The sequence below is a fragment of the Rhinolophus sinicus genome, chromosome 18, assembly GCF_057876585.1.
Source record: "Rhinolophus sinicus isolate RSI-liver-muscle chromosome 18, RSI-T2T, whole genome shotgun sequence".
In the NCBI taxonomy this organism is placed as follows: Eukaryota; Metazoa; Chordata; class Mammalia; order Chiroptera; family Rhinolophidae; genus Rhinolophus; species Rhinolophus sinicus.
The window spans coordinates 59904880-60049058 of NC_142518.1; the positions used below are offsets into that span (position 1 = coordinate 59904880).

Consider the following 144179-nt stretch of genomic DNA (forward strand, 5'->3'; position numbering starts at 1 on the left):
CACAATCAAATCAAGACCCACCAGAAAGAGCTGCAGATGGAACCCTTATTCTCAACGCCTCATGGATCAAAAAAGACAGGAACTTTCCATTCTGTGTTCCCCTGGGGAGAAACATTTGGAAAGCATAATCTTCACTCCCTCACTCTGTCCTCTCAGAAGAAATGGAGTGACTTACCTGATTGGTGAGCTGAAAACAAGGAACTGAGCATATTTGACTCAATGCTTTCTGGGATCTGGTTTTCTGCAGAGGTGAGGTCTGGTATACTATGTAGATACTTTCAATTGTTCCGTTGTGCCAGTAGCTGAGTAAATTTATCTTCCTCAATAGTAACATATTAAGAAGTCCATTATGGCTGCATACATAAGCCATATCATGTCTTCTAGCATTTGTAAATGAATAAAGTAAACATTTTGCTCTCCAGCTCTCTCACTTTTTTCTTGAATTTAGGTGTGGAAGACAGGAAGACTTATATCTTCCCTTCTAAATTCCCCAAAGGATCCATTTCCTCATTCCCAGTCAAGCCACACAAAGTCAGTCATTGGAGAAATATAGCAGTACTTCTTTCACTTTTTTTTTACCTGTCAGAGAACCCACTCAAACCAGCTGCCCTCATGCCCAAAGTCTGGGAAATAATGGCGATCCGGCTTACTTACATCAGAAAGCTAGTCTTTTTTTTTTTTAAACTTCACTTCCAGCTCATCTCCTGTGTTCATTAAGTTCTTGTCACCAAATGCCTACCTCATTTTGATATTAACTTCACATTTCCTCATTACCATCTGTCATGTGCGGCGGCCTGCAGAGTCTCAGCTCTCTCTCCCAACATAAGAACGCAGGATGTGGTGAGGCCAAAAAGGAACACCCACGGAGCCATAGGTAGGGGAGTCATACCACTATAGTCTCAATGGAGGCTGGATTCACACGACGTGCGATCTGCTGTCCGCTTTTCTGCCTGCCACCGGACCGACTCCACTCCACTCGACTCACCAACCAGCGCAGCCGCGGCAGTTATATCAGTGGCCAATTGGCTAACCCGCCACAGCTGACGGCCATCCACCACCGGAGCCAGCACCTTTCCACGTGAGGCTGAGAGCCTGGAAACTGCTCTCTGGGGCTCTGTCCCCACACCATCTCATGGATAACTAGCAAAATCTCTGAGATATGGTGGGTCAAATCTGTATAGGCAGCACTTCTTTTGTAACATTTGGGTAATAAAGCCTTTTAAAACTTTCATTTGAACCCTCTTATTGGACGTTACCATCTGCATCAGTTATTGGTAAGTTTACTTATTCCAGGCTCACTCACAGTTCCCTGTGCCCTCCTTTCACTACTTATACTGATAGAGATAAATACATACATAATTTTACTTTATACTCAGATATACACACTTAACAGAATAACAGAACACCAAGCCACTAAGTGATTTATTTACATTAACTAGGTCATTGATCTCATTATCATTTTATAAATAAGTGGAGGTCCAAGAAAATCAACTCATTTTCCCGTGGTCATACAACTTGAAAGCAACGGAGCCAAGAACTGAATTCAGGTCTGGCTGACTCTGATATTTGACCACCAGTATTAGAACACTGCTTATGGTTTTAGGTTGTGAAATGGCTTTGGAGAGTTTTATTTTGTTCTCAATGTATGTATCAGAAGCATTTTTCCTAGATTTTTTAACATAAATTTTCAAACATACAGAGAAGTTGAATTTATAGTGAATACCAATGTAGCCACCACCTAGGTTCTACAACTAACATTTTACAATATTGCTTTAACCCATATGTGTCCATCAACCCATCCTTCTATCCATCCATAATTCCATCTTATTTTTATGTTTTTCAGTGTTGCAGATATCAACACACTGTCCCTAAATACTCCAGCATGTAAATCATTAACTAGAGTTCAATACTTGGGTATAACTTTTTTCTTTTGAGTTAGAATATGCATACAATGAAGTACACAAATCTTAAACGTACTATTCCATAATTCCTGTCAAAAGTTAAAAGCAAACACCTATGCAACCCAATCCCCTCTCAAGATACAGAACAGCACCATCACTCTAGAAGTTTCCCTCATGTCTTTTCTCTATAAATATCCATCTCCAAACTCCAAAGGCAACTATTGTTCTGGTTTATTTCTATCACAGATTAGTTCTGCCTTTTTTATAACTTCAAATCAACAGATTCATGAAGTATGTACTGTTTTATGTAAGGCATTTTTTTTTCACTCAGCATAATGTTCCTGCAATTCATCCATATTGTGTCTATCAGTAGTTCATGCCTTTTCACTGCTGAGCAGCATTTCATTGTATGGTTGTACCAAAGTTTATTTCTCCATTGTCCAATTAATGGATATCTGGGCTCTTTCCAAATTCACACTATTATGAATAAAGCTGCTATAAAATTCTTGTACTTGTCTTTTTGTGGTATTAAAAGCATTTTAATGATCAAGTTTAATGGTATGGAAAGAGAAAATACAAACAGGAAATACATGAGAGGGAAAAAATAGACTTGGTTAAAAAAGTTGGAACATTGGCCTTCAAACTTTGGATGAGCTGTCACATAAAGAAAGTGAATCAGGCTGATGTGATTTAGTGCTCAGTGTCTCCTGTTCTGCAGTCTGACTGTGGGAACTTACCTTCTTTAAGTCTCAATTTTCTTTTCTGTCAAATTGAGATAATAGTACTATTCTTCCTGAGTTGTTGTGAGCACCAAATGAGATAATGCATGTAAAGTGCTTCACTATTGTTGTCACTTTTATTAAATTAGTCATTTTTACCAAAAAAATACAGGAGAACATTTATGATGCTAGTGAACTAGTTTGATCTGGGATTGGTTTTAAACTCCAAATTCAGGAGAATTCATATACAGTATTGAGGAATCGCTTTGTGATTAATCCATAAGCTTTGTCAATTAGTTTATCCAAAGTTCACTTTCATTTCTAAACACCTAGTGTATCCCAGGTACTATTGTAGGTTGGGGAATGTTACAATGAATAAGATGTAGCCTCAGCCTCATGAATGTTAACAGGAAAGACAGATAAATACTTATGAGGGGGGCGGTAACAAAACTTGTACAGAGGTGCTTTGGAAAGCATATATCTAGGTGACCGAATGCTCAAGTCTCATATAAGCATATTTTTGTTTAGAACAGCACTCCAAATGGAACAAAAGGCTTCAATTATCCATAAAATGTGTTTATTCATTTCTTCCCATCTTCACTCCATTCCTCTTCTCTTAGCCATCCCCTTCCCCAAAATAATCTGCTAAAGAATTAAGATTCTGAAGGGTTAGTGAAAACATCTGAAAAGATGTGAATGACAAAAAGTCAGATTCCTCCTTATATGATGATGGAAAGAGAACTGACTCTGGGTAGTGAACACACAATGTGATATACAGATGATGTATTACAGAATTGTACACCTGAAATCTGTGTAACTTTACTAATAATTCTCACCCCAATAAATTTAATTAATAAAAAACAGACTCCTCATCCTCTAAAGATCCCTTTATTACTGTGTTTCCCCGAAAATAGGACCTAACCTGAAAATAAGCCCTAGCATGATTTTTCAGGATGACATCCCCTGAACATAAGACCTAATGCACCTTCTGGAGCAAAAATTAATATAAGTTTTCGGGGAAACACGGCAATAGCAATGTACCCTCCTTTTCTCTCTCCCTTCCTTCATTTTCAACAGCCAAAATCTCAAGATTATCTGTTGGAATGGGACATAATAGACAAACATGGTTATATCTTAAGCCATCTCAATGTTTAACAGTTCTTTGTCCAAGTAAACTGACTTTAACAACTAACAGTAGCTTTTATAACATTTAAGCTATTGGTACATTAACATATTTAACATTAGTTTTGCAAATAACAAAGTTACTATCTTTAAAATAAACTACCAACATGTTACTTAGTAGTAACTGACCTCACTATGCTGGTATTCTATTTATATGAAAATATTGCTTTAGTGGGATTTGGTTTTGATTTAGAATTTATAGGTGGGCTAACAATCTTATTGACATGTCTCTAGGCATATAGCTCCTTTGAATATGCATTAAAAAACATGTATATTCAAAAACGGATAAAACATAATCTTATGCGTAACTCACAAGAGAGAATAACCCCTGGTCTGTTTTTTGTTCAGTACTGAAAGAGGCAGCCACTACCCCATCTATGCCCCTTAGCCTTTGTACACAATTGCACATCATTCCTTAATATTTATAGCCTCTTTCTAGCCTTAGTAAAAGTGTACCAGAAAGATGTGTATGCTATCTATTTCCCTTTGGTTGATTTTAAAATTACAGATATTCATAATCCATTCATAATAACCCTGTTAAGAAGCACATGTTTCAAGAATGTTAATAGAGGACAATTTCTAGCAGCCTGGTTAATCTATTAGAACCCTTCTTAAAGACCAGAGAAGTTTAATCCTTGTTGAAGATTTTATCATCAGCCAGGTGGGATGGCAACAATCAGAAGGCAGAATCAGGGGCGGACAGATGGCTCAGTTGGTTAGAGCGCAAGCTCTCGACAACATGGTTGCTGGTTCAGTTCCTGCATGGGATGGTGGGCTGTGCCCCCTAAAGATTGAAAACAGCGACTGGACTTGGAGCTGAGCTGTGCCCTCCACAACTAGGTTGAAGGACAATGATCAATGGGTCCTGGAAAAACACACTGATCCCCAATATTCCCCAATAAAAATTTTAAAAAAAGTAATCAATTAATTAAGACAAAACTTCTTTACATATATATATATATATATATATATATATATATATATATATGCATATATGTAAAGAAGGCAGAATCAATCACCAAAGTAAAAGCATCAAGTCATGTGTACCATCTTAATAGCACAAATTTAAAAGTAATATAAAAAAGGATCAGGGCCCTTCATTTATTTTCAACAGTACCTCCAGCTTGTTACAGTCCTTGAAAGTCCTTAGTAAAAGCAGACATAGTCCATTTTGAGGCCTCCAATCTTTTGAGGTGAGGTTACTTTAAATTTCCTAGAATTGCTTCCATTTGCTGAATACCAACTCTAACAGGCCACTTATATATGTGCATTATCTCATATTATCCTTACAATGTCCCTATGAGATAGGCATTTTTTTAAGTCTATGATTTAAAGATGAGGAACCACAGAGGTAAGATAACTTACCCAAAGTCACACAGCCAATATAAGTGGAGTTGGGAATTTGATCTTACCACATCCAGGGCCTGAGAACCTGGCTCCTATATCGATCGTACTACGTAAACAACTGAGAGTTCTGGGTTCCTCTGAAGTCTGGCGATACACATACAAACCTAGGAGGGAAAAAACTCAATGTCTAAAGGAGAAGAGATAAAAATCCCTGAGGTTCTCTTAGCTCTGCTTCCTACCTACCAGCATTGTCAGAGGTAACATGTCCTGGGGAGGAATGGCTGCAGGTTGTATGTGAGACCCTTGGTACAAGAAGACAAGCCTCGACAAAGATGCTTGTGTCCTGGTTTGGCACAAAATCAGTTGTTTGTCCCCATACTTGACAGTCATTCATGCTAGAATAATGGGCACCTCAGTGCTATCTGTATAGTCAGATATCTTAAGACCAGAGATTCTCACCTAAAATACTAGTACAGTATGAAACCCTAAAAGTATGACACAAATTCTAGTGTAGGGAGCTCTAAACATGAGAGATTAAATTTCTACTATATCTATGAAACAGAGACTGAGAAGCAGAGATTATGTTATTATAGCAAATGAAGCAATAATTCTGGTACACTTAGTCCATCCATGCCTCCTACACTTATTTCTATCCACAATGTCACAATTAATCCCATTTAACTAACACAGCATGTGAAGTGCTAAGTGCTAAAGGGCTAAGCACTTAGCACAGAGCTTAGCACATCCCCAAACCTCCTCCCCTCTGGCAACCATGACTTTGTTCTCTGTATCTGAGTCTATTTCTGTTTTGTTTGCTCATTTACTTTGTTCTTTAGATCCCACATATAAGTGAGATTGTATGATATTTGTCTTTCTCAATCTGACTTATTGCACTTACTATAACACCCTCTAGGTCCTTCTATGTCACAAAAGGCAAGATTTCATTCTTTTTTATGGCAAAGTAATATTCCATTGTATATATGTACCACATCTTCTTTATGCAATCATCTATCGATGGGCACATTGGTTGCTACTGTATCTTGGCAATGAATATGAGTCCATATATCTTTTCAAGTTAGTGTTTTGGATTTCTTTCAATAAACACCTAGACGTGGAATTGCTGGGTCATTTTAAATTTTTTTAGAAATCTCCAAACCGTTTTTCATAGTGGCTGCACCAATTTGCAATCCCACCAACAGTGTATGAGGATTCCTTTCTCTCTGCATCCCTGTTGTTTGTTGACTTATCCATGATAGGTGTGAGGTGATATCTCGCTGTGGTTTTAATTTGCATTTCTCTGATAAGTGACATTGAGCATCTTTTCATGTCTGTTGGACCATGTATATGTCCTCTTTGGAGAAATGTCTACTCAGGTCTTTGCCCATTTTTTAATTGGATTGTTGGTTTTTTGGTGTTAAGTTGTATGAGTGCTTTATAAATTTTGTATATTAACCCCTTATGAAATATATCATTGGCAACTTTCTCCCATTCAGTAGGCTGTGTATTTATTTTGTTGACAGTTTCCTTTGCAAAGCAATGAATTTTTAAATGATTTCAAAACAGGTTTTTGTTTTCTAAATTCACAAATTTGATATGATAACTAGTCTGAATCTATAACTTCCGATTATAAAGATTCATATTATAACTTACTCTCTTAGCAATGGAAATTGAGTCCAAATTCCATATATAATTTAAATATGCTAAATTCAACTTAACCTAAAATACATATATGACATAGGAAAATGTAAAGAAATCTGACAGTTTAATGTCATATAGTATTCAACAGACTTGTTTTCTAGCAATGAAAAGAATTATGGACAACTATGTATGTATGTGCTGTTAAGCTGAGTCCAAATTATTACAAACTAGTGTGTGACAGAATGCAGAGTTTCTGAATTCTTAAAAACCAAAATGACAGATGTTACTGTGTGCATATTCTTCTTGTTTAGATATTTGTATTTCAGAATTTTAAGAGAAACTGAATGTTACATTGGATTACAGAATTGTGCATTTCTTACCAGAGAAAATTCTAAAATTTCTGGTCCATTATAAGGTCCTATTTAAGTAAATAAGGAGCTTGGGTGAAGATGCTCAAAATGTACAAACTTCCAGTTATAAGATAAATAGATTCTGGGTATGCAATGTATAGCATGGTGACTATAGTTAACAATGCTGTATTATATATTTGAAAGATACTAAGAGAGTAGATCTTAAATGTTCTCATCACAAGAAAAAAAATTTGTAACTATATGAAGCGATGGATGTTACTAATTAAACTTGTGGTAAGCATTCTGCAATATATCAAATCATATTTATATGTAAAACTAGTACAATGTTATATGCCAATTATATCTCAAATAAGAGCATGTTGAGCTTTAAAACAATTAAGATTAGCATATGAAACAATAGGGAAATAATGCCAAATATACCATGACACCTACAAGACAATGCATATATTTTTAGCATCAAGAAATTAAGAGCAGGGCCGGCCCCGTGGCTCAGGCGGTTAGAGCTCCATGCTCCTAACTCCAAAGGATGCCGGTTCGATTCCCACATGGGCCAGTGGGCTCTCAACCACACGGTTGCTGGTTCGATTCCTCGAGTCCCGCAAGGAATAGTGGGCAGCGCCCCCTGCAACTAGGATTGAACATGGCACCTTGAGCTGAGCTGCCGCTGAGCTCCCAGATGACTCAGTTGGTTGGAGCGCGTCCTCTCAACCACAAGGCTGCCGGTTCAACTCCTGCAAAGGATGGTGGGCTGTGCCCCCTGCAACTAGAAATGGCAACTGGACCTGGAGCTGAGCTGCGCCCTCCACAACTAAGACTGAAAGGACAACTTGACTTGGAAAAAAGTCCTGGAAGTACACACTGTTCCCCAATAAATTCCTGTCCCTTTCCCCAATAAAATCTTAAATAAAAAAAAGAAAGAAATTAAGAGCATTAATATGATTAAATGGAAAAGTGACATACTGGACTTTGAACAAAACTTGCTTTGCTCTACATTTTCAAAATATTTTATTTTATTGTGGTAAGAATACTTAAAATGAGATCTTCCCTCTTAACAGGTTTTAAAGTGTACATACAATTGCTAACTACAGGCACCATGTTGTACAGCTCTCTAGAACCTGTTCATCTTGCACAACTGAAACTTTATACATGTTGATTAGCAATTCCCCATTTCTCACTTTCTCCAGGCCCTGGCGACCATCATTTATTCTCTGCTTCTAGGAATTTGACTATATTAGGTGCTTCACATAAGTCAAATCATGCAGTATTTTTCCTATATGACTGGCTTATTTTGTTTAGCATGTCTGCAAGGTTCATCCATGCTGTTACATGTAGCAAGATTTCCTTCTTTTGTAAGGCTGAATAATATTCCATTGTATGTATATACCACATCTTCTTTATCCATTCAACTGCTGATGGACATTTAGGTTGTTTCCACATCTTAGCTATTGTGAATAGTGTTGTAATAAACATGAGAGTGCAAATATCTCTTGGAGGTCCTGATTTTAATTCTTTTGGATAAATACTCAGAAGTGGGATTGCTGGGTCATATGGTAGTTCTATTTTTTATTTTTTTTATGGAACCTCCATACTGTTTTCCATAGCAGCTGTACCATTTTCTATTCTCACCAACTGCACAAAGATTTCAATTACTCCACATCCCTGCCAAGACTTGTGACATTTTTCCCATGCTTAGGAGTTGGTACCACAGCTGTATTACATTTTTTTGGTTTGTTTCCAAGGTTGAAAATTATCTCTAGGACTATCAGTCCACCTATTTTACAGGTAACAGCACTGACGAAGATTTAATTAACTGTAAATACATACACAAAATTCACAGAATAAAGACTCTTGTTCCTGTAATTCATGTAAAAGGGAAGATTGCCAGATTTATGTTAAAGTCTGTAATTCATTGTACACTTAATACCAGTTTGGATAAATGCCAATCTATTTTATGCACCAAACTAAACCTCTGCACGTTGGTTTTACTCCAGCAGAAAAGAGTACAGAAGATCACCACCGGCAATAATCACAAATTTAGTCTAGCTGATGATTAAACTGAATCAATTGCGCTCAGGCTTTAACTTTCATCCTTTGTGGACAGTTTCTCACTAAATAATTACTAGAACCTTTATTTTCAGTGTTGAACCATTATGTAATTGAACTACCTTGTATCTCTTCTTCTGTTTCAAAATATAATATCCTGGCAATTATGCGAAATGCACACATTCAGAAGGGAATTGTGATTATGTTATCAAAATCTCAGAAATCATTTCTTCAAAAGCACTTATTCCAGAAAATTCATAATTATTCCTTATATTCAGCATAAAGAACTCAAACCAAACTATTTATGAGTAGAATAAATCTAACATAAAACAAATAATGTTTTCAATATCTATATCTACATATTTAAAGAGAACATATAGAGAAATGATTGCAATTCATTTACATCAAATCTTGTGGCAACATGCTGCAAGATAATTTTGTTGTACTGGGTATTGACTAAAATAAGTCCTCGGCTAGGATGTAATTTTTTTTTTTTTTTTTTTTTTTTTTATCATACCAACATTTTTTTTGTTGCAACACCTATCAACAGAATTATCCAGGACCTGAGGCCAACCCAATTTCTCTCTCAGAAATTTGTAATATCTATGTATTTCATCTTCCCCAGAAGTAAATCAGCTAGCTAATAGGAGGGACTTTGGAGAGAATCAGTTGTAGGACCTAGATGAAAGTGCTCTGGTGATTAGGTGAGCTGGTCAATGAGAGGGAGGAGGAACTAGCTCAACACAAACTATTCGTGCATACTAGAACTGGGGTATAGTTTTTAAGACAAATAATGATGTAGGCTGAAATAGGTCTTGTTTCCTTATGCAGTTTTCCCAAGCTACATCAAAGCATCTTTCACCACTCTTCTCTAATGTACTACTAGAGGAAGAGTCTCTTTATTCAATACAGAACCCAGCACAGAATTGTAAGTGATTTAATGAGTAAGACTCTCAAGTTCTGTCTCTCTGCTCACGTGTGTTCTCATGCATACCGTGTGCATACCCAAATGACAGCCCCTATCTGATTTTACTGTAGTTGTTTGCTTGCCTTCCTATCCTACAGGATTTTCTTAGGGCAAAGGCACGATTTTTTTCCACTATTCATCCCCAAAGTCCAGCCCCATTCATGGTATTGGAAAAGTGCTCCATGAATGTTTTCCGTGTAAATACCGAGTAATGAAGCTCACTCCTTTTTGAAATTGCACTTATATTCTGTGTTAAAAATGGAATTTAGCTATAAATTATATTTTATGTATATTTTAATATTGAATTTGATACTTTATATCAATTTCATTAAATAACAAATAGTACAGGAAAAGTAATAAAAACAATATGCAACGAAGAGTATTCACAAACAGAAACCCTTCCTTTCTCATTCAAGTAATTACTGCTAACACTTTCTTCTGTATCCGTCAGATAATTTTGTATTGCTTTTCATGCATATACAGTTGGGTTTCTGACTCCCTAATTAAAGGCTGAGCTCATTAAGTGCAGGGACTGCAGCATATACTTCTTCCATGTTCTACACAGTGTCTAATGCTGTGCTGGACACCTAGTAAGTGTGCAATGAAAACAACTGTGGCTGTGACAGTTCTGTTGACTCTGTTAAAAAAAGAAGAGAGATAAATTGCAAGCCATGCAGAATATGATACTAAGCCAAGGCAACATCAAAGGCCAAGGAATAAAAATCTTTAATGACATTGGGTAGACCCAGGGTCACAGTACAAAAATTAAGATGAGTCATTTTTTCAAAATGTGGGTCGAGAAGCACTCATTCATTTAACAAATTTGTGCAGAGTAAATACTTGGCTATATTCTGTGGGACATACAGAAGCACAACAACCTTATGAAGCAGGCATTATTATCTCCATTTTATAGACAAAGAAACAGATTTAGAAAGGTTAAGTATTTTCCCAAGGTTATGCAGCTAATAGATGGCCAAATTGAAATTCAGTCAGACTCTAAAGTTTATGTGCCTTGAAGGAAAGAAATGTAGTTGAGAGTCAGTATAAAGCAAATATTAGAACGGGTTTAGCAATTAATTCAGTAGGGGTTATGTGAAAGAGAAATAGGAATAATGTTCATGAGGCTTCAAACCCAGGTTTCTCAGAAAATAATCTGAGAAAATGTCCAGATCAACATTCAAAACCACAATTCAGTGCTGTATGCCCTCCCCAGGCAAATATGAATACAATTGTTAGGCGTGATAACAAAGTTATGAAACATAATAATCACTCACTAAATAATATTCTTTTATTTTCCTTGTATAATTCTACCATTCATACAAGTATACTATGATTTTTATATACATATATAAATATATATAAATAGATGGTTAGCATATTCTTGGCTAAAGTTTATCTTAGTAGATTCACATGAAGCAGATTAATAAATGACGATTCCCCACACTCAAAGGTTAAAATCTTGCCAAGTTTACATGATCATGGCAGGATCAAGTGTCTGCCAGCCAACTATTCTTTCCTGTAGCTTCCAGGCATTCAAGTCCATTTTACCTGCTAGAATAAAAAAGCAGAAAACCACAGCAGGAATATGGAGAAGAATTTTCTTATTCCAATATACTTTCTGGATCACATTAAGTGCTCTCTATTTCCTCCTGATATTTAGGGATGCTTTATGTCTTTTTATTAAATGATATCCAGTACAGCAGTTCCCCCATATCCATGGGGGTTACATTCCAAGTCCCCCCACTGTATGCCTGAAACTGCAGATAGTACCAAGCCCTATATATACTGTTTTTTTTCCCTCTACATACTTATGAAAAAGTTTCATTTATAAGTTAGGTACATTAAAAGATTACCAATGGGAGACCCGATCAAAATGGGGGCATGAGGTGAGCCTCTGTAAATCTCCCCTGGAATTTACAACTAATCGAACAACTATAACTCCACAAAGGACTCCCTGCACAGCAGACAGGCAAGACGAAGAGGCCCACTACCAAATTCACCTAAAGGTGGGCGAATCGCGCGAACGGGGGAGGAGGGAAGGAAGAAGTGCGGAGATGGAGCCACACAGGAGCAGGACGCAGACCTAGTTCAGTGCTCCGAGCTCGCTGCATCCCGGAACTACCACAGCTGTGGGAGAGGGAAGAACTCGGACTGCTAGGGCTCCGTTTATGGCCCACATGGCTAAGGGGACAGCATATAACACAGCTAAACCCAACGCTCACGGCAGAGACCTCGGAGAAAATACTGAGGGAAGAAGGCTAAAAATGGTGGTTGTGGGGACAGAGCCCCAGAGAGCAGTTTCCAGGCTCTCGGCCTCATATGGAGGGGTGCTGGCTTGGGTGGTAGATGGCAGTCAGCTGTGCGTATTTGGCCGTCAGCTGTAACCATTGAGTCATTGGCCACTAATATAACTGCTGCAGTTATGGAGGGAAGAAGAGCAGAGTCGAGGAGAGTGGAGGAAAGTCATCGGTCGATTGGCAGAAAAGCGGACAGCAGGTGAACCAGCCTCCAGTGAGACCACGGTGGTATGAATTCCCTAACTATGGCTCTGTGGGTGTTCCTTTTGGGCCCAGCCACATCCTGCGTTCTTATATGGGGAGCGGGAGTAGAGACCCCGCAGGCTGCCCTGCATGACACCTGAGTACTTGTGCAGGGAGTGGGAGCAGAGACCCCACATGACACCCTACATGACAGTGGTTTAAGCCCTCACTGCCGAGCAGAGAACGGAAACCTTAGGCACTGAGACTAGATACCCCCTCTCTAACCTCCCAGAGCTCGCCCCACCCATACCAGCCTACTGCTACAAGCATAAGATTAGCAGTGTCAGATCAAAAGAACAGAATATTTGCTGTTCTGAGAACTGTGGACCGGAGACACAGATTCGCAGCCCAACTTGTTCCGAAAACAGGAGGGACCTGTGGAAGCAGGACCGTCTGTGGTGGTGGTTGCCACCATTGCTCAGGGCCACCTCTCACACCTCACCCTGCCCCTGGCCCCACCTATCTGGGTGAATCCCTGCAGGAGTAAAGAGAACTGCTGAAACATATGGGCTCTGAATCTGGTGCAGGAAGAGCATTGTAACTTCAAAAGCTCTCTGCATACCCACATGGACACTGCGCCCTGTGACCCAGGCAAACTATTAACAGAAGAGAAGTCCCTCTCCCAGGGAATCCCACCATTGTGTGAGAAGCTGGAATAGTGCAGAGAAAACGTAGCACTACCATGTGAGAGAGAAAAAAAAGCTTCACTTGGAGAGAAAATAAAACATTCTACAAACAAGGACTGGAAAACAAAAGAAAGACCTCTTCCTATCAACCTGTTGCAGAACCCACTACTGTAGATGTCTAGGAAGAGAAATAATAAATCAGTAATTGCCATGAATAACCAAGGCAACAAGACAGCTCAGAAAGAAAGTGAAAAGTATCCAGAAAAGGAACTTAAAGATATGGAAATATGTGACTTAAATGACAGAGAATTCAAGATGGCAGTTCTGAAAAAACTCAACGAGATGCAAGAAAACACAGAAAGGCAGTTTAATGAACTCAGACACACAAAGAACAAAATGAGCATTTTACGAAAGAGATTGAAATTTTAAAAAAGAACCAAATAGAATTTCTGGAGATTGAGAACTCAATAGAAGAAATTAAGAATGAAATAGCCAGCTTAGGAAGTAGAATTGACCAAATGGAGGAAAGAATCAGTGACATCGAAGATAGACACCTGGAAATGACACAGGTGGAAGAAGAAAGAGACTTGAGACTTAAAATAAATGAAAGAACTCTACAAGAACTTTCTGACTTCATCAGAAAGAGCAATATAAGAATAATGGGCATACCAGAAGGAGAAGAAAGAGAGAAGGGAACAGAGAATATATTCAAACAAATTGTCGATGAGAACTTCTCAAAATTGGGGACAGAACTGGATTCTTGAATCCAAGAAGCAAATAGAACACCTAATTACCTCAATCCCAACAGGTCATCTCCAAGGCACATTGTATTAAAGCTGTCTAAAATCAACGACAAAGAAAGAATCCTCAAAGAGGCCAGGGAAAAGAAGACGGTAACCTACAAAGGAAAGCCCATTAGATTATAATCAGATTTTTCAGCAGAAACTCTACAAGCCAGGAAGGAGTAGAACCAAATATTCAAACTACTGAAAGAGAGAAATTATGAGCCAAGAACAATATACCCAACAAAGATATCCTTTAGATATGAAGGAGGCATAAAGACCTTTCCAGACATACAGAAGCTGAGGGAATTTTGTAATACACAACTGGCATTACAAGAAATAATCAAGGAAGCTATTCGACCACCATCAATGGGGAAAATTTGTGGCAACCAAAACATAAAAAGGGGTAGAGTAAGGCCTAAACCAGAATATGGGAATGGAGAAAGTAAGTATGCTGAAGAAAATAGAATACTCTAAATATCAAAATTTCTTTCACATAAAATTAAGGGTAACCACTCAAAAAAAAATCCAGAAATATATACTGTAATAAAAAAAAAAAGAAACAGAGGGAAACATCATAGAATACCACCACACAGAAATAATAGACAACAACAAAAAGGCAAAGAAACAATGGAGACCCAGCCTTACCAGAAAACTAAAGATAAAATGACAGGAAATACTCACATATCAATAATCACCCTAAATGTAAATGGACTGAACTCACCAATAAAAAGGCACAGAGTAGCATATTGGATCAAACAACTAAACGCAACCATATGCTGTCTCCAAGAGACACATCTCAGCTACAAGGACAACCATAGACTCCAAGTGAAAAGGTGGAAATTGACACTCCAAGTAAATGGTATCCAGAGAAAATCAGGAGTAGCCATACTCATATCAGATGAAACAGACTTCAAGGTGAAAAAGGTAACAAGAGACAAAGATGGACATTTCATAATGGTAATGGGGACTATACAACAAGAAGACATAACAGTCATCAATATTTATGCCCCCAATCAAGGAGCACCGAAATATACCAAGCAACTACTAACAGAAGTAGAGAGAGAGATTCACCAAAGCACAATTATACTAGGGGACTTAAATACATCATTGACAGTGATGGATAGATCATCCAAACAGAAAATAAATAACGAAATAACAGCCAAAAATGACACATTAGATGAAATAGACATAATTGACATATATAGAGCACTTCATCCTAAAACATCAGACTATATGTTTTTTTCTAGTGTACATGGAACCTTCTCATGGATAGACCATATATTGGGACATAACTAACCTCAGCAAATTTAAGAAGACTGAAATCATACCAAGCATATTCTCTGATGACAAGGCTTTGAAATTGGATATCAACTGCAAAAAGAAAGCAGAAAAACCACAAATACATAGAGATTAAACAACATAGTTCTAAAGAACGACTGGGTCAAAGAAGAAATTAGAGAGAGATCTAAAGATACATAGAAACAAATGGCAATGAAAATACCTCGTACCAAAATTTTTGGGATGAAGCAAAAGCAGTTTTAAGAGGGAAATTTATATCATTACAGGCCTATCTCAAAAAACAAGAAAAATTCCAAGTAAATAATCTCACGTTACAACTTAAAGAACTAGAAAAAGACGAAAAAATGAAACCCAAGGTCAGCAGAAGAAAGGAAATGACAAAAATCAGAGCAGAACTAAATGAAATAGAGAACAAAAAGACGACAGAAAAAATTAATGTGACAAAGAGCTGGTTCTTTGAAAAGATTAACAAAATTGACAAACCCTTGTCTAGACTCACTAAGACAAAAAGAAAGAAGACACTAATTAATAAAATCAGAAATGAAAAAGGGGAAGTTATCACAGACACCACAGAAATACAAAGCATCATCCAAGAATAATATGAAGGACTATATATCACCAAATTCAATAACCTAGAAGAAATGTACAAGTTCTTAGAAACATATACCCTTCCTAGGCTGAACCATGAAGAACTGCAAAATCTAAGCAGACCGATCACCAGTAAGGAAATTGAATCAGTCATGCAAAACCTTCCCAAAGCAAAAGTCCTGGACCAGATGGCTTCACTAATGAATTCTACCAAACCTTCAAAGAGGATCTAATACCCATCATGCTCAAACTCTTCCAAAATTTGAAGATGAGACAGTACTCCCCAACTCATTTTATGAGGCCAACATTACCCTCATACCAAAATCTGGAAAAGACAACACAAAAAAGAAACTACAGACCAATATCTCTGATGAATACAGATGCAAAAATCCTAAGCAAAATTCTAGCAAATCGAATACAACAATGCATTAAAAAGATTATTCATCACGACCAAGTGGGGTTCATCCCCAGTGCACAAGGATGGTTCAACATCCGCAAATCCATCAATGTGATCCGTCACATAAACAAAATAAAGGACAAATTCATATGATTATATCAATTGATTTAGAAAAAGCATTTGACAAGATACAACATCCATTTATGATTAAAACACTTAATAAAATAGGTATAGAAGGAAAATACCTTAACATAATAAAGGCAATAAATGACAAACCCTCAGCTAATCTCATAATTAATGGTGAAAAACTGAAGCCCTTTGCTCTATGTTCAGGAATACGACAGGGCTGTCCCCCATCACCTCTGCTTTACAACGTAGTGTTGGAAGTCCTTGCCAGAGCAATCAGGCAAGAGAAAGAAATAAAAGGCATCCAAATTGGTAATAAAGAATCAAATTGTCATTCTTTGCAGATGACATAATGCTATATATAGAAAACCCTAAACACTCCACCAAAAAGCTATTAGAAACAATCAACGAATACATTAAAGTTGCCGGCTACAAAATCAATGTACAAAAGTCCATTGCATGCCTATATACTAACAAAGAAATCTCACAAAAAGAAATACAGAAAATAATTACTTTTGCAATTGCAACAAAAAGAATCAAATACCTAGGAATATACTTAACCAAGGATGTGAAAGACCTATATGCTGAAAAGTACAAGACATTTTTAAAAGAAATTGAAGATACAAAGAAATGGAAAGACATTCCATGTTCATGGATTGGAAGAATCAACATAGTTAAAATGGCCATATTACCCAAAGCTATATACAGATTTAATGTAATCCCCATCAAAATCCCAATGGAATTTTTTAAAGAAATAGAACAAAAAATCATCAGATTTGTTTGGCACCACAAAAGACCCCAAATAGCCAAAGCAATCTTAAGAAAAAAGAACAATACTGGAGGTATCACACTCCCTGACTTTAGCTTGTACTACAGGACTACAATAATCAAAACAGCATGGTATTGGCAGAAAAACAGACACATAGACCAATGGAACAGAATTGAGAACCCAGAAATAAAACCACATAAATATGGAAAGATAATTTTTGACAAAGAATCTAAAAACACACAATGGAGAAAAGACAGCCTCTTCAATAAATGGTGCTGGGAGAATTGGAAAGCCACGTGCAAAAGAATGAAACTGGACTGCTATCTGTCACCATGTACCAAAATTAATTCAAAATGGATCAAAGACTTAAGCATAAGACCTGACACAATAAACTGCATAGAAGAAAACATAGGTACTAAACTTATGGACGTTGCATTCAAAGAGCATTTTATGAATTTGACTCCAAAGGCACGGGAAGTAAAAGCTAAAATAAACAAACGGGACTATATGAAACTTAAAATCTTCTGCACAGCAAAAGAAACCATCGACAAAATAAAGAGGCAACCAACTGAATGGCAGAAGATTTTTGCAAACAGTGCCTCCAATAAGGGACTAATATCCAAAATATACAAGGAACTCATGCAACTCAACAAAAAAACAAACAACCCAATTGAAAAATGGACAGAGGATCTGAGGAGACATTTCTCCAAAGGGGTCATACAAATGGCAACTAGATATATGAAAAAAATGCTCAACATCACTAATCGTCAGAGAAATGCAAATCAAAACCACAATGAGATATCTCCTCATCCCAGTCAGAATGGCTATCATCAATAAGATAAATAGTAACAAGTGTTGGAGAGGCTATGGAGAAAAAGGAACCCTCATACACTGTTGGTGGGAATGCAGACTGGTGCAGTCGTTATGGAAGGCAGTGTGGAGGTTCCTCAAAATTTACGAATAGAATTACCATACGACCCAGCAATCCCTCTTCTGGGTATCTACCCAACAAATTTGAAAACATTTATACATAAAGACACGTGTGCTCCAATGTTCATTGCAGCTTTGTTTACGGTGGCCAAGACATGGAAACAACCAAAATGTCCTTCGATAGATGAAAGGATAAAGAAGTTGTGGTATATATACACAATGGAATACTATTCGTCGGTAAGCAAAGATTAAATAGGACCATTTGTGACAACATGGATGGATCTTGAGAGTATAATGCTAAGTGAAATAAGTGAGACAGAAAAAGCAGAGAACCATATGATTTCACTGATATGTGGTATATAAACCAAAAACAACAAAAGAACAAGACAAACAAATGAGAAACAAAAACTCATAGACACAGACAATAGTTTAGTGGTTACCAGAAGGTAAGGTGGGGGTGGGAGATGAGGGTAAGGGGCATCAAATTTATGGTGATGGAAGGAGAACTGACTCTGGATGGTGAACACACAATGGGCTATATAGATGATGTAATACAGAATTGTACACCTGAAATCTATGTAACTTTACTCACAATTGTCACCCCAATAAATTTAAAAAAAGATTAGCAATGATAATAGATCGATTTATTATAACAACATGTTGTAATAAAAGTTATATGCATGTGTTCTCTCAGTAAACTAGCACAAATTTCTATTTCCTTCTTCACAATTTTATGAATTCATTGTTACCATAGATCATAGCAACTTCAGCATACAATTTTTTTCTTTCTTTTTTAAATCGAGAACTTTTCCCTTTTCACATCAGGGAAGCACTTTACAGCTTCTCTTTGGCACATCAGAATTGCCAGCTTCACTGCTCTTATACTTTGGGCCCATTGTTAAGTACAGTAAGTATTATTTGAACACAAGAACTGCAATACCACCAACCATCTATGTGACTAATGACCAGGGAGTATATACAGTATGGATACTGGGGACAAATGGATGATTCATGTTCCCAGAGGGATGGAGCTGTACAGCATGAGATTCCCCCACGTGACTCAGAACGGCACGTAATTTAAAATTTATGAAGTTTATTTTTGGAGTTTTCCATTTCATAATCTTCAACCATGGTTGACCACTGGTAACAAACCATGGAAAGCGAAATCGCAGATAATGCGGTACTATTACAGTTCTGACAAAAATTGCATATGCTGATCTGAGGGGAAACAAGATTGAAAGAAACGTTACCACAGACAAATTACAAGAATATGGTAACTTCCAGACTGACTGACAAATATGGAACACCATGCCAGAAGGCCCCTATGTAGTCTCATAAATGTACTTGGTTGCCTCTTTTCTGTGAAGAAGCCATCTGATTTCAATTGGATAATAACCACTGCTTGGAACTTTCTTGCCCCCGTTCCCAGTACTAGGTATCTCCATGAATGTTTTTCTCTAAATATCAAAGTTTCCCCTTTACTAAAAGCCTGTCACTTATAGAGAGAGCTGATTAAAGGTGTGGGGGGCAAAAGCCAAAGTGATTATTGAAGGGAACTGTTTCTCTGATGTGCTTCTAATCTGGAAATCTTCAACTTGCATGTAAATCTCTATGCAGATTTCTACTGTGGAGACTTTGAAAAAGATCCTAAGCCCCAGCATCTAAGAAAAAATTCATTGCCATCCACCACAGTCCATAAAATGGATTGTTTTTGTGAAGTAGAATATATTCATCATGGAAGTATTAGAGGATTTAGAGAAGATATACTGTTATTATTATTAAGCTCTATCTGCACAGTCACACACACTGGATAATAGGATAGGAACAATATATTCAGCTGTCTTGATTTGCCATGGTGTAGCCCAACCCTGAGTATGGCAAGGATCCACAGAAAAAAACCACAGTGCTACCTACCCTCCCCAGTCATCTTAGTGGGCCACAGTAAGTAAGACCTGTTGGCCACATTCTTTAGTCAGAGTTGATAGTAGGCAGTAGAAATACATTATCATGGAGAACACACCTCTCATGAAATATTCATGAGAATGTTTGGTTCAACAGGTACCTGTTTGTTCAACAGGCTCCCCTTGCTGGAGATCTCCTATCACAACATTTTTGTATTTTCTTGTAAGTGGCCAAAATCATGGTGTAAAGCTGTTATGGTCATACTGAGTTTTTTTCAAATAACAATTGCAAATATATTTGAACCCAAAAGTCGAGAAATATACGAGCTACTAATTCCTAATTAATACTCTGGCCTTTTTGCTAAAATGTAAATTCTCCACTTTCTAACAAGTGCCCCGCAATATACTCAATTTAATGATACGAATTCTTTTCCTCCATGTATTCGTAGACACATGTATTCCCGCTTTTCAAAAGTTTGCATTATACCACTTAGCTTTTATGAAAGACCAACATTAATATCTGTTTTCCCTAACAGAGAGAAACCTGAAGAGGAGTTTTGATTTCACATAAAATGCCAAAAGTGAAAATAGCATTGAGCATTTATTTGGCAGAGAGCCATTACAGAGGCACAGCCAAGCTCCTTCTCCAGGCAACACACTCAGCATCACAGCATCAAGTCACCATAGTTTTCAACTGTGTCTGTAAGCATTTGTGCTTTATCTTGAGTTATTCTGTGCATCCATTAGCAAGATGTGCCCTAAAGTATCAGAAAAACCTAAGAGAGCTCATAAGGATGTTAAGCTTAGTGGAAAACTAAACATAATTAAGCATATTTGGTAGGTTATTTTTTGAGTCTGGAAAGGCTCAAATTTTTTCCATATGAATTAATGGTGGTTGCTTCTTTGCTTTATCCCATTTTGACATATGAAAGATTTCATAGGAATGCTCTACTTTTGCATAATGGGGGGAACCTGTATGCACAATTTAACTGCTAAAGTAAATCAATACTATAAAGAATAGGGACAGAGAGACATGATCCATAATGCTATATATCCCTTGATTTTAAAAGTGATTCTTGTGAACACATAATGTGATATATAGGCAATGTATTACAGAATTTACACCTGAATCCTATGTAAGTTTACTAACAATTGTTACCCCAATAAACTTGAATTTAAAAAAAGTGATTCTCTTGCCTAAGATATCATAACTAATAATTGGATAAGCGGTATCTGAATGCCAGGTCTGGGTCATTCCAGAGTGAAGAATGTAAAAAAGGTATGCAGTATGGTCAACATCAAAATTTGTTCTATTTCAATTTCTATTCAATACTAGTATGAACATTTTGCTAAGAATATACATGTGTATATGTATAGAAAACATTTTAAAGCTTATCCACACATGAATTTTGACTTTTGTAAAAATACAATGACCTACTTGAGCAACTGAAATGTAACAACATTCATAACTCTCTCTTTGCTGAGAAACTCCTCAAGGACAGGGGCTGTTTTATGATAGGTAGTGATAAAGTTGTCCACGTTGGAAAATTACATTTGCAATTCCCTCATATTTGATCAGAATTTTTATGTAGAAAGTCTTCGGCATGAACTTTGGAATAATTAATCATTGCTTCTTCTAGCACCATAAATAACTCTTGCTGTTTTTTTTTTACTCAGATTCATCACAGGTTCTAAGAGATTAACTTTGTTTACTGAAAACCTACCTGAGAGCTTGCCAATCTCTGTGTGTTTTCTCTGTAGATAGAGGGAAACAAAATGAACCAGATTTTCCAGAGAATCACTTCACACAGGATGAAAAAAAATTTAGAGACGAGGCAACAAGCTGGAAAGACTAGGGATAGAATTTTATTGATCTCAGTCTACTGAATACTATTAATGCTAACTACTATTATTACTAATTATAGTTACAACTTATTAATCATCTACTGTGTGGCAGAGTCCCTGTGCTAAGAGTTACGTACATCTTCTTTATTCCATACAAATTTATGAGGTAAAGTGCTATTATTGTCCTCATTTATTGATGAATAAACCAACTTTGGAGAAATTACACTAAATTGTTCCACATGTTTTGGCCCTGAATTTGGGTCTGCTGAACTCCAAAACAAATTTTCTCACATAAATGTATAGCAGAGACACTACCAGAGAAGAAAACATGGCAGTGATGAAACTTGAGGTTTATCCTTTTTCAGTGAGAAAAATGCCAGCTAAATCAGAGTTGACATCCAACTCTGATACCAGGAGATATAAGAGGGGATCAATATTGTTAAAGAAATTGGAACTGGCTGGAAAATACAAAATAAACAATAAGTGGAAGGCTACTCCTTATGTAATGGTAGAGTGACTGGAGTCTTAACATATATATACAAAAAGTAAAGCTTTCCTTAAAAGGATGGGAGAACTCTAAGATTCACTGAGATTAACCTCTGTGTGATTACATGTTGCATAATTTATTTTGTATAAGTTATGAGGGAAAAAACAACAACACAAAAAAACGTTTCCCAAGGTTGGGGGAGAGGAGTTACTATGAAGAAAGTGAGCATACTGGTTATAGTAGTCAGGGTTCTCCAGAGAAAAAGAACCAATAAGATATTTTATTGTATATACTGGTTACAGTAGTCGGGGTTCTCCAGAGAAAAAGAACCAATAATATATTGTATTGTATATATTGATGTGTGTGTGTACGTGTGTGTGTGTGTGTGTGTGTGTGTGTGAAGAGGCTAGTTACAAGGAACTGGCTTGCACAATTTAGAAGCTGACAAGTCCCAAGATCTATCATCAGCAAGCTGGAGACCCAGGAGAGCCAATGGAATAGTTTCAATTGAAGTTCAAAGGCCTGAGAACTAGGAGAGCTGATGGTGTAGTTCCAGTATAAACGCCAGGAGGCTTGGGACCCATTAGAGACCATGTTTCAGTTTGAGTCCAAAGGCAGCAAAAAAAAGGGTGTCCAAGCTACAAGGTAGTGAAGCAGAAGGAGTTTCCTCTTCCTTGCAGAACAGTCAGCCTTTTTGTTCAATTCAGGCATTCAACTGATTGGGTAAGGCCCACCCACATTAGAGAGGGCAATCGTCTTTACCGATTCAAATGTGAATCCCATCCCAAGACCCCCTCACCAACACACCCATAATAATGTTGGACCAAATGTTTGGGCATCTCGTGACCCAATCAAGTTAACATACAATTAACCATCACACTGGTTGTAAGTCGTTAAAGTGGTGGTTGCTAGAACTAATCCTGCTAACACCATAGTCCTAGGGCAGGCAGGAAATGGTTGTGTGGAATAACTGAAACAGCTGATTGATACAACCATAACATAATGGGCTCAGGTCAGCCAGGACATTAAGGCCCTGGTATAAGTATTTCCCCCTCAAAGAACTGACGAACAGAACTTCTCATAATAACCACTGGAGCAGTAGGCCCAGTAGAGTTGCATGGGTAAATACTCCTTAAATATTTCTTCCAAGAATGAGTCTTGGCCTCACACAATATATCAGAAAGATACTGACCAACAAAATAGCATATCTCCAACCTCTCTCTCTTTTAGCCCAGAACTACTTAAGCAACTTACAGGGGAAAATATCACCTAAAATATCACAGATGTCAGGAATTTCTGTGATGACCCCAAAGGCAAGACCTATATGAAAATGAGAATTCTCATTGACAGAATTCTATCACCAATTACAGTGTAAATGCTTGCCCAATTTCCTCCCTACTGCTCTCCAAGAGGAAGTAAGTGTGCAATTAATAACTTTTCTGGGAAGAAATAGAGATCCTTAAACAAGTCGGATAAAATAAACAAAGCCTACAGAATACTAGAAGATAGAGAAACAAAAGATAGACTAAAACAGGGATCTATACAAAAAAAGGAAAGAAAACAATTTCAAAAAAATGAAAAGTATTGGTAACAGTGTATTATATAATTGAAAGAGAGCAGAACTTAAAATGTTCTCACGAATCAATCAATCAATCAATCAATCAATCAATCAATCAAAAAGTTAGGTAACAGATGTGTCAATTTACTAGAAAGTAGGAATTCTTTCACAATGGGTACATATATCAAATTACTATAATGTACACTTTCTAACAAACTTTGTCAACTATATCTCATCAATGCCAAAAAATAAAACTGAAAGTGGAAAAGGAAGAATTGCTGGCTTTGAAGATGGGCGAAGGGGTTCATGAACCAAGATATGTGAGTGGCCTCTAGAAGCTGGGAACAGCCCTCAGCTGTTCAGCCAGCAAGGAAATGGAGACATCAGTCCGACAACGATGAGGAACTGGATTCTGCCAACAACTTAAATGAAAAGGGAAACAATTCTCCCCTAGAGCCTCCAGAAAAAAAATCAGCCCTGCGACACCTTGATTTTAGCCTAATGAGACCCATTTTGGACTCCTGACCTACAGAACTGTAAGATAATAAATCTGTTATTTTGTGCTGCTAAATTTGCAGTTGTTGGTTAAGGCAGCAAGAAAAAGTACAAATGGTCCCCAACTTACAATGGTTCAACTTCCAATTTTCCAACTTTATGATGGTACAAAAATGATATGCATTCAGTCGAAACTGTACTTTGAATTTTGACTTTCAATCTTTTCCTGGGCTAGTGATATGCAGTACAATGCTCTTCATGATGCTGGGCAGTGGCAGTGAGCCACAGCTCCCAGTCAGCCACACAGTCATGATGGCAAAAAACTGATACCCTACAGTGTACTGTGTTTTTTGGATATTGTTTTGTGATTTTGCATCCCATCTTGACTACAAAATGCCAACCTATGTCTCCTGCTTCTGGTGAGGAGAGAAAGACAATAACTCTTGAGATGAAACTGAAGAAAACTGCCCAACTGTGGGCTAATACAAGTGTTCTGAGCATGTGTAAAGTAGGGTAGGATAAGCTATAATGTTCAGTAGGTTAGGCGTATTAAATGCATTTTTGATGTACAATATTTTCAACTTACGATAGGTTTTTATCGGGACATAAGCCAACTAAGTCCAGGAGCATCTGTAATGCACACTACTGGGGTGTAGAAAGTAGAGAAAGAAAGAGGAGGGACGTGTCACTCAACTCCCTTTTGTCTAAGGAGATTTCCAAGCAGCAGATCCTTCAATTTAAGGGAAACTTGCAAATGGAGTTCAGGAAATGAAAATGAATGTCATTTGCCTTATTCTGAGTGAAGATTCTCAGGACATTAGTGTGTGTCCAACTTTTAATTAGCTATGTAGATAGTACTGAGGCAGTGTTTTTAAAATGGGGATGAATATACAAACCATCTATATTTGGCTTTGGAAGTAATGTTTTTTTATTATCATTAAAAAAGAAACAGATCTACTCTTTCCTGTTTTTCACTTTGAAAAGCTAATCAACAATCAAAAATTAAATGTCTTCTTCTAGATCTGGCTCAACATCATTAGTCATCAAGTAAATTCAAATCAAAACCATATTTCTTTGTAGAAATACCCAGAAGTGGAATTGCTGGGTCATAAGGTAGTTCTATTTTTAATTTTGTGAGGAACATCCATAATGTTTTCCATAGTGGCTGCACCAATTTGCAACCCCACCAACAGTGCATAAGGGTTCCCTTTTCTCCACATCCTCAAAAACACTTGTTATTTGTTGATTTATGGATAATAGCCATGCTGACACGTGTGCAGTGATATCTCATTCTGGTTTTGATTTGCATTTCTTTGATGATTACTGATGTTGAGCATCTTCTCATATATCTATTGGCTGTCTGTACATCCTCTTTTGACTAATGTCTATTCAGGACTCTGCCCAATTTTAAATCAAATTATTTGTGTGTTTTTTTTTGGTGTTAAATTGTATGAGTTCTTTATATATTTTTGGATATTAACCTCTTATCAGATGTATCAGAACAAATATTTTCTCCCATTCGTTCAGTAGGTTGTCTTTTCATTTTGTTGATGATTTCCTTTGCTGTGCAATAACTTTTTAGTTTGATATTGTCCCACTTGTTTATTTTTTCTTTTGTTTCCCTTGCCCGAGAAGATATATCCAAAAAATATTACTAAGAACAATGTCAAAGGATTGAAGACCCAGCAATTCCACTTTCAGGTTTTTATTCTAAGAAATCCAAAACACTAATTTGAAAAGATTTATGCAACCCTATGTTCAGTGCAAAATTATTTACAATAGTCAAGATATGGAAGCAACCTAGGTGTCCATCAATAGGTGACTGGATAAAGAAGATGTGGTACATTTATACAATGGAATATTCCTTGGCCATAGAAAACAATGAAATCTTACAACTTGCGACAAGATGGATAGACCTAGAAGGTATTATGCTAAGTGAAATAAGACAGAGAAAGACAAATACCTTATGATTTCATTTATATGTGGAATCTAACAAACAAAACAGAAACAGACTGATAGATACAGAGGACAAACTGATGTTTGCCAGATAGGAGGCGTGTTGGGGAGCTGGGTGAAAAAGGTGGAGGGATTAAGAAGTACAAATTGGCAGTTATAAAATAGTCATGGGAATGTAAAGTAGAGTGTAGGGAATAGAGTCAATACTATAGTAATAACTATGTATGGTGCCAGTTGGGACTTAAACTTATTTGGGGATAACTTTATAAATTATGTAAATGTCTAACCACTCTGTACATCTAAAACTAACACAATATTTATTGTCAACAGAAATAAAAAAACATATTCATACAAAAACCTACAAAAAACATATTGAGATACCACTTCACACCCTCTAGAATGCCTGGAATCAAGAAGAGAGATAATGGCAAGTTTTGGCACAGATATAGAGAAATGGATCCCTAATATATTGCTGGTAGAAACTTAAAATGTTGCAGCCACTTTGGAAAATAGTCTGGCAGTTCCTCAAAATATTAAACATAGAGTTATCACATGATCTAACAATTCTACTCCTAGGTATATATCCAAGAGAATGAAAACATATGTCTACATGAAGGTCCATAGCATTATTCATGATAGCCATAAAGTGGAAACCACCCAAATGTCATCAGTTGTTGAACAAACATATGTGGTATCTTCCTACAATGAAATCTTATTTGGCCATTAAAAGAAGTACTGATATATGCTACAATACGGATGGACCTTGAAAACATGCTAAGTGAAAGAAGTCAGTTGCAAAAGACCATATTTTATGATTCCATTTAGATGAAATATCCAGAATAGGCAAATCTATAGACAGATAGTAGATTAGTGGTTACCGAGGACTGCAGGAAGTGGGAGGTGGGGAAAATAAGAAATAACTGCTAATAGGTACAGGATTTCCTTATGTGGTAATGCAAATGTTGATTGTGGTGATCACTGCACAACTCTAATTTTCTACTAAAAAACATTGAATTTTATACATTAATAGTCCTGGTGTATTTTTTGCATTTGTTTTTCAATCCAAGGACTGAAGAACTCTATAAAAAACTGAATTGCACCTAAATAATTATAAGTAATGTATCTTATTCCTATAATCCTTATTATTTATTAGATTTAAAGTGACTTTTCCCTTAAAGAAACAGGCTGGGGTGAGGTAATGCCAATTTCAACAGATCTGACATTGTGACATTTTACCTAAAGTTGTAAATAGTGATAGTTTAAGGAAAATATTAATCAAAAAATTTTTACTTTCCTCAAATTTCATTTCTTATTGGATGTAGTGCAAATGTTTTAAACAGATGACATCCAGATGCCGTTTCTTGCCTATCATATCTTGTGTTGTCTTAAACTTCTGCAAGCGATTCTTAAGAATGAATTTCCTGACCAAAAGAACATTTCTGGAAACCAAGGCAAAAAAATCACTCATCTATCTTTTGTGTCTCTTGTTAATACCCTAGCCAAAACTAAAAGGTGTTGTGAGGAAACCATTCCACACCGGAAATAGTTTATAAATCCCTATCTGACTCAGAAATAGGTGTCTGGGGTCTGAAAATGATCTAGCTGTATTCGATGTTACTAAAGAAAAGAGTTTATGTCAGGCAACAGATTGGGTTACAATACTGGCTCTTTGGAGGAACAGATAAAAATTCAAAATGACCTTGAAAGACTGAAAATACAGGGATGATGCAGGAAGGTAGGTGTTTACCAGGAATCAATTCAAAGCTATCAATTTAGGGAGGAAAAAAAATCAAAGAAAGAACACAAAGTGACATGAAATCCATGAAAGAAAGAGGATTTCTTTCCTTGAAGACAGACAGAATTGGATGAGGTAATACCAATTTTAACATCTTTAATATCATGATATTAAAGACCTGGAATTCCAAGTAAAACTAACTTATCCTAATTATAACAATAATAATTATTATTTGAATGGTGACTATATGCCAAACACTATACTAAGTGTTTGATAAACAATAACTAATTTAAGCCGCACAATAATTCTATGAAGTAGTCAGGTAACAGCCCCATTTTATAGCTAAGAAAAATGAGGATTAGAGGGGTTAAGCAACTTGCTTAAGGTCACACAGCCAATAAGTGACAAAAGTGGGAGTCAATACCAACTCTATTACACTTCAAATCCCACCTTTCATCCTCTACAATGCCCAATATCTGGAGATGTCCCTTTGGGTTCTGCTTAAGATGCTGAGGACAAAATTGCTTTTTCAGCTGCTTTTTCCTCTTTATTATTTATTGATGTAAAGGCTCTTTATTGCTGCTAACTACAGGAGAACACAGAATGACAAAAGATAATAAGAATTTGTCAAGGTAAAAAAAATCTTTGACAGTAATGGATCACTCTCCATTTAGCTGAAATACAAATTTCATAAGCAAGTTCTCATCATACCCCTGTGTATGATGTGTTGCGTCCTGCACAACACAAGCAGTGGGGAAAGTGAGGGAGGCGGCAAGGGCTAAATTCTATTATAGAAATAAAGAGACAAGAGACACTGAATGCAAAGAAACCACAGAGGACCAAGGGACTCACAGCCTCAAGGGACTGGAGCCCCGAATCGGGTCGTCGTGGGTATTTATTGTTTTTTTTTTACAATAGGCATCACATGATTCTGGGCAGGGTCTGCAAGACTCTCACACCACTGATACAATTAGCGTATTTCCAATACCCAATCATATTGTCCCAAAGCAACCTGTGCATGCTGTCCCCACATGATCAAGGTGCGGTGTGTACAACCCCTGGGGGAGTAGGTTTCTCAGAGCAATTACCTCATGAGTTAAGCGGGAAGCGAGATAAGTTCGCTCAGTTAACGTTCCTTAGCACAATAGGGTGCCGGACATCAGAAGCATGCGTCAGCATCTTCCAGAAAGCATTGGAGGAGGGGCATCCCTCCTAGTTTCACATTAACTCATGGGGGTCCCTGGGGTCCCGTCTGGCTTAAGTTGTTCCTCCCTTGAGGAATCTTACTCGTCTTTGACCGCAGACCCAGCATACTGGGACCAAGAGAGGAAACCTATAAAACTCAACCCCTAAGAGGGACAACCCCGCAACCCTCTTTCCTTAAGGAAAGGATGGTAGGGACAAACGGTTAGGGTGCTGTGTGACAACAATGATGGATATGACCTGTGGGCTGACCCCTACCCAGTGGTCTCACTAAGCTATGAACCTTCACAAAGTTATGCAGACATGAGCTACAATTGTATGCAGGGGGCACCACTGCTAGATAAGATGGGATTCTGAGTTTTCCTCTATAGATGGGCATCCCCTTGGCCTCCAGCTTGTGCTTATTTCTTCTCTGCTGTTTCCTTTGGACCCTGTCTAGTTCTGAGTATAGACAAGGAAGATGAGTCTCTAGGTAATATAGCACGGTAGAGATGTGGAATAACAGAACAATTAAGAACATGGACTTGAGTCAGACTGCCTAGCTTTGTGACTTACCAGTTGTATGAGGTTGGACAAGTTGCTTAACCTCTCTGTACCTCAGTTTCCCCATTTGTTAAATAGAGCTAATAACTGTGCCTACTTAATGACTGTAGTAAGGATTACATGAATGATTTGTATATTCCTAGAGCATAGTAAGCATTGCATAAGCATTTTCTATTGATACTAGTAAACTTTCAGATTTTAGGCAGAAGGACGTTGTGATTCCTTCTTTTGTCCCTGTGGGAGGTTCCGGTCACTGGCAGTCTTGTTTCTTTTCTATCTGGTTTTATTCTCCTACAGAAGAGTCACGGATCAGTTTTGAATACACTGAACTACTCAGCAATAAAAAGAACAACTTATTGATACAGGGACAAGTTGGATGGATCTTAAGGTTATTTTGCTGAGTGAAAACAGGGTAATCTAAAAAGGTTATATACTATATAATTTCATATAGATAACCATCCATATAATTTTTCATTTCAAGATTGAGAACAAATTGATGGTTGCCTAAAGTTAGGGACAGGAGGGAGGAGGTTAGTATGAAATAATTTCTTTGTAGTAACGGAACAGTCAAAACTCTTGATCCTAGGGGCAGTTATATAAATTTATACATGTGGTAAAACTGCATTGAACCCCCTCAACCCTCCCCCCTGCCCACACACACACACACACACACACACACACACACTGCAAAGGAATGCATGTAACATCTTAATGAGGTCTGTAGAGAGTACCAATGCTAATTTCCTGGTTTGGGTATTGTACTACTGTGTTTCACTGAAAATAAGACCGACTATTATATTAAGGTTTGCTCCAAAAGACACATTAGAGCTTATGTTCAGGGGATGTCTTCCTGAAAAATCATGCTAGGACTTATTTTATGGTTAGGACTTATTTTCGGGGGAAAACGGTACAGAGTCACATAAGGTGCTACCATCAGGGGCAGCTGGGTGAAGGGTACACAGGATCTTTCTGCACTATTTTTGCAATTTTCTGTTGAGACTTTGTCTCAAAATGTTTTTAAAAGTGTTTTTAAAAAATGTTGATTAAGAATGCTTTTACCAATCAAAATGGCAGCATGAGGTAAGCCTCTGGAAATCTCCCATGAAATTTACGACAAATTAAACAGCTATAACTCCACAAAGGAATCCCTGCACAGCAGACAGTCAAGACAAAGAGGCTCACTACTGAATTCACCTAAAGGTGGGCAAATTCGTGACTAGGGGAGGAGGTAAGGGAGAAGTGTGGAGAAGGAGCCGCGCTGGCGCAGGACGCAGACCTAGCTCAGTGCTCCAAACTCGCTGCATCCCGGAACTACCGCAGCTGCGGGAGAGGGAAGAACTCGGACTGCTAGGGCTCCGCTTATGGCCCACAGGGCTGAGGGAACAGCATATAACACAGCTGAACCCAACACTCACGGTAGAGACCTCAGAGAAAAGACGGAGGGAAGAAGGCTGAAAATGGTGGTTTAAGCACTCACTGCCGCAGAGAACGGAAGCCTTAGGCATTGAGTTTAGTGCCCCCTCCCAACCCTCCCAGAGCTCGCCCTGCCCTCACCTGCCCAGTGCTAGAAGCAGAACAGTAGCAGTGTCAGATCAAAAGAACAGAATATTTGCTTCTGAGAACTGTGGTTCACAGACACAGATTCACAGCCCAACTAGTTCCGGCAAAGGGGAGGGAGCTGTGGAAGCAGGACCAGATGTGGTGTTGGTCACTGCCATTGCTCTGGGCCACCTCTCACAACTCAGCCCGCCCCTGCCCCCACCTATCTGGGCAGATCCCTGCAGGAGTAAACAGAACTGCTGAAAAACACAGGCTCTCAATCTGGTGCAGGAAGAGCTCTGGAACTTCAAAAGCTCTCCACATCCCCACAGGGAGGCAGCGCACTATGATCCAGGAGAACTGTTAACAGAGGAGAAGCCTGCCTTTCAATGGATACCCCCATTGTGTGAGAAGCTGGAATAGTGCAGAGAAAACATAACACTACAGTGTGAGAGAGAAAAAAAGGGCTGCAATTGGAGAGAAAATAAAACATTCTACCAACACGTACTGGAAAACAAAAGAAAGACTTCTTCCTATCAAACTGTTGAAGAAGCCACTCCTGTATATGTCTAGGAAGAGAAATAATAAATCAGTAATTGCCATGAATAACCAAGGAAACAAGATAGCTCAGTAAGAAAGTGAAAAGTCTCCACAAAAGGAACTTAAAGATATGGAAATATGTGACTTAAATGACAGAGAATTCAAGATGGCAGTTCAGAAAAAACTCAACGAGATGCAAGAAAACACAGAAAGGCAGTTTAATGAACTCAGAAACACAATCAAAGAACAACATGAGCATTTTACCTGTTTAATTTGTTTGTTGAAATTTTAAAAAAGAACCAAATAGAATTTCTGGAGACTAAGAACTCAATAGAAGAAATTAAGAATGAAATAGCCAGCTTAGGAAGTAGAGTTGACCAGATGGAGGAAAGAATCAGTGACATCGAAGATAGAAACCTGGAAATTACACGGATGGAAGAAAAAAGAGACTTGAGACTTAAAAGAAATGAAAGAAATCTATAAGCACCATCTGACTCCATCAAAAAGACCAATACAAGAATAATCGGCATACCAGAAGAGGAAGAAAGGAAGAAGGAACAGAAAGTATATTCAAACAAATAGTCGAGAACTTCCCAAACTTGTGGAAAGAACTGCATCCTTGAATCCAAGAAGCAGATAGAACACCTAATTACCTCAACTTCAATAGGCCTTCTTCAAGGCACATTGTATTGAATCAACATAGTTAAAATGGCCATATTACCCAAAGCAATATACAGATTTAATACAATCCCCATCGAAATCCCAATGGCATTATTTAAAGAAAGAGAACAAAAAAATCATCAGATTTGTTTGGAACCACAAAAGACCCTGAATAGCCAAAGCAATCTTAAGGAAAAACAACAATGCTGGAGGTATCACACTCCCTGACTTAAGCTTGTACTACAGGACTACAATAATCAAAACAGCATGGTATTAGATGAAAAACAGACACATTAGACCAATGGAATAGAATTGAGAACCCAGAAATAACCCCCCATAACTTATGGAAAGATAATTTTTGAAAAAGAAGCAAAAAACATACAATGGAGAAAAGACAGCCTCTTCAATAAATGGTGCTGGCAGAATTGGAAAGCCATGTGCAAAAGAATAAAACTGCACTGCTATCTGTCACCATGTACCAAAATTAATTCAAAATGGATCAAAGACTTAAGCATAAGTCCTGAAACAATAAATTGCCTAGAAGAAAACATAGGTACTAAACTTATGGACCTTGGGATCAAAGAGCATTTTATGAATTTGCCTCCAAAGGCAATGGAAGTAGAAGCTAAAATAAATGAATGGGACTATATGAAACTTAAAAGTTTCTGCACAGCAAAACAAACCATCAACAAAATAAAGAGGCAACCAACTGAATGGCAGAAGATTTTTGCAAACAGTGCCTCTGATAAGGAGCTAATATCCAAAATACACAAGGAACTCATGCAACTCAACAACAGAAAAACAACTCAATTGAAAAATGGGCAGACGACCTGAAGAGACATTTCTCCAAAGAGGACATACAAATGGCAAATAGACATATGAAAAAATGCTCAACATCACTAATCATCAGTGTAATGCAAATAAAAACTACAATGACATATCACCTCACCCCAGTTAGAATGGCTATCATCAACAAGACAAATAGTAACAAGTGTTGGAGAGGCTGTAGAGAAAAAGGAACCCTCATACACTTGGTGGGAATGCAGACCTGTGCAGCCATTATGGAAGGCAGTGTGGAGGTTCCTCAAAAAATTACGAATAGAATTACCATATGACCCAGCAATCCCTCTCCTGGGTATCTACCCAAAAAATCTGAAAACATTTATACATAAAGACATGTATGCTCCAATGTTCACTGCAGCTTTGTTTACGGTGACCAAGACATGGAAACAACCAAAATGTCCTTCAATAGATGAATGGATAAAGAAGTTGTGGTATTTATACAGAATGGAATACTATTAGGCGATAAGAGAAGATGAAATAGGACCATTTGTGACAACATGGATGGATCTTGAGAAAATAATGGTAAGTGAAATAAGTCAGATAGAAAAAGCAGTGAACCATATGATTTCACTGATATGTGGTATATAAACCAAAATCAACAAAAGTACAAGACAAATAGATGAGAAACAAAATCTCATAGACGCAGACAATAGTTTAGTGGTTACCAGAGGGTAAGGGGGGAGAGAGGGGTGGTAGATGAAGGTAAAGGGGATCAAATATGTGGTGATGGAAGGAGAACTGACTCTGGTGGTGAACACAAAATGGGATTTATAGATGATGTAATACAGAATTGTACACCTGAAATCTATGTAACTTTACTAACAATTGTCACCTGAATAGACTTTAATTTAAAAAAAAAAAGAAAAAGAAAGAATGCTTTTACCAATAGATGAAGCTGGGTTGATTAACCTAACTGGCCCAAAACCAAATTTGCCAAACTTATATTTCAGGAACACTGTTCAGTTAGGAGAGTTGTTAAATGCTGTGCTGCAGAAAAAGTTTTCTGAAGTTAATACACCAACACTACATACTTCCCTCTTGGAGAATGCCCTTTACATTGCTTTGTGTTTCTCAACCCTGACTATGCATCAGAATCATCTGGATAAAAAACTAAAGGCGGAAATGATGTTCAAATCAAAGAAAGAGTCACAATCCCAAGCCCCACGCAGGAAAGAGTATCTTCTATTTACAATAAAATTTGAATTAAAAACTGCAGGACCTGAATCAATGTTTGTTTTTCACAGGTCTCAGGCAGCACATATGTCCTTAAATGGTCAACTCCTGAACATTTGATTTAGGCCTGTTGCCAGACACTGAAAGCAGCAAGAAATAACCCCTTAGGGAAACAGCTCCATAACACAGAACAAAAAGAGAGCTGAAGAAAAGGAGAAATTATACCAGCATATCATCTTTATTTTCTGAGAGCCTCTAGACACTCTTTTAAGGGGAGGAAGCCGACAAGCAACAAGTAACTCTAACAGAAGCTGGCCAGTTAGTTGAGCAGCAATTAGCTATTAATACAAGATTGCCACAGAATACTTTTCACTCAAGGCATTTCACTGATTCATATGGACCTAGGGCTCATTCTAAAGTTGGCAAAGGCATTGAAGTGAGGGCTGATGGAAGACAGAACACCATAAACTGAGGAGATAAAGAGCCTCCAGCAGAAGCTACAGCAATTTGGAACGGGAATGATTTGAGACAAACCTGAACTGAAGCTTCTGCGATGCTCAAGTCAGTTCCTTCCACCTGTTCACACATCACACTTCAGCAAACAGTTGCCCCCATTCAAAGCTGGAAAAAATTGGGACAACGCCTGAGCACAGACTATTTAAAAATAAGAAGCAAAACAGCATAAGCAAAAGGCAGACAAAGAAAGAAGAAACAGAGGAACAGGCTCTGAAAATTTATTAAAAGCCTATTTAAGAAGAAAAATTCAAAATTCTACTGAAGGATATAAAAAAGACGTAATTAAATGGAGAGACACATCTTGCCTTGGATAAGAAGATTGAATAACATGAAATTCCTCATTCTCTGTAAATAAACCTATAAATTCAAACAAAACTCAGTCAAAATATCCACAGGCTTTGGGAAGGGTAGGGTTTCTAAGTGGAAATTCCTGCCCATTCTCAGGAAATTTTTTCACTTTCCCGTTCCTGAATCCCGAGAAAAGTCAGTCAGAAAATCGGGAAAATCGGCTCCTTGGATGCAGGTGGTTGGTAGTATCAGCCGTTACTTTGTGGAAATGATTCATCATGGAGAACAGTTAACAGTTTGTATCTTGGGATTTGGGAAGAAGAAAGCGAAAAAAATTCCTGAAAACGGAAACCTTAGGGGAGGGAGTCTGAACGAGTGATACTGCAATTCATCTGGAATAATAAATTGATGAAAATAACCAAAAACCTATTAAAAACAAGTTTTAGAATGAACTATTTTTACCAGATAATAAAATGTATATGAGAAATGCATGTTTTAAAAGATTTATACTGACACAAGAGTAACATTTCTGAAACCAACAGTCCAGAAATAGGCCCAACCACATAAGGGAATGTATTATATAATTAAGTCAGCAACTAATTACATTGCATAGTAAATATTTCATGAATGGTGTTGGAACAACCAATTACTTGTGTTGAGAGAAAAAAGTGGTATCTTTATACCAAAAGTGGTATAATTTTTATGCCAAAATTATCCCAGAAAGATTAAAACTTTAAATGAACCCATGAGTACTGTAAGAAAACATAAGCAACTAAACTGATCTTGCTGTGGAAAGGTCTTCCTAAGCTAAACACGCAAACTTCTTGATGAGGGAAAAAAGATAAATGTGACTATTGTACATTAACATTAAAACTTTTCTGGGAGGAAAAAGAAAAAAACTGAAAAAAATCAAAAGGGAAAATATTTCAACATATGCAATATTTTTTCTTAATTCAAAGACTGTGCTTACAATTACTAATCAGTTAGTAAAAGATGCTCCTAATCTAATTGCCCATTATAATATAAAACAAAAAAACGGATGATATAAATTCTGGTATATCTATTTATGTTAAAAAGAATGGCATTTACATGTACTAATGTAGAAAGGCTTAACAATGTATTAAATAAGAAGTACTAGGGGTAGAATAGTAGCTATCACGTTAACAAAGATAACATTTCTTTTTCACATAAAGTGTGGCTACCTTTAACTGTAGAATTATTTTTTATATTTTTTAGTATATTTTCCAAATTTTATATAATGAACATATTTTATAATCAGATGTAATAAAATAATAATAAAGTGACAACTTTCAGGGAAGCATAGTGCAAAGAAATATACTTAATCACCTTAGTTTATATAAGTCATGAGGAAAAGATGAGAAAAACACTAACTTGTATTAGCACCACAGTGGAAAATAATAGCTTTATTTATGATTTTCTTTTTAAATCTGTGTCACGCTGTCATGCAGGGTGCCATGGGGGGTCTTTGGTCTCACGCCCCACATAAGAATGCAGGACTTGGTGAGGCCAAAAAGGAACACCCACGGAGCCATAGATAGCGGAGTTGTGGGGACAGAGTCCCAGAGAGTGGTTTCCAGGCTCTCGGCATCACGTGGAAAGGTGCTGGCTTGGGTAGCAGATGGCCGTCAGCTGTGATTACATGATCATCAGCTGTAACCACTTAGCCAATTAGCCAGTGATATAACTGCTGCAGCTGCGCTGGTTGGGGAATTGGTCAGTTGGCAGGCAGAGAAGTGGACAGCAGACTGCAGGTCGTGTGGATCCAGCCTCCAGTGAGACTGTAGTGGTATGACTCCCCTACCTATGGCTCAGTGGGTGTTCTTTTTTGGCCTAGCCACATCCTGCGTTCTTATGTGGGGAGCGAGAGCTGAGACCGCGCAGGCCACCCCGCATGACAAATGGTGCAGCGAGCAGGGTGTGGTGTCCGATGAAACTCTCTGGAAGGTACTCGAGCAATTTATAGGTATGAAAGCTCAGTTTTGTAAGCAGGGTATCGTGCCGGCCAAAACTTACCAAAGGATGGTGGAGCAGTTTGTGCATGTAAAAGCTCAGCTTCGGGAGGCCCACGAAGAGCGACACCGGGAACGGGAGGCACCGTCTGCCTGGGAGAATCAAGCCTCCAGATGGCACACCACCCTCTTGGCCATATAAGGTGCTGCCTTTATTTTGGTGATCTGCTGCTGCCTTAGGCTCCGAGGGTTGTGGACATCTTACACAGAGGCCTCCACCCACTCAGACACCTGGCACGGCAAGCAGGATTCTGACCAGGTAGGAATGGAGTCTGATTCTGGGCAGGAGGACAGGTGGCCCCCACACAGTGTGTGGTGCCTGGTGGCCACTGTTCTCAGGAGTTGGACCCCCGAGGAGGGATGGGAGGACATGGTTGGCTCTCCGACCAGCATGGAGAGGGCCCTGCAGGTTCTAGCTGAACAGTTGCTGGAGGAGGCGAACGCTACAGCCGGCCACGTGGGCTGGATGTTCCTCATGGCCTTGAGTCATAATATGGAAAATGCGCCTATTGAAATAGCTCAGGAGCCGGACCAGATGTCTCGGTTGGAGGCGCTGGAAGCTCGGGTCCGCCTGTTAGAAGAGGGGCCCCACAGTGGAGACTCTGAGGCAGAGGCAGAGGAAGCGAGTGGAGACAATGTAGCTCCCAACCCCCAAGCCTGGCTAATCTTGAAGCAAAGGGTGAAATGAGAGCAACCTTTGGGTCCCAGGGGGCATTGCTGCCGGCAACCCAGCTGTGACTGAGTTCACAACCTACACCTCTTAGACTCCCACTGAGTTGCAGGAGCTAGGGAGGTGGTACTGACAGCGCCCTGGAGAGCCAGTCTTGACTTGGCTACTACGTTTATGGGATGAGGGAGCAGATAACAGTCTCTGCTCCCCAGGCAAGATGGAAAAGCTAGACTTTGTGACAGTGCATCCGTCCCTGAGACAAAGGTTACAGAACTGCCATAGGTTGGCCCAAAACCAGGGCAACCATTCTCTAATGGAGTGGCTCACTGCTGCAGTATGCACAGTATGGGGACAGGCTGGCGAGCTGCCAGACACTGTGAGTCAATGGCAGTCATATACGGAACTTACTCAAATTATCTGTGAAATGGGTAAGAGACATGCTATTTTCAACCCTAACATGCAGGGGCCAGATGACAAGCTTTTTACAGCCAGCATGAGAGATCTGGTTTTTGGATACTGCACCTGCCAGTGCTTTTGGATCCTTAGTTGCCATTCTTACAACCTATGTGGGGTGGCGGATCCATGAAGTTACAACCTCCATGGCCCCCCTAGGGGATGTTGAAAGCCAGAGGTGAAGGAAGTTGAGACAGGAGGCCTGAACAGTTGAGACCTGGAAGCCCAAATCAAAAGCAAAGGGGCGAGGTCATGGGCCTCAGAGAGTAACACATGCACAGATGTGTTGTGATCTCGTGGCAGCAGGGGTCGATGGGAAGAAAATAGACCGACAACCCAATGCACTGTTGTTGGAACTTTGGAAACAGTTGCGTCCAGAACAGCAATTCCGAAGAAGCCTAAAGGAGAAGTCTGGGAAAGCGCGACCCGTGTCCCTCCAGGACTTCATGTGGCCTCTTGAGGCCAACTCCTTTCAGCTGATTAGGGGTGGGGCCAAGGTACCCGGTCAGATGGGACAAGCAGGGACCGGAGGCCCCACGTGGAACTGTCCATACATTGGTCCCCTTCTAATGTGCAGAGGGTTTTGGCCTTAGTTGACACTGGCGTAGACTGCAGTCTTGTTTATGGGAACCCAGAACTGTTCCCTGACCAGTAATCTGCATTGATGGCTATGGGGGAAAGACTGTGACTGTAAAAGCTGTTTCCTTACCTCTGGGTATAGGAAGGCTTCCCCCTCGTAACTACAAGGTTTATGTCTCCCCCGTTCTGGGGTATATTCTAGGGGTGGACGTGCTACATGGCCTCAGCTTACAGACGTCGGTAGGAGAGTTCCATCTCCGGATCTGGGTGGTGAAAGCGGTGACACGCGGGCATGCTCACCGCCCTCCTCAAGTGTTGCCACAGCCCTGGCGAGTGGTTACAGTGCGACAGTACCGCCTACCAGGAGGGCAGGAGGAGATTGGTGGTACAATATTGGAATTGGAGAAGGCACATACTGTGAGGCCAATGCACAGTCCCTTTAACTCCCCGGTATGGCCTGTCAAGAAGCCAGATGGGACCTGGCGAATGACTGTGGACTACAGGGAGTTAAATAAGGTGATGCCACCTTTACATGCGGCAGTACCTTCAATACACGATTTGATGGATCTGTCCATCAAATCTGTCCACCTGGGAACATATCACTATGTAGTGGACTTGGCCAATGCTTTTTTCTATGCTTGTCACGTAGATTGTGAGGCGAGACCATGGAGGGGTGGAGTGTGGGGACTCAGTCCCAGAGAGTGGTTTCCAGGCTCTCGTCCTTGCATGGGGAGGTGCTGGCTCAGGTGGTGAATGGCCATTGACTGTGATTGGTTGGCCATCAGCTATAACCAGTTAGCCAATTGGCTACTGATGTAACTGCGGGGCTGCATTGATTGGTTGGTTGGTTGGCAGGCAGAGAAGTGAATGGTGGACTGTGGATCATGTGGCTACTACTGCATGTGTCTCAACCTGTCGCCAGAGATAATATAGTGGTATGACTCCCTTATCTATGGCTCCGTGAGTGTTCCTTCTTGGCCTAGCCATATCCTGTGTTCTTATCAGGGGAGCGGGACCAGAGGCCCCGCAGGCCACCACACATGACACCGCCACGGGCTCGTAGCCCAGGATTTGGCACAGTGGAATCACCCGTCCTCTGTGGCCTTGTTTGATTATGTTGATGATATCTTGCTAACATCCGATTCTCTTTCAGATTTAGAGCAAGCAGCTCCCTCTTTTCTCCGCCACCGGCAGTCATGTGGCTGGGTGGAGAATGAGGAAAAAGTCCAAGGCCCTAGCTTATCCATCAAGTTTTTGGGTGTTGTGTGGTCAGGGAAGACAAAGGTCACACCTGAGGCGATTATTGACAAAATACAGCTGTAACCATGAGCCATTGGCCACTAATATAAGTGCCGTGGCTACGCTAGCAGAAAATGGGGGCTAGCAAGAAGATGGTGGCTGAACTAGCAAGCACAGATTGCAGCTAGTAAGTGGGGTTGGTTGGTTGGCAGAAAAGCAGACGGCAGGATGCAGATCGTGTAGCTTCTGCTTCCTGTATCTCCAACCCAGCTGCCAGTGAGACTATAGTGGTATGACTCCTGTCACGTGGGGCGGCCTGTGGGGTCTCAGCATTTCCCGGCCGACCAAGGTCTCCCAACTGCAGACGTATTTGGGTCTGCTAGGATATTGGCGGGCATTTGTACCCCATTTACCACAAATGGCAAGGCCCTTGTATAACATGATAAAGATAAACGGGCCTCATGGGATTGGACAGAGGGTATAGAGCAAGGCTTTGTTGCCACAAAACAGGCAGTGCAGCTGGCATAGGCTCTGCAAGTAGTAGACCCTGGCTGCCCATTTGAACTTGATGTTCACGTAACCCAAGAGGGGTACGGATGGGGCCTCTGGCAACGGCAGGAGCGTCTCCGGTTGCCAGTAGGATTTTGGTCCCAATTGTGGAAAGGAGCGAAAGTCCGCTACTCTCTAATAGAGTAACAGCTGGCTGCTGTGTATGCAGCCCTAGTGGCCACAGACGCCATCACAGGAACATCACGGGTATTGGTTCGAACAACCTATCCTGTCCAGGGGTGGGTCCGTATGTGGACCCAGGGACCCAAAATGGGGGTGGCACAGACCACCACCCTCGCCAAGTGGGGTGCCTACTTGGAGCAACGTAGCACCCTTAGTTCAAGCCCTTTGAGCACGGAGCTACAAAAGGTCCTGGGGCCTGTGGAGCTTGTAGCCCAGGCTGAGCCAAGCACTCTGCCTAGAGGGGACGACTTGAAGCCCTCGCCCTACAAAGAAGCACAGCCCCCAGTACCTCAGGATGCCTGGTTTACCGATGGTTCTGGCTGAGGAGCTGCAGTTGTTTGGACAGCTATTGGTGTGCAGCCCAAAACAGACAGCATTTGGTTTGATACTGGGATGGGCCACAGTAGCCAGTGAGCTGAGCTACAGGCTGTGTGGATGATAATCAGCCGCGATCCTGGGCCCCTAGTTATTTGTACTGGCAGCTGGGCAGTGTTGGGGGCCTAATGTTGTGGCTCCCTACGTGGAAACACCAAAACTGGTTGGTAGGACACCGTCCACTGTGGGATCTAGCCATGTGGCAGGACCTCTGGGACCTAGGGCGGAGAAAGGAGGTGATCCTAATGCATGTCATAGGTCACTCCCCCTTAGTGTCCCCAGGTAACGATGAAGCAGATGCCCTAGCACAGGTCCAATGGTTAGAATGGGCTCCTGCCACTGATGTGGCCCATTGCCTGCATAGGAAATTGCAGCATGCTGGAAGCCGAACCATGTGGCAGGTGAGCAGACGCTGGGATCTGCCTTTGAAATGGCAGAAGATAGCAGATGCCTGCTATGATTGTGCCGTCTGTGCGCAGGACAGCCCCCAAAGGCGGAGGCTTCCTTGGGAGACAGAGCAGATTACACGAGGGAGGGTGCCCCTCACTTGCTGGCAAGTGGATTACATTGGACCCCTGCCTAAGGCCCGCAATGCTATGTATGCATTCACAGCAGTGGACACTGCTACAGGGTTGATGTTTGCTTGGCCGTGTCTGGCTGCGGATCAGCGGCATACAGTGGTCGCTCTTACACGGCTGTGTGCCCTCTATGGGCGCCCCCAAGTCATTGAAAGTGACAAGGGTACTCATTTTACGGGGCAAGAAGTGCAGTGCTGGGCTGCCAGGATGGACGTGCAATGGTTGTTTCATACCCCGTATAACCCACAAGCAGCTGGCATGATTGGACGCTACAACGGCCTCTTGAAGCAAGGCCTCCGGGTGTCAAAACACCCTCCCACAATGTGTGACTAGGCTTCGTGTCCATGAGACATCCTGAGAATCCTGAATGAGAGACCACGGAAGGGAGGGCCCGCACCAGTAGAAGCTCTGCTACATCGAACGGCCACTCCCATTCAATTACAAGTTACCACCAGTGAGACTCTGTTAAAGCCAGGCTATGGCAGAAATGGAAACATTTTGCTGCCAGCACCCACATGCTTGAAAGCAGGGGAACGGCAGCAATGGACTTGGCCCTGGCAGGTCAAAAGCCCCCACTGCCGGTGGTTGGGCCTGATAGCCACATGGGGGGCCGGTTTGACTCATAATTTGCAAGTGAAACCAGGAGTGGGGCTGAGTGGCCACCGCAAGTGACTGTAGTATATGGAGATCCCGATACTGGGATGATTTTGTGGGAACCTATGTGCTCTCACTATGGCTTATTATGAGGTCCCCTGTTCTGTTACATATTGAAACTATGCAAGGGACCCCAAGCACTGCCATAAAGGTCTGGTACCACAAACCAGGAAAGGTGCCAGTGGCAGCGACCCTCCTTTCCCAGGACAAAAAGCTGGCATGTATCCTCCCAGATGGAAGGGATTTGCCACTGTTGGTTCCTAAGCCTACTCTTTCTTTCTGTCCGTAGGTGCCTGTAGGCTAATATGACACAGGGACCCTCATGGAAGATGCTTGTCATGTAAATTGTGAGGCGAGATCCTGTAGGGGTGGAGTATGGGGACAGAGTCCCAGAGAATAGTTTCTAGGTTCTCAGCCTCATGTGGAAAGGTGCTGGCTCAAGTAGTAGATGGCCATCAGCTGTGGCTAGTTGCCCGTCAGCTGTAACCAGTTAGCCAATTAGTCACTGATATAACTGCCGCAGCTGCGTTGGTTGAGGAGTTGGTTGGTTGGCAGGCAGAAAAGCGGACAGCAGGTTGAAGGTCGTGTGGCTCCAGTCTCCAGTGAGACTATAGTGGTATGACTCCCCTACCTATGGCTCAGTGGGTGTTCCTTTTTGGCCTAGCCACATCCTGCGTTCTTATGTGGGGAGCGAGAGCTGAGACTCTGCAGGCTGCCCCGTGTGACAGGATTCATACCACTATAGTCTCGCTGGCGGCTGGGTTGGAGACACAGGAAGCAGGAGCCACACGATCTGCATCCTGCCATCCACTTTTCTGCCAACCAACCAACCCCACTTGCTAGCTGCAATCCGTGCTTGCTAGCTCAGCCACCATCTTCTTGCTAGCCCCCATTTTCTGCTAGCATAGTCAAGGCAGTTATATTAGTGGCCAATGGCTCATGGTTACAGCTGACGGCCAACTAGCCACAGCTGATGGCCATCCAATCACAGTTGATGGCCATTTACTACCTGAGTCAGCACCTTTCCACGTGAGGCTGAGAGCCTGGAAACTGCACTCCTGGCTCTGTCCCCACACAGAAAAATTCAAAGGCACAAACAGTGTACTTGAAAATTCTTAATCCTATGCTACTTCATTCAAGTGATAAAATTTTGTAATGTACTATAGCATAATAAATAAGGCACACCTGCTGCAGGTTGATTTAAACCCTTCCTACTTCTGAGCCAGAAGCAAAAAAACACACTTGGATTGGCTCTTCAAGTATGCTTCCCCCTCCAAGTAAATATTAGCTTCAGTGAAGAGTTCTGATAATTTTCCCAGTTACTCTCTAAAAGCTATATGACAAAAAGACATCATAAGGACTAAACTATATAGCAACGGACAAAGATGCTTTAGAGAATTTGCTGTCCTGCATCTCTTAAAGTGTATTTCTAAATGCCATATGTTTTAATACTTAAATATTTCATTAAGTTTAAAAATATTTGTATTAGTTTCAGGTACACAAAACAACACAGTGATTAGACATATACCTTACAAAGTGATAACTCCAATAAGTCTATTACCCATCTGGCACTGTACACAGAAATTAGAATATTATTGACTATATTTCCTACGGTGTACTATATATCTCCGTGACTATTTTGTTTTTAAATTATAGTTGACAGTTAATATTATTTTATATTAGTTTCAGGTGCACAGCATAGTGGTTAGACATTTATATAATTTATGAAGTGATCCCCCCATCAGTCTAGCGCCCATCTTGCACTGTACATAGTTGTTACCATATTATTGACTGTATTCCCCATGTTGTACTTTACAAAATGATGCTTTTGTAACTACCAATTTGTACTTCTTAATCTCTTCACCTTTCTCACCCAGCCCCCCAAGTCCCTCCAATCTAGTAACCATCAGTTTGTTCTATACAAAACACACAAAATATAAAATTTGAAGTAATGCATAAGTGTGAAGTTATTATACTGTAGGTTGTCCTATTTCATGGGCTGATGGGTACAAAACACCTTATCAAATGAGGGTTTATACTTTTCCCCAAGAGCCTGAAATTCCTTTTCAAATTAGGCTCCTATCTTATTACATGTCCCCTGAAGCTTTTTGAGGTCAAGGAAACACCCATATGGCTAAGACCCCCCACAGAACTGGACGTTTGCATCATTTGACTGTGTTGTCACTTTCTTCATTTAACTCCACACTGTGTACCACTGTCTGTTCAGCAGCCTTTGCTTCTGCTTAGGAAAGTGTCTGGCTATCTAAGCTGGCCACGTTAAAGGAAAAGAACAAACTTTTAGTGACTACCTTGACACTCAGAGCCCAATCCAGAATGGGAAAAGAACTCACAGAAGGGATGGCGATGACAGCAGCCGAGGAGGAGGCAACCTCCTCAGTCGGGTTGGGGGCAGAGAAGGGGGTGACTGGCCTCAGCCTTGAATCACAGCCAAAGAAAACTGCACACAAAAAGAGAATGAGGGAGACCCCAACGAATGTTCTCACTCCAGGGCCCACTGCTCTTAAGCTACGCTCCCAGTAGGCTCCTCCTTCTGAAATCATTCATTGGCTGAGCAAGTGTGATAGACAAACCACATCCCAATGCTTGTGGAAAACCAAAGGGTTTCCCGGCTCTATCTACTTCCACTATCTGAGGTGGTTAAAGCCCCTAACACAGACAGCTTGCGTTTCAGGCATGTAGCTTTACTGACGGAAAAATTCTTGACACCTGTTTCCCTTCCCCCAGGCTAAAACTGAAAAGGTAAAAATACCAATATGCTGTCTTTCCAATTAGCTTCTTACACCCACCCAACTTGAATACATCTTTTGATTTGAGACATGAACTTGTGGTAAAACTTAACCAAGAGAGAGACTGGGAGGAAATACACCAGTCTACCTACAGGGCATATTTTACTGTAGTGTGCTTCTAAATGATTTTTATTTTCGGCATTTCTGTTTCTATTTTGCAAATATTCTATAATGGCATGAATTCTTTTAATACTGGAAAATAGAGAGCGGGAAGGGGCTGAAATAAATACTCTGGTAAGTGTTCAAAGATGAAATGAGGATGTTGCATTCCATACAGAAGTTTTAATAGCTCTGCTTTCTGTGATGTCTGGCAAGCACAGTATACATCTGATTTGGGAACTTCTATAGCAGTGAGCCAGGTAAACCATATTTATTATAATATTCATTTTGATCCTGGCATGTAAGTAAATCTGTTGCCATACCCATTCTTGATTAACAATTTAGTGGTTTCCAGAGGGTAAGGGGTGGCTGGTAAAAGAGGGCAAAGGAGATAAAATATAGTGATGGAAGGAGAACTGACTTTCTAGGTGGTGAACACATAATGCAATTGTGGGGACAGAGCCAGGAAAGCAGTTTCCAGGCTCTCGTCCTCAAGTGGAAAGGTGCTCACTCAGGTAGTAAGTGGCCATCAACTGTGATTGGATGGCCATCAGCTGTGACTAGTTGGCTGTCAGCTGTAACCAGTGAGCCACTGGCCACTAATATAACTGCCGTGGCTAAGCCAGCAGCAAATGGGGGCTAGCAAGATGATGGTGATTGGTAAGCGCGGATTGCAGTTAGGACGGGGGGTTGCGGACAGTGTGGCTCCTGCTTCCTATGTCTCCAACCCAGCCGCCAGCAAGAATATAGTGGTATGACTCCCCTATCTATGGCTCTGTGAGTGTTGCTTTTTGGCCTCACCTCATCCTGCGTTCTTATGTGGGGAGCGGGACAGGAGATCCCGCATGACACCCTGTGGGGACAGAGCCCCAGAAAGTTTCCAGGCCCTCGGCCTCACATAGACAGGTGCTGGCTCAGGTAGTAAATGGCCATCAACTATGATTGGATGGCCATCAGCTGTGGCTAGTTGGCCGTCAGCTGTAACCAGTGAGCCATTGGCCACTAATATAACTGCTGTGGCTATGCTAGCAGAAAAAATGGGGGCCAGCAAGAAGATGGTGGCTGAGCTAGCAAGAGCGGATTGCAGAGAGGCGGATGCCGCCAGAGAGAATATAGTGATATGACTCCCCTACTTATGGCTCCGTGGGTGTTCCTTTTTGGCCTCACCATATCCTGCGTTCTCTTCTGGGGAGCGGGATCAGAGACCTGCCTGATGCCCCGCACAACACACCCTGCATGACAGCAATATATAGATGATGTATTATAGAATTGTATACCTGAAGCCTATATTTTACTAATCAATGTCACCCCAATAAATTTAATAAAAAAATAATAAAGTAAAAAAACCCTCAGAAATAAAACAAAAGCACTCTCAAAAATTGCAATGGTATCATTAAAGGCAATCATTTGCTTCCTGATTTTGTATAAATCATAACCTAAATATCCAAACATGTGATTGGTTAAATATAGTATATCATGGCTTATAATATTTTACATGTATAGATATGGGGGGCTGTTAAGCAGGAATAAAAGCAAGATAACTAAACTACATATGGTGGGATTTGGGAAAACTATTATGTAATTTTACTGCCTAGAAACCCAGAACTTCCCAAATCTTGTCTTCCTCCTACCACATCTCTTTTCTGTAAGGTCTTGAAGGAAAATAATGTGTGGACAGGGAAATGGCAACTGTGAAATAAAATGCCACATTATTATTTATTTTGTGCCTTTGTGTCCACTGCAAAAGCTCTCTGGTAAACTGAGTTTAAGGGTCCTCCTCCTCACACTAATTTCAAATCAAAATCTTAGGATCCAATTACCTGGTAACCAGCTGCACAATGCTGAAGTGGTGACAGGATGTTACCTATAAGAGAAAGATTAGCCACACTTGGGAGTATGACCGCCTCCCTAGTCCAGGTGAAGCTTGGGCCTGGGTCATTGACCCATCTTGCTCGTAGAAGTGAAAGCGACAGTTTATACAGAAGTCCTTTCTGGGGGAATCACTCCTGCCTTCCACCTCCCCTTTTTCCTCTCCCCCTCCCATCTTTTCCACTCTTCACCCTGCTCCATTTCCCTTCCTGCCCTCTCCCTTCCTTCCCTGCTCTTTTTCCCTCCTCCTCCCTCCCTTGCTTTTTCTTAAGCCCTCCTCCCATTTCCTTTTCCTTCCCCCCTTCTCACCTCCCTCTTCCCTCTCCCTTTTTCCACTTTCCTCCATGTTCCCTCCCCCTCCTATCTGCCTCTCTCTCCCTTTTCTGGTCTCCCACCCTGTCCCTTCTCTCTAATCACTTGAATGTGTATCCTCCAAAGAAGAGCTAAGATTTGGGAAATATAGCAGAATGTTATGAGTTATACTTTAAAAAAAATTCCCTTTCCCTATTTTCTACTTTTTCTACAATAAGCACTACTTTTTATAATTAGGAAAAAATGCTAGATTTTTATAGCATGATACACTTTATTTGACATTTATTTATTTTAGGTTGCAACTGAAGTACATGAAAAAATATCAAATGATGTAGTGATCATTTTCAGTGAAAGGCAAAGTAGAACACAGTACAAAAAATGTAGTTAGTAATTTAGTTTACAATTACACTCTATATGAGGAAACTTTTTAAAATACTATGTCATATTAACACTTCAGTGGTAGACAATAACTTCAGTATGATTACATTTATAGACCCCACACCATCACATAAACAAGCTCAGTCATATCATATATAGTACTGATAGACAGTCTTAAAAGTACGTTCATCTTTTTTCAAGCAAATTTCACAATGCACTGTTCTAGTTGATATAAGTACTGTATTTCTATAGCAAAGTAATGAAGGCACAGCTAGTGCAAGCAGATTTAAAGCCCTAGTCTTCTGGGCTAGAAAAAAACAAACACTTGTATTGTTACTTTAGTAACATGTTTTGTTCAAGCAAATATTTGTTTGGGATAACAATTCTAACAGTTTTCACAGTTACATTCTGATAGGAACATGACAAAAGGACTTCACAAAAATCAAAACTCTGTAGCACCAAACTATCATGCTTTAGATAATGGACAGCAGTTTATAGGTTTTAAAGAATATAACTCTACAACAGGCTATATAGAATGAACCGATACTTTGACACTTTAAGAAATATTTTAGACCACCAAGAAAATATAAAAAAACAAGGCTGTAAGGAATACTAGTGTTGAGGTTATAGGACAGGTTTTTTTTTTTCAAGGCTATATAAACCTGCTTCGTTTCTGTTTGAAGTTTTGAGATCTTGAAAATTATTTTCAGGTAGATGGTTTTTTTATTTTCGATATTTCCTGTTTCCATAATCTTTACCATCATCATAGGTACCTTTGACTTCTCCTGTATAGTAATAGACTGATTTCAGGATGACATTATCATGTAAAATTTGACCAATTTCAAAGTCCTCATCAAGGATAGCATCTTCTCGTGGTTCCAGCTTTCCAATCTTAGGAATCTCAGGAGGGTTAAAGAAATTGAAGAATGATGCATTAGGAACCACTCTGGGCCGGATTTCAATTTCTCCAGTAGCAGTTGTGCAACTCTGAGTGGTTGTCAGCGTAACGTCCTTTCCTCGTCTCCAATTTATCTTACAGCCTTTGCAATCTTGAATTTCCCATCCCCAAGCAAAGAAGGGATCATCATGATCTGGTTTTGACTTTATTATATATGTCTTGGTCAGTACCTCATTTTTGAAGTATGGGTTGGGCAGAAAATAAAATTCAAATGTGTAACTTATAGGCTGGCCAGGTTTTGAGAACTTCAGGCTAATATCTGACAGGAACTTCAGAATGGGCTCATCATATTTTTGAATCATGGGCCCCAGCTTGTCAACATTCTTTAAAACAGTTAGCCAATAGTCAGGGATGCCTTTAGGATCTTCTCTTTTAGGCCTTCCCTTACGAGCTCTTTTCAGATTCACTCTTTCTTTAGGCCTGACCTCAGGAACTCTTTTAGGAGCCTCTTTTACTGCAGCACTTGCCTTAGCCTCTGTTGCTTTAGGCTGTTCTTTATCTTCTGCCTTTGCCTGGGGAACTTCTTTAGGCTCTTCTTTTACTTCAGGCTTTGCCTCCAGAAAATCTTTAGACTCTGTTCTTTCTTCAGCCTTTGCCTCCAGAATTTCTGTAGGAACCTCATTTCCTTCAGCCTTTACCTCAGGTTTTTCTTTAGGGTCGTCGTCTTCTTCCTCACCCTCTAAAGCAGGCATTTCACTAGAGCTGTCTTCCTGTACCTCCTCATCACTGCTGAACACCTCATCCTCTGAATTCCATTCACACTCTTCTTCTGTAGGTTCATATTCTGCATTGATGATTTGAAACCGCCGATCATACAGAGGCTTATTGAGTTCGGCATATTTTCTTTCGAGATCGTGAATTGCCTTTAAGAATAGGGCGTCTACCTTGTCACATTCATCTTGAATATTTCTGAGCGCCTGCACACGATTTCGAACTGCCTGAGGCAGTCGATCTACGAAATTTTTACCCGACGGAGCACGCCGCACCCTTCTGGAAGGCCCAGGTACCCTCTTCTTTCTATATACGTGGCTACGGCTGCGGCTACTGCTGCTGCCACTGCTGCTGCTGTGGCTGCCGCTGCTGCTGTTGCTGCTGCTACTAGTGCTGCTGCTAGACCTACTGCTATCAGATTCTTCCCCAGAATCACTAGACGAGCTAGCCATCATCTCTTCAGCAACCCCATGGGCGGCAGGTTCCGAGACCATGTTAAGATCCGCTTCTGCCATAGAGCAAGCCTGCAAACCTCTTAAGGTGGCGACTACCGCTGAGACCGCGCGCCCAGAGATGGGCAGAAAATGACTCACGGATGCTTGGATGGCTCAGGCTCGGGATGAGGAGGTGGCAGCGGCGAAGGCAGCAGTAGCGCAGGGAGGGGCGGGGCTGCGGCGATCGCGCGGAGGTGGCGGTGGAGGCCTGACCCGAGCGGCGGCGGCAAAGCTTCTCCTGGCTACAGCTATGGCGGACAGAGGCGTGCCGCCGCGGAGTGGTGCAGTGTGAGACCCCGAGATCTCTCCGCCGTTTACATCGCAAGCCCCCTCCCCTTCCAGCCCTACCTCCCCTTAATTTAGTTCCCAGTGTGCCTTTAGCTCGCACCTCATTTGTTGGGCAAGCTTGATTGACGATCGCTAAGCCCAACGAATGCCCAAACGCTATGCGCCCCCTAGGCTCCGCCCGCCTTCCCAGATGCTTCTTGGTAGCTGGGGTACACACCCCTGGAAGACGTTTTATCCCTACAAAATTCTATCTTTATAGTTTTATAATTAAAAAAAAAAGCTTAGATATGAGGTAAAAATACTAGCCATAGTTTCTGACAAGGGAAGAGGAGTATCCTTCTCCCGTCCGCTCATCCTGAATTCCCGTTTGATTTGTCAGGGGCCTCTTCACAAAAATCTGTTTTTAAAAACTTGGATGACAATACTTCAAATGGCATCCTTGGGTAGTGTGATTAGGCTTTCTTTTAAATCTCTGTCTAAATATTCTATGAGCATGTATTTTTACACTGTAAGGGGGAGTCGTTTATTGGCAAAGGGGGGAGGGGCTAGAAAGCAGGCATATTGCATTCCACGTAGCAGTTTTAATAAGTGCTGTCTGTGATGTTTGGCAAGCCTGCTTTAATCCATCTACAAGGTTTGCGAACCCCTGTTGCCGTGAGTCAAATTACACCATTTTTACTATATTTCTGTTTTTAAGCTGGCATATAATATACCCCAGCCTTGCTGCTGACTTGCCACGTAGCCCTTCTCAATGCTTACAACAACCTTGTAGATAAAAGGGCATTCAAATTTTAGGTAGTATTATTTAAAAGCAGAGGGTTTGCTCTATACTTTTGTGCAGCAGTTTTCAATTCTAGGAACAGCAGGATGGGAGGGGGGATTTGTGCTAGGGAAAGTGCATCATCTGTCAGAGTATACTTTACAATGTCATCTGCCACCCATTTGCTGCAAACAGTGTGAAATTCTAACCGTACTAAGTATGATTTAGAAGTCCATTAATATGCAAAATGAAGTTTAAAAACAGGTATCTGTTATTTTTATTTACAGGATTCTTTCCTGCTACAGAGCAACTCCCTTGGTACAACCAAAAAGACCAGTGTTTACTTTTCATTGAAAGGTAAGGAACATATTTAGCCCATTTTTATGAATGACAAGAATTACCTATCTGTATATGAATAAATTCACAGGATGTAGTCTTTTAAAGACTTAATTGGAAGATACCTTGTTATTTCTATGAAACCAGAAAAATCCACAGAAGTGATTTGACATACTAAGTACATTCACTATCTAAACGTGCTCATAGAATACTAGTAATAAATCAAAATATAAAATATGATGAATTATTCATTTCAAATAAGTGAAAATATGAAAGTTAGATGAACCTTTATGTTACTTTTTCATTATAGGATTTGTGCTTTGTCATATTTTTGAAAGTTAGGAAGCACCTTTATTTTCTATTTTGTAAATGAATTTACTTTTATTTCTGATTGTCAAAGGATATAAGCATTGTAAAGAAAAAATACAACTTAGAAAGTTCCAATGATAGTAAAAATACACAATCTTAACAACCGGATAATAACTGTTGTTAGCGTTTTCATGCATTTCCTTCCAGAAATTTATTTATACATACACACGCCTGCCTATCTATATATACTGTTTTATCTATGTGACATGATATTATGTTTTGTAACCTGCTCTTTTATCAATTTATTGTGGCTATATTTTCAAGGTAAATGATCAACGTCTTATTTTAAAATACATGCATATTCAATAGAAATATTTGCCTTAATTCATCTAACCAGATTCCTGTTGCAAGGCAGCTATTTCCCAACTATCTCTCCACTAACATTTTTTTCCAGTTATAAAAAATTAGTTCTGTATACCTACTATATATACTCGTGAAAATTAGTCATAGGATGAATGCCTAGAAGTGGGAGTGCTGAAATAGTACGGTCATTTTGTTCTTTGATACTTATTGACAACTTCTGTCCTGAAAAGTTATCTCAATTTACAGCCCCACCAACAATGCATAAGAGCTAATTATTTAGTCATTCAGCTAATATATTTTTATGCCTGTCTCCTGCCAGGCACGTGTAGTAAAGGATGGCAATATAATGGTGAATAAAATTTACTGGGTGTGTATCCTTTCATTTCATACTTTTAATGAAAACATATAATTTGGAAACAATAATTTAAATCAGTGGGGTTATGCCATAAATATTGTTCTGTAACCTGTTATTTTTATTTAAAATTATGGATATCTTTTTAATGAATGGTCTTATAATTTTATAGTACTTTAATGGCTTAAAATACACATTAAATTTTGTACCATCAGGAATTAGTATTTTGGAGTAAGCAGTGAATTAGGGATCCAGATTTTTAAAATACATATGTATTTTTTTAATTGGCTAATTTTCTTGGTACTGTTTATTTGATAATCTTTCTGTCTTATACTTATTTGAAATGCCACCTTTATCGTAATAACTAAATCACTTAATTTTGTTTCTGAATTCTCTTTTCTGATTCATTGGCAATAATTTTTCAGCAAGCAACTAATGAGGCAGTTTTTTTAATAGCTTTATATTTTGTGGAAATGATATACATTGAAAAGAAGACAGATACTACATGGAAATCCAAATAAATTCAAAGTAATTCAAAATACACTCAGAGGTGATCACTATTCACATTTTTAATGAATATCTCCAAATTAATTTGTCTTTTCATGTTTATTGTACACTTGAGAATTGCCTATTCATATATTTTGCTTGTTTTTCCACTGAATTAAGAAAGAAATTAATTGGTGGTAAAATCTTAAAGGTAAAATATAATTTTGGCCTTGATTGGAGGCTACTGTGACTTATGATATTGGACAAATATGACTCAATTACAGCTGTTGTTCTAAAATGATCTACTTAAAGGGTTGTTAAGATGCTTTTCAAAGATTAGTAATTAATCATTTAAACTGATACAGAAAAGTCTGGAGTGGAACAGGGAGAATAAAAAGAGAACACAGCTTGTAAAAAACTCATACAAAGATAATACGTTAGTAAACTATTCATATTTTCAATTTGGAAGTATTTTTTCCCAATCCATAAACTATAGGTGACTTCTTGTAACCACAATGGTCTACGTTTAATGTGTATGCGTTACCTAAGAACCTAGTAACACACTTATTTTTATAGCTTTTTTCCAGTCTGTTAGTTAACTTAATTTTACAATGACAGGTCCCTAAAAGAAAATAGTCTTTTCTTCATATAATTAATTTAATTTATGCATAATACCATATATTTTCTACCATGAATATTTTTATAAGTATTAATTCCAGCATAGAATATGTTTGTTTTTCTTCATAAGGCTATCTATAAATTACTTGCATAACTCTATGTTCTTTGTTCCATTATTTCATGGTATTTTGGGGGGGATTACATGTTCATACTTCTACATGAGATGACGCTTAACACAGAATCTGTTGGTATATTCAGGCTGAACATGGTTTGTTAATATATATTTGTACTTTCCCTATTATGAGCATATACATAATACCACCCACCACCCCTGCCACACAAACACACATACATAATACACAGTGACAAGTGCTGCAGCATTATCTTTTGTTGTAGATATTTAAGAAGCCAAGCATTGCAAGTTCATTTATATTTGGACTTATTTTTATGCTATTCTTTTTTGTTTGTTTATCTAGACAGGTTTTTATCTGAATATACAAGTTAATTCTTTTTTAAAACAGTTTTATTGAAGTATAGTAGATACAACTGTACATAAAGTGTACAGTCTGATGAGTTTTGATAAATTCGTACACCTGTGAAGTCATCACCACAGTCAAGATAATAGAAATTTTCATCACCCCTGAAAGTTTCTTTGTAATCTCTCCCCTGCCCTAGGCAGCAACTGATCTGACCTCTGTTTCTATTTGATTAGTTTGCATTTTCTAGAATGTTATATAAATGGAATCATGCAATATATTCCTCTTTTGCTTGTCTTTCAATTAGCATAGTTATTTTGAGCTGCATCCGTGTTGTGTGTATGAAGAGTCATTTTCCTATTTTGTTACTAAGGAGTTATCCATTACTTAGACATACCACAATTCGTTGATGAGCATGGTGTTTTGAGTTTCGGGCTACTACAAATAAAGGTGCTATGTTCATTTGTGTGTAAGTCTTTGTATGGACATATATTTTCATTTCTTTTTAGAAAAATACCTAGAGTGGAATGACTGGATGACATAGTATGTGTATATTTAACTTTTCAAGAATTACCTGTTTTCCAAAGTGTTTGTACAATTTTGCGTTCCCACCAGGAGTCCCAACACTTGGTATGGTCAGTTGTTTTTTTTTTTCAATGTAGCCATTCTAATAGGTATGTAGTAGTATCTCATTTACTTTACATTTCCCTAATGAGTAATGATAGTGAACATCTTTTTGTGTGCTGATTTGCCATCCACATATCTTGTTTGGTGAAAAATCTCTTCATATTTTGTTCATTTTTATATTGGGTTGTTGTCTTACTATTGAATTTTGAGAATTTTTTATGTACTCTGAACACAAGTCCTTTATCAGTTATGCACTCTGCAAATATTTTCTCCCAGTCCATGGATTTTCTTTTTATCTTCTTACCAGTGTCCTTCACAGTTTTTCAAAAAGCAAAGTTTGCAACTGTATTAACTCCAGTTTATCTTTTTTATTTTCTTTTATGGATCATTCTGTTGGTATCAGCTCTAAGAAATCTTTGCCTAGCCCAACGGCACAAAGATATTCTTCTGTTTTTTTAGAGGTTTTATACTTTTAGGTATTACATTTAAATCTGATCTGTTTTTGTATATGGTACCAGGTATGTATTGAAATGATTTTTTTACATGTGGATATCTAATTGTTCCAGCATCAGTATTAAAAAACAAACAAACAACAACAACAAAAAACTATCATTTCTCTACTGAATTACCTTTGTACCTTCATCAAAAATTAATTGTCCATATATGTGTGGATGTATGTTGAACTCTCTGTTTTGTTCCCCTGTGTACTGATTTTAATCACCTAATTGGTAAATATTTGTTAGATATGTTTGGGAGGGGATAAGAACCAAATTGTGGGATAACAGAATTTTATTACAATGGAGACAGTTATTGCAGCTGGATCCTCGGCCTTTCATTTCTGCTTTCAAATATCTGAAATGGGCAAATGACAGCAGAAATAAACTAGAAAACAAATCAAAACAAGAAACACAAATGCTCTTCTATTTTCTGGAGTTACCAGTGTGTGGCTGTCTATAGCTCAGCCACAGGAATGGTAGCTAGCATTATTCAGGAAAACAAAGAATGCCTTTGTTTTTCTGCCCTCTAATACGATAGACCTGTTTGCTAAAATGTAAATAGAAAGTATTTTAAGCTGTTAATAAATTATATTTATAAAAGGAATAGTAATAAAAAATGGTTATTTCACACTGTGGTTTTCAAAGCAAAATCATCTCATTCCACACTCATTCCTAAAATAAGAATATACACAAACTAATAGAATATGGTATATAACTATAGTATTTTATTTTTAAATGAAACATTTGTGAATTACATTTCTGGCACTATAGTCTTCGCTGCATGGTGTTTAAAAGGGCAGTTGCAATTAATGCAATGGCAGTGATGGAAAATCAGTTACTGATTAGAATACTTGTTTTAACGCTAATTTTCAAATTAAAAATAGCATGCATTTTTAAAAAAAATATAAATCCACATCACAGAGCAACACGTTTATAGAGGTCCTCAAGAACCTTTTGCCCATAGTACTCATTTGAAGAATTCCCACACTAAAATTCAAAGAACTGAGACCTTTTTTATTGCTAATTTGGAAGCATTTTGTTTAATTGTACTAAGAAGGGAGGAAAAAATCAAAGGATTTGAATGGTGAACAATGCCCATGCATGTATGTATGACTACAGTAACTACTTCTAAATTTTGCATTATATTTGGATAACATAGAACAAGCCCAAATTGACACTTTATGTAATTTTCATCCAGAATACCCAAATAAATTAATTTGATTAAATGTGTCCTGAGGAAAAATGATTCTTACAGTACTGCAAATATTCCTGCTGGTGGGAATAAATACATATTCCACAGCTCTTCAGAGGTCATGCTCATTTTTGTATCAAATGACATACACACAATTCACAAAACCCTTACTTAGAGTTTAAAAGAGGAGAATTCCAATAATAATCAAATCTCAGCATTTGATTTCCTTCACGAGACCAATGACCGAAATGATTTTAAGACAAGTTCTGGAGTCAATTCCTGGGTTTGAATCCTGGTTTTCCTCTTACTAGTTTTATTAGATATTGGACAAGTTACCTCACTATTATTACCTCTGTTCTTTCTCTCTGAAATGTGGCTAGTAATAGCACAAAGAACTCAAAATCAATATTGTTTGCTACTTTTCATAGTATTATTTTGTATCAAGTTGATGTATAAAGAAACCTTTCTTGTTATATAGTCTCAAGCCATTCATAGCATTTCTTTGTAACTATGCTGTGATTTGTATTTTGGAAGCAGCATAGGAATCTGCAAATCGTAATTTTCCAATTCTAGTAGCATAAGAGTAGAAATGTTATGGATGTTGGCAACTCCTTGATATTAATAATAATATTAGGTCCTGGTAGTTCTAAGGTCAAATAACCACTCATCCTGCTTGGCATTATCTGCCTACAGAATGTCTTCTGTTATTTTAAAGTTGGGGGCGGGGGAATCAACACAGTTTTAAATAAAATTCCAAACCAAGTGTTATTTTAATATTTTATACAACACAGAGCTCCCTTTCTTTCTTGGGATCTTTCAAACTTCCTGATAGTTCTAAATTATACAATCTTTAGTATCTAAACCTTACATTCATTGTATCTCATGATTACTTTTGATACCATCTATTTTTTATTTGATTATGAAGGTTGAGTACAAAATTTGCATACAATGAACTACTTATATCTTATATAATAAAATAACTCCCAATGTGCTAAGTAATGACTTCTGATATTAATTAACATTTTTTAACATTTTATGTGTTAGTTAAGTTTACACTGCTATGCATTGTGACTTAATTTAACTTTATTTTTTATGTTTTTAAAATTTTCAATTACAGTTGACATCCAACATTAACTTATTTAGTTTCAGGTGTACAGAACAGCCGTCACACATCCAAATAATTTATGAAGTGAACCCCCCCCAGGTCAGTCCAGTACCCACCTGGCACTATACATAGGTACTGAAATATTATTGATTATATTCTCTATGCTGTACTTTACATCCCTGTGACTATTTTGTAACTACCAACTTCTTAATCCCTTCACCTTTTTCACCCAGCCTCCCAACCTCACTCCTATCTGGCAACCATCAGTTTGTTCTCTGTATCTATTTCTCTGTTTCTGTTTTGTTTGTTCATTGATTTTGTTCTTTATATTTCACATATAAGCGAAATGTATATGTCTTTGTCTATCTGACTTTTTCACTTAGCATAATACTCTCTAGTCCATCCATGTTGTAGCAGATGGTGACATTTCATTCTTTTTATGCAAGTAATAGTCCATTGTATATATGAAAAAAAATGTATACAAGTGCACACTTTGGTCACCGTTGCCCAAGCAGTAGTTCATCATAATCAGAAGTGTCTGGACGCTGATGGTAACCACCTTGAACACCTCTTGTAATTGCAGAAGTCAAAGGTGACTTGTATTCATCTTTTGTTTTCAGTATAATTGGGTATTACAATTTTAATAGTTTTCCTTTCTTAAAATGTGTATATATATATTTTTTGTCACCCTCTGTATGTACTTCATCTTCTTTATGCAGTTGTCTATTGATGGACATGGGTTGCTTCCTTATCTTGGCTATTGTAAATAACACTGCAGTGAACATAGGAATGCATATATCTTTTCAAATTAGTGTTGTGGATTTCTTCTGATAAATACCCAGAAGTTGAACTGCTGGGTCATAAGGTAGTTCTATTTTTAGTTTTTTGAAGTCCCTCCATAATATGTTCAATAGTGGCTGTACCAATTTGCAATCCCCCCAATAGTGCACGAGAGTTCTCTTTTATCTTTATCCCCACCAACACTTGTTGTTTGTTGATTTATGGATGATAGCCATTCTGACTGGAGTGAGGTGATATCTCATTGTGGTTTTAACTTGCATTTCTCTGATGGTTAGTGATGTTGAGCATCTTTTAATATGTCTATTGGCCATCTGTATGTTCTCTTTGGAGAAATGTCTATGCAGGTCCTCTGTCCCTTTTTAACTTGGATTGTTTATTTTTTTAGTGTTGAGTTATATGAGTTCTTTATACATTGTGAATATTAACCCCTTATCAAATGTATCATTGGTGAATATCTTCTCCCATTGAGTAGGTTGTCTTTTTCTTTTGTTGATGGTTTTCTTTGCTGAGCAAAAACTTTTTAGTTTAATGTAATCCCATTTGTTTGTTTTTTCTTTTGTTTCCCTTGCCCAAGGAGATATATCAGAAAAAATTATTACTAAAAACAATGTCAGAGAGTAGTTTACTGCCCATATTTTCTTCTACGAGTTTTATGGTTTTGGGTCTTATGTTTAAATCTTTAATACATTTTTAAATTGTTCTTGTATATAGTACAAAATGATGGTCTAGTTTCATTTTTTTGCATGTATCTGTCCAGTTTTCCCAACGCTGTTTATTGAATAGACTTTCTTTACTTCATTGTATGTTCTTGCCTCCTTTGTCATAGATAACATGACCTTATAGGCGTGTTTTGTTTTGTTTTCCCGGACAGTCTGATCTCTTCCATTGATCTATGTGTCTGTTTTTGTGCTAGTGCCATGCTGTTTTGATTACTGTGTCTTTTAGTATAATTTCATATCAGGTAGCCTAATACCGCCAGTTTTGTTCTTTTGTTTCTGAAGATTGTTGTGGCTATTGAGGATCTTTTGTGATTCCATATGCATTTTAAGATTATTTATTCTAGTTCTGTGAAAAATGCCATTGGTATTTTGCTAGGTATTGCATCAAATCAGTTGTTTTCGGTAATATGGACACTGTAACAATTTAATTCTTTCTATTCATGAGCACAGTATATGCTTCCATGTATTTGTGTCTTCAATTTCTTTCTTCAATGTCTCATAATTTCCAAGTATAGGTCTTTTACCTCCTTGGTTAAATTTACTCCTAGGTTTTTTTGGGGGGGGTTGTTGTTGTTTTGTTGTTGTTGCAATTGTAAATGAGGTTGTTTCCTTAATTTTTCTTTCTGATAGTTCATTATTAGAATATAAAAATGCAACAGATTTCTAAATATTAATTTTGTATCCTGATACTTTACTGAATTCATTTAACAATTCTAATAGTTTTTTTGGTGAAATCTTCCGGGTGCTCTCTGTATAGTATCACGTAATCTGCAAATAATGACAGTTTTACTTCTTCCTTTCCAATTTGTATCCCTTTTATTTATTTTTCTTGTCTGATTGCTGTGCCTAGGACTTTCAATACTATGTCGAATAAAAGCAGTGTGACTTAAATTTAATACCCACCTAATGTCTTAGATTTTTCTTTTCTATGGTTAGAGTAATAGCCTCAAGCCTCACTACTTAACAACTCTGTGAAAATATCAGCCTTGTTGCAGGTGAAAGGGATTTTAGAGATCATCTAGTCCAATCTCCTTATACAGACTCAGAAAACTGAGACTTTTCCTATTGATGGACATTCTAGGTAATTCCAAGTATTTGTTACTACAAATAATTCTACAGTTAACATACTTTCACAAATATTATTGCGTATTCAAAAAAGTCATTTTTGTAAATGTTAATGATTTTAGTTTAGGGCAGATTAAGGAGTAAATAAAGATTATTCAGGTCCTCTAATAATGGATAATTATCCTAAGCATTGTGTAATGTGTCCATTGTTGCCACTGAATAATAATAACTAACTTTATCACTTTAAATTTATCAGACACTGGACCAAGTGCTCTAGCTTTACTATTTCTTTTTTTTTTTTTAGTTTTTTTTTTTTTATTATTAGTTTCAGGTGCACAAGACTATGTCTTTTTAATGAACCCATTAAGGAGTTAATTATCATCCTCATGCTATCTTTATAAGACACTATCTTTATATCATCCTTAGTATCCTGTCCTAAGGCTAAGTGAATAACTTGCCCAAGGTCACATAATTTATAATTAGAAGAGCCCAGATGTGGAACCAGATGGTTTGTTTCCAGATGTTGAGTTCTTAACCACTCTAATATACGTACCACATTTAATGAACAAAAGTGAATGAACACCTGTACAGAGGTGCTGGAACTAGAGATAAGTGACAGCCGTGGCCACTTTTCTATTCCTCTGGTAATAGTTATGTTCTCAGGGTGTCAGCACCTTTAGTCGCACAGTCCTCAGTTTCCTTGGGCTTACACAAGAGTCATAGCTTGAACTGACAAGGTACACTACAACAAGCTAATTTAATGAAAAAGATGGTTTTCATTAATTCTAACAAGCCTAATGACTTTTTTGGTTAACAGCCAAACACTGGGAGGTCAGAGCTTAAAGTAAATGCCAGTGTATCCCATCCACAATTAAAGGAAAAATATTCTAGGAATTTTTCCATTTAAGTATCCCTAGCAGCAAAGAAATCTGTACTTTGAGGAGCCTGAATGTCTGACCTAAAGCTACACACTGAAAGCAGGAAACTGCTTTGTACATTTTAACTACAGATTTATTTTCAATATTTGACTCACTTGCTTTCCAAAATGTATTGACATTAGTTTTTATATAAGATTCCCTGTCCCTGAGTAAAATTGATACCCAGGAGAATTCACTATGATGATCGGATCCGTTCTCCTGTCAGTTTCAAGCAACAGCACAGGCTCTGGGGTCAGACTGCCAGGATTTAAATCCTTCCACTTACTGTCTGTATGACCTTGGGCAAGTCATACATCTGCAACTCTGAGTTTCCTTATCTATTAAAACAGGATAATGACAGGAACTGCTGCCATAGGGCTGTTATATAAGAATTAAGGAGATAATCTATGTAAATTACTTATCAGATACATAAAAGCTCAATAAGTATTTATTATTATTATTCCATTCATAGAACCACGTGGGGTATATGAGATATAAAACTGAAAGCAACCAAGGAACAAAACAAACAAAGAAACAAAAACTCACAGACAGACAATAGTTTAGTAGTTGCTAGAAGGTAAGGGGGGAAGAGGGTGGTAGATGAGGGTAAAGGGAGTCAAATATATGGTGATGGAAGGAGAACTGACTCTGGGTGGTGAACATACAATGTGATATATAGATGATGTATTACAGAATTGTACACTTGAAACCTATGTAATTGTACTAACCATTATCACCCCCAATAAATTTTAGTAAAATAAATAAATAAATAAATAAAAAAAACAGGATAATGATAGGAACTGTTTCCATAAGGCAGTTATATAAGAATTAAGGAGATAATCTATGTAAATTATTTATCAGATGCATGAAAGCTCAATAAGTGTTGTCTGTTACTATTATTATACCATTCACAGGGCCACATAGGGATTCCTATCCCATTTAAATATGATCTAGGGCCAAGGCTAATGAGCTTAATTAGCTTCAGTTGTTGCGCTTTATATGCACACCATCCCTTTCAACTTCGAAAAGAAGTTGGATTTGCCTTGTGATCTAAAGTCACATTTTGTTGTTAAGGTGAGTACTAATATCCTTGGTTTATTCTCCAGTGTGGCAGGCTTTTCAATTAAATTATATGGTTACCATGTAGTAAAGACGAATGCTTCAGCAAATCTAGTATTAATGCTTTTAAGATGAAGATAGCTAACACTTCACTGTTTTCTTAACTCCTCAATGAAAGAGAAGTTGAGAAAGTTGTATCATTACTGACTACAAGTGAGTAAATGGACAGGATGTCAAATGAATTCATTGCTGGTTTTAGTTATCATCAGAAAATCTGCTTAATACAGAGGAGGAACAAGAAGTGGAGCCACAAGTTCTCCAGGTTCATTACTTTGTTTTAGTGACTCTCTTAAAACAGTTGTAACCAAAATTTCAAAATTATAATATTGAGCAGGTTTGTCTGTCTTCTTTTATAACCAGTGCTTGTCTATCTGAAAGATTAATTAAGCATTCTCTGTTTAGAAGTAACCAAGTGTTCTAATTCTCACAATTTCATTCCCTGGTATCATGAGAATGTGTCTTGCCTTGTCTAGAAGAAAGATTAAAAATGACAAAGGCAAAATTACATAAATTATTAGACTAAATGTTTAATCTGCTTGCAATAGCCTCCAAATTGTTCCCCAACTTCTAATGTATGTTATACAGAGTTCTTTGAAAAATCTTCCTGGGAGACAAAAAAAGGAAAAGGAAAATCTTCCTGAAAACACTTATAGCCCTGCTCTAATCCCAAGATATTAGTGATACTTCACTGTCTGGAATCAGGCCTGTATATATAAGTATAAGCTGTGTCTTTTACCCTCTAGTGACCTTGGGCAAATTTCTCAACTCTCTGTGTCTCAGTTTTCTCATCTGTAAAATGAGGATAATAATAGTACCTACTTCACAGAGACATGGTGAGCTTTAAATAACATAATACATGCAAAACGCTTAGAACATGGTGAGTGTTCAATCAGTGTGTTGTAACTTCCTTACTAGATTTATTTTATCCAATGGAATACAGTTCTTTAGCTCTTCATTTCCTTTGGGGCTTATTTAGTCAGGCTACATTGCATTTTGTATGCTTTTTCATAGACATTATAACAGAGCCACACTGGTCATTTCTTACACACACACATTCTTTTCCTAAGTATATTTTAAATTTCCCTAGGACAGGGACCGAGATATTTTCTCATATATAACCCTCTGTCCTTGCACAGATTATTGCTCTGCACAAAACACACTTATTAGTGGTATTAAACTAACTTCTTGAACTAATGAACTGGCTTCCTGTTAGCAGGACTGCTTTTGTTTGCTGCTGAAGTTTGTTTTTTTTTTTTTTTTTTTTTTTTTTTAGCCTTTAATTACATCCCACTTTTATTTAACAATTGTTCCCTTAAATGTGCCAAATTTACTGATGCATAATTGCCATACAGCAAATCACATTAGTTTATACAATTTTCAATATTTAAAGAATTCGTGTTTTAGCAACCAACTTCTAAATAGGAGTACCTCACACACGTTATTAATAGCTAGGAGGCCATGCAGCGTCTTCAGAAGAAAAAATTCTAGAATCTAATGAGGATCCATATTTAATATTAAGTTAAAATGTGTGTTTACTTTCCCCCTCTGTTTAATTAATGCAGTCAGCCCTCGGTATCTGCAGGTTCTGCATCGGCAGATTCAACCCATCTGCAGATTCAACCAACCATGGATCAAAAATATTTCAAAAAACAATCCTGAAAATTCCAAACAGCAAAACGTGAATTTACCATTCGCCAAAGCACTATGCTGAATCCGCGTGAATGAAGTGATGTGTAGGAATAGCCTGCTGTAGCCTATATGCAGACATAAGTTTTATGCAAATACCATGACATTTTATATAAAGGACCTTAGCACCTGGATTTTGGTATCCTGGGGGAAGATGGGGCTGGAACCGATCTCCCGCAGATACTGAAGAACTGTATTTTCTTTCAGAAGACAAAATTTTCAGAAAATTGCCCCGACCAGCGGGGCATTCAACAGGGACCGAAGGGAGACACCCTGACAAGAGAAAATAGGAGGCGCGAAGAAATGGAGGCAAGACAAAATTCTGATCAAGCCTCAAAATTTTTATTGTAGCTACAAGCTTATATGGGTTAGGGTAAACTGGGCGGGGAGTGAATGAGGAAGGAGAGAGCGGAATGAGGAAGGGGCTTTACTTATCAGAGACGTGACCTTTTAAGGGCAAACTGACGGTTCCAGGAATTAGGTCATGTGCTGCTGGATAGCATAGTTTCTCAGAGTCAGGCTCCTACAGAAAATAATGATGTGAAGATTGCTTTACAAACAATAGGCTTTTAAAGGAAAACATCTCCATTCAATAAATTGTACTCTGGTATATCATAAAAATGGATACTCATAAAGTTTCAGTTAAATAAGATGAGATAATTTTGAAAAGGCTACTAGGAGAACCAGATTATTATTTTGTTGTTATGAGAGTCTTGATGTTTGAATTAAGCACCATCTATATGTCACATTGAATTTTCCTTTCTTTCAAAGTATTAAAAACCAAATTCCCCAATTTCTTTATTATTTTGTCGGCTAGTCAAGGGTTTTTTTGTTTTGTTTTTGTTTTTTTTAACACAAAAAACAGTTATTTAATCATTTAAGTGTTTGGGAAAATGCTGGAAACCAGAGCTTGAGAACATATCTGCCTTGATAACTGAAAACAAGAGTGGTTCTACACAGTAGAGTGTCAAATCAGAAAGGCAAGTTGCAAAACAGTATCTTTAGTATAATCTCAGCTCTATTAAAAGTACAGTTGTATATATGGGGTGTGCATGTGTGTGTGTTCACATTATCAAAAAGTCTGAAAATATACACACCAAACTAATGTAATTAGATGGAAAGCAAAGCTTGAACATTGTATATTCTATTCGGAAGCATTTTTTGAATTTTTAAACAATGAGTGTGTATTATTTTTATAACTATAAAAGGGACAAATAAGGCAACAATGAAATTGTTTGAACAAAGTTTGGGTTGTTATTTAGTCAAGTAAGATTTATGCAGAGGGTTTGAGTACTGTCCCATTTACTGTCTTTTCAAAGCAGGAACTATCTTTTGCTTGAGCAGCACTCATACAGCCTGGTCTGAGGTATTCTCATACATTGGTACCTTGCAAAATGCACCATTTGTCAGCCAGTTCATGCTTTATTCTGATAGATATTTGAAGCCTTTATGCAAAGTTACTCCCAAACCATGGGACACTAAAACATTATCAGAGGCAGCACTGCCCTCCTCTCCATTATGTTCACAATCTAAGTAAACTTTTCTTTCATTTGAATAGTTTCCTTTCCTCTTATTTTGAAACTTGTATCATTTTTCCTATTAACTTGTACAGCTATCTTTTGTTTTCAGTTTTTTTTAGTTTTCAATTACAGTTGACATACAATATTATATTAGTTTCAGGTGTACAAAATAGTGATTAGGCATTCATATAACTTATGAAGTGATCCCCCCATTAAGTCTGGTACCCATCTGACACCATACATAGTTATTACAATATTACTGACTGTATTCCGTATGCTGTACAGCTACTTCCTAATGAGGAAAATAACTCTTGCTTCTAAAAGCTCATGTTGCCTAGAAAATGGAGATCGTGAGTAGATCAACCATTCTTCTGCAAAGTTTATTTTTACCTTTGTGGGAAAAACTTAAGCCAATTCCTATAAATATCTATTTAGATTTTGTGATATCCTTTCTTCCTGTGGTTTTGTGATAATTTGAAGAAATTTCAGGCCATAAAATGTTGCTTGATTATAAAATCACGAGGCAAATTGCATTTTTCTGCAAATGATGTGTACATAATTTAGCTGCAAATGGACGTTTGCTTCTAAGATTACAGTATGCTTACTAAGAGTTTCTGTTTAATCCAGTAAAAGTCATATTCTTACTAGACTGTAATTTGAAATCACTGGACCAAAGTCATTCTAAAATAATTTTTAAAATTAGTGGGATGTCCATTTCAGAGAGACAGTTATGACAACTGACAAAGTAGTCTAGTAACTATTCCCTTCTATACTCTGTTGCATTTCTACTGTCATTTCACTACTTCAGGCAACTGTCATTTCCCATCTGGATCATTTACCTCATTCTCTTCATTTATCTCCTACCTCAAGCTCTCTTGCTCCCCTTCTAGCCTAATATTCTGCTGTGAAATCAACCTTTCTAAAATGCCATTTTCAACATGTCACACCCTTCTTGAAAATCTGCACTGAATCCTCATTGAAAGGCAGAATGGACACCATCTGGAAAAAGAACAGCATCTTTGAAGTCTGACAGACTATAATTGAATCTTGGTCATACCATGCAGTCTTTGGTAAGCACTTTTATAGAACTTAGATTTCAGAGTCAAACATGCCCACATTTGCCACTTGCTAGCTGTATGGCTTTGAAAACTTACTTAATCTCACTAATGTACAGTCTCCTTATTTAGTGACATGTGGAAAATAATATACAACTTTTCCAATTAGGACTTTTTAATTATAAGCAACATACATCAACTCTGGCTATCTTACTCAAAATTTAATTGATTGGAGAAATAACAGGGTCTTACAGAATCTGAGAGGCTAGTGAGTCAGGTCTGGAAACAGGCAGGAACTGAAGTGTCTCTGGATACCTAGGAAGCAGAAAACACAGCTAGGGCCTCATAACCAGAATAGTCTAATCATGATGTTAAGGGTGAGATGAACTGGAACATCAGTCATCTTCAATTTAATTTCTTGCCCCTCACTATGGAAGGGTGAGGGCTCTAGTTGTAGTCCCATTGGTCTCTTCTCAAAAGAAAATCAGAGTGCCATGAGAATGTGGAAATGGATGCCCAATATCCAGCAAATGCCCAATATGCATGTAAACAAGTGCCCACTATGCATGTAAACCACAGGTCACATAGTAGGTGCTCAGGAAATGGCTATTTTAACAAGATAAAGCCTGGGCAACTTAACCAGGCATTCATGACCACTCGCTTTCTGGCCTCAACCTACCTTTTCAAATTTAATTTTCTTCCAAATTATCTGCACAAACCCTGAATTCTCATCTCTGTCCTTCTCACTTAGTCCGTTTTCCCTGCCTGAAATGCTCTCAGCCTCTTTTACTTCTTAATAGCCAACTTATCTCTACTAAAGCTCAGTTAGCTCTTTTTCTGATCCCTGAATCACTCATTTTCTCTTTTCTCATTTTTTCTTAATCATGGACTGCTTCTTGAAATCCTTTTTGAATGGCAGCCTTGTGTTGTCTAACCCTTCATGTGTCTTATTTATTTCTCCCAGCTGGAGAAGAGATACCATGTATCATATATTTCTTTGTTTCCTTGATGACACTTAACCCAGTGTTATGCACCTAGTAGGCGCTCTTAAACTTATGATAAATGAATGCAAGAAATGTTATTCATTTAAATCAACATTAATTTAATGATTGCCTACTGTATACTTAGCACTGTGGTAATTCTTTTGAAAGTACAGAAAATAAAACCTTGAAAGTTGCCTTTGATGTAGCTTATAGTATAATTTAGGAGAGAAAAAAATCAAATCATGAAGCACCCCAGGAGCAATTATAGTAATACGCAAAAAATATCATGTGAAAATGTTATATATTGGTGCTAGGGCTTTACAAAGACATAAAAAGCAGGAAATCACTACATATTAATAATATATGTGAGGTACAAACAGATTGCCTTGTCTGGGATGAAAGGTTTACGTTGGAAAAGAATAAGAGATGGTATTGGAGAACATAGAGTTGGAGAAGACTTTGAAAGGGAATTTTGTAATTTTAGATTTAATATAACGAGGAATAGCAATAGTTTGTTTAAATAAAGTCCATCTACACAAAGAAACACTAATCTGCTGTCCACAGTGATGAACATTTTTTTACTTAGAAAGGTGATCAAAATATAGCATCCCGTCATGAAAGCAGGTTATAAAATATTATGTATATAAATTTATTTTTTACATAAAAGGGATAAATGCACATTAAAATATATGAAATTATGACCAACAAGGTATTAACTATGCTTAACATGTAGATGGAATATTCCACAGTTGCTTTTTGTTTAAAATTTTTTTCAGCAGGTAATTTTTCTTGCAAGAAAAAAATACATATGTATATGTATAGCTAAAGATACTATAGGTTTTCAAGGACAGTAGTGATGTGAAAAATAGTGATTGAGGTAGATTGCTTTAGCATCTGTATATAAGGACCTAAAATCAGCAAGACATGCTAAGATGCTTGATTAGATAATGGAAAGGGCAAATTTAAGAGATGCTTTGGAGAAAAATTAGTTTGACTAAGTTTCTAATTTAATATGGAGATAAAAGTAGTGAGACTGAAAGCGACACTGAAGTTATGAGAAATACAGAATAGATATAAGTGCCACTGTCAGTTATGGGAAAATTGAGAAGGAAAGCTTATTGAGGTAGGAGGTGGAGATGAGGAGGTGGTTAACTTTTGCAGGGTGTAGTATGACAACTGGATATATGAGATTAGAACTGGAAAAAGACAGTCAGGGCTAGAGATATAGGCTTGTGATTCATTGGTGTGTAAGGAGTATTAGTGTAGATAAACTATGAAAATTACTACGTATAGTAGTCCTAAAGAAAGCTAAGTAGGGGTCTTAAAAGAAGCCCACCAAATTCTTACATTTATTATATCCCTGTGTGTTTTTAATAGATTTATTGAAATATACATACTACAAAATTCACTTTTATGAGTGTATAATTCAATGATTAATAAATTTATAGAGTTGTGCAACCATCACCCCGCATACAATTCAGTTGTAAAATTTTTTCTATCATTCCAAAAAGTCCTCTGGTGCCCATTAGCAGTTAGTTAATCCTTGCTCCCACGCCTAGGCTTAAACAAATACTCTTCAGTTTTCCATCTCTATAAATTTGCCTTTTCTGTACATTTCGTAAAAGTGCGTAGAATCCTACAGTATGTGGTCCATTGTGTGTAGCTTCTTTCACTGAGCATAATGTGTTTGAGATGTATCCGTGTTGTAGCATGTATCAATAGCTTGTTCCTTTTAATTGATTAACAGCAATCTATTATATAGATATATTATGTTTTGTTCATCTATTTACTACGTGCTAGACATTTGGATTTTTTTTTATGTTTTTTTTTTGGGTTTTTTTTGCTATTATGGGTAATGCTACTATGAATATTTATACACATGTCTCTGTGTGGACATAAATTTTCATTTCTCAGGGTTAGACTCCTAGGAATAAAATTGCTGTTATATGGTACATTTGTTTAACTTGTTAAGAAACAGCCAAAATATTTTCCAAGGTAGCTGTCTCCTGTTACTTCGCCACCAGCAATGCACACAAGTGATCCACTTTTCCATATCCTCCTTAACACTTAGTATCATTTGCCTTTTTGATTATAGCCATTCGAATGGATAAGTAGTAATTTCTTGTTGGGATTTTGATTTACATTTCCCTAATGACCAATGATGTTGTATATCTTTTCATATCCTTTTTAAGCCAGTTATACATTTTCTTTGATGAAATGTCTATTCAAATCATTTGCTCATTTTTAATTGAGTTTTTTCTCTCCCTAGTAATTACTGACTTGTGAGAGTTATTCAACTACTCTGTATACAAGCCATTTATAAGATCTATGATTTGCAAATACTTTCTTCTAGTCTGAGGCATGGAGTTTTATTTTCCTATTGTGATTTTTGAGAAGTAAAAGTTGATCAAGTCCAATATATCATTTTGCTTGGATTATGCTTTCAATATTCTAAGAACTCTCTGCCCTACCTGATGTCATAAAAATGTTCACCTATATTTTCTCCTAGAAGTTTTGTAGTTTCAGCTCCTAAATTTGGGTCCGTGATCCATCGTGACTTAATTTTTTGTATATGGTGTAAAGTAAGGGTCTAATTTCTTTATTGTTATTATTATTTTTTAACATGGATATCCACTTGTCCCAGCACCATTTTTTGAAAAGGCTATCCTTTTCCCCCATTGAATTGTCTTGGTACCTTTGTGGGAAATAAATTGACCATAAATGTAAGGTTCTATTTCTGAGTTCTCAATGTGTTCCACATATGTATATGCCTATCTTTGTGCCAATACTACACCGTCTTGATTAACTGTGTGCCTTTCTTAAGTTTTGAAATTGAAGTGTGAGTCTTCCAATTTTGTTTCACTTTTTCAAGTTTGTTTCTGCTATTCTGATCCATATAAATTTTAGGATCACCTTGTCAATGTCACTTTCTGCAAAGAAGCCAGGTGGGATTTTGATAGGGGTTGCATTTAGTCTATCCATTGATTTGGGGAGAATGGCCATCTTGATAATATTGAGCCTTCCAATCTGAGAGCAAGGACTATCTCTCTGTTTATTTAGATATTCTTTAATTTTTCTCAGCAATGTTTTGTGGTTTTCAGTGTATAAATCCTTACAGAACCTCTGAGCTGAATGAACTGGGGCACGGGGTGGAATGTGAAGCAGTTCCAGAGCCTAATGTCACACATTCCTACTCTTTGTACCCCAAGGTCAGTGATTTTTCAAGAATAAACTCTTAGATGGATGTATGGTTTTGATCAAATTCCAAAGTGTTGAAATGGTTGCTTTTGTTAACTTTGTGCAGGTTTATAGTACTTTGGGGGGAGATTTCCTGATCTCCTCATCCAGCCTTAGCTAGAAGTTCTATTATACCATGAGTGTATTTTTGTGAGAATTTGTGTTCTAGGCACTGCTAACTCCAAAAGCCCAGTAATAGAAGCTATGCCAATTCAATTAAAAAAAAATGCTAAACTACTACTTGTCTTGTAGATACAAAACATATAGATTACTGAATAATTTTTTGCATTGCATTAATTTTGTATTTAGAGTTGTGATGAAACAGTGACTGTGATTGACTAAAAATTCAAAGAAACAAATAGATATGTTAAGTACCTCTTATGTATTTGATGCCACAGGTAATAACAGATCATTATTGCTGCCCTAAAGGATTCTCCATGTAATATCAGTCTAAACTAACTGAAATGCAAGATTGATAGCCAAATGTGCATCACTTTTGAACTCAGATTCCGTGTAATCATCGGCCTATTCAGAATCTCTGCTTGGATGTCTAACAGACATCTCAAAATTAACATGTCCAAAAGCAAATTTGCTCACCCACCCTTTACTACTAATCTTTAGGGAGGCCCATCTCAATAAATGATAACCTCTGTCTTCCAGGTTCCAGACTCTTGGTATTCATCCTCGATTCCTTTTCTCCCTTACCCCATATCCAATCAGTCACTGAATCCGCTTGTTTCTACCTGCGAAATAGTGTCTCATATCTGCCCATTTGTCTCCTACTCTAGTGCCAGTATCCTAGTCCAGACCATCTTCATTTACTGCCACCATCCCATTCCAAGCTATCGTACCTGGACTACTACCTAACCCATCGCCCTGTATTTTTTCATAGCATGCTAACATCATTTCTCCATACAAGGGTCAAGGTGGTCTTTAACAATGAAAATATTGAAATTTATGGACAAAAAATTATTTTAAAAAGAGATACTTTAGACATAATAGGGGTACCTTTCTTCTCTCCTCACACCCTAGCCCCATGTTGTAAAGAGAAAACCAAAGACACAAAAACTGGATTACCAACTTGCAAAATTACTAGACATAATCATTTTAAAGGAAACTTACACCTTCAAAAGAGAGAGAGAGATGGACAATGGGAAATGTTGTGAAATAGTGCACTATTTCCAAGGTTTTTGCAGAAAAAAATCACACTTATTTGGGTTTAGTTTGATATTTTCATTACTTTTTTTTTGTTAAAAAAATGAAAATATCACATCGCTTCCCTGCTTAAAATTTTCAGTGGCTCCACACTTGCTGTACAGTATGATGCTCAGTTAAGGGTGTTGTTCAAGAGCCATGGCATTCTAGCCCCAAGCTAGTCCCAGTAGCTGTCATCTCTCACTTAGATTAGCATTCCTTCTGCGTCTGGTCATACTTATTGCTGATTTATTTTCCACACAGTAGAGTGATTTTTCTTTTCTCTCTCTCTCTCTCCTTTTTTTTGAGAGTGATTTTCCTAAAATGCAGATGTGAGCGTGTCTCTCTCCTCTGTTCAAAACTCTTCCCATGGCTTTTTGGACAAAGTTCAAAATATTTTATATTGCTTACAGTGTCCTTCATGATCATACTCTTGCCCTTTTCTCCAGTATTATCCTGTGCCACCATCACCATTAGTCATTACTCTCCAGTCATGTTGGCCTATCGTTTCTTTTATTTTTTAAACATTGAAGGAATTCTTTTTAACTTTATTGGGGAATATTGGGGAACAGTGTGTCTCTCCAGGGCCCATCAACTCCAAGTAGTTGTCCTTCAGTCTAGTTGTGGAGGGCACAGCTCAGCTCCAAGTCCAGTCGCTGTTTTCAATCTTAGTTGCAGGGGGCGCAGCCCATCATCCCATGCGGGAATTGAACCGGCAACCTTGTGGTTGAGTGCTCACACTCTAACCAGCTGAGCCATCTGGCTGCCCCTCCGGCAGTTCAGTGGCAGCTTGTTGTCTTCAATCTAGTTGTGGAGGGCACAGCGCACTGGCCCATGTGGGAATCGAAACGGCAACCCTGTGGCCTATTGTTTCTTGAAGGAGTCAAGCTCATTACTACCTCAGCACCTTAACATATGCTTTCCTTCTGCCTTGGATAGACTCCCATCCCCTTTACCTGACTAATGACTATTTATCTTTTTAAAGAGAGGTCTTCCCTGATTCTGTAGACTAAGTACTGCTTATGTGCTGCCATCAAACCTTATACATTTTTATAGCACTAGTATAATATCAACTATGTACTTATTTGTGAATTGTTTAATATTAGCATTGCTAAAATCTATGTGGTTAGGGACCATGAGTGTATTGTAATGTTACCAACAATTTCTAGCACAGTGCTGGGTACATAGTAAGCACTCAGTAAATATTGGTTGAATGGATGAATGAACATGCCATGGAAATGTAAGGAAGAAATAAATTATTTCCTATTAGGAGGATGTGAAAAGTCAGAGATTAAAGGGAAGTTATCATGGGCAAAGGAAACATGTTTATTTAAAATCAAAGAGTTGGGAACAGTCTTGGAATATTTGAGGAATAGTAAGGTATTTTCTGTGGCTGAAGCACAGGGATCTTAGTGATAGATGGAGGAAGGGCAGAGAATAAGAGGAAGAGAGTTAAGGGAAAGTGAGGTTGGAGAAGCAGGTTGAGGCCAGGGTCTTTCTGCCAAACCAAGGAATTCAAATTTAATTAAATAAAGATTAGGGAATCAGGTTTGTTTTGTTTTTCTAAGGAAAATAACTAGACTTGCCACTGTGGAAGATGGACTGGACAGAGAAAAAAGTTAAGAAAAATATGTATGTATATGTGTACGGCCTACCTGGTGTGCAGCATTTGCATAACAATCTGTATTATTTATAGGACCCTCCTAAAATCTTGTGTGTGTGTGTGTGTGTGTGTGTGTGTGTGTGTGTGTGTAATGTCACTGAGATATACTTTTATTTCAAGATTTGCTTTGATATTTTTGTTAGACAAGGTCGTAGATTCTCCCTTTATGCCCCATGTCATATATTTAGAATCATTCAGTATATAGTCTCTTCATATTGGCTTTTTCCCCTTAGTAATATCCATTTAAGTTACCTTCATGTCTTTTCAAGGCTGGATAGCTCATTTCTTTTTAGTGCTGCATAGTATTCCAAAGTTTGGATGCACCACAGTTTATTTATTCATTCATATTTTGATGGACATCTTGATTGCTTCCAAATTTTGGCAATTATGAATAAAGCTGCTATAAACATCCATGTGCAGGTGTTTGTGTGGACATAGGTTTTCCACGCCTTTGGATATATACCAAGGAACATGATTGCTGGATCGTATGGTGAGAGTATGTTTAGTTTTGTAAGAAACCATCAAAATGTCTTCCAAAGTGGATGTACCCACCACTTTTCACATTCCCACCAACAATGTATGAGAGTTCATGTTGCTCCACATCCTGGCCAACATTTGGTGTTGTCGGTGTTCTGCATTTTGGCCATTCTAATAGGTATATAGTGGTGTCTTGTTGCTGTTTTAATTTGCATTTCCCTAACGAAATATGATGTTGAGCATCATTTCACATACTTATTTGCCATCTTTATCGAATGTCTTTTAACACAGGAAAATGTTTTGAAAATATTCTCTAATTGCCATAATGTAATTATTGCTTATAGTGTAAAAATTCTGCCATGAAACTTTTACTATTAGAATATAGTACAGTATAGATATCATACTGAATATTCTTAAGAGCTCTTTAAAAATGTATTGCTTATACTTGCAAAATTCCAAGTGCCTTGTACAATTAATACAATGGAGTCAGAAATTCAAACTGAAATTCAGAAAAATTAAAAGCCACAGGGAAGTAAGCCACCTGTAAAATTAACCTGAGAGACTGCATATAAGTATATGATTTGATTTGAAAACACCCAAAATTTTGGCTGAGTTGCAGGGAGGTCATGAATAGAATGAGATCATAAATTGGAAAGGTGAAATCTAATCATTTAACAATAAACTTAATTATCAGAAAGAAAAGTACTATTTTAGGGAAAATCAGAGAGCTAGCTGTAAGTATCCAGCAATGTCTAAGAAAGAGAGTGCCCCAATTAGCAGATTGGAATACACAAGTCCCCAATCCAGTGTTGGAGACGGGTAGTAGATCAAATGAAAATTGAGGCAGTAATTATTAAGAATATCTACTGACTCCATTTTAAAATAATTCTAGCCTCATCATAGTAATTTCTGATTATAATTTGGTTTTATATGTGTGTTATTTAATAGATTCAGTATGCTGGTTATCAAACTGAACATCCCTGTGTTTGCAATATTTTCCATTATAAACAAATAGATGGGCATTCTGATTTATACTTGCTATTTTGTGACTTTAGTTACTTTGAATTATACTCCCTAATCCTAGGCACACTGACAGAATAGTACATACTGAATACATGGAAAAAGTCTCTATGGAAGGGAATGTGGGTGACATTATCCATCCATTTGCAATCAATGAAACAATGAGGGGTTGATACAGAATATGCTTATTTTTCCTATTCTTTGTATTGTTTCTTGTTGAAATTTCCCCTATGACAATGGTGTTGAGACTTTAATTTATACCATAATAATCTGAGGAAATTGTTAAAATTACAAATTTCTAGGTCTCATTCCCAGATATTCTGATGCACTTGGTCTTGGATGGAGCACAGAAATCTGCATTTTTTAAAAAACACCTTATATAGTTCTGATCGTGAGTGTTACTGGACTATACCTTGAGCAGCACTGTTCTGTGGAGAACTTCTCTCTCTTTAAATAAGTCTGTGGTTCTTTAAGTGTTCATTCACTACTGAGCAACATTTCATAAGTTAGTGTTAGGTTTCTGTTAATTGGCTAAATTGATAACACCATAACCAATACCAGGCCTCTAGTTGGTCAGCACTGTGCATGCAAATCACAGAGGGCACTGAGGAAGTAGATGTCTACTTTACAAGGATAATAGATTTGAGGTGGGACTAAGGGAATACAAAATGGCTACAAGCCTCACGGGTTATGCGCTTGGAGGTGAAGGACAAAATAAAATCCTCTGAGTAGGCCATCCCTGTTCAGAAGCAGAAGCAAATAGATAAGTGGTAATGCCAAATAGTGGCCTAGGTGATATTACCTCCCCTCCCCAATCTCCATTGTCTACCATAGCCACCACAAATAAAACTAAGTGAAACTAATGTACTTCCTAGGGAAGTGAAAATGTAAGTCCCTAACGTTCTCTAAGAACCAGATTGCTACCCTTAAACTTCTCTTATGTAGAAATTGTCAATCTTTATCCGGAAATGAGCACCTATTTAATTGAGAGGGTGCAATTGGAAGAGGATTCAGGAGATGGGGGGAGGGGAAAGTAAGAGCCAGGAATCAGTTGAGGGGGGTACAGGTGACCATTAGAACCAAGAAATGGTGGAACTAAGATGTGAATCCATGGGACTCTAATATCTTTATATTTCTTTATTAGATTATTCTAACATTAGTGCATCTGAAGGCTGTGGTAAAAATATAAGTTCATGACTGCATAAGTTATGATTTAGTAGGTCTTTTATAGAGTCTGAAAGTCTATATTTTTAACAGGTATCACAGATGGCTTTGATGCATATGGTCGGTGGACACACTTTGAGAAACATTTTCTCAGAGAACTAGTTCTCAAACTTTTTGGTTTCAGGATTCCTTTATATATTACAAATTACTGAGGACCCCAGAGTATTTATTCATGTGGTGAATAATATCTGAGAAAAGGTTTTAGTATAAAAACTAAAACTGAGAAGTGTTTAAAATATTTGAAAATACCAATAAGACCATTACATTTTAACTAGATAACATTTTATGAAAAGTAACTATATTTTCCAAATTAAAAATATTTAGTGAGCAGAGATGTAGTATTTTACATTTTAAAATATCTTTATTGCTGACTTAGTTTAAATTCTCATAGCTGCTTCTACATCCAATCTGTTGTGATCTGATGTTTTGGTTGAAGTATATGAAGAAAATCAGGCCTCACACAAATAACGTAGTTGGAAAATGGAGAAGTTTGCAGACTTCCTGAAAGGATCTTGAAGCCCACCATGGGTCCTGGGACCACACTTCGAGTTACTGTCTCAGAGTAATATCTGTTATTGCTATCACAAAGGTCTATGTTGGTCAGTCTAGGTTGGTCACCAAAGTGCAGGTACACCAGGGAAGGCAGAAAATAAACGTATTCCGTGGATTATTTTGGATTGTTAAATTATTTCATACAGTTTACCCCAATATAACTCTCTTGTTAATTTACTTTGTAAATTTGAGAGCACTATGGAAATATAAATTGGAATCCTGGTGTTGGGGTAGAATTTTGTTTCAAGAAATTTGGTTTCATAGGGTTTCCAAATGCTCAGACTGTGGAGCGTGGTGACTGGTGCAAGAGAGATGGAGGTGGGTGTGGCAGTGGAAGACAGCTTGGGAGGGTCCCAGGAGCTGCAAGGCTTACGTGAAACTGCGAGGCAGCAGCGCAATTGCAAAGTACAGCTGCACCCCCATTTCCAAAACACTCCTACAGGTTGTACCTCTGACTCTTTATCCTTGTTGACCTGGCGTTGTTTTTCTTCGTGTATTTTTTGCTCTGAATGGTTTGCCTGATACCTAAATTAAAAAGTTGGTTTCTGGAGTGGATTCTGAAAATGACTACAAACTTCTTGAACAAAGAAGACAGATGGGAAGGGAACGGATTTCAAAACGGAAGAATTTCAGACTCTAAGGGACCTTCCTTTTATGTTATACATTACTCATTTGGAGGACTATATTAAATGTGTAATGATCTCACCCATGCATAACTAAGCTAAGTTCTGAAAACGAAACTCTGATTCATGTTTTAAAAACTTTTTAAACATCTGATGGCTTTACAGTGGATAAAATGAAAGTATTGATACAAAAAATAGTGGGTTTCGGAGCAGTGATTCCACTGAGGGTAGAAGGAGTTTCAATAGGCAATGAGGAAGGAATAAAACATTGGGTGACCAATTATAGGTAAAAAAAGTGTGAAAGCAGGGAGCAATCTGTAGTTACTTATAGTAGTTATTTACAATGCAATAAATAACTGTAATGGTAAGAAAGTGCTAACATATCCTTTTAAGTACGGTTATTACTTTGCCTGAATAAAATAACCTTTTTTTCTGGTCAGCATACCTCTTCAAATTTGGTTACTTTTTTTTTTTTTTTGTTACTTTAAGTTCTAGTTCTATAACCTAAAACTTACTGCCAACTTAATGCAAGGATTTTAACAAATATTATCTGATTTCTCATTTATCTCTGGTCAAGTGAAAGAACCTAAAAAGGAGACTGGAAAGACACAGTTGGGAAAGTGAGAGAAAAACCAAGAGTGTATGTAATCCTGGAAGCCATTTGAGGTAAGTGTTTCAACAAGGAGGGAGTGATCCACCCTGTCAATTGATGCTTATTGATGAAGTAAAGATAATGCAAATGGTCATCAGATTTAGTGACATGGAGGTCATTACTGACCTGGACAACAAAAGTTCCCATGGAGTGGTTGAGGTGAAAGCCCCATTGGTGTGGAATCAAAAGAGAATGGAAGTCTTATATCCCACATTATCAGTGAAATCATATGGTTCTCGACTTATTCTGTCTGATTTATTTCACTTAGCATAATAATCTCAGCATCCATCCATGTTTTCACAATTGGCTATTTCATCTTACAGCAGAATAGTATTCCATTGTGTGTGTATATATATACCACACCTTTATCTTCTTTATATGGTGATGGAAGGAGTACTGACTCTGGGTAGTGAACACACAGTGTGATCTATAGATGATATATTATAAAATTATATACCTAAAACCTATGTAACTTTACTAACCATTGTCACCCCAATAAACTTTAATTAAAAAAGAAAAAGAATGGAAAGAGAGGAGTTGAAAACTCTATAAACAGCTCTTCCCAGGAGTTTTGATTAAAAAGGACAACAGAGAAATGGAGTAGGTAGTAAAGAATATGGGGTTGAAAAGTGGTTTTTGAGAGAAATAGCACGTTTGTATACTGATGTTTTTTTGAGAGATTCAGTGGTGAGCACAATACACATAGATCCTTTCCTTATAGAACCCGTAATATAGTGGAGGGAAATTATATTAAACAAGTGATTATACAAATAATTAGATAATTATAATTGCTATGAGTATTAAAAGAAAAAGTTCAAGGTTCATTCAGAGCGTATTGTCAGACCTGACTTTTTCAAGAACATCGAGAAAGGCTTTTCTTTAGATTCCACATATAAGTGAGATCATATAGTATTTGTCTTTCTCGCTCTGACTTAACATATCTAAAGAACAAAATCAAGGAACAAAGAAAACAGAAACAGACTCATAGATACAGAGAACAAACTGAAGGTTCCCAGAGGGGAGAGGAGTTTCAGGGCTGGGTGAAAAAGGTGAAGAGATTAAGAAATACAAATTGGTAGTTACAGAATAGTCACAGGGATGTAAAGTACAGCATAGAGAATATAGTTACAAATGTTGCAACAGCTATGTATAGCGCCAGGTGGGTACTAGAGTAATCAGGGGATTACTGCACAAATCATATAAATGTCTAACCACTGTGCTGTACACCTGAAACTAATATAAAATAATATTGAATGTCCAGTGTAACTGAAAAAAGAAAGAAAGACTCTTCTAAATAAATGATATTCAAGTTCCACTTAGGGAGGGTAATAGTACATGCAAAAGTAGAGGGAACAATGGCATATCTGAGATCCTGAAAAAAAGCCATGGAATTTGAAATTCAGAGAGGGTGGAGGCTGAGTGGGGCAGAAAGTAAAGTTGAAGAGATAAGCAGTGACCAGATTATTTAGGTCAGAGCCCATAGAATTAGTTAAATTCTTTGGTTTTTATGCCAAGAGCATTAGGGGCAAAAGTGAACCAGCTAAAATTGAAAGGTAAAAGAAGGAACAGATAGGAAGCAAATTTGATCTGTAAATTAGAGGAATACCTAAAATGTTTATGGCATGCTAAAATGGAAGAAAACACATTTTTCATCACTCTGAATTACTGGCTTAGAAAATATTAGAAAATAAATCACGGTTCTACAATTTAAAATGAAAAAAGTGTCTTAAACTAAGGTTGAATCTGTATGGCATAAAATATATTATCTGAATGTAGGTGATTCACTTATTCACTCAACAAATGTTTATTGAGATACTACTATGAGCCAGGCACTAGTGTTGAACAATACAGATAAAGTCCATGACTTCATGAGGCTTACATTTTCGAGGAGGGAGATAATTAACAAATGGGCTTTATTTCAAATATGTCAGAATGAACTAACCAAGACTTTGGAAAGGTGAGTTGCATGACTGCTATTTATATTGCTACAGATGGGACATGAGGCCAAGTCTGTTTGTAGCTTCATAATCCGTTATTTCCTAATAAACTTAGTTTATTTAGTTTTCAACAATTGAGTGATTTCTGTCTTGCTGATCAAATCATACAGTAAGTAGATCTAATGTGTTTGTTAAGATGGCCTAAAACTAAAGATCAAATCACTCCTTACTAATAGTTTTCAATGGTATTCTTTTTTCTCCCACTCAAAAATTAATATATACTCCAACTTTTTATTAGGACATTTTCAAGCTCATAGAAAACATGAAAAACTTTTGCAGTGAATATCTATATATCCACAATCTAGAGTCAAGAACTTTTATCAATTTGTTGCATTCGCTTTCTCTGTTTTGATGCACAATTTAAAAGTAAATTACACACTTCATGATATTACATATGCACATGTCTCAGCATGCATCTCTTAAAAATAAGGACATTCTCTTCCATAATCCCAATATTATAATATTTAAAGTAGTTAAAATAATTCCTTGATAGTTTCTAATACCCATCAATATTAGATATCCCTAGATGTCACCTCAAAATCTTTTTTAACAGCCTTATTTAGAGAATAATTTTCTTTTAAATTCAAGCTTCAATGATTTACTGCAAATTTACAAAAGTTATGCAACCATAATCTAATTTTAGAACATTTCCATCACTCTAGAAAGAAATGTCATATACCTGTTTTTTATTGAACCAGGATACAAATCAAGGTTCACACTTGGCATTTAATTATGTCTCTTTAAATCTTTCTTCTAGAACAGTTTTCATTTCCCCCCGTGTAATTTTAGAAAAGACCAGCTGTTTGATTTTTAGAATGTCCCACATTCTGGATTTAGCTGCACGTCTTTTCATTATATCATTTAACTTTTTCCTCTAGCTATCCCCCACCCAGAACTTTCTATTAAAGTCTTGGTTAGTTCATTCTGACATATTTGAAATAAAGCCCATTTGTTAATTATCTCCCTCCTCGAAAATGTAAGCCTCATGAAGTCATGGACTTTATCTGTATTGTTCAACACTAGTGCCTGGCTCATAGTAGTATCTCAATAAACATTTGTTGAGTGAATAAGTGAATCACCTACATTCAGATAATATATTTTATGCCATACAGATTCAACCTTAGTTTAAGACACTTTTTTCATTTTAAATTGTAGAACCGTGATTTATTTTCTAATATTTTCTAAGCCAGTAATTCAGAGTGATGAAAAATGTGTTTTCTTCCATTTCAGCATGCCATAAACATTTTAGGTATTCCTCTAATTTACAGATCAAATTTACTTCCATGATTAGGAATTTCATGCCCAAATGTTTTGGAATAGATTAAGCCAAATAGATTACAAAGTTTTGATAAGGCTGCTTATCAGAAAACTTAAGGGATTGCATAAATAAGGTGTATGGTCATATTCAGGGCTGTTGAGGGATTTCGTCTTAGAATTGACTCAATGGAAGCATAGAGAAAAACAGATACCTAAAGTTACTGAGTTTGGAGTAAATCAAACAAATGCACTAGGAGCTTCAGATTCCTGATTCAGGCAATTATATAGGCAGATTATGTCAGTGTCAGTCAGAGTTAAAAAGATCCCGGGGAGTCTAGGTGAAAACAGCTGACTTCCTAATGTGGAACTTTTCCATATTCCTGAGTACTGTATGACAACTGCTGCTGGCAATGTTATGATACATAGGTAAAAATAACTGATATGGCATGTTTATAAGGGTCAGGTTAGCAAATTCTGTGACTCAGAACATATGCCAAAGCAGTGGATATAGCATGAGAGTCTGTGTAATGTTATATAGATATAGCCTTTACCCTTTAGGATCTGCAATCCAGTGAGGGAAAAGGAAATTACAATGACAATTTACAAGTATAAATGGCAGAAACATACAGCCATGTGAAGGAACAGAGATAGGTAGTAAGGAATCTGGAATATGAAAAAAGGAAGAAACTTCTTAGCAGAGTTTATAGATTATCCAGGCCCATTTGGACAGTCTCCACATCCTTTTTGCTGATTGTAGTTAACACTGTTCCTTAAGCATCCCCACACTTGGCAGGTGTGAAGAGAGGAGGAAACACCTAAATCACTCCATTTCAACAGCTCTGGTAATCAGGTTGGATAAGGAAAGAAGTTCAAAATAATAACTTAAATGGTGTTTTCAAGTTTTTTGTACATTTAAATTTTCCAAAGCTATCTTCATTATCATAAAATTTACTTGTATCTAGCCAGAATGTAATGCACAAAAATACATTAACTAGTTTAAGCTAGACTTCCATCTCCACTCCTACCCAAAGAGAGATTTATGCTTCATGTATCTGAAAACTTTAGATTAATTGGACAAATTAGTGGAACACCTGCTTCAATTTATGGAAACTCGTGTTATCAACCGATTTAAATTTTATTAACATTAGACTCTCTTCTGCCTTTTCAGGGGAGCATTTGTCCTGTGACCTTCTGAACTTGAAGGATAGATGTACAGTTACAAATAGCCATCTTATTTTCATTAGAACCCTTAGCCAGAATTTGCAGCTACTTTTCGTGCTCCAACATTCTTTAATAATGCAGGCTTTAAATCAGGCTGCTAGGGAGTCAATCTTGGCTCTAGTATCTCCTACCTATGAGACCTTGCACAAATTACTTAACCTTCCTGAGACTGAAGTTCCTCATCTCTCAAATGGGGAAAATAGTAGTACCTACTTCATGGGGTTGTGAGCATTAAATTAGCTAATTTATGTAAACCACTTGGAACAGTATCTGTTCAAGATGAATACTGTGAATAGTTGTAATCATTATTATGTGACTCATGATAATAGTCATAGGAATATCGTCTTTACATTTATTTTTATAATTGTAAAACCATAGCCAAAGAGTATTTCATTTGAACCTGGGTAGGAGGTGAGATTGTAAAAGAGACTGGTCATACATCAATTCAAGTTTCAGATATGAGAACGGAGACACAGAGAAGTTATACAATTTGTCTGAGAGCACTCAGCAAATAAATGGGGGAAGCTGGTCCTTCAACTCTAACGATAATGAACTCTAATAATGATTTGCTGCATCAGTAAAGTTGATATAGCCTGCCTACTGAGTTTTCCTAAGATATTTTATCTGCCTTCATCAAACCAACTCTTCCTCAGTGTTCTTCCTATAATTGAGAATTGTTTTTTCTCCCACTCAGGATGAATTCTGAGTCATTTCTTCCGCATGTTTTTTTCAGCTCAGGCCAGTCATGGAAATGTAGTCGCCTTTGATATCAGCATAATAAAGTAATGGTAATACAGATTTTCAGATAGTGATGCTTCTGAGCACACCTTACTATTATTTCCAATAAGCATCTATAATTATTGTAACAAATAAGTCTATGTATTCTGGCCTTTGAATTTTTAGGAAGTACGAGGTGTGATCAAAAGCTACGGTGAATGTTTAAATAATAATAAAAAAACCCGTTAGCAGTAAAAGACACATTGCCATTAATCCCAGTCAAAACACTCCCCCCTGACTTCGAACACACTTATCCCATCATTTTTGCCACTTTCTGAAGCATTTCTGGAAGTCCAATTTCGTGAGGGTCTTTAGTTGTGTTGTCATGGCTTCCTCAATGTCCTGAATTGATTCAAAATGTTTACATTTCATGGCCATTTTGACTTTGGGGAAGAGCCAGAAGTCGCACAGTGCCAGATCCAGTGAATAAGGTGGATGAGGACACACCATAATATTTTTATTTGACAGAAATTGCCGTACCAGAAGTGATGTGTGACATGGAGCATTGTCATGATGGAGGACAATTTATGGCACACTTTAAAACACACCTTCTCTCAACCATACCTGACACCCAACTGACTGCACCAAACAAGTTGAAACTTATCACACACTGTTACTAAGGTTCAAGGTGCTACTTCCCATATTGCAGATCCCTGCCTTTCCGTTGGATGGCACTCGGCAGCAGCATTCACCGTATTTTGTGATCACAACAGGAAAGACTCTGTGTCACGCATCGCTTCTGGTACAGCCATTTCTGTCAAATAAAAACATTACAATGTGTCCTTATCGACCTTATTCACTGGATCTGGCACCATGCAACTTCTGGCTCTTCCCCAAAGTCAAAATGACCATGAAAAGTAAACATTTTAAATTGATTCAGGACATCAAGGCAACCGTGACAGTGTGACTAAAGACACTCACGCAAGAAGACTTCCAGAACTGCTTCAGAAAGTGGTAAGAATGATTGATAAGTGTGTTTGAAGTGAGGGGGAACATTTTGAGGGGGATTAATGGCAATGTATCTTTTACTGTAATTTTTTTAATTTAAACATTCACTGTATTGTTTGATCACACCTTGTATGCATATGTGGTCATTTCTAATGTGAGAAGAGATGTGACATGCAAATGTATGGAGCTTCAAGAAATAACTGATACTTTTAGCTATTTCATAGCATATATATATATATATATATATATATATATATATTACATCAAATTCTATGTTCTGTTTTTAGAAATACATTAAAAGCTTCATGTGGAGTGGCAGGGTACTGAAGAGGGTGATTGAAGCATTGATACATGTTAAACCAAGTAAGGCTGTTTAAAGCCATTTATAAATAGACGTGTTTTAAACTGTGTTCTCTGGGAAAATAGTAAAGAGCCCCCTTGGTATTTTGCTTCCTATGTTTAGGGCCTTATCTTTTAACAGTTGTTAGAAGAGATGGCACATGTATCCTGGCACTATTAGATCCTAGGGAAAAGTTGTCAGATTTTAGACTACAAATCAATTCAGATACACAGCGAAATGCCTCAAGATGCATCTCATGATCCTCTAATATAAAATATGTCACTTTTAACACTGACATGTAGATAAAATTATAAAGAATTAATGGAAGGTGGAGTTCTAGCTCACTTTGAAAGTCTAATATATGAATTATATTCCATTTATGTCCTGGTCAGATGTGAATGAAATTGATTTTAGATGCTCAGTGCTAAAAAACATTGACTTACCAAGCTTTTTGACTTGAAGAATCTTGTCAAGGGTTTCTACAAAATTCATATTATGAGACATTTGTTAAATAGAAACTGGGACAATGAAAAGAAGACATGTGGCACCTTATTTTTGCAGTGTAGTTTCATAGGAATTATGTCACACAGATGGAAAGAAAGTAGAATTCAGTTAGCTTTGGTTCATGTAAGATGGCCCCTTGTATAGTGGAACAGGAATTTTCAGTGCTCCTAAGACATTTTGTTTACGTCATATATTGCTTCATCTTACCACATCTAAACATTCATTATAGGTTGAAATCTGTTGTCATGCAAAAGTCAAAAATGTCACTAGTGAGAATCCAAAACTTACCAATTGCACTAACAAAATAAGTTCCTTCTTGGCAAACACTTAGTTGAATTTGGTGTGTACAACATCTGTCAATGAAGTTTGTGATCTTGCCACCCTGTGCTCACATGGGCAGCACTGTACAAACAACTCGGTAAGGTTTCATAACCTTGGTATATCAGTGTCTCATAGCTGTGTTCATGTTGATGTGTGGCGGTGTCTTGCTGAATGGCGTTCATTATTGTTGTTGCGTGTTCTTGTGTGCCGTTGCGAGAATGTCTGAGCTTGAATTACAGCAATGAACAAACATTAAATTTCTTGTTAAACTTGGCAAGTGTGGAAGTGAGATCAGGGATATGTTAGTCCAAGTTTATGGGGATAATGCCATGAAGAAAACAACAGTGCACAAATGGATTAAACATTTTTCTGAGGGGAGAGAACGTGTCACCAATGAAGAGAGGTCAGGGCCACCAGTACCGAGCAGAACTGATGAAAATATTGCAAAAATTTGTCAAATTGTGCGTCCAAATCGTTGGCTGACTGTGAGAAGCATAGAAGACCCAAGTAAACATTGGCAGAAAGACAGGAAAATCTTAACTAAAAATCTTGGCCTGAAAAAGTTATGTGTAGAAATGGTCCTGAAGGAGCTCACCGATGAACAAAAGCAAAGGAGAGCTGAAATTTGCCAAGACCTTTTGGCGAGGCAAGATGATGTTTTGGGCCATGGTAATCACTGGTGATGAAATATGGGTGTACCAATATGACCTTGAAATAAAGCATCAAAGAGCACAGTGGAAGTCAATCAATTCTTCACGACCAAAAACGTTCCATCAGTCCAAATCAAGAGTCAAAACAATGTTGCTAACCTTTTTATGATATTAGAGGGATTATTCATTATGAGTTTGTACCAAATGGACAAACAGTTAACCAAGTTGACTATTTGGAAGTGCTGAAAAGACTGCGTGAAAAGGTTAGACAACCTGAACTTTTCTCCAACAATCCGTGGCTCTTGTATCATGACAATGCGCTAGCTCACATGGCACTGTCTGTGAGGGAGTTTTTAGCCAGTAAACAAATAACTGTATTGGAACACCCTCCCTACTCTCCTGATCTGGCCCCCAGTGACTTCTTTCTTTACCTGAAAAATATTGAAAGGAAGACATTTTGATGACATTCAGGACATCGAGAGTAATATGACAGCTCTGATGGTCATTCCAGAAAAAGAGTTCCAAAATTGCTTTGAAGGGTGGACTAGGCGATGGCATCAGTGCATAGGTTCCAAAGGGGAGTACTTCGAAGGTGACCATAGTGATATTCAGCAATGAGGTATGTAGCACTTTTTCTAGGATGAGTTCACGAACTTAATTGTCAGACCTCGTATGTGTATACGGGTAACCCCTGTATAACACAGCACTTCTATAACACGGTTTTGCTCTAACACAGTTCAAGAATTGGGGAAAAACCTCGTACAACACGGCATCCTAGAACAGGGTTTCACTCTAACATGGTCTGAGAATTAGAGAAATTCCGAACAACACGGAGTGTAATAAGAGCTTTTAAGAGCAAAAAATATCTCATTCAAAATTGGGGAAATCCCTGAACAACATGAAACGTAATAAAAGCTTTTAAGAGCAAAAGATTTCTCATTTGAAATTTTTCACTCAAGCGTGGATGTCGTATCAGATTTTACTGCAGAATTTCCTAAATTAAGATCCTTGCACCGAAAGAAGCACAAAGTTTAAGAGAGAGTTTCACGAGTGCTTAGCACCATATAACAAAATTTATAAAGATCTCTCAGCTAAAAGCAAGCAATCTAAAATAACAGATTTTTTTGCAAAAATTACAGAATAGAAGTCAAGATAATGCTAAAGAAAATTCAACAGATGAAGATACTCTGTCAAAAAGAAAACGCCCTTGGGTAATGGTGTTTAGTAGTGATGATAAAGAAAACATTATTTAATACATATTAATATGTTATACTTTTGGTGAAAATTGCCTTAATAAAGATATTTCTCTGAGTTATAAAAATATAATAGTATTTTTAAAAAAATTTTTGGAACCTTATCCTTTTTTTTGTACTAGTTCTTTGTTTCATATAACACGGATTCGCATAACACTGTATTTTTAAGGAACTTAACAACCGTGTTATATGGGGGTTACCTGTAATGGATTTCTACAGACAGTTTCTTAAAACATTGACACTGGCACTATAAACAATAACATTTTGTTTATGGCTTCTTGACTAGGACAAAGTGCTTAAGGGGCAAGGCTAGCTCTTCTGAGGGCCTTTGCTCTTTGATTTAGACTATACTCTTAGACTTTTCACACAGTTTCAGAAATGTATTCAGGAGATATCCTTTCCTATTACTCAAGAAATAACCATAACATGGACTTTGTTGATGATGAGTCAGTCATGTCACCTAGATGTCACATTATAGTCAACACAATGGTCTGCATACCATCTCTGAATAATGTATATTTGTCATCCAAGTGCCAGCTACTTAAAACTTAATATATGAGTGAGTAAATTAGAATAATTTCATATGTTTCCTAGCCCTGTCTGCTAAGAGGGCCTAGAAACAGTGATTTTCCAGTAGGATTCTAGGGCTAATGAAGGGGATATACAAAATGATCCTGGGGCATCTTGTAGAGTTAGAAAGTAAGTGCTTAAGAAACAAAATGATGGTGGTAAGTCAAAGGGACTTAAAAGTCAACTAAAAGAGCTCCCAAAGTCTAAAACTGGAAAAATTTTAGCAACACAATAAAGTAGTATTAAAATATTACCTAAAGTATAAAATAAATATTCATGATCCATACTGATACCAATAAATGATTGAAATAATAAATTAATGCAGATGAATTGACAAATCTCTGATACACATGAATTCCAAATAATCCATGTAGATATTCCTCCATCAAGGAGGTGGAACATAAGTCCCCACTCCTTAAGTATGGACTGCACATAGTGACTTCCTTCCAAAGAGTACAGTATGGAACGGGAGGGTTATCTTACAGTGGAGAAAGCTGACAAGCATTGCCTAAGTCAAGTGATCGAGGTTAACATCAGTGATAAGTCACCTTAGTTTGTACTCTTAATATGATGTAATGAGAATGGTACTTGACCTGTTTTCTTCCTCACAAGAACTTACAATGTAACTCTATCCATAAGAAAAACATCAGACAAACCTAAATTGAAGAGCATTCTAAAAAATAAATACCTGATCAGTATTTCTCAAAACAGTAAAATCATCAAAACCAAGGAAATTCTGACAAACTGCAGGTCTAGAGGAGCCTAAGCAACATGGTGACTAAATGTAATGTGGTACCCTTGATAGATTCCTTGGACAGAAAAATGACATTAGCTAAAAGCTAAGGAAATTTGATTATAAAGAATGGACTTAATATTAATGTGTCCATATTGGCTTATTAGTTGTGGCAAATGTTCGACCTTAATGTAAGATATTAGCAGTAAGGGAAACTGTGTGCAGAGGATACAGCTATTCTCTATTATACTTGCAACTTTTCTGTAAATCTAAAACCATTCTAAAATAAGAAGGAAAGGGGGTGGAGGGTGGTAGAATAGAAGAAGGTAAAGGGGATCAAATCTATGGTGATCGAAGGATAACTGACTGGGTGGTGAACACAGTATGCAATATATAGGTGATGTGTTACAGAATGCTACACTTGAAACATGTAATTTTACTAACCAGTGTCACCCCAATAAATTCAATATTTTTTTAAAAAATGTTTGCTTAAAAAAAGCATTTTACTTCATTAGCATAAAAGCTAAACAATTACAACATTTGTTTTTCTGAATATAAATTCCAAAATGCATTAGTATATTAAAAGGGTGAAGTACTTGTTTCTCTAAAACAAATACTTAGCTAAAATTTACACTTAGAGCTTCTACTCTCTTATATTCATTCTTTTCTATTTTATCTTGTGCATCTGCAATATTTTGTTGGTGATACAAGCTTTCTGGTATCATCCTTAAAATGGTACAGACTGATATCTTGTCATTTGACAATTCTGTAGAAGGAAGGAAGAGGAGGCAGCATTTCAAATTTTGCACCTTTTCCCTAGAATGACAAATGCTCCATGACGCAACTGTACTAGAGGGAATTCACATGAAGAGAATGGCTTCAGTACATCACGGTTTTCTATCATGTTGATCCCAGTCAAGATAAGAGCGATAGTTCCTCCTTCAAAACAGTCATGCTAACAACTAGAATAAAATGTGTTCATGCTTGAGTTTTATTGAGAAGGAAGGATATCATATTACATACACTTGCTAGAGCTAGATATTCTCAGGAAAGTGAGAAATATCATTAAATTTCTCTATGAACCCTCTTTGTCTCTTACTTGGCCTGTGAATTAGATTGTGCTACAGCTATTCTCTATATTATCATTCAACGTGAAATGGCGAAACATAGTGTGATAATTAAAAGTATTGTTAGTATTATGCGTAGAATATTATTTTGTAATTTAATAATTAATTGCTATCTTAAATCCTTTAAGTTGCTTTGTAAGAGGCCTTAAGTACCAGTAGCATGGTACTTAAACTTACATTAGCTAGGATGAACGAAAAACACCCAGTTTATTTTTATAAGGGGTCTCATCCAAATGTCCATACCTTCGTCAAAGAGTTGAGTACTCCAGATTAAGTCTTGGAGCAGTTATCAACTATTTTTATTTTTTTACTTATTTTTATATTTTTTATTAGTTTCAGGTGTACAAAGCAACATACTAGTTAGACATTTAAACCATTCACAAAGTGATAACCCCCCCAGTCTACTACCCCTCTGACACCATACATAGCTGTAATAATACCATTGACTATGTTCCCTATGCTGTACTATACACCTAGTGACTACAGAGGATGCCAAAAAAATGTATACACATTTTAAGAAAGGAAAAAAAAAACTATATTAAAATTGTAATACTCAATATATACCAATGATAAAAGATGAATACAAGTCATGCGAATACATTTTTTGGCACCCCTGGTGTGTGTGTGTGTGTGTGTGTGATATATAGATACATATATATATGTATCTATATACACACATATATACATATATACATATACATACATATATATGTGTGTGTATGATATATATGTGTATATAGATACATATATATGTATATATATCACACACACATATATATATGTATGTATATGTATATTTAATTATAGTTGACATTCAATATTATTCTACTTCAGCTTCAGGTATACAGTGCAATGATCAGTCATCTACACAGTCTATGATGTGAACCCCCCGATAAGTCCAGTGCCCATCTGGCACCCTACATGATCTTTACAACATTATTGATTATATTCCCCATACTATACTTCACATCCCCATGACTATTTTGTGACTACCAATTTGTACTTTCTAATCCCTTCACCTTTTCCCCCAACCCCATCCCCCTCCAATCTAGCAACCATTAGTTTTTTCTCTATATCTCTGAGTCTGTTTCTGTTTTGTTGGCTCATTTATTCTGTTCTTTAGATTCCACGTGTAAGTGAGATCATATGGTATTTGTCTTTCTCTGTCTGACTTATTTCACTTAGCATAATATTCTCTATGTCCATCCATGTTGTTGCAAATGGTAAGACTTAATTCTTTTTTATGGCCGAGTAATACTCCATTGTATAAATGTACCACAGTTTCTTTATCCAGTCGTCTATTGATGGGAATTTTGGTTTCCATATCTTGGCTATTGTGAATACCATTGCAATAAACATAAGGGTGCATATTTTTTTTCGAATTAATGTTTTGGATTTCTTTGCATAAATACCCAGGAGTGGAATTGCTGGATCATAAAGTAGTTCTATTTTTATTTTTTGAGGAACCTCCATTGTACTTTCCATAGTGGCTGCACCAATCTGCAATCCCACCAGCAGTGCACAAAGGTTCCCTTTTCTCCATATCCTCTCCAACAGTTGTTATTTGTTTATTTATTGGTGATAGCCATTCTGACAGGAGTGAGGTGGTATCTCATTGTGGTTTTTATTTGCATTTCTCTAATGATTAGTGACGTTGAGCATCTTTTCATATGTCTGTTGGCCATCTGTATGTGCTCTTTAGAGAAATGTCTCTTCATGTCCTCTGCCCATTTTTTAATTGGGCTCTTTGGTTTTTTGGTGTTGAGTTGTACGAGTTTTTTTTTTTTTTTAATAACTTTTGGATATTAACCCCTTAGTAGATGTATCATTGGCAAATATCTTTTCCCATTCAATAGGATGTCTCTTTGTCTTGTTGATGTTTTCCTTTGCTGTGAAACAACTTCTTAGTTTAATGTAGTCCCACATGTTTATTTTTTCTTTTGCTTTCTTTGCCCAAGGGGATATATCAGTAAAAAATATTACTAAGGATAATGTCTGCAAAATTACTTCCTATGTTTTCTTCTAGGAGTTTTATGGTTTGGGGTCTTACGTCTTTAATCCATTTTGAGTTTATTCTTATATATAGCATAAGAAGGTAGTCCAGTTTCATATTTTTGCATGTATCTGTCCAGTTTTCTCAGCACAATTTATTAAACAGATTGTCTTTACCCCAATATAAATTCTACCTTCCTTTGTCATAGATTAAATGACCACATAGGCATGGATTTACTTCTGATTATCCATTATTTTTAAAAGGATTTTCAACTCAACTGCATCGTCTGTGAGAATCCATCTACAGTTAGACATATAACTGAAAATTCAGTGAAATGATTTGTAAAATACAGTAGGTCTCTAAAATAACAAGACTTAGTGATACTTACAATAGAAATTACACTGTGAAACATTAAAATATGCTTTTAAGTAACTTAGATTCGTACTGATTTTTACCTGAGCATGTCCAATGAAAAATGGTATAGATACAATCACTTTCAAGAAGGAGAAAAATTGATACGACAGCTGGTTTACAACAATATAATAATGTGAATATTTTGCGTTGTATTTGGCTTTTCCTTTTCAGTTCAGGGCCATAGCATCTGTTCTTCCTTCTGCCTTGAGCATTCAATCAACTTTGACTCTTTTTATTATTTCCATCTTGTTTAACTCCTTCATCTTGCTAATTCTGATTTATCCATTAGGTCTAAAATTGTATGTTAGTATCTCAGAGTTGACCTTCCGTTCTGAATTAGATCCCTCCTTATACCTCTTATAGCATCCTGTAAGTTTACTTCATTGTCCCAATCACAATTATATACTCATTCACTTAATATTTGTGTAATGACTATTGCCTTTACTAGACTGTAATCTCCATGGCATATAACATGGTATCTGCCTCATAATAGATGATCAAATGTGAGTTTTTGTAAGAATAAATGAACAAATAACTATTGTAACACCCAGATTAATCAACAGGGCTGTCACAAATTATATCTAATCTTTTTACAAAATTAGCATACTTCATATAAATAGAGATACAGAAAATCAATTTAATTTCTATGATAGAAACAGAAAGTAGGCCACAATACTTTTAAACAAAGAGTATTTGAACAAGAGACTTGGTTGGTGTTACTTTTTCTCTTTTCTCTGGTGCTTTATCTTATGAGAAAAGAACACACAGATTCTGCAGTTCTGAAGGCCTCCTACATGTTGTGTTGTGCCAGCACCCTTTCCCAATTCCCCTCTGAAGTTATTCCAAATGTTATTTTTTTACTTTTAATTTTTTGACATTTTTATTACATAATTATGCAACCATTATCACAATAACTCCTTTTTAAATTTTGAAGTTTTAAAGTTCATCCCCCACCTCTTCCCCTTTAGCAACCATCAGCTTTTTATCAATATCTAGGAGTCTGTTTTTGTTTTGTTTTGTTTTATTTTATTTAGATTCCACATATAAGTGAAATCATATGGTATGTGTCTTTCTCCGACTTATTTCACTTAGCATAATACCTTCTGTGTCCATCCACATTGTCATAAATGGGAACATTTCATTCTGTTTTATTGCTGAATAATATTCCTGTGTGCGTGTGTGTGTGTGTGTGTGTGTGTGTGTGTGATCTTCTTTATTCATTTATCTGTTAATAGATATCTAGGTTGCTTCCATATCTGGGCTATTGCTAATAATTCTGCAATGAACATAGGGGAGCATATATCTTTTCAAATTAATGTTTTTGTTTCTTTGGATAAATATCCAGAAGTGGAATTGCTGCATTGTATGACAGCTTTAATTTGAATTTTTTGAGCAATCTCCATTCTGTTTCTAATTTACAATCATACCCAAAAATGTGGGAGGGTTCCATTATCTCCACATCCTCACAAACACTTGTTACTTGCTGATTTATTGATGATAGCCATTCTGACAGGTGTGAGGTGATATCTCACTGTGGTTTTAATTTGTTTCTCTGATGATTTGTGATGTTAAGCATCTTTCCATACATCTGTTGGTCAGCTGTATGTTCTCTTTGGATAAATGGCCCTCTGCCCATTTCAGTTGCTTTGCCCTTGTTTTAATTGGATTGTTTGTCTTTTTGGTGTTAAGTTGTATGCGTTCTTTTATATTTTGAATATAAACCCCTTATCAGGTGTATCACTTGCAAACATCTCCCATTCAGTAGGTTGTCTTTTTGTTTTGTTGATGGTTTCTTCGCTGTGCAAAAACTTAGTTTGATTTATTCCCATTTGTTTATTTTTCCTTTTGTTTCCCTGGCTTGAGGAGATATATCCAAAAATATATTGATAAGAGTGATGTCGACGAGTTTACTGCCTATGTTTTCTTCTAGCAGTTTTATGGTTTCAGGCCTAACATTTACATCTTTAACCCATTTTGAGTATTGTATATAGTGTAAGAAAGTAGTCCAATTTCATTTTTTACATGTATCTGTAATTTTAATTATTGGTCCCATACTCCTGTGCTACCTCAACTGCATTAATCTTAACAGATGACCTTGGCACCTATCTTTGAGTGAAAATGAAGCTATTATGTGAAAAATACTTCAACTTTCTCCCTTTCATAGCTCATCCTCACCCTCATCTCCCCAAAAAACCCCTGAAGCCACACCTTTTTTTTTTCTTTTTTTGCCTCTGCTCTGCCATGAAGAGGTATCTTCTGCCTATGACTTGAATTTGATTCCTCTCTGTTTCCTCTGCGGTTTTGCCATACCTGTTATTTCCTCCCTTTCCTATCTTTTTAAAATTTTCTCTTTATACTTTATCCTTCATGTCACCCTGTCAATGTGTTTGTTCATTCTATGATAAAAACAAACAATAAAAACATAATTTTGTTTAATTCTGCATCCTCATTATAGTTTATGTTCCTGTATCTTTACTTTCAATCTTAAATGAGTCTATCTACCCTATGTCTCTATTTTCTCACCTCCCATTTAGTCTTTAACCTACTGTCATTTGGTTTCTACCCTCACTATTTAGTTAAAATTGCATTAGCAAAGGTTACTAGTGATTTCTTTTAATTAAATTTATTGGGGTGACAATAGTAAAAATACATAGGTTTCAAATGTACAATTCTACAATACATCATCTATATATCACATTGTGTGCTCACCACCCAGAGTCAGTTCTCCTTCCATCACCATATATTTGATCCCTTTACACTCTTCTACCATCCCCCTCCCCCCTTACCCTCTGGTAACCACTAAACTGTTGTCTGTGTCTATGAGGTTTTTTTTCTTTGTTTGTCTTGTTCCTTTGTTGCTTTCAGTTTCATATTCCACATATGAGTGAAGTCATATAGTTCTCGACTTTATCTTTCTGACTTATTTCACTTAGCATGATAATCTCAAGATCCATTCATGTTGTTGTAAATGGCAGTATTTCATCTTTTCTTATAGCAAAGTCGTATTCCATTGTGTATATATACCACATCTTCTTTATCCAGTCATCTATTGAAGGACACTTTAGTTCTTTCCATGTCTTGGCCAGTGCGAATCATGCTGCAATGAACATCGGAGTATATATGTCTTTACATATAAATGTTTTCAGATTTTTTTTGGTGCATACCCAGGAGAGGGATTGCTGGGTCAAAAGGCAAACAGATTTATGAAAAAAAATGCTCAATTTCACTAGCTGTTAGGGAAATGCAAACCAAAACAGCAATGAGATATCACCTCACACCTGTTAGAATAGCTATTATCAACAAGGCAAATAATAACAAGTGTTGGAGAGGCTGTGGAGAAAAAGGAACCCTTATATACTGTTGGTGGGAATGTAAATTGGTACAGCTGCTATGGAATACAGTATGGAGGTTCCTCAAAAAGTTAAGGGTTACCACACTAGTGATTTCTTAGTAACCAAATATAATGGACATTTTCAGATTTTATCTTACTTGACCTATTCTACATTTAGTATTGTTGTTCATGACATCTTTCTTTTTTTTTTCTGGATTTTTGGAAAGTAAAGATAATACCCAGTCATTGTAGAAAATGTAGACATTATAGGAAAATGTACAAAAGGAGATAATTCCTCCCCAATGTGCAGAGACAATCAATGTTTACATTTGGTGAACTTTTCTCTCAATAATATGTTGTGCATATAGTAGTCCATTGTATATATACTCGTGTACTAAAATTCATATAACCCATTTGTTATTCATGAACATTGGGGTTTTTTTTTTTACCAACATTTTGATATTTAAAAATTGCTCAAGTGAAATTCATGAACATATGCCTTTGAGAATTATTGTCCTCATCTTGAAACTTTATTCTCTCCCTTAAGTTTCTGTGACTGTTACTTTTTTTTTTTTTTTTTTTGATACTGGTCTAGCTCTTACCACTCTCGCTAATTTTCTGAAGTTTTCTTTGTAGGCTTTACTTTCTTTGCCAAACCCTTGCATGTTGTTATTAAATTGGCTCTAGTGTTCAAACCCCTTCTTACTTGAAATCCTCCCCAAGGTAAATTAATTTTCTCCCATGACTTTAGCCATCACTCCGTAACTGCCAATCCTATATCTCTAACTCAGGTCACATTCCAGATTGCCAATACTCATATATTCAATCTCCTACATGCAGGTTGATTCAGATATCTCACAGGCACGTCAAACTTTATGAGTCCAATGCCAAACCTAGACATTTTTGCAAAGTTTATGCCACTTCCTATATTACTTAGTCTTTGGCATTGCCTTTTATCTAGTCTCTGAAGCCAGAACCTTGACCTAGATTCCTTTCTTACCCTCAGCCTTTGTAAACAGTTGGCCATTAATTTCAGTAGAATTCTCTCAACATGTCTCATATATTTCCCCTCTTTTCATTAGCAATGCCACTGTTTTTAGTCAGACGCTTTCATTTCTTGTTTGCATGAATACTTAAGTGATTTTGTTGCCTTCAATATTCTCTGCCTCCAACTCATCTTTCATACTGTAAAAAAAATCTCTTAAACACTGAAATATGAGCACGTCACTCTCCTGCTTAAAATAGTCAATGTCTCCCCATTAGCTTCACTGTAAGTCCCACAGAATAAAATCCAACCTCCTTAGCATCACATCCAAAGCCTTTGTGAACTGGTCTCTACCTATATTTCTAGCTGATGTCAGGACTAAGTCTCAAGGAACTGAAATTAGAATGGATTGTGCTATTCTAAATGTCCAATATCAAAGAGAACCAGCAAGTTGAATATGTACTAAAATCCTTAAGGGGTTTTGATGATCAAGTCAAGGAAAGAATGATATTTGACATATCTTTAGAGGAGGAGTAACAATGGAAAAGACAGAAGGACCAAATGGGAGATGGACTGAACTGAAGGGGAAAGATAATACGAATAAGAACACAGCAAACGAAATGCAGGAAACTTTCACCAATAGTCTCTGTAAAGTCTGTGGCATTGAGCTTATAATAGATAGATATGTTTGGTTGACTCAAAGGGTCAAACTCCAGATGGAGACTGACAGAAAAATCTATAATATGGCTGACCATCTTTCTCTTCTATTTAAAAGACTTTATTGGCTTCCTAACAACTATAGGACAATATCTAAGATTTTAAAATAACCAAAGAGGGCCTCCATGATCGGGCTATATTCCCGTCTATGCAGCCTCACCTCCTGCCACTGACCTCTTCAATTTAAGCTCTATCAGCACTAAATACATGGTAGTCTTTCAGATTCCTTTTTTTTAACATATTGTTTCCTCTGCCTGGAATGTCCTTCATTTCTCATTTCCTGGGTAAACTATTAATCCTTCAAAATCCTATACAGACATCTCCAACTCCAAGAGGCTTCTCTGAATGCCCCTGTCCTCCAGAGTTCCCCATCCATCTATCCATTCATTTGTTTGTTTATTATTGAGCAAATATTTATTAAGTACTTGATGTGATCCAGATGCCATATTAGGTAATGGGAACTCGATGGTCGATAAGACAGATCAAACATGACCTTTACACTTCCAGGCCTATTTAACAGTAGATACACATATAGGAGGTCTGACAATTACATTCGCGAACTTGTTGCAATGATGCTGCTAATCTTTTGGTGTTGGTGCATAACTTCCCAAGGGGAGTACTTCGAAGGTGACCATAGTGATATTCAGCAATAAGGTATGTAGCACTTTTTCTAGGATGAGTTCACAAACTTAATTGTCTGACCTCATACACACACACACACACACACACACATTCAAATAATCGGACAAATCAAATAATCACCAATTTACTATGTGCTATGAATAAAAGAAACAAGGAACTCAGATACAGAGTAACAAAGATGAGTGGTCGATATAAAGGCAACCTACTTTAGTATAAGGTTGAGCCATATGAAATTGCTGGTGTTCGACTGTTTTTGTCTTATAAAATTGACAATTTTATGTAGTTCAAACTAATAGTTGCCTTTCTGATGAATTGACATTTAAACTGAGACGTAAAGGATAATGTGGAACTGGCCATGATGGCTTAGCTTGCAGCTTGGTATGTTCCAGAAACAAAGAGAAGACTGAAGAAGATGGAATGGAGAAAAGGGGTAAGTGACTGTAGATGAAAGTAAGAGAGATAAGCAGGACAGATCATATAGGACCTTTATAAGAGTGTGGATGTGATTCTTATTAAAATGTAAAGCCACTGGAGTATTTTAAGAACCTTCTGATTGCTCTGTGGGACTGGAATGGAAAAAAGAGTAAGGGTAGAAATAGGGCAATCAATTAAGAGGTTGATAGAAGGAGATGATATAATGTTGTGTTAGGTGTGAAGGGTTTGGAGTCAAGCTGCCTTGGTTTAAATTCTGGTTCTGCCATTTATTCAGTTACTTTATGTAAGTTAGTCAAATTCTCTAAGCCTCAGTTTCTCTGTCTTTGAATTAGGGGTAACAACAGAATCAACCTCATAATAGTAGTCTAGAGATTGAATGAGATAATCCATTGCAAAATACTAAGAAGTCCCTGGCAGAAAATAAACACTTGTAGATACTAGAAATTAATAGTCCAAATGAGAGATGATGCTGCCTGGACTAACTTGATGCCAGCATATTTGGAAAGAAGTGAATGGATGTGAGATCTGTTGTAGAGGTTTAAACAGCAGGATTTAGTAATGGATTGGATGAGAGAAGGACGGCTTTTTTCAGATGTTTCTGAATTTCTGGATTTCTGTCAAAGAATGGAGTAGATTGTGCTGCACTTTTGTAAGTTGGAAAGGTCTGCCTGGTACAGAATTTAGCAATAAATGTTTCTGTCTTTATACCATATAAAGCAGAATGAAAGAAAGAAAAAAGGAAATATTAAAAATTTTAGGTAACAGTCAGAACCTTCATGAGGTATATAAAACATGTTAAGTTTACGTTATATTTATACCACAGTATCTAAAATATGCAAAAATCTTAAATATGTATCTTTTGTTCCCAAGGTCTGAGAGTTGGAAAATTTCTACTGTACTTTGTGATAGACAGTGAACCATTAAGCTGTGTGTTTATTTTGTCTTACATTAAAGGTGTTTTGTAATCATTCCATCTGCTTCTCTCACAGAATGGCACCCACTTGGCGTACCAGCAGTTGAAGAACTTAAGGAGAGCATCTGACCTTAATCTCCTCAGCCACTGAGAGTCTGCTCTGGGAACCATTAGGCAGCATGGGAAAGCGGGATAATCGGGTAGCCTACATGAATCCTATAGCCATGGCCAGGTGGAGGGGCCCAGCTCAGTCTGCAGGCCCGACAATACAAGATTATCTCAATCGACCAAGGCCCACCTGGGAAGAAGTGAAGAAACAATTAGAAAATAAAAAGAAAGGCTCCAAGGCATTAGCTGAATTTGAAGAGAAAATGAATGAGAATTGGAAGAAAGAACTAGAAAAAAGCAGAGAAAAAGTATTAAGTGGAAATGAGAGTTCATCCAAAAAAAGAGAACGAAAGAAAAAGAAAAAGAAGAAATCTTGTCGGTCTTCATCTTCTTCATCAAGCTCTGATTCTTCAAGCAGTTCTTCAGATTCTGAGGATGAGGAAAAGAAACAAGGAAAAAAGAGAAAGAAAAAGAAGAATCGTTCACACAAATCATCAGAAAGCTCAACATGTGAATCTGAATCAGAGAGCAAAGAATCCGGAAAAAAGAAAAAGAAGTCAAAGGATGAAACAGAGAAAGAAAAGTATATAAATGTCAGCAGAAAAAGAAAGAAGACTTACCCTGAGGATAAGCCTTTATCATCAGAGTCCTCATCAGAATCAGATTATGAAGAGGAGGTACAAGCAAAAAAGAAGAGAAGATATGAAGAGAGAGAAAAACCAGCAGAAAAAGCGAAGAAGAAGAAGAAGAAGAAGCACAAGAAACATGGTAAAAAGAAGAAAAAGAAGTCGAATTAAGTCACAAGTCAGGATGACATCAAGAAAAAACAACAACAAGATTTCCTTATTTTAAAAAAGCAAGGTCTAAAGGAAATTTCAACTGTGAATGTTAGGGCACATTTACCAAAATGCATGTCTCCCTGTGTTAATAGAATTATTATTGGACTTTGAGTTGCCAGTCAAATGCCATTGTGCCAGAAAGGGCCATAATTGTTGTCTGCAGCTTAAATATTGGATTTCGTTTGTGTGTTTTTCCTTACAGTGCTTTAATTACTCTGAGAGCTAAAACCCTGTTGTCATACTAGTGGTTAAAATGTTTGGAATTAAAATAAAATGTTTTAGATAATTTTGACAAAAAAGTATATCTAATGTTAAAACTATCTAATTTGGATACATCTTTAAAATACAGTCTGAAATACAGTCCAGACCTCTATAGTTGACATTTTTGAAGCATAGATTTAACATTGATGTCTCAAAATACTTACTTTTGAAGATAAATTTAGTTTAGTTTACTTTTCTCCTTAATAAATTTTTTGTTTACATGTGGAAAGGGCTTGTGGGGGAAAAAATGTTTGCTATCACTTTGGCTAGCTGAATAGTGTGCCTTTGATCCTTATACATTCTATTTTTGCCAGTGCAGCAGCCATTCTTTTCTTACTTAGTGAAATTCTGGGATGTTGTTGTATGCTGCTTCAAGTGAACAAGAAAGACAGCAACGTAACAGTGTAAGTAAGCCCCCAATTCTATGAAATTTACCTCTACTTCAACAGTACTGAATAGTATTTAGCATTAGAGTGTTACATGATTTGATTTAACTTTGATACCCTTTGGAAGGGAATAATTTTACATAGACCCTGGTATTTTTTGATTAATAAAGATTCTGAAATATTTTGCATGTTTTATACTATTAAGTTTTGATTATCCAGGGATATTCTATATAACCAGTAATCCTTTTTTTATATGATTTATGCTTAAGATACAAGTTTCAAGTTTGTAATTCTTAATCTTACTATATTCATTTCATTACTGTGTTTAATTGCACACTTGCCAAAATAGCATATAAAAAGAAGGTTTTTTAAAAATATTTAATGCCTTCATATTGAAGCTGGTTTACTGTAAGCAAGTTGAGTGCCAGACCTCTAGTACGCTGTATGTCTTGTTACTTAAAACTACTGCCACACTCTTAGTAAATGTGCTGTATAAAAGTTTGTTGTCTTAAGCATTAATATTGAATTAAACTAGGAGTTAAATTTAGGATATAATGACATCATTGGTCTTATATTTTACTAAGATTTGGTGCCTCATTTCTGTTGCTGATTCACATTTACCACTAACGCTGAAATGAGTTGAAAATTATTTTTACTTTACATTTTTATATATCAGAGTAATGTGATTTATAAATTGGTGTCTCAAAAAACACCTGTTGCAGAGGTTATGCTAATTGTAATGTCATATGTACAAAATATTTTGGCATGATGAGACAGTTAATAACTATTTTTTTAAATAGCTGATTTCATGTCAGCTCCTTTGAATCTCAAGCAAAATTATTATAAATATAGAAATCATCTAATAGATAAATAACATACTGGCCCCCAAAATTTTGGGAGTGGAAATACCAAAATCTCTCAATAAGGTTCTTGGAAAATTATAAATGTAATGCCATGTCAGATCACCTTAAAGCTTCATAACATCTGTTTCCTAAAAATATATATCTATATACTGATAAAATTATATTTAAGGGGTATTTTGTATCCATATAGAATTTTTCAAAATTGTTGTTCATTGAAATTTGGAAAAGCTTATATTATTTGTAGAATGTGGCAAAGATATTAACAGCTTATGAAATATCTATGTGCTCCCGTCACTTCCCAGCCCCTTATAGTTAGGCAACGCCATTTGACTACTTCTAGCAGAGGGATTGCAGAGAGATTGTAAACAGAAGTGATGTGTTGTTTCAATACTAGAACAATAATAAGTCCTGCATGGATCCTCCAGCTCTCTCTTTACCTGCCACAGTGACCTGAAAGCACCGTGCTCCAGACGGCATACCTACAAGATTGATGCAACCTGGATATCTAAGTCACGGTTTGTAAGGGACCTGCCCTGGAGGGTTGATGGACTTGCAGTGAACAGTTTCAGAGTGAAAAATAAATTGTTATATGTTAAGCCACTGAGATTTGGGGTCTTTTTTGTTACCACTGCATCACCTAGCCTAATCTAATAGCATAGAGCTCTAGAATGTTGATTTCATTGTTTATGTTAAAGAACTCACTTATCTTTTATCACATCTTCCTGTAGTCTGCAGATTGATTCAGAGGCGATCATTTATGCATAACAGAAGGAAATGTTACTTCATTTGCATTGGATTTTTGTATTATTAGTTTCAGGTGTACAAAACAATATAATAGTTAGACATTTATACCCCTCACAAAGTGATAACTCCCCTCCCCCAATCTACTACCCCTCTGACATCTCGCACAGCCGTTACATTTCCACTGTCTCTATTCCTTATGACCATATATATGTACTCCACTTCCTTTATATATATATAAAAAATTGTGGTTCACATTCATTATTATTCAGCTTCAGCTTCAGGTGTACACTGCCATGGTCAAGCACCTACACTGTCCATGAAGTGGTCTCCCTAATAAGACAAGTGTCCATCAGATACCCTACAAAATCTTTACAACATTATTGACTGCATTGGATTTTATGTAATGACTGAGGAAGAGAGTGGTCTAGCATAATATTTCCTACTTATGAGCAATGCTGACAGAATAGGAAGTAAAGTTTCATTATTCCTCTGATTATAGCCAAAGCAATCTTCCAGTAAAGGGTTTGGGAAGGAAATTTTAAAAGCACTTATAGAGTATTGATAAAGAAGAGAAATGCTGTTTTATAGATGTAAGTCTAGACAATATGGTAGAGAAAAGTGATATGGAAATATGTAGAGAACAATAGGCTAAAATAGATTTAGGTGAGCATTTAATGTGTAGCCTCCAGATTGAAAGCAAAATAACTTATCCCTTATGTGAAAAACACTAAAGTTATTATTTAGTAATTTTCTTTATGTAACGCAAAGGAATAATAACTTTAGCCATAACATTCAACTTTGTGGAAAGGGAGGCAGTGGGGAAGTCAATAAGGAAGTAGATAGGAGAGGGGAAAAATCAATACAGTCTAGATTAGAAATGTAATTGCAAGCGCAAAAAGAAGAATTTGAAATATCTCAGGCTGAAGATAAAGGATTAGATTGGATATAAGGAAAATGAATAAAATTTGGGGTTCTGGTTGTATATCTTGTGATAGATAGTTCCTTTTTTATTATAAATGTATCTTGAAAAAGCTGTACCTTTGACATTGTAACTCTAGTCATTTCCTGTTTGACCATATTTATTCTACCAAAAAAATCAGTATTTAATCTGATACAGGTTTATAGCTACTTCATGACTCGTGGAAATTGTAGCCAAACATTCAAGCATACCTATGTACTTCAGAGCTGAACTGAATTTCCTAGTCCTTCCTGAGCTGCAAACAAGATGTGTTCTTTCTTCAAATTGGTCTTTCACTTTTACTTGACTCTTTCATGACACTTAACCTTAATCTGCCTTGTATTATGTATTTTGTGTACTTATGAACTCCAGTTATTAAGAGTACTGGTTCTTGGCTAACCAGAAGGTTGAAATTCTTGGTGTGCTATTTCTTGATATGTGGCCCTAAGTAAGTTAGTTTACCTCAGTGTGCCTCAATTTCCTCAGATACAAAATAAATAAATAAAAATAATAGTATCTATCTCTAGAATTATTATGAGAAGAAGACAAAATATCATTTAAAGCATATAACACACTTCCTGGCACATAGTAACTGGTCAATAAATGTTGTTTATTCATTTTCCTCCTCCTATCATCATCATTATTATATCATCATTCCCACTACTACATTTTAACTTAAAAGTAGAAGCTGTTTCATCTTGTATCTCTTGCAATGATCGTACACAATGTTTTGCATATGATAGGTGATGCATGACTTTCATTAAATCGAATTGGTCAGAACCTGGAAGAAAGGAGAACCTAATTGAATGCAATGTGTTAGATGCTATGTGTAAACTCCCTACCTCATTTTTAAAAATAAAGTATTGAAATATAATTTGCATGCCATATGATTCACCTTTTGAAGTATACAATTCAATGTTTTTTAGTATACTTATAGATAATATGCAAACAAAACCAAAATCAATGTTAGGACATTTTAGTCGCCTCACAAAGAAACTCCGCACCTACCACCTCCCAGCCTCTCCAGTCCTAAGCTACTACTAACATACTTTCTGTCTCTATAGATTTCCCTGTTCTGGACATTTTATATAAATGGAATTATACAATATTTGATCCTTTGTGGCTGGCTTCTTTCGCTTCTTTCACCTACTATAATATTTTCAAGGTTCATCCACTTTGCATCATGTATCAAGAACTATACCAAGGTATTATGAAAGAAAATCCAATGCATCCTACAAAATTTCTGCTGGAATCAGGAGAAACATCACCTCCATACTTAGATATGTTGGGCATAATTGATCTGACTTGCATTGCTTTAAATATTGCAGGCTTTTTGAGGGGTTATATTTTCTGGAAGTAAAATGTTCAAATAAGGGTTCATGATAAAAACTGAACAATTTTTATGATAGAGGCTGATAATATTAACACAGGATAACAGATTTTGTGCTCAGAAACTTTGCAAGAGTAGAACTTTTTAAAATAGAGTACGGATATGTCTAATATTCCCTCCAATAAGCTACTACATTGAATGGTATAATCAAGAATTCTATACAATGTTTACAGATGTCTTTTCCCAGAAGCTGTTTACTAAAGTCAGATGACTAGTAACAATGTCATTATAAATGGCCTTATTGCTAGTTATTTTTAGCATCATGTTGCCCATGTGGGTTAAGTAAATCTTTTTATTTTTTTCTTGAACTTGAGCTCAAAGTTTACAGAATTATTTTATATACTGCAAAATGATTACCCATTCTGCTATCTTACTGGGATTTCAAAATACCACAGCTCTATGGAAACTTATGAAACATAAATAGAAACCAACTTATTAGCCTTTAAAATAACCATTTGTATCACTTAAAGTGGTTGTATTAAGTCATCAAATATTTGCATGGACTTTATTTTTCAAAAAATCTTGATCAACTATTTTTAATAATAATCCTATCATCTAAGAATAGCCAGTAAAAATAAGACCTTGTAAAAGAAAAACAAAAGCCAGGTTATTCTCCACACGGAAAAAACCTAAAAGTTTGAGAGTCTCTGTATTTGGTTTGTACATTGTCCTGTGTGACAAGCCTGCAGACTATGAGGTTAGTATTCCCACCATTCAGACTATCCCGATTGTTTCAGACTCTCTGGAATTGCATCAAAGAGCTTTAGATAATAATGCTAACAACTAAGGCAGCGTTTATTTATTTTATTTAAGGAGTCTCACTACATAGTAGTTACATGAAAAACCTGTTTCACAGAAATGATTTAAAAGGGTAACTCCAAAAAACTTTTAGTTTATGCTAAAAATGAAAGGTTTTGCACTTGTTGCCCGTCCCCTTTCCTTTGACACCATAGTATCAACCTAGAGGATTCAGATACAAAGTGTGGCCAAAGGACATGCCCCCCTTTCTCTGAAGAACTACTGTAGGCAATCAAGTCTGACACCAAACAAGACTTTGTACTATCTCTTCCCCAACCTCATTGCAGGATTGTTTTTATACACATACACACACACACACACACACACACACACACGTGTGTGTGTGTGTGTGTGTGTGTGTGTGTAATAATTCTTTGTCTCTGGACTTGGAAATCCCTTTTCATATAAGTATGACTAAGCTTATTTCTGTAGACAGTTGCTGCTGTCCATTGATAGCCATGAGGTTACCTCCCTCCCACCCCAACTCAGAACCTAGGCTAGATAGTATTAGCTTCCAGTCATTTCACCTAAACACAATTATTATATAGTCGACATTAAATGCTATGAAACGCAAACAACCCAATTGAAAAATGGGCAGAGGACCTGAAAAGACATTTCTCCAAAGAGGACATACAAATGGCAAATCGACATATGAAAAAATGCTCAACATCACTAATCATCAGAGAAATGCAAATGAAAGCCACAATGAGATATCACCTCACCCCAGTCAGAATGGCTATCATCAACGAGACAAATAGTAACAAGTGTTGGAGAGGCTGTGGAGAAAAAGGAACCCTCATACACTGTTGGTGGGAATGTAGACTGGTGCAGCCGTTATGGAAGGCAGTGTGGAGGATCCTCAAAAAATTACGAATAGAATTACCATATGACCCAGCAATCCCTCTCCTGGGTATCTACCCAAAAATTCTGAAAACATTTATACATAAAGACATGTGTGCTCCAATGTCCATTGCAGCTTTGTTTACGGTGGCCAAGACATGGAAACAACCAAAATGTCCTTCGATAGATGGATGGATAAAGAAGTTGTGGTAATATACACAATGGAATACTATTCGGTGGTAAGAAAAGGTGATATAGGAACACTTGTGACAACATGGATGGATCTTCAGAGTGTAATGCTGAGCGAAATAAGTCAGACAGAAAAAGCAGAGAACCATGTGATTTCACTGATATGTGGTATATAAACCAAAAGCAACAAAAGGACAAGACAAGCAAATGAGAAACAAAAACTCATAGACACAGACAATAGTTTAGTGATTACCAGAGGGTAAGGGGGGTGGGGGGTGGGAGATGAGGGTAAGGGGGATCAAATATATGGTGATGGAAGGAGAACTGACTCTGGGTGGTGAACACACAATGTGATTTATAGATGATGTAATACAGAATTATACACCTGAAATCTATGTAACTTTACTAACAATTGTCACCCCAATAAACTTTAGTTTAAAAAAAAAAATGGTATGACACGGGCTTGGCATAAGTTACTTTGTTTTGATTAGTCCATGTTGCAGCTTTTGCCATAAACTTTGCAAACTGAGGTGCAAAAAGTCAATGCCAAGTTTAAAATCAGCACAGTGTGGAGATTCAATGTGCTGGCATTGGAGACAGACTGCATCACAACAACCCTACAATGAAATGAGATAATGCATGGAAAATATTTCGGTTTTAAAACTCTCCAGCTTTTCAGCCACTCCCACCTATTCCATTTCAAAAGCAACAGATACCTCTTGTGTGCCAATATCCCACCTCACCCCCCAATTCTTAATACTCCCTTGCATTGCATATGTGTGTGTGTATCCATAGCAATCTATTGCCAAAGTGCAAATAGTAAAATAAATTCCCTGTATTTAAGACTTCATTTTCTTCTGTCTTCTCTTCATGATACAGATTGTCTCATTTTACAGAGGTAATTGTAATCCTTTTATTTAGTGACCCCCCCAAAAAACCTTAATTGGTTATCAATATATGTCATTTTTAACCTATCCACTCCACATTCTAATCTTTATTCGATTAGTTTACTTTTTAAGATTTATCACATTTACTCCCTACCTCAACCTTCAAAGGATTAATTTATCTAGATCATCAGATATAATCCACAAGAACATGTTTTCCTTTATTACGGCCTCTTTACTCAGATAAATATTTCACCAGTAGTACAACAGAATAGTAGTTAAAATCCCATTACATCTATCACAAATGAGCAGTAGGGAAACCAGTGAATAAAATCCATGACCTAGTGTGACTCAAAACAATCTCAATGATAGATAGTTCAGTACATAAAAACAAAATAAAAATAGAAAAATGATCATCAATGAAAAAATTTGAAACTTAATAAAAGACATCCCGTGGCTGTTAAGCAGTCATTGCTCCTGCATGATGGCCACATTTTTCTAGACCTAACCAAAACTCCCATATGAACAATTTCTATATCGCCAATAGTCCTTTGTAATTTTTCATAAATATTTAACAATCAAATTGTAAATGACAATTGCAATCTAGTAACAGGACAAAATTTGACTACCCCGAATATATATCCATATATGTATATGTACAGAATTACCCTTTAGAAAATTGCGTGTAGCTATCCAGCACATACTCACCCTGGCATAGATAGTAGACTGTTCCAAGGGTACTGCCCCGGGGATTGTATCAATCAGAGACCTGAACATATAACAGATGGCACACACAAATTAGGATCATTTAAAAGGACTTATTTGCAAAAGGGCTATTTACAAAGGTGTTGGCAAGAGGGTAGGAGAACCATGTGATAGGACAGTAACCCAGGGATAGTAACAATGAGCTCTTATTACTTCTAGGCCTGTAGGGACTAGAACTATGAAGGTGAGAGTTGTATATTAAAGGCCACCTTGAACAGAGCCTGGTCATAGTCAGCCTGAGCTGACATTTCAGAGAACAAATAGCCTGACCTCCTCTCCCAGTTCCCATTAGCTGAACCCAATGGAAATTCAGAACTCATGGGGATCTTGTCAATATGGTCCATACATGTCAGCTTCCTGGGGCACAGAACAGGTTGAAGAAGGGTGGAGAGTGGAGCTAGAGGGGAAAATAAAAGATACCTAGCACTGCTCAGCTCTTTTGCACCTCAGTATCCTCTCTTGTCCTTCATCTGAATGAAAATTTCATGTCTCCACTAAAGGGGTTGCACAAAGTCACACAAGTTACCGCATCATTGCAAGGCGATGTCATTTTGATTATAAAACAACTATAATGTCAGCCACTACTGATATTCACTAATATCAGTAAAAGGAACATAAAGCATAGTGCTACATTTTTCTCCTCTGTAACTCTTCATGGGATTAAATTGGTAACCCTAGCTGCCTTTCCTCTCCTATTCCGTGCCCCCTTTACCCTCTGCCAGCACCTGGATGGATGAGGTTCTTTACCTTATTGAGTATAATAAATCTTTATTCCTGAAGGATCTGAGTTCTATCATCTTTCCTTTACTGAGTTGTTGCAATTTACATTGAAGAGGACAGTTGGTCAAGGGATTAACAAGAGGCACCACTTCTAGTTACTCCCTTGCCCAACTGTGAAGCCTCTGGATTCCGAACATAATCCTCTTTGTCTCATTGTGTAGCAACAACCCAATTTCCCCTTAAAATTAGAATCAATTACCTAGTCCAATACATTGACTCCCTTCTTTGTCTATTGGTTTAATGGCATGAGGAGCTTAAAAAAGTTCATGAAATGGTCTCAGCTTCCCATCCATCAGACCCATGACTTTGTTTCCTGGTGGAAGTACCCTTCCCTTGCACACTACGATCTCCAAACACACCAAACCCAAGACTGAGGGAATGGAAGCAAAATTTTTTCAAGTATATTATGTGATAGTAGGAAGAACCACTTAGTTCCTGGCTATGGGAGAAATTGCACCATTTATTGGCCACGGTTTAAAGTGTATATAACATCCTTAGGACAGCATCCTAAACTTGTCAGTTGTTTTCTCCTATTTGACAATAACAAACGAATCTTCAGCAAACTACATAAGGCACATAATAAAACCACTGAATTCTGTGAGTGTGTACCCATTGCTATAAGATGTATCCCCTGATTAGAGTTAATATTATCTGAGATATCACGTCAATCAATTAAAGCATCCTATAAGTCCATGAACAGTGGTACTGGCACAATCTTTCCAGGCAGAGAAGGGAAATCCATATCCAGAATATGTGTCCATCCCATTAGGACAAATCATTGCCTCCTCCATAAGAAGAGAGATCCAGTATAATCATTCTGACACCATATAGCCTACTGGTTCATTGGAAATTATACCGTAGTAGGGACTCAACATTAGCCTCTGCTGTGAGCAGGTTGGACACTCAGAAGTGGGGGTAGCCAAGTCAGCTCTGGCGATGGAAATACCATACTGTTGAACCCATGCATAACCACTATCCCATCCACCATGTACACTTTGTACATGGGCTGATTTAATAATTATTAGGGTGACTGGAGAAAAAACTTGACTAAAAGAGCAGGTCATTTTGCCCATCTGATTATTGAGAGTCTTTTCCGAAATGGATGCCCTCTGGTCATCAGTATTTGCATAGCTAAGAATTTCTTCACATGCTTAGCTCATTCAGAGGTCTATCCAAATACTTCCCCCACAACGTGAATTCCTTGTCACTGATTTCCCAGTTCTGATCTTTCCAAATCCCTTACCTACCTGTTAGAATTTGCTCATGAATTTATGTACATCCATACTTCAGGCCATCTCTCCTTCCACTGTTGTGTAAAGTGAGGTATACTGTAGAATATTCTGCCCACTGGCAGGATTCCCCTTCACTAGTGACTTTTACAAATATTCCAAGTGGTATTCACATACCATGCAGATCCATCAGTAAATTAGGCTCATGTTTTTTGTGCTCATTAGCTACTCATAAGTAACTCCTAATAAGGTAATAGGTGCGTTTAAGGGAGAAGTGATAAAGCAATATAACCAGATACGATGAACATCTGAGATATCTGCTCATAATTTTTAATAGACTTTATTTGTAAATCAGTTTTATGTCCACAGCAAAATTGAGGAGAAAGAAGAAAAAATTCACATATACTCCTTTTCCCTACGCACACACACTCTTCCCTACTATCAACATCCAGTACTAGAGGGGTACATTTGTTACAATGATGAACCTACATTGACACATTTTTATCACCCATGGTTTATATTGCAATACACTGGTGGTGGTGTACAGTCTGTGGGTTTGGACAAATGTATCCACCATTATGTTATACAGACTAGATTCACTGCTCTAAAAATCCTCTGTGCTCTGCCTATTTATTCTTCCCTCCTAATCCCTGGAAACCACTGATATTTCACTGTCTCCATAGTTTTGTATTTTCCAGAATGCCATGTAATTGGAATCATATAGTATGTAGATTTTTCAGATTGGCTTCTTTCACTTAGTAATATGCATTTAATGTTCCTCCATGTCTTTTTATGGTTTGAGAGTTCATTTATTTTAGCACTGAATAATATTCAATTGTCTGATGTACCATAGTTTATTTATCCATTCACCTACTGAAGGACATCGTAGTTGATTCCAAGTTTTGGCGATTATGAATAGAGCCGCTATAAACATCCATGTACAAGGTTTTGTGTGGACATAAGTTTTCTGTTCATTTGGTTAAATATCAAGGAAGATGATGATTGTGTCATCTGCTCATAATTTTTGCATTTCCTTCCAGATCTCTTTAGACGAGGTATATACCACTTCCATTCGATAATACAATGCTGTTGTGCACATGCATATTCATGGTTGTGTGAATCAGATAATACTAGTTCATGATGAACAAGAAGTCTCGTCTAGGGCCCATTCTTAAGCCAGGAGCTGCTTTTAAAATGGAGAACACAGCAGTTCATGAGCTTTATCCTAGACCAAAGTGTTCTGTGCCACTATCTTCCCACTGGGGTTTGCCAGAGGCTCCATATAACACCTGTTTCTGCCAAAGGAATTTCCCATACCTTTGGCACCTCTGACTCATACAGCCTTTGTAGTGAAGCATGTTGCACTGCAGCCTGGAACTCATGGAGACCCATTCTTTTCTAGAACCCACTAAAAATTAGAAGATTTACAGATTACCAAGGGCTCTGTCAGAGCATCACAAATGTGTTTGATGTTGCCTCCCAAATCCAAGAAGGACCACAAAGCATTATGCCTATTATTTTGTGTGTGCAATGGGTGGTAAAAGGTAAAGCAATATGTCTCTCATTTTGGAAGGAACTATCCCAATATATCCAAGATCACTGGACTCCTAGAAGCTTCACTAATATGAACTATTGCATAGTTTATCTCCTACTCTCTGGCATTCATATGTCTCTACGGCAGTGCTACTCAAAGTATGGTCCATGGACTTGTGTCAGCTCCTAAACTGTTTGCCATTGGTCTGCAACGAAATAAATATGGAAATTGACAGAAATGTTTAAAAAGTTATTTGACATATTTGTAACATCCAATCCCATAAATATTTTCTAGCAATTTGTTTGTTATAATTTACAAAAGTGTCAATCTTTGATGAAATGAAAATAATTAAATTATTTAAAACTTTATAAAAATTAGAAATTACAAACTAAATGATCCTTCACCAGTGAAGTTTATTTAAAGCTTTATAAACATTGGAAATTTAAAAAGCAAATGATCGTTCACCAGTAAAGGATCTGATCTAGGGTGTTTGCTATTTCCTACACAGTGGGTCAATTAGCATATCATCAATCTAATGGGCCAAAATGATAAACTGTGAGATATCAAGATGATCAAAGTCCAAGAAACATGGTAATATGAGGGGTTCCCCATGATCTCTCTCCTTGAAGTTACAACAAGTTGAACAGCTATAATTCAACAAAAAAGTAATCCCTGCACAACATGTGAGAAATCAGCACATTGAAATAACTGAAGGTGGGTGAATCAGGGTGAACAGAGGTGGAGGGAAAGGAGAGAACAGAGATTGGTGCGCGGTCGCAGCATGGAGCTCACTGCAGGTCCCAGGAGAGGGAAGAACACAGGCTGCAGGTGCACTCTCAGTGGCCCAACCTTGAGTGATCAGCATGTAATATGGGTGAACACAGCGATCAGGGCAGAGATCTCGGAGCAAAGACCAGGTATAAAAGTTTGACAGTTGTGACCTAGCAGCCCTCACTGCCAGGCAGAAAAACAAGTCACGGAGCCAGGCCAACTCTGCCCATCCTCCCAGAGCTTGCCTCCCTGCACCTGTCCTGGGCTAGCAGCAGGACTTAGAAGAAACTGTGGCTGAGTCAGTTGGGTTAAAGAGTAGAATACCTACCACCCTGAGAACTGAAGAGACAGTTCCTGAGTGACAGACACACAGTGTAGCTAATCTAGTGAGAAGGGAGGAGACATAGGGGTGAGGCCTCTGGTCTGGCAGTCACCATTACTAGAAGGAGGACAAAAACATAAATACAACAGCTGCCTCTCCCTGCCCTCCCCCCACACCTTTCCCCGCTGATCCCAGGGTTACTGAGGCTCACTGCTCTGGATCTGGCTGCAGGGGCAGCACTGGGATTCCAGGGGCTCAGAACCCCATCACACACCACATCTTCCCTTGGGGGTGGTGCCCTGAGACCCAGGCAACCTGGTCACAAAGGAGAAACCCACCTCCCCAGGGAATCTTTCACCGGGAGAAGCAGGAACAGAGCAAGAGAAAATAAAATGCCCCAGGGCTAGTTACTGGAAAACAAAGGAAAGACATCTTCATATCTATGTGCTGCAGAATTCATTCCCATAGATGCCTAGGAAGAGAAATACTCCACCAAATACTATGAGACACCAAAGTAATAAGGCAGCTCAAAAAGAAAAAGAAAAAAAAATCTGAAAATAAATGTAAAAACATATAAATATATGACTTAAATGGCAGAGAATTAAAGATTGTGGTTCTGAAAAAAAATTCAATGAGATGCAAGAAAACTCAGATAAGCAGTTAAATGAACTCAGAAATAAAATCAATGAACAAAATGAATATTTTATCAAAGAGATTGAAATTTTTAGAAAACAGCCAAATAGAAATTATGGAGCTGAAGAACTCAATAAAAGAGTTGAAGAATGAAATAGCCAGCTTAGAAAATAGAGCTGACCAGATGGAGGAAAGAATCAGTGATATCAAAGACAGAAATCTGGAAATGACACAGATGGAAGAAGAGAGAGATTTGAGAGTTAAAAGAAATGAAAGAACTCTACAAGAACTTTCTGACTCCATTAGAAAGAGCAACATAGAATAATGGGCATACCAGAAGGAGAAGAAAGGGAGAAGTGCACAGAGAGCCTATTCAAGCAAATAGTCGATGAGAACTTCCCCATCCTATGGAAAGAACTGAATCCTCTAATTCAAGAAGCAAACAGAACACCTAATTATCTCAATCCTAAATGGCCTTCTCCAAGGCACATTATATTGAAACTGTCAGAAGTTAATGACAAATAAAGAATTTTCAGGGCAGCCAAAATAAAAATTTTTTTTTTCATTTATTTTTCTGAAATTTCATTGTTAGTATATAGGAATGCAGTGAATTTTTGTACATTGATTTTGTATCCTGCAACTCTACTTACTGTATTTGTTTGTTTCTAATAGGTGTGTGTGTGTGTGTGTGTGTGTGGAGTCTTTAGGGTTTCCTATATAAAGAGCCATGTCATCTGCAAAAAGTGGTAATTTGACTTCTTCATTCCCAATTTGGATGCCTCTTATTTCTTTCTCTTGCCTGATTGCTCTGGCAAGGACTTCCAACACTCTATTAAATAACAGTGGCAATAGAGGCGTCAGATTTCAGTTTTTCACCATTAAGTATGATATTAGCTGGCAGTTTGCTTATATGGTCTTTATTGTGTTGAGATACTTTCTGTCTATACCAATTTTATTAAGTGTTTCAATTATAAATGGATGTTGTGTCTTGTCAGTAGCTTTTTCTGCCTCTCTTGATATGATTTTTATCATTTATTTTGTTTATGTGGTATAGCACAGTGATCTATTTGCATATGTTGAACCATTCTTGTGCCCCTGGGACGAACCCCACCTGATCATGATGTATAATCGTTTAATGTATTGTTGTGTTCAATTTGCTAGTGTTTCATTTAGGATTTTTGCATCTGTATTCATCAGAGATATTGGTCTGTAATTTTTTTTTTTCTGTGTTATCCTTACCAGTTTTTGGTATCAGGGTAATGTTGGCCTCATAAAATCAGTTAGGAAGTATTGCCTGTTCTTCAATTTTTTGGAAAAGTTTGAGAAGGACAGGTCTTGGTATTAAATTTTCTTTGAATGTTTGGCAGAATTCACTAGTGAAGCCATTTGGTCCTGAACTTTTGCTTCCGGGGAGGTTTTGGATAATTGTTTCAATTTTCTTACTGTTGATCAGTCTGTTTATATTTTCCACTTCATGATTGAATCTAGGAAGGTTATATATTTCTAACAACATGAAAATGTGTTACATATACACAACGGAATATTACTCGGCCATAAGAAAAGATGAAATACTGCCATTTGTGAAAACATGGATGAATCTTGAGATTATCATGCTAAGTGAAATAAGTGAGACAGAAAAAGTCAAGAACTATATGATTTCACTTATATGTTGGATATAAAACTGAAAGCAACAAAAGAACAAGACAAACAAATAAACAAAAACTCATAGACACAGACAACAGTTTAGTGGCTACCAGAGTATAAAGGAGGAGGGGGTGGTAGATGAGGGTAAAAGAGATCAAATATATGGTGATGGAAGGAGAACTGACTGGGTGGTGAACACACAATGCAATATATAAATGACGTATTATGGAAATGTACACTGGAAACCTATATCATTTTACTGACCAATGTCACCCCAATAGATTTAGTAATTTTTTTAAAAAGATCACAGTCCCTCTGGGCTATATTATGACTGAAAGCAGTAGCATTCACAATCCGGGTTATGATACAATAAATAATATGCCATTGTCCATGCCGTGTAAATGTAAACTATTTTTGATATTCCTTACTGATTAGAAGGTAAAGGAAACCATTTTATAGGTTAGTAGCTGCCTACTAGATTCCAGGGTCTGGGTGGATTTGTTCCAGTAAATATACTACATTGGAAACCTCAGCTGCAATTGACATTACCTCCTGAGTATTTGCAATAATGTACTGTCATTTTGCATGATCCATCTGGCTTTTGCACCAGCCAAACAAGCTTGATAAATGGAAGTATTATAGGAGTCATTTTCCCTGCATCTCTAAAGTCTCTGATGGTAGCGCTAATATCTGCAAATTCTCCAAGGGCTTTGGTTTGTTATCTTGGAAGAGGACCCCACTTCACTTTTATACCATAATATCCCTCCATGAGGCTATTTTTCTACCATAATAGCCCTCTCACTTGACATATTATCACTTCACAACTCAATCAATTCTATAAAGCATTTAAATTTAACTCCATGAGACAAGGAGCCATTGTAAAATTCTGCCAGCTACTTAATATATCTATTCCCGTTATATACTCTGCAACCAGGGAAATAACACAACAGGTGTACATGCCAAATGGATGCATTTTGACATGGATGTGGGCCAAGACTCCATCTCTCACCTGATTTCACTAAGTCCCTACTTTGACCAGTAGACTACAGTGGCATTTTTGTCTCTATGCATCAGCCTAAATTCCAGGTAAATAGCTATTAATCCCCAGGTCAAGGTATTTTCCTTTCCCCAGTGCACAGTCACTTGAATTAATGACTGCAGGTCTCACTGGAGATGGATTGAAGAGGGGTCATGGTGTACCCCTGTGGCCACATCACAGGATCCCTCCTCAAAAGTTCACAGTTTGCCCTTCAGATGAAGGGCTTTGATCCAACTGAAGTTGAGGATTTAGAGAAGAGGCCATGGGTCCCCACTACGGTGACTCAAGTGAGACTTCTAACTTGATTTGGCATTGTTCCACCTGTATTATCCACTAACAACTTAATAGTCTGCTAGTTTATTTAATTTCTAGGAACTCTGTGATCAATTGGCCATTGCCACAGTTTGCTTTAGGTCAAAATATTCTAATTATCATTACATTCCTTGGCTTATTAGGAAATTATGCACACTTTGTGTCAGACAGTAAAATACTGCTACTTGACCTCTACCATACCAGGATCTCATTCCCACTGACATCAGGGAATCCAATCTATCACAACAACCTGTTGTTATCTCTGACTTACAGATTTCAGCTTCTACGGAGTTCAGAAGATTACATATAATGAATCCATCCCAATATTCCCATTTCTCTGGGTCTTTGGCCTCTTTCCTCTAAGTGCAGTGGTTCTCAAACATCAATGTTCATCATAATCACCTGGATGTTTTGTTAAAACACATTGGATCCTATGCCAAGAGATTCTGAGTAAGTAATTCTGGGGTTGTGGGGACAGAGTCCCACAGAGCAGTTTCCAGGCTCTCAGCCTCATGTGGAAAGGTGCTGGCTTGGTTATTAGATTACCATCAGCTAGAATCAGATGGTCATCAGCTGTTACCAGTTAGCCATTAGCCACTAATATAACTGCCATGGCTACACTAGTGGGTTGGGGGTTTGGTTGGCAGAGAAGCAAATGGAAGATTGCGCATCGTGTGGCTCCTGCTTCCTGTGTCTCCAACCCAGCCACTAGCGAGCATATAGTGGTATGACTCCCCTATCTATGGCTCCATTGGAGTTCCTTTTCGACTCTAGGGACAGAGCCAGGAGTGCAGTTTCCAGGCTCTCGCTCTCACATGGAAAGGTGCTCACTCGGGTAGTAAATGGCCATCAACTGTGATTGGATGGCCATCAGCTGTGGTTAGTTGGCCGTCAGCTGTAACCAGTGAGCCATTGGCCACTAGTATAACTGCCGTGGCTATGCTGGCAGAAAAATGGGGGCTCACAAGAAAATGGTGGCTGAGCTAGAAAGTGCAGATGGTGGAGTGCAGGTTGCGGATTGCACAGAAGTGGACGGCAGGTTTCCGATCATGTGGCTCCTGCTTCCTGTGTCTCCAACTGTCGTGCGGGGAAGCCTGCGGGGTCTCTGCTCCCGCTCCCCATACAAGAACGCAGGACATGGTGAGGCCAAAAAGGAACACCCACGGAGCCATAGGTAGGGGAGTCATACCACTATATTCTCTCTGGCGGCACTATACTCTCACTGGAGGCTGGATCCACACTGTCCGCAAACCGCCATCCACACTTGCCAGCCCAGCCGCCATCTTCTTGCTAGCCCCCATTCTTCTCTCTCCTCCCCTCTCCTCCGTAGCCGCAGCAGTTATATTGGCGGCTAATTGGCTAACTGGCTACAGCTGACGGCCATCTACTACCCGAGCCAGCACTCCTCCACGTGAGGCCGAGAGCCTGTAAACTACTTTCTGGGGCTCTGTCCCCACACCAACCCAGCCACCAGCGAGACTATAATGGTATGACTCCGTGGGTGTTCCTTTTTGGACTCACTGTGTCCTGCATTCTTATGTGGGGAGAGGGACCAGAGACCCCACCTGACAACACCCCGCATGACAAATGGCACTGGGAGCAGGGTACTGTGACAGTCAAAGTTCTCCGAAGGGCAGTGGAGCAGTTTGTGCATATGAACACCCAGTCTCAGAAAGACCAGGAGGAGCAGCTGCTGGAGAGCTGGACCCCCATGGAGGAGTGGAAAGACATAGAGGGTTCCTCAACCAGCATAGGCTGGAGAAAGCGAAGGTCGTTGCGGCCCTGTGGGCTGGGAAGTGCTTGCTGACACCCTCACCCCCAGGTTGGGGAGGACTTGGAGCCCTCGCACTGCAGAGAGGGCACACATTTGTGAGGCTAACGCACATCCCTGGCAAATGACTTTGGACTATGGGGAATGGATTCCATCCCTGATTTAATGGACCACTTGACTGTTTGCTTGGGAACATACTACCATGTAGTGGAGCTGGCGGATGTTTGCTTTTGTGTCTCAACCGGCTGTCGTGGACAATATGTGAGAACCCTGGCTGTGCCCAGGAAGTCTGGCTGTGCCCAGAAGGGTTGGTGGTGCCCTGAGAAACCCTGGCTGTGCCCAGAAAGACAGGTGGTACCCTGTAGCTGAATGGGAGCAGCCGTCTGATGTACCACAGCTTCTACTGGTGCGGGCCTTCATTTTCTGCTAGTGTAGCCACGGCAGTTATATTAGTGGCCAATGGCTCACTGGTTACAGCTGACGGCCAACTAGCCACAGCTGATGGCCATGCAATCACAGTTGATGGACATTTACTACCTGAGCCAGCACCTGTCTATGTGAGGGCGAGAGCCTGGAAACTGCACTCCTGGCTCTGTCCCCACATCGACCTCACCATATCCTGCGTTCTTGTGCGGGTTGCAGGACCAGAGACCCTGCATGACAGGGGTGGTCCCCCAAAATGTGCAATTCTAACAAATTCCCTGCTGCTGCTGCTGTAGGGACTAGTTTTTGAGAGCCACTGTTCCAGTATATGCCAGGAAAATACAAACATCTTTACCCCATTAAATGTAGCACATCCTTGAGTGCAGAATTCAATTAACCAATCTAGCACTGCTAATGCTACCCTCAGGTTTTTGAGCGAGCATATTATATGCTGAATCCTAAGTGAATACACCCACCTATTGCTTTGAGTCTTAAATTTAATCCACATGGGTTTAACATCCTTATAATTCATTCCCATACATGCCCTCCATACTCTTTTAGGGGCCTGAAAACAGTTATAGGTGGTGACTCACAAGATGAAATAATTCCAGTTTGTGAGGCAACCACTCTTAGTGCTACTACTGGAAGTGTTTTATGTAGAGAGATTGCCTCTGCTGGCAAGAGAGATTAAGGGATGCAATAAGCCTGAACTGACCTCACAGGGAGAGAGCCAGGGGAATCAATAATAGGGACTCACTCAGTTCCTACTCTGTGATCTCCTTCCAGGGCTCCATTTTGGCAAACCCAACTGGAAGCCAAAGAGCATGGGAGCCTATTGATGTAATCCTTATGGTTAAACTCACAGGGCAGAAAGCAAAGTGTGGAGAAGTATGGAGAATGGAGTTGGTGGGACAACTAAATATTGAGTACAGTGATCTATCTGTTGGTGATCGGTCTCCTATAAAAACTTGAGCCCTAATTGGCCTTCTCTCCAGTCTGTTCTCAAATCTTGTCCATCTTGTTGGCTAGGTCCTGAATCCCACTTGACATATCATAACTTCACAACTTGATTGATTATATAAAGTACTTCAACTGCCTAGTTGTCTAATGGATTTTTCTTGGCATGGTAGTCATTAGTGCTATATAATAGATATTTATGGTTCTCCCAAGCACATGATACAATTTCACTTGTCTACCTCCTTGAAATGCAGTCACTATGTCTGCATACTAACACAGATGATCCCTTTAATTCCAGGTGTATTGAAAAAGTTTCCATAAACAAAAATTAAGAATGCTCTTAGTTTTTATGTATAGAAAAATCATTTTAATGTCTACTTTGAATGCTTTATTGTCAAAAAGGCATATGTATAAATTAGGATTTAGAAAGAGCTAAGACAAATTGATGGTGGCAATAGGGAATGGGAAAATTTGAGCCTCTCAAGTTTGCCAAAAGGAAACTGGACAAATTAGGAGCATTTAAAACTTCGGAGCTGGGAGATTGAAACTGGAGAACTGAAAACTCTAAGTTGAAAAAAAAACCTGCAACATTAACAGGAAAAAGTGAAAATATTACGGTCCTGTATATACAATTCAGTGTTTTGTTTATGGATAAATACACTTCTGATAAAAGCAGAAAGTTATGCATGGGAATGATAATCACCAGCTTCAGGATATGACTACTTCTGAGGGTTAGGAGGGAAAATTGGTTGTGGAGTATTAGCCCAGAGTATGAGTGTACTTATAATGGTTTATTTCTTAACCTGGGTGGTGGTACAGGGGTATGTATGTGTTGTTCTCCTTACCTATTTATATATCTAACATATTAATAACAATACAAGGAAACTGAAAGCATGGAAACCCCTTTATTTTATTATCCATTCAAATAATTATAAGTCTTTATGAACCATTGAACAAAATTTCTGATATTTTGCTGATTAGCAAAGTAAACTATTTCCACTATTGATGCTTGGGTAAAGCTGTTGGAGAAATCAAAATCCAGTCATGTTGGACTTTTGTTTTCAATTATAACTACAACTATTTTTCATTTTGTGCATGACACACTGTACTATCAACTAGTCAACTCATATTTATAGATATTTATAAAACATTCATATGAAATTAACTTTGATATGACTGGATCATGGGTAATTGTGACAAAAATCCATATCAGCAATAAAAAATGCTAAAACAGTCATACCAAATATGTCTTCCAGGACAGTCTTTATTCATCATTAACTTAGCCTTATGTCAAACATTTTATTTAAGGAAATGTTTTTTTTCAAAATGTGATACTCAGATTACAAGTATCAGAATCACATAGGTGCTTGTTAAAATAGATTTTGGAGCCTCATGCTAGACTTCCTAAATCAGACTTTCTAGGCGTAGACCTGAGATTCTTTATTTTGAACAAAGTTTTAAGCCAAAATTTGAACAATGACTTCTAACTAAGAAGTAGCTTATGTAATAAAGAGAAACTCAGGGGTAATGTTTGCTATATTTTGGGGTATTTACATGAGGGTCAGTAAAACCTTAATAAAATTGAACTTGACTAGATAGAACATTCATTCAACTCCCATTTATAGAGAGCCTACTATGTGTCAGACACTGGTAGGAACTAGAGATAGAGTGGTTATTATGACATGGTCCTAGTGGAGATAGACATGCAATTTGGTCATTAAAATAAATCATGATTAGTGAATTTATAGTGATAGGCACAAAAGAGGGACACCTAACCCAAACTGGGGAAGTCAACAGGGTCTTTTGCAAGTGGTGACACCTGAGCTGAATCTTCAAGAATAGGTAGAAGGTGACTCTGTGGAGGGAGAGATGTTTGAGCTCTATGCATTCCAAACCAAATTGATGGATGGAACAGAATGGGGAATGTTTGACTTGTAGAAGAGTGACGCTGAAAGGCTTACGAATTCTAGACAATTTTCCTCCCACTTTGCTGTCTGACCTTTCCTTCTTTGAAGCTGCTACCTTTTGCTCACACTTTTCCTACTGTCTGATGTTCTAGGATGTAGTGCTCTATATATGTCAATGATGTCCATTTCATCTAATGTGTCATTTAGGGCTGCTATTTCATTATTTTCTATTTGGATGCTCTATCCATAGCTGTCAATGATGTATTTAGGTCCCCTACTAAAATTGTGTTTTGATCAATTTCTCCCTTTAGTTCTGTTAGTAGTTACTTGGTATATTTTGGTGCTCCCTGATTGGGAGCATAAATATTGATGACTGCTATGTCTTCTTGTTTTATAGTCCCCTTTATCATTATGAAATGTCCATCTTTGTGTCTTGTTGCCTTTTTCATCCTGAAGTCTCTTTCATCTGATATCAGTATGACTATACATATCTGATTGTCTCTAAATACCATTTGCTTGGAGTGTCAGTTTCCACCCATTCACTTGGAGTCTATATTTGTCCTCGTAGCTGAGATGTGTTTCTTGGAGGCAGCATATGGTTGGGTTTAGTTTTTTGATGCAATCTGCTACTCTGTGCCTTTTTGTTGGTGAGTTCAGTGCATTCACATTTAGGGTGTTACTGATATATGAGAATATCTTATCATTCTATCTGTGGTTTTCTGATAGGACTACGTCTCCATTGTTTGTTTCCCTTCTTGTTGTTGTCTATTATTTCAGTGTGGTGGTATTCTATGATTTTCACCTCTGTTTCTTCTTTTATTATGTTATGTATTTCAGTTCTGGATTTTTTTGAGTGGTTACCATTAACTTTGTGTAAAAAAAGTTTCATATATAGAGTATTCCATTATCTTCAGCATGCTTACTTTCTCCATTCCCTTATGCCGGTTCAGACCTTTACTCTCCCCTCTTTTATGTTTTGTTGTCATAAATCATCCCTGTTTATGATGTGAGTTGACTTCTGCACTGCAGTAGCAAGTGATCCTTTTCCTATTTTTTTTAAGTATTTATTTTTCTTCTTTACCCTGTACGTTATATTTAAGTATATGGTGTCTTATTTGATGTAGGGGTTGCCATTTCCTGCTTCTGTCTTTCTGTTCATAATATTACTCATGGTTTTGTATTCTTTTGCTTTTTTGTTTCAGGTAGAATAGGCTTCTTCAGTATTTCTTGTAGTGCAGGTCGTGCGTTAGAAAATTCACCCAGCTTCTGTATATCTGGAAAGGTCTTTATTCCTCCTTCATATCTAAAGGATATATTTGCTGGATATATTATTCTTGGCTTATAATTTCTCTCTTTCAATGTTTTGAATATTTGGTTCCACTCCCTCCTGGCTTGTAGAGTTTCTGCTGAACAATCTGATGATAATCTAATGGGCTTTCCTTTGTAGGTTACCGTCATCTTTTCCCTGGCTGCCTTGAGGATTCTTTCTTTGTCATTAATTTTTGACAGCGTCAATACAATGTGCCTTGGAGAAGGCCTGTTGGGATTAAGGTAATTAGGTATTCTATTTGCTTCTTGGATTCAAGGATCCAGATCTTTTCCACAAGTTGGGGAAGTTTTCATCGACTGTTTGTTTGAATATACTCTGTGTTCCCTTCTCCCTTTCTTCTCCTTCTGGTATGCCCATTATTCTTATATTGCTCTTTCTGCTGGAATCAGAAAGTTTGTAGAGATCTTTCATTTCTTTTAACTCTCAAGTCTTTCTCTTCTTCCATCTGTGTCATTTCCAGATTTCTATCTTCAATGTCACTGAGTCTTTCCTCCATCTGGTCAACTCTATTACATAAGCTGGCTATTTCATTCTTCATTTCTTTTATTGAGTTCTTAATCTCCAGAAATTCTATTTGGTTATTTTTCTTAAATTTCAATACCTTTGGTAAAATGTTCATTTTGTTCTTCGATTGTGTTTCTGAGTTCATTAAACTGCCTGTCTGTGTTTTCTTGCATCCTGTTGAGTTTCTTCAGAACTGCAATCTTGAATTCTCTGTCATTTAAGTCACATATTTCCATGTCTCTTAGTTCATTTCCTGGAGACTTTTTCTTTCTCAGCTGTCTTGTTACCTTGGTCATTCTTGGCAATTAATGAATTATTATTTCTCTTCCTAGGCATCTACAGGAGTAGCTACTGCAACAGGTTGATATGAAGAGGTCTTTCTTTTGTTTTCCTGTAGATGTTGATGGAATGTTTTATTTTCTCTCTGACTGCAGCCTTTTATTCTCTCTCACATTGTAGTGTTATATTTTCTCTGCACTGTTTCAGCTTCTCACACAATGAAGGGATTCCCTGGAAGGCAAGCTTCTCCTCTGTGAACAGGTCACCTTAGTTAGAGGGCACCACCTCTGTGGGGGGATGTGGAGAGCTTCTGAAGTTCCAAAGCTCTTCCTGCACCAGATTCAGAGCCTGTGTGTTTCAGTGGCTCTCTTTACCCATGCAGGGATCCACCCAGATAGGTGGGGACAGGGGCAGTGTGGGTTGTGAGAAGTGGCCTAGAGCGATGGCGGGGACCACCACCACAGCCAGTCCTGCACCCAAGGCTCCCTCCCTTTCACCGGAACTAGTTGGGCTTCAAGTCCGTGGCTGCGGACCACAGTTCTCAGAACTCTAAATATTCTGTTCTTTTGATCTGACACTGCTACTGTTCAGCTCCTAGCACTGGGAGGGTGGGGGTGGGGTGAGCTCTGGGAGTGTGGGGAGGAGAGCGGCTAGTCTCAGTGCCTATGCCTTCTGTCTCCTGCTGGGCAGTGAGGGCTCAAACCACCGTTTTCACCCTTCTTCCCTCAGTCTTTGCTCCGAGGTCTCTGCTGTGAACGTTGGGCCCTGTCGTGTTATATGCTGATCCCTCAGGTGGGACTGTGGGCCATAAGCGGAGCACTAGCAGTCCAAATTCTTCCCTCTCCCATGGCTGTGGTAGCTCCAGAATGCAGGGAGCTCACAGCTCCAAACTCTGCTCTGTGGCGTCCTGCACCCATGTAGCCCGTGTTTCTGCACTTCCCGCTTCCCTCCTCCCCCGCTTGCCCAATTTGCTCACCTTTACATGATTTCAGTTGCGCATCTCTTAGTCTTGCCTGTCTGCTGTGCAGGGAATCCTTTGTGGAGTTATAGTTGTTTAATTCCTTGTAAATTCCAGGGGAGATTTCAAGAGGCTCACTGCATGCTGCCATTTCTATGACGTCATGTCCTATTTTAGACTTTTAATTTAATCTCCTCTATGCTATTTAATTCTTGTTTTATTTTACGTGTTGTACATTGGTGAGTTAAACATATCTCACTATAATTTTGTTTCCCTCAATTTCCTTTTCTGTTTAGTAGTTTCTAACTACTTTTGCTTCATATGTTTTAGCCTTTTAAAAATCTTTTTGTTCAAAGCATGTCTCTTGTAAGCAACATATTTTTATTTTATTTTATTTCTAATTCAGTGTGAGCTGTTATATGATTTGATGGATGAATCTAGGCCACTTACATTTCTTGTGATAATTATTATTTGTTTTGCTGCCACGTTAGATCAGTGTATGTATGTATGTATGTGTGTATGTATGTATGTATGGACATCTAATTGTGATTGTAGGCCTGGGGTCCCTGTTTCTTTGCTGACTGAGAGCTGGGGCAGTTCTTCACTCCCAGAGGATACCTGCATTACTTCTCATGCTTACCATGTGTTCTTCTTCTACAACAGGGAGTTGAGTCCCTCTCATGCTTTGAATCTTTCTGACATTCCCTTATGCCACATCTCTCTGAGTTCAGATAAAAAAATTCTGTGCATTTAAGGGCTCAAGTAATTACATTGGGTCTACTTGTTTAATTGAGGATAATCTCAGTATCTCAATGTTGGTGACATTAATTATATATGCAAATTCCTTTTTGCCATTTAATGTAATTCACTAATAAATTTCTGGGATTAGGATTGAGGGCAATTTGGGGGATATTCTATCTATTGCAATCTACATCTGGCCTACTAAAACTTATGTCCCTTCCAAACAAAAGATATGTTCATTTCATCCAAAGGTCCTCAATGTTCTCATCCCATTACAACATCAACTCCAAGCCCAAAAGACTCATAAATTTCATCAGCTCAATAATCCCAACTCTCATCATGTAAGTCAGGTGTGGATGAGGCTCTGGCTATAATCCATTAAGTTCAACTCTGGGCCCAGTTCCTCTCCATCTGTGGACATATGAAACTAAAGAAACAAATGATTTATTTCCAACATACACTTGTGGCACAGGCATATGATAGCAGATATAGGCATTCCATTTCCAAAAAAGGATATTGACTAGTAAAAAAGAATCACCACTCCAAAACAGTTTTGAAATCCAGCCATTCAAGCTTCCTTATGGTTCAATAACTAGGAATAATTTTCTGTGGCTTTCATCTTTGCCCTGGATGCTTTAAGCTCTTCTCTCTCTTGGCTCTGTCCTCTGAATCATCTTTCCTTTTTCATGAGAAGTAGCACATATTTGCAGCTGAGTAGTTGTAGGGGACAGAGCCCCAGAGAGCAGTTTCCAGGCCCTCGGCCTCACGTGGAAAGGTGCTGTCTCGGGTAGTAGATGGCCGTCAGCTGTGGCTAGTTGGCCGTCAGCTGTAACCCTTGAGCCATTGGCCACTAATATAACTGCCTCAGCTGCTCTGGGGAGCGGAGTCGAGGAGTCAGTCGGTTGGCAGAAAAGCGGACAGCAGGTCACACGTCCTGTGAATCCAGCCTCCAGTGAGACTATAGTATAGTATAGCATGACTCCCCTACCTATGGCTCCGTGGGTGTTCCTTTTTGGCCTAGCCACATCCTGCGTTCTTATGTGGGGAGCGGGAGCAGGGACCCCACAGGCCGCCCTGCATGACAGTAGTTTTATCAGCCTGCTTGCTGCCAGTAGCATTTTGGAGGTTCAGCAGCCTTCTTTTATTCTGTACTCTCTCTGTCCTTTACAATCCAAGCTAGCAGTGTGTCAGCTGATATAAAATTCCAAGAACTTTGTGGGTCTCCTGTGGATGTCATAAGGATGCAGCTCATTAGACAGAAGTTACCTCTACATCTTTTTGAGATGACCCCTTCTCTATTTTTGGCTTCTGCTGAGATGTCTAAAAGATAATAGCCTTAAAATTCCTAGAGGTTCCCTGATTTGTTAGAGGGGATCAGTCATACCCTTAATTTCTTCAAAGAGCATTTTGTCTGACTGAATACTCTGATTTTTTGCAGTGATTTGGGAAATTCTAGATAGACTGAGAATTTCCCAAATCATTAAGTCTTGGTTCCTTTTTGTTTCACAGTACTCCCCTTAATTTATTTCTCTTCTTGCATTTTACTATAAACATCAAGAAGAAACCAGAATGCACTTTCATCACTTTGCTTGGAAGTCTCCTCTAAATGACCAGAACTTTAATGTACAGATTCTGTTTTCCGCATAACTGCAGGGCATAATTCCACTAAACTGCCAGTGTACTACAAGGGTCCCCCTTCCTCTGACTTCTAAAAACATGTTCCTCACTTCTTGCTGAGCCTACACCAGTAGTATGTTCCAAGTTCAGATTTCATGGCAATGTAGGCTTCCTTTAATGTGGTTTAGGATTTCTCTCTAATTCTCCTCTCTTCCTTCTGAACCCTCACAAGCAGGATCCATATTTCTACTGAGAGTATGTTCAAGGCAATGTAAGTTTTGTTCTATCATACTGTGGGGGCAGAGCCCCAGAAAGTAGTTTCCAGGCTCTCGGCCTCACGTGGAAAGGTGCTGGCTCAGGTAGTAAATGGCCAACTGTGATTGCATGGCCATCAGCTGTGGCTAGTTGGCCGTCAGCTGTAACCAATGAGCCATTGGCCACTAATATAACTGCTGTGGCTACGCTAGCAAAGAGGAGAAGAGAGAAAGAATGGGGGCTAGCAAGAAGATGGCGGCTGGGCTGGCAAGCGTGGATGGCGGTGTCGTGCGGGATGGCCTGCGGGGTCTCTGCTCCCGCTCCCCATACAAGAACGCAGGATATGGTGAGGCCAAAAAGGAACACCCACGGAGCCATAGGTAGGGGAGTCATACCACTATATTCTCTCTGTCGGCACTATACTCTCAATGGAGGCTGGATCCACACTGTCCGCAAACCGCCATCCACACTCGCCAGCCCAGCCGCCATCTTCTTGCTAGGCCCCATTCTTTCTCTTCTCCTTCTCGTAGCCACAGCAGTTATATTGTGGCCAATGGCTCACTGGTTACAGCTGACGGCCAACTAGCCACAGCTGATGGCCATGCAATCACAGTTGATGGCCATTTACTACCTGAGCCAGCACCTGTCTATGTGAGGCCGAGAGCCTGGAAACTACTCTCTGGGGCTCCGCCCCCACAGCGGTTTGCGGACAGCGTGGATCCAGCCTCCAGTGAGAGTATAGTGCTGCCAGAGAGAATATAGTGGTATGACTCCCCTACCTATGGCTCCGTGGGTGTTCCTTTTTGGCCTCACCATATCCTGCGTTCTTGTGTGGGGAGCGGGAGCAGAGACCCCGCAGGCCTCCCTGCATGACGCCCTGCAGGACAAATGGCGCAGCGAGCAGGGTCTCCCGCATGACACATACTCCTCAAAATTCCTACAACCAGCACCTACGACACAACCTGAAACCCACTCACACCGTTCTGGGTATTTGTTATATAATTACTCCATTCCTGGTACCAAAATATGCATTATTTTTCCACTGCTGTCGCAACAAATTACCACAGACTTAACATCTTAAAAAAAACACCCACTTATTATCTCTTAGTTCTGTGGGTCAGAGGCCCAGGCACAACATGGTTCAGCTGAGTCTCCTGCTCAAGGCCTCACAAAACCTACATCAAGGTGTTGGGCAGAGCTGCATTAGTTACTGAAAGATCTGGAGAGAATGTGCTTCTGAGTTTATTAAGGTGTTGATCAAATACATCTCCTTGTATCTGGAGCACTAAGGTCCCCATTTCCTTTCTGTCTGTCAGCTGGGGCCAGTCTTTCCTTCTAGAAGCTGCTCGTATTCCTTCTTGTGCTTTCCATGTGCCTCCCTCCACCAACTGCATGTTGAGAGGTGATGCTTTCAATCTCTCTGACTTCTTCCTCTAACTCTGACTCCAGCCATAACCTTAATTACATCTGCACTGTGCCTTTTCTCATGCAACGTAATATAGTCACAGGTTCCTGGCATTAGTACATGGACATATTTGGGGGCCATTCTACTTACGTCAGTATTTTAAATAAGTTAACAGGAGAAAAAAATGGCTATTTACATCTAGGAGTTAATTTTAATATTTTGCCCAGAGGTTTTGGCTGTAATCAGTGGAAGAGGATAGGCTATAGTTGACTTTATCTTGGCTGGCACCACAAGCCCTAATCTTTGGTTTTTAATTAGTTAATTAATTAAAAAACGAAGTGTTTACTGAGTGCCTTCTATGCACTTGGCACTGTGAGATACTGGGGAAAAACATATAGAACGGTGTTCTTGACCTTAAAGAACTGGTAGTGTTTTCAGTAAAGAATAAAATCTCATTAAATTCTGAGATTCAAGAAACCTGAGCTATATTTTTAAAGAATAGTTTTTCTGTAAGTTATTTGACTCTGTCCTCCCATAACTGCAATTCATTAAGAGAATTTCATCAGAATAAGAATAATGCAGCTCTTGAAACATCAGCATATTCAGGAATAGCTAATTTTGTTTTCTGATTGACCATAAAAGGTTGTTTCAATTAGAAAAATAAATTATTTGAAAACTGCTGCTATAGAAACAGACTTATTTCAGCATTTCCGTAAGGTTATTGTGTGAGTTTGAGGGTGAAGGCTGGGAGAGAGAATGAGAGTTAAAAAGGAAGAGTGTACACATACACTCTATATGTTAGAAAGATGGAAAGAAAAGAATGAGAAATCAAATGAATACATGAGGAATTTTCCCAAGGCTGAGGTAGTGGCTTAAGTTGCAGAGTCAATGGTGTAAATGAGATAGTGCTGGTTATTTGGTTAATAGTTTACAAAAGGAATTAGCCATTTTATTTTCCATATTCTATGAAAAAACTGCTACTGTTTATAATGAGTGCTTCAGGAAGATTTCTTTGGTACTGAGCTCTTCAGTAATGAGTTCTTTGACATGACAAGAAAGTACTTGTTCACTGGTTAGGAACCCAATTTCTGGAGATAGATGGTCTTAGATTTGCATCCTGGTTCCAAACCATCTGTGTACATGCAGGAAAGTTACTTAACCTCTCTGTGCCTCAGTGTCCTGATCTATAAAATGGGAAGATTAATGATAGTACCTGCCTCATTAGGCTATTGTGAGGATCACATCAGTTTTTGTGTGTGTTTTTTCTTTCATGTAAAAGCTTAGAATAGTACCTGGCATAAAGTGAGCACTATGATAGTTATTATTATTACTGCAGCCAGCACTAATAACAATCAGGACGTTACGTATGATTACATTTTTTAATGCACAAGCTGTTGTAAAAACAGATTTATCTGGCTCTTAGGAGACAATGTATGGCCAGCAGGACCTATCTTCTACCTCAATCAAGACCTCTCGGAACTTTGAAGGTAATGTGAAGAAAACAAAGACTCTTGGCAAACAGAATGTTAAAATATCTTCTTGATTTCATAGTGTCTTCAATGTCTTAGGCTATGAGGCAAAATCTAGTTCAAGTGTGACTGATAGTGAAAGAGAGGCAAAAAGAAGGAAAGACATTTGTTTTCAACAAGCTCCACTAGAAGGTAAACTTTATGAAGGTACGGATTTTGTTTTGGTTTAGTTTGGTTATTGATGTATCACAAGCTCCTAGAAGAGTGCCTGGTACATAGTAGACAATCATTAAATATCTGTTGAATGAACAAATGTTATAAGCAGTTCCAAGTCCCCTCCTAGTTCCACCCCATCTCCAACATAATGCTAATCATACATATGACGTTGGGGTAGGGAGACAGTAGGAGGAACTCACGTGATCGAACATAATCAATTACTAAATTTCCCTCATCATCCCAAGAGATGTCAAATCCTATCTTATCCAGAGGCTTCCCTTTGTCCTTTGATATCCCAGATGGGCGCTGACCAGATATGTAGGTGTCCCAGGCCAGCTATTGAAAATCCTATATTTATCCACTTTTCGTAATATGTAACCTTTTTTATAGGTGGATGTGAATGGTGTTCTAAATTAAATAATTGTGAATTAAAGGGAAAAAGAAAATTCATCATGCAGATGTCTGTCCACTGAAAGCATCCAGGCCTTAAGTCCATTAATTTCTTTATTTTTCTAACACAGTGGTTTTTGAACTTTAATGTGGATCAGAATCTCCCAGAAAGCATGTTAAAACACTGTTGGTTTCACCCGCAGCATTACTGATTCAGTTGTTCTGAAGTGGGGCCCAACAATCCACATTTTTCACAAGTTCCAGGGTGATGCTGCCGAGGCTCATCTAGTGACCACACTTTGGAAGTCACTGATCTGACAAAAAAGTGAATGCCTACTATATTCCAGGAACTGTTCTGGTGTTGGAGATACAGTGGTAAACAAAAATAAGGTATGTGCCATCATGGAGATTATGGTATAATGTGGGAAGTAGAAACAATATAATAATATCAGGTGTGAAACGTGTAGGAAGAAAATAAAAGCAGGTTAAGGGGACAGAAAGTGAGGGGGTGCTTTTATAGACAGTGTAGTCAGGAAAGCTCTCTCTGCTGAGTGGCATTTAAATAGACTCTGAGTTAATGGGAAAGAATGAAATTCCTTAAATAACTCTAGAAAGAACATTGGTTTTCCTTTTGATTTTTAACATTGTATTTCATAAATGAGTTGCCATTTCAAAAAGAGAATTTTGTGACAACCCTTTAAAATCTGAGATAATTAGCCGTTGGATAGAATACTTAACATTTTATCTGTTCATAACAAAGAAAAGCACATTCCCCTCTGTTTTGAAGATACAAATTGTTCCCTGCATTTCTAAAAGGCTGTAATAATTGTCCTCACTGTGTACAAAAGAAGGGGCTCTAAAAGGGTCAGACATGACCTTCATTATAAAAGAAAACCAGGCTACTCAGGCACATCTTTAGTATTTTGAAGGCCAGAAAAACAACAGCCTTCCTCACATGGTTCTTCAGCATCCTTGACTAAGACAGACTCCAGGACCTCTCCTGAGGAAAGAATGGATGCTAGTCCAGTATACTACCCTGAAATGCAGTTTTCCTCTTGTCTCAGGATGGATGGCTATCCTTCTGTTTTTCCTTTTTGTGCCTCAGTTTTATCCCTTCTTTGAGTCAACCCTCAGTATGGATTCTCCATTGCATACTGTGCAGTTCACTGCCTCAATTCTTCTTCCTTAAAATAAACATAAGTAAACACATGAAATTTATGAAGTATGCCGTTAAAAAAATATTTCTGTACTTTGTAAGAGGCAATGGTGTAAAGTGAGCCAACTTTATAAACTTTGAGTCAGACCCAGTGGCATCCCACTTACGCCACTCTATTGTCCTTTACAAATTATTTTTTTTTCCATCTGAACTTATTTCTTAATTTCTGAAATGAGGGTGAAGGGCTACAAGACATTCTTTAAAATTATAACTTTCCTTTTGGGTAAGAAGTTCCATGTGTTTACTCATCCTCCAATGTGTTGTGCTTTGCTTCTGGATTTAACCTTCTGTATGTAGGAATAACTCACATCGACACCTGGACAAGGTAAAAGGGTGGCATTCTGAATGATTTTTTTCCTACCACAGACCTTCACTCAATTACTTTTCATTTGGATAACAATAGGGAACTTTGCTGGATTATCTGATATAAGTGCTGTTCCCTGAGTCTCCCCTCCTGACATCCTGAATGCTTCTCCTTCCACCATTTCTTCTTAGCATTGACCTATGGGATCTTCTTTTCTTGCCCTCGGCAACAGTATTTACACACACACACACACACACACACACACAGTTTTTGCTCAGTTGGACTCCAGCTTTCTCTAGGTTTGTTTTACGTATCCAGTTATTGAGCTATGTATTCTTTTGCTCATTATGTCTTACAAATATTAAAAAATTGTCATCTTAGTTATTTAAGCTAAGCAGTTTTCTGCTTAACTTACCAACTGGTTCCTTATTTTTCTGACTGATACTTTAGGATACAACCACCTGGAGTATTGAGAGCTATAACAAGCAGTGTTTCTTAACTATGTTCATATCAACAGCAAATCCTGCTTCAAAATGTAATCACGTGCAAGAGGAAATCAGTTCTGCCTCTTACGTAGCTATGTTAACATAAAGAAAAATGTGTTTTAAAAGCAACAAGTAATGAATGGTACTTGTTGGAACCAATTACTAGCTGCAATTGACTGAGGTTTAGAATCATAATTTTTCTTTCTGGAAATTTATCATATCAGTTCCCTCGATGAAAAGAAGTGACACTGTTTAACCATTTTTAAAGAAAAAAAAATGCTTTAAAATTTCTCCTTAATTCTCTGAATTTCAGGTTGTTGTTTGCTTTTTTTTGTTGTTGTTGTTGTTTTGGGGGTTTTTTGCCTTGCCTTTGTAATCACACATTTATCTAAATTCTCTCAGCTCCAAGATTCTGTGCAGTTTGACAGTCATTTGGGCAAGTGAGACACTACAGGAAGATTCTGTTGAAATGACAAGAGCGGTTCTCAAGGAGAGTTTGCCTAATTAGACAATAACCTTGTTGTGTACCAAATATGCCGGCATCAGGAAATACAGGAGGAGATTTAAAAATTTGCATTCCTCCATATCTAGCTGTTAACACTATGCTAGGGAGACATACACATAGCTACAATCAATTTAGAGACACAAAATGGGTGGCAAATGCATCTTAAAATAACACCTGGGGAACCAATGAATATAAAGGAAAGAAAGACCTTAGTCACGGAAGGTATTCTGGAGCCTCTGAAGGTGCCTGATGCCAGCTTTACAGCATCCTTGGATCAAGCTCCTGTTTCTGAGATTGAGCTAAGGATATTATTGGAGCACTCAATGTATACTTAAAACATGAAAGCAGACATTACAGGGAGTGGGGTAGGGTGTGGAGGCAGGACTACTCTTTGATAAGAAAGTTGCTGACCTCCTACCCAAAGAATATCTCAACATATGGCCTCATTGAAATTTCAGTTTTAGCTACATCTTTTCAAGCCATTGAAGACGACTCCTGTTAAAATGCATGAAACAGATAGGAGTAGAAATCACTAATTAACCCAATATTTATTGAGTACACACTGTGCACTAGGTGCTATGCCTGGTGTGGTTGGTGTGACATGAACAGAACTGGGTCTCTGACTTCATGGAATTTCTTGTCTGGTGGGGAAAATGGACAAGTAAACGTGCCATTACAATACAAGGTGGATAGTGTGGCAAGGGGTGAGGGACTAAGTATAGATTGGCTCTTAGAATTACAGAGAAGGGCCACCTAACTAAAAAATGGGGTTTGGGTCAAGAATGGTTTCTGAGAGGAAGTAATGTCTGAGCTGAGACAAACAGCATAAGTAAGTTTGAAACAGTGAGTAGGGGGTAGCTACATAAAGGAATTAGAGAAAAGGGGAATTTTCAATAGAAAATTTCACTAAATAAATTACATATTACATGGGTAAAAAAAATAACAGAAAAATGGAGAGTAACCGATGAAGTGGTATGCATACACACACGTAAACAAGTAACATTCAATATTTTGGTTCCTTAGCATAGCTTTTAAGATCAAGCACCATTTTAACCCTAACCTTCCTTTCCAATCTCATTTTTGTCATCCCCCCAATCCTAAACTTTCTTAAACAGTATTTTCATCAGAAAAAACAATTATTGGGTACTACTGTTGCTTTTGTATTTTGTTATTGTGGTTTTGCTTTAATATGGGGGGACTAAGATTTGTGATCTATTCCCTCATATGCTTAAACCTGTCAAATATTTAAAAAAAAAACCTGCACATTCTGAAATAGCATATTGAAGGCTTTAATTGTACAACTATAAAATATTAGGATATAACATTGCAGTGCTCCAAAAAAGATGTATTGAAAAACATCTTTTGTGTATATTTGGGGCTTCAAAGTCATTGCATCACATGGAGAGAGATTTGAAAGGATGTTTTTTCAGTAGTGTTCTCTGTCATCTGGCTGGCTCTTGTACTGGAAGGAGTGCCTTCAACGATTTAAATATTAATATGACAATTGTATATGTGCTTAATTATTTTTTCTTTCTCAAATACTATTGTGAAAATAAGACAGCAATCCCAAATGTGGTAGCACTATGCACAACTAGAACAGATAAAATTAAAAAGACTGCAAATGCCAAATTTTTGCAAGAATATAGAGCAAGTAGATACCTCATTTATTGCTAGTGGGCCTGAAAAATTGTCCATCCACTCTGATAAACACCTTGGCATTTTCTTAAATTGTTAAGCATACACCTTTCATATGATCCACCCATTGTACTCCTAGGTAATTACAAAAGAGAAAAAGAAACTCATATGTCCATACTGAGACCTTATGTGAATGTTCATAGCAACATTATTCGTAACAGCCACAAACTGGAAACAGCCCAGATGTCCATCAATAAGAAATAGATAATGGATTAAAAAAAATTGTGTTATATCCGTACAAAGTACTGCCTATCAGCAATAACATACAACAACAGAAATGAATCTGAAAAGTATTATGCTAAGTGACAAAAGCCAGACATGAAAGATGGCATACTGTATATGCCATTTATATGAGATTCGAGAAAAGGCAAAACAACGTATAGGGACAAAAAGCAGCTCAGTGGTTTCCAGAGCCTGGGGTTCATAGAGCAAAATTTAATACAAAGGAGCACAAGGAAATTTTTACATGATGGAAATAGTCTGTATCTTGAGTATGATGTTGATTACATGACATAAAAATTTGCCAAAACACTTCGAACTGTGCATTTAAAAAGGACATGTTTTATTTTACATAAATTGTACCTCAAAACTTAAAAATATAGACAACAACTTTGAAGTGTGTATTTTCTTACTATCTAAATTTATGTCAAATATTAGAATCATACCTCCTAATAATGCAACTGAAGATGGGGTGAAGTAAAACTGTGACAATTAACCTTGTAATTAACACTCCTACCTTTTGTTCTTTGTTCTAGAAGTAAGTCAGGTAGTTAAAAGCACCTCCAGTTCCAGTCAGGTTATTTGACAGACCTTGAGCAGGTCTGCTGCAGGCTTCAGGACTCAGTGAGAAAGAACAAGGAAACTTGTAGCTCTTGTATGGAATGGAATTACCTCATATCAGTAATATCAGTGTTTTTTTTTAATAAATGTGGGTTGAGGTTATTAGTAGGTTGTGATGAATTTAGTAGGCTGTGAAACATTCGTTTTTTAAATTTATTTTTAAATAGAATAAAGAGAATTGAATATAAAGGAGTACATCTCAATTAGTAAGTTTAAGTACTGCTTTGTGGAATTTTTGGTTCATATATGCATGTGTGTATACATATACCAGGGGTGCCAAAAAATGTATACAAGTGGACACTTTGGCCAACGTTGCTCAAGCAGTAGTTCGCTGTAATCATAAGTGTCTGGACGCTGATGTTAACCACTTTGAGCACCTCTTGCAATTGCAGAAGTCAGACGTGACTTGTATTCATCTTTTGTTATCGGTATATATTGAGTAGTACAATTTTAATACAGTTTTCCTTTCTTAAAATGTGTATACCTTTTTGGCACCCTCTGTGTGTATAACTATGCATGTATAATGGAAATGCATACATATGTGTATGTATTTAATGATTCAAGATACAAAATATATTTATTACGATAGGTATCAATAAAAAAACGCTTGAAAGTTTGAATGTGAGTGCCTTATATGACAACAGATCCTTTTTTTTTTTTTACACCATTTCTTGGTTCTTTTTAGGTGATAGAATTTTGAGTGTTGATATGGCTTATTCCTAAACAATTGTTTGTCAGAACCCAGAGCTAATGAGGTCACAAGGACTAACCTAAGGACAAATGGCCAACTTCATGATGAATGGTATGAAAGGCACAAGGTTGAACTGGTCCCCCCTCAAAAGTTTTTGAAATGCAATTATTTCTAGTAGGGGGCTACTAAGAGTATTTGATATATAGAACTTCTTTATTAGTAATTATTCATATAAATAATGCCTTCTTTTTCTGGAATGGAAGAGCAGTAAGTATAGCAGGAAGGCACTTGATGTCTAAGACATTAAAGGAATAAAAAGTCTGGTAAATATTTTAAAAGATGATAAGAATGGCTGCATAAAGGTCACTGTCACATAATTTATATTTTTATGCATAACCAGCTCTAGAGGCTGTTCAATTTGTTTTCCAGATGACCAAGTGAACTTTACTGTGGCTCACAGTCATACCAAATAGCCATCTTTAAACAAAAATATCTGTATTTTATTACAAGGGGAATTGTGCAACAGTAGAAATCCATGTACCTCTAGCTAACCTCCAACCCACTTATCCACTCTGAACCATCAATAACATATACAGAGGGTGCCAAAAAATGTATAAACAGTTTAAGAAAGGAAAACTATATTAAAATTGTAATACTCAATATATACCGATAACAAAAGATGAATACAAGTCACGTTTGACTTCTGCAGTTAGAAGAAGTGCTCAAAGTGATTATCATCAGCGTTCACACACTTCTGATTATGGCGAACTACTGCTTGAGCAACATTGACCAAAGTGTCCACTTGTATACTTGTTTGGCACCCCTCGTGTATACACACACACACACACACACACACACACACACACACACACACACACATCTATTACCATTACAGGGGAAGAATGAGCTTCCTAATGATTAAACACTAAATTGGGTCAAAATTTTCTAATGGATACCATAATGTTGCAATAAGTGAAAAATAGCGATTATGTGGGCATGGAATAAGAATTGTTTGAAATTTTAGTCAAACAAACAAAAAACTTGACTTTCTGGATTATCTTATTATAATGATAGTGATTTATTTTATAAAAACTTTGTTATTGTTAGGTTGGCTTGATGTTTATCTCCTGATTTAAAAGTAAAGCATTCTTATAATGTGTTCTTCTGAGTGTTCCTATCTCTAAATGACTTCAAGATTACCAATTTCACTGACTCCATGGTATTAAGCTATCTAAGAGATGGCGACCCATTTTCCTGAAGTGTAAGCTCCTCACAACAGGCAGTGGGTCTCATCCCTATGAAAGCTCAGTGCCCAGTGCAGTGTCTGGCACAATGGAAGAGAGCAAGAAATGCTTTAACTGCTTTATATGAGCTAATAGACAGAGAAAGGGATAAAAGGGAATGATGATATCTAAAAAGCGAGTTATGGCCGGGGGAAGTAGTGTTTAGTGAAAAACTGTCAAAGAAAAGAGGACTACTTTAATTCTTAAGCCAAAAACACACACAAAAGGAGGGAGGGAGAGAGGGAGGGAGGGAGGGAGGGAGGGAGGGAGGGAGGGAGGGAGGGAGGGAAGGAAGAAAGAATAGGAGTATGCATGATTAATTTCATCAGTACAAACTGAAGTGCACTGTTTTTCAGGAAGCTCTGGGACAAGATGTTGAAAAGGAAAATGCCCTTATGGTAAAAAGCAACTGTGCTGCCTTCTCAGCAGGTAACAGGCCAAGAGAGCAGGAGTTCTAGGGCTGCTGGCAGTGACAGAAGGGATGCAGGCTATTGCTGTTTCTTTATTGTGCAGGCAGTCATAATGCTGGATGATTTACTCATGCTGTAAGATGAGAGAGTGAGCTAGGAAAAAGAAAGGAGATGTGTGCGTGTGTGTGTGTGTGTGTGTGTGTGTACCATAAAGCCAACACTACCCATACACATTTATTTAATATTGGTGTGTTATACTTTTCTCCAGACACTCATAAAGGCAGTTTGGTTTCTCTTTTACCTTTCCCTGAAAAACAAACAGACAAACAAAAATCGCAACGGTACCCTCCCCCATACCTATGAAATGAGTAACTGTATCTGGACCTGTGCCTTTCAAGTTGTCTCACAAAGTGATTGCTCAAAAAAATGAGTTCTCACTGTGAGGCTGCAGGCCAATGTGGTCTTGAATTCCTAATGAGAAAATGCTGCAGTCCTTTTTTCAGGCAAAACCTGCCTGGTATGCAGAATGAGGATTAGCATGATTTCTTGTTCAAGTTTCTTACAGCAAAGCAATTGTGGGTGACTGGGAGAAGAGCAATCAATGTAGGGGTTTTAAAACCCATTTAACTCTTTCAGGTCCCAGAAAGCCTTAAAGCCTAGTGTGTGTCTAATAATAGTTTTATTAACATTTTTGGCGTACTTACTTTTGTGAGTGTTCAACATAAGTAGTTTCTTTTTATCATCATAACTATTAGTAAATTTCTAAACAGAAAACCAAATGTAGGTAGTCTGACTCCAGAGCTCTGGGACTAAAGCCTTGTGTCTACTGCCAAATACATAAGCTTTGGGTTCAAACAGCTCTGAATTGTTACGTTAGGCAGATAACCTTAATGAGCTGCATTTCCTCATCTGTAAAACAAGGAACAAAATACCTGGATCACAGAATTGCCGTATGGTTTAAGTGAAATCAACCTCATATTTAGTATTTTGCACAGTGTCAAACACCTAGTAGTTCCTCTATACATGGTAATAACTATTATCATCTACCGAGTGCAGTCGATTGTATATTTATTACATAAATCTTTACTGAACCTCTGCATAGAGAATGGTGATGAAGTTATATTGACAGGCAATTGCCAAATCAGAGAAGACTTTGTTCACTTTGCTCCCAAAGAGGAATCTTATGAATATACTTGACTTTTTAAAAGATAATTTCAGCACAGTAAATGGTTGTATAGAGCATTAATTATGAACATACAACAGACTCTAATTATTGGAATTGCTATGTCAATCACAAAGTGACCCTCATGCCAGAGCTTCACGTGAAAGGCGTACCCAGTGACGGCCCTAACCAGGTAACTCCAGACGCAGGGTGGAGTGTGACCATCTGGACGGCTTTATGGGACAGCAGATGGGTGCACTGCACCCAGTCTTGGGCATAAGATCAGAGGTCTCTGGCGGCTTCTCGCTCAGGCCTCAACTGACAAACTGACAGCTGCACCTGCACTCGTCCCAGACGGAGCCCTTGAAGCGTCGCCTCCTGACTGTCTCACCAGCCGGGCCTGATGCCTGAAGCTCTGCACCCCAGCGCCGAAGGGACTCTCACTGAACACCAGGCTCTCTCTCTCATCCTTCTTTCGTAAGACTCTGTTCGCCTCACCTATCCCTATTGCTTGTAAACCTGTGTGACCTTCTTGTGTGAAACCACTCTACCTCGACTATTGGAGACTATCCTCTGGCTGGAGCCTTGGTTAATGTCTGCGGTAAACTGAGTCAGTAGGACTAGATACCTGGCTTTATTCTAATAAAGTCTGACATTGTGGAAAGACACAAACGTGTGTGAGACTGCTCCTTTGATAGTCATATCGCACTCATGACAATGGTGACTGACCTTCAACACCAAGAAAATCCATTAGGATACTGCAGCAATAGTACAGGGGAGAAATGAGGACTTAATGTAAGAGAGTAGCAGTAGGACAGAGATAAGAAAGTAGATATGAAGTATTTTAACTAGGTAGTGTTGAAATGACCTGTGGATTGCTTGGGTATGTGGGGTAAGGGAGATGAAACTGACAGGGATATCACCCAAATTTCTGGCTCGAACAGATAGTGGGATAATTGTTTTCATTGCCAAAAATAGGGAACACAGAAAGAGGAGTTGGTAAAACTATTGTAAAGGAATAGTTTTACTTGAGTAAAAGTGAAAGTTATATTTTGGACATGTTGAAATGGAGTTATCTGTGGGACATCTGGAAAAATATGTCCAGTGGACAACTGAAAATATAGATTGTTGTTCTGGGGGAAAAAAAGCCTGGAGAAATAGATTTGGGACTTTTCAGCACACAGGTTGAAATATTGGATGTGAATGGGATCAAAGTAAGGACCATATTTTGAGACAAGTAGGCTGAGAGCAAAATACTGGGACACACCTATATGTAAGAGAGACAGGGAGAGGAAGATAAGGTGACAAAAAAGTCGAGAAAGAGCAGTAGGGGAGGTCAGAAATATTAAAGGTCAAAGATGCATAAATTATTGGAGGGGAGAATTTTAAGATGGTCGAAGGGATCCACAATGTCAAATGCTGCAGAGATCAAATAAGTTAATAATTGAAAGATGGCCATTGGATCTGGGAACGTGAATGTGCTGACTATCTTTTGTAGGCCTCTATAAGGCCATTCTTCACTCTTATCCATTCCATTCTGATCTGTGTGTGGGCAGCTCATGTGTATGAACTTCATCAATGGGCTTTTATTTAGGTTCAAATGTTGAGGAGCCCTTGCTAGAGATCTGAGGGAAGGAGGAGACTGTGGTTTGGGTATTTATTCACTTTACTTCCTCTCTGTGGTAAGTATATGCTAGATTTTTCCTATGACAGAAGAAAGTCACAGCTTCTGTCCAGTGTCCATCTCTAGACAGTTTTCTCTATTTCCAGGTTCTAGGAACTGTTTCCTTCTTTTGCACCTTCAGGTTGAAGGGTAGTAAAGCGACCCCACTGTTATTAGCCCTAGGATTCTGCAGTTTTTTTCCTACACCCTACCCACATCTTTATAAATAATGTCTTTATTATGTTATCATTAAATTAGCAATGCCATCTCTTGCCTGCTGGGGCCTTGACTGATTGATTGGTTGGTGCAGTTATTCATGTAGAAGTGGGGACAAAAACTAGATGAGATGAAAATGTAAAGCAAACAGAAGGACAGGGAATGGAAACAGTGAGTACAAAAAACTCTTTTAAGGTTAATGGTTAAACAAAGTGAAGAGAGGGGCCACTAGCTAGAAGGGGACATAGAGGGGCTAAGGGCTTAGTGTTTTTAATGTGCAGGAGACTTTAAAATATTTAGAGGCCAAAATGAACCAGCTGGAAAATAGAGAAAAACATAATAGATTGAAGATATAGCAAAGGGGAATACTAGTGGGAGAGCAAGATTTCAGAGGAGACAAGAAAGGATGTAACCCAGAGTATGCACAGAAACATTCATCTTGGAAAGAAAGAGAGTGAACTGAAGAAATATGATTATATATAGCTACAGATAAGTCTGCAGGTTGGGAACAGGAAATTGCAGTCGTTCTTGCCTGAAGACATCTATTCTCCAGGATGAATAGAAAATTATTATTTCTATTTTCCTCTGAGATGAGTGGAGCCTTGTGAAGAGTAGATGATGTGGGAAACAGAAGAGGGATCTTCCAAGGGACACTTGAACACATTATCCTGCTTTGCTGAGAGTGCAGCTGTGGTTGGAATCCATCAATTTATGGTTGTACCAATATTTACATTTATGGGGAGATGGCCAATCTCAGTGACCTAAGATGAGAGTGAAAGAGTTAATAGATTAGATTGACCCAGGTTTTGGAATTTACAGGACAATATCAGTACAAATACACAGAGACAAGAAAGTGGAGGATGCTAACTTTGAGAGCTAGTCTTGGCAGGTTTTCAGTGAGGCAGCAATGAACAATGACATTGTCCAATGTATGGTAATCAATAGGTAAATAAACTTGATTTACAAAACATACATGTTAGTATTATGTTACCTTACAGTTTCTTGGTTTCTTCACATTGTTTTGAGACTACTATTTACCAATGCATATATTGTTACTATTTTCTAATTGGATAAATGTTAATACAAATGCTAGTAATAAGATTTTTTTCTCAAATACAGAGCTATTTATAAAAACTTAAAAACATGTTGTAGGAATGTCAATTAATGATATCAAATGCCACTTTTAATAGTCTATAAGTGCAAAAGATTTTGCTAATAGATCTTCCTCTCTGAATTTTAAAATTGAGCAAGTGTTTTTTTTATTATATATAACATTAAACAGGTTTCTTAGCATTTGTACCCTGCTCAGGATCAATTATCTCTCTTGATTGTTCGTGATTAAAGGCTGATTAATTGGTAACAGAAAGGTGTGTGGCAAGTCCTATTTGAGATTCTCAAATATTTAATAAGATAGAGGTATAATAAATGTAATTTATGTACATTTTTAGTTAGAGATTATATTTACTATTTAGGCGTGATTTCATATTGTCCAAGCATTTGGGCATCCAAATACTAAACTAGGTATTTATTGTTAAGTGAACGGTACAGAGTCAAAGGATTAGAATTTCTGCACGGCAATTCAACCTCAAATCCCTATAGTTCTTAAGTTTTCTGAACATCTATGAAGTATAATCACAAATCACCGTACTTTGAATATTAATTGTGTATGTTTCGTTAAAACTGTAAGATAAAGTGAATCAGTAATATGCAAACTCTTATTTAAAAACTCTGCCAAATGTTTCAATTATTTATTTTAGATTTTTCAACTAAGAAAATCATTACTGATAGTTGAGTGTCTCTTACTTTTTCTAACAAACAAACAAAAATTCCATAATAACTAGGGGTGCCAAAAAAATGTATAAAAGTGGACGCTTTGGTCAGCATTGCTCAAGCAGTAGTTTGCCATAATCAGTAGTGTTTGAACACAAATGGTAACCACTTTGAGCACCTCTTGTAATTGGAGAAGTCAAACGTGACTTGTATTCATCTTTTGTTATCGGTATATATCAAGTATTACAATTTTAATAGTTTTTTTCCTTTCTTAAAACGTATATACATTTTTTTTGGCACCCTCTGTAGATGCTGAAATAAAAAGTAGAGATTTTTGAATTATGGGTGGCGCTATGTGCCAGTTATTTTCTACAGTAAAATTATTCCATAGTTTCTCAAAATATTTTTTAAAATCTATGTGAACTCCAAATTACATTAATAGATCTTTGAGGAATTACTTATCAGGAGATTTTTATTCACCACATTAGAAAGATGTAGTAACATTTGCATAATTATTTTCCTGAAAATTAAAGACTGAAAAACAGTATTTTCCGATTCCCATTTTTTTTTTTTTTATTCAAAGACCATTTGATAGTAATGCTCATTGATTTACAAAGAAAGCTTATCAATTTACAAAGTTGTTAAGACAGGATTGTAATGGTGGTGATAGGGGAGAGCCCCGTCACTATAGAAATTTTAAGTCTCCTTTTCTCTAGTTTCTTAGCTCCTTAGCCCCAGGCTTTGATTACTCTTCTAATCAGTTTCTGAATCTTAGACTAAAGGTTGCCCCTAGCCTGAATCACAGACTGTTTCTCACCCCTGCTTCAGATAACTACTTAAAAGCCTGTGACTTCCCAACATCCCCCAAGCCATTCCTGACCCCCCGCCCCCCAGGCCGATATAGTTGTTGACTGTAATCGTTGAAGCTTAATATTC

At 37.8% G+C, this 144179-nt stretch overlaps 2 protein-coding genes across 4 annotated transcripts; one reads left to right on the plus strand and one right to left on the minus strand.

Annotated features, from left to right (window-relative positions):
- Positions 1 to 48158: 48158 nt before the first annotated feature.
- NAP1L3 (nucleosome assembly protein 1 like 3) lies at positions 48159 to 50796 on the minus strand. Its single transcript, XM_019717921.3, has one exon. It carries the CDS (start codon positions 50467 to 50469, stop codon positions 49009 to 49011), a length of 1461 nt encoding a protein of 486 aa, XP_019573480.3. The 5' UTR covers positions 50470 to 50796; the 3' UTR covers positions 48159 to 49008.
- A 144-nt stretch (positions 50797 to 50940) lies between these two features.
- FAM133A (family with sequence similarity 133 member A) lies at positions 50941 to 102545 on the plus strand. 3 transcript variants are annotated; one of them, XM_019717917.3, is made up of 4 exons: positions 50941 to 51028; positions 51784 to 51853; positions 78290 to 78378; positions 99569 to 102545. In XM_019717917.3, the coding sequence occupies exon 4, from the start codon at positions 99672 to 99674 to the stop codon at positions 100395 to 100397; it is 726 nt and encodes a 241-aa protein (XP_019573476.1). In that variant the 5' UTR covers positions 50941 to 51028; positions 51784 to 51853; positions 78290 to 78378; positions 99569 to 99671; the 3' UTR covers positions 100398 to 102545. The 3 variants fall into 3 exon arrangements, with proteins under 3 accessions (XP_019573476.1, XP_019573475.1, XP_019573477.1); XM_019717916.3 differs by lacking the exon at positions 50941 to 51028 and adding an exon at positions 51035 to 51179; XM_019717918.3 differs by lacking the exon at positions 50941 to 51028 and adding an exon at positions 51329 to 51390.
- Positions 102546 to 144179: the final 41634 nt, after the last annotated feature.

What these genes read in the sequence shown, in the direction of transcription:
- FAM133A (XM_019717917.3), top strand. Translation starts at nt 99,672, where the DNA reads ATGGGAAAGCGGGATAATCGGGTAGCCTACATGAATCCTATAGCCATG.
- NAP1L3 (XM_019717921.3), bottom strand. Translation starts at nt 50,469, where the DNA reads ATGGCAGAAGCGGATCTTAACATGGTCTCGGAACCTGCCGCCCATGGG.